We start from the raw sequence: 144179 nt of genomic DNA, 5'->3' as shown, positions 1-144179 counted from the left end.
TTTGTAATTCTTATTGCACCATATTTTAATGTATTATGAACTGATCAACTTCCAATGGGGTCACCAGCTTTTTTACTTTATGAGCCTGCAGTGGCTGGTCTTTCTTACTATGTAAGAGAATGGGTATATCAGAGTATCTTGCAGGGCAGTGCTCAAATCATATTAATATTCTTGCACTGTACATATGACAAAGTTAAAGCCAATGTTTTACCAAAGAAAAATATTTCAATGTGTTACAGCAGAGTTCCCCAGCTCCAGTCCACAAAAGCCACCAACAGGTCATGTTTTCAAGATTTCCTTAGTATTTCCCAGGTGGTAATTGCATCACCTGGATGGGCAAGAATCCCATCACCTGGGTAATATTTTAAGGAAATCCTTAATACATGACATGTTGGTGGCTCTTGATGACCAGAGTTGGGGAAAATATTGTTTCAGTATAATCCACATAGACATTGATCTATTTCCATATGAATCATGTATAATTTCCATGTCAATCACTTCAGCAATATATAAGTCTATGGCCATGATTCATCAAGACCAACGCTATTCATAACATCCTTGATGAGGAGTCAGAAGTGACAGATTTATTTTGTGTAGCTGGATTCAAGCACGTCTAAAAAGTGACGTTCGCCTTCCACAAATCTTACTAGTAAGATTTGTGGTGCAAGGCATGCCACAGCTCATTATTAGAGTTGAGCGTCTTTAGTCGGATCGGGTTTCATGAAACAAAATTTGTTTCAGATGAAACTGGTCCGACTAGGGCAAAAAAAGTCGGAGTTTCATCCGAAACCTGACCCCAATGCAAGTCAATGGGGAATAAAAGTCGGCATTGAGTGGATGAATGTCATCCGCTCAATGCCGACTTTTATTCCCCATTGACTTGCATTGGGGTTGGGTTTCGGACGAAACTCCGACTTTTTTTGCCCTTGTCGGACCAGTTTCATCTGAAGCAAATTTTGTTTCATGAAACCCGATCCGATTAAAGTCGCTCAACTCTACTCATTATTAATTAAACATTAATTGCCACACTCTATTCCGCCCCTGTCTTGCCTAGCTCTTCCTATATTGGCGAAGATTAAAGAAAATAAAAACGTTAAAACACTCAAAAAATATTTCTGCAAACTTGCATTGCACAATAATGTTGTGACTTTTCAAAGTGTTTTATGCCACATTTCTAGCTTAAAGACTCTGACAAATAGGGGCCTTTGTATTTTGCTACATTATAAACATTTTATCTTTAATTATTTGTTTTATTAGTTGATGGACTAATATGTTTATCACTAACCTAATTTACTAAATTAATATCACATATGACATGGGACTAAACCAAGGAAATGTACTTAGGTCCTCATGTGGTATACTATAGAGTCCTCAGGTTGCCTCCCCTGACTAGTTCTAAATAACTATAGGAAACACCTTGCAGGTGATATTCTAAAGCATCTAATGATGTAGATTACCATGGCCCTCAGAACAGATTTCATTCCAGAGATCTATATTTGTGAACAACTGATTCTCTCATATGCAGTGCCTTACTGTGCATAGTAGTGAATAAAAATTAAGAAGTGCTATGATTCTGTGGACAGATGTGTAGCAATGTGGATCCTCTACCTTTTAAGCCCTCGTTGCGGTTCTACCTCTGCAAATACGATTTGCATGATTCTACAAGGTTTAAAGGACTGGTTGTATAAATCTGAAATCAGACTTTACAGAGTTCAGAGCAGCAGTTATGAAAAGAGATGAGTGACTATTTTAATGTTCGGTCCGGATTATGATCAACAATTTTGCAATATTCGCCAACTTATTCATCGAATTCTCACCAAACATAGCCGTATGCCATTGGAGTGAATGTGTTAGGAGTCGGATTTCTGCGTTTACTCAGCAGGGATCTAGATCCTCACATTCTGCACTCTCCTCCTATTTATCCACTGCAGAGGAGATTGCAGAGGAGATTGCCTTGCAGCAAATCTCCCCTGAGGCAAAGTCCTTCTGTCCTCTTACTGGGCATGCTCATGGGACGTTCTCCCATTTGAGATCGGGAGTCATGTGCTCAGGTTCCGCTCCAGTTCTCATTGGTCCATCTCAGAGATCTGGAAGCGTGCAGAAGGTCCCGGCTGCTATAAAAGGCGCGCATGGCTGTTCCGCCATTCGCTAGTATAGACTTACTTGCTGCTGTGTGTGTGAAGACGGATGCATGATTCTGGTGACTGACTCATTTGAAACCCCTTCCCTCTGATATTACGCATGTGGATAGGGACTGAGTTATAAACAGTGCCAGCGCTCCTCTGCTTCCACCGCTGCTAGCGTCCGACATTGCGCTTGCGCCTTGCCTATGTCGTTTAGCGGCAGTGTCCACATCGCGCTGCAGTAGCAGCTCCTTTGCGTTCGCAGTTGCAACGCCGCGCACACGGTAGGTCTAGACGGACATAGTGCCGCCGTCTTGGGCTACTCCTGTGACCTTATACCATGTGTACGTTTTTAACTGAGTACTGTGACTACAACAGGCTCAGCCATTTGTGTTTGTACTTTTGGCATCTCTGTGAGTTTAACTGAGATTGCTCTGCACACCTGGGTGAAGTTTAACCCTGTGTGCATTTCCGCCATATTGCTCCTGTCATCACTTAGCAGCGGTTATATCACCTACTGCACGGTGGACCCTGAGTGGCGAACGCACTTTATTATTATTTTTATTTAGTGCGTTCCGCCGTTCCTAACATTATACTTGCGCCAGGGTCTGGCTAGTGATGGCAGAACAGCAGCAACTCTTACAGTGTATTCGGCAGCTTGAGGGCCGGCTGGCCACTCTTGAGGGGGCTCTCTCAGCTGCACAATCCACCGAAGCTGCTGTAAAGGCAATCACAGACGCGGTTTCCCGTATGTCCACGTCCTCCCCCGCGCCGACAGTTACCCGCCTCCCGTTGCCCGATAAATTTTCTGGTGATGGCGCCTCCTGTAGGGGTTTCATCAGCCAGTGCTCCATTCAGCTGGAGTTACTGGCTGCGCGATTCCCTATGGAACGGGCCAAGCTGGGGTTTATTGTTTCCCTGCTGTCGGGCAAAGCGTTGGAGTGGGCTACGCCACTATGGGAGTGTGGTGACCCAGAGATCCGGATCGCTGCTCACTTTCTAACAGCTATTAAGCAGGTCTTCCTCGGTCCACAGGTCATGCACGATATCTCTCTTCAGCTTCTTGCTTTGACTCAGGGTGCTCTCTCGGTTAGTCAGTATGCTGTCCGTTTTCGGACACTGGCTTCCGAGTTGGAGTGGTCCGATAAAGCCCTCATCCCTGTGTTTTGGAGAGGTTTGGCGGAGAACTTTAAAGATGCTCTCTCCACTAGAGAGGTTCCTGCCAGTTTGGAAGAGCTGATTGCCATTTCCACCCGCATTGACCTCCGTTTTTTGGAGCGCGGTATGGAGCGTGCTCAATCCAAACGGAAGGTTACTCTGGCTCCCAATTGTTTGGAGCCTCTGGAACTACCCGAGCCAGAGGTTCCACCCCCAGAGCCCATGGAGGTGTCTCGCGCCATTCTCCAGGCGTGTCCGGCACAAGACTCCAGTTGCTGTCATATTTGTCAACACGCAGTGTCTCAGAACAACAGTGCCCCGCAACGGCCAAATTCTGTATCGCCGGGTAAGACCCTTGTTCCTTCCCACCTTCGGCCAAAGGTTCTTGCCTGGGCACACATGTCCAGGATGGGTGGTCACTGTGGCTATATGCTGACCACAAAACTCCTGGCAGGGTATTACTGGTGGCTGCACAAGGCTCGGGATGTTAAAAAATATATTCGGGCCTGCGCCTTTTGTGCTCGGAATAGCCTCCTTAAGCGAAGAGCGAAGACGCCTGCCGACACACGGTGGCGTTCCACTTTAACTTCCGCTCCCGCTGTCTCCCACGGGAAACCCTTCTCAAACCTGGCGATCTTGCCACCCCTAAGGCCTTCCACATGTCCCGGGTCTCTCTGTCACCTACCCGGACATCAGACTTGCCCGTGGACGAGTCTGAGGCCTATACCTCTTACGGGCACAAGCTGGTGGATCGTAAGGCTCAGGGAGAGGGGGGCCCTAGGAGGGGGGGTAATGTTAGGAGTCGAATTTCTGCATTTACTCAGCAGGGATCTAGATCCTCACATTCTGCACTCTCCTCCTATTTATCCACTGCAGAGGAGATTGCAGAGGAGATTGCCTTGCAGCAAATCTCCCCTGAGGCTAAGTCCTTCTGTCCTCTTACTGGGCATGCTCATGGGACGTTCTCCCATTGGAGATCGGGAGTCATGTGCTCAGGTTCCGCTCCAGTTCTCATTGGTCCATCTCAGAGATCTGGAAGCGTGCAGAAGGTCCTGGCTGCTATAAAAGGCGCGCATGGCTGTTCCGCCATTCGCTAGTATAGACTTACTTGCTGCTGTGTGTGTGAAGACGGATGCATGATTCTGGTGACTGACTCATTTGAAACCCCTTCCCTCTGATATTACGCATGTGGATAGGGACTGAGTTATAAACAGTGCCAGCGCTCCTCTGCTTCCACAGCTGCTAGCGTCCGACATTGCGCTTGCGCCTTGCCTATGTCGTTTAGCGGCAGTGTCCACATCGCGCTGCAGTAGCAGCTCCTTTGCGTTCGCAGTTGCAACGCCGCGCACACGGTAGGTCTAGACGGACATAGTGCCGCCGTCTTGGGCTACTCCTGTGACCTTATACCATGTGTACGTTTTTAACTGAGTACTGTGACTACAACAGGCTCAGCCATTTGTGTTTGTACTTTTGGCATCTCTGTGAGTTTAACTGAGATTGCTCTGCACACCTGGGTGAAGTTTAACCCTGTGTGCATTTCCGCCATATTGCTCCTGTCATCACTTAGCAGCGGTTATATCACCTACTGCACGGTGGACCCTGAGTGGCGAACGCACTTTATTATTATTTTTATTTAGTGCGTTCCGCCGTTCCTAACATTATACTTGCGCCAGGGTCTGGCTAGTGATGGCAGAACAGCAGCAACTCTTACAGTGTATTCGGCAGCTTGAGGGCCGGCTGGCCACTCTTGAGGGGGCTCTCTCAGCTGCACAATCCACCGAAGCTGCTGTAAAGGCAATCACAGACGCGGTTTCCTGTATGTCCACGTCCTCCCCCGCGCCGACAGTTACCCGCCTCCCGTTGCCCGATAAATTTTCTGGCGATGGCGCCTCCTGTAGGGGTTTCATCAGCCAGTGCTCCATTCAGCTGGAGTTACTGGCTGCGCGATTCCCTATGGAACGGGCCAAGCTGGGGTTTATTGTTTCCCTGCTGTCGGGCAAAGCGTTGGAGTGGGCTACGCCACTATGGGAGTGTGGTGACCCAGAGATCCGGATCGCTGCTCACTTTCTAACAGCTATTAAGCAGGTCTTCCTCGGTCCACAGGTCATGCACGATATCTCTCTTCAGCTTCTTGCTTTGACTCAGGGTGCTCTCTCGGTTAGTCAGTATGCTGTCCGTTTTCGGACACTGGCTTCCAAGTTGGAGTGGTCCGATAAAGCCCTCATCCCTGTGTTTTGGAGAGGTTTGGCGGAGAACTTTAAAGATGCTCTCTCCACTAGAGAGGTTCCTGCCAGTTTGGAAGCGCTGATTGCCATTTCCACCCGCATTGACCTCCGTTTTTTGGAGCGCGGTATGGAGCGTGCTCAATCCAAACGGAAGGTTACTCTGGCTCCCAATTGTTTGGAGCCTCTGGAACTACCCGAGCCAGAGGTTCCACCCCCAGAGCCCATGGAGGTGTCTCGCGCCATTCTCCAGGCGTGTCCGGCACAAGACTCCAGTTGCTGTCATATTTGTCAACACGCAGTGTCTCAGAACAACAGTGCCCCGCAACGGCCAAATTCTGTATCGCCGGGTAAGACCCTTGTTCCTTCCCACCTTCGGCCAAAGGTTCTTGCCTGGGCACACATGTCCAGGATGGGTGGTCACTGTGGCTATATGCTGACCACAAAACTCCTGGCAGGGACTTACTGGTGGCTGCACAAGGCTCGGGATGTTAAAAAATATATTCGGGCCTGCGCCTTTTGTGCTCGGAATAGCCTCCTTAAGCGAAGAGCGAAGACGCCTGCCGACACACGGTGGCGTTCCACTTTAACTTCCGCTCCCGCTGTCTCCCACGGGAAACCCTTCTCAAACCTGGTGATCTTGCCACCCCTAAGGCCTTCCACATGTCCCGGGTCTCTCTGTCACCTACCCGGACATCAGACTTGCCCGTGGACGAGTCTGAGGCCTATACCTCTTACGGGCACAAGCTGGTGGATCGTAAGGCTCAGGGAGAGGGGGGCCCTAGGAGGGGGGGTAATGTTAGGAGTCGAATTTCTGCATTTACTCAGCAGGGATCTAGATCCTCACATTCTGCACTCTCCTCCTATTTATCCACTGCAGAGGAGATTGTAGAGGAGATTGCCTTGCAGCAAATCTCCCCTGAGGCTAAGTCCTTCTGTCCTCTTACTGGGCATGCTCATGGGATGATCTCCCATTGGAGATCGGGAATCATGTGCTCAGGTCCCGCTCCAGTTCTCATTGGTCCATCTCAGAGATCTGGAAGCGTGCAGAAGGATCTGGCTGCTATAAAAGGCGCGCATGGCTGTTCCGCCATTCGCTAGTATAGACTTGCTGCTGTGTGTGTGAAGACGGATGCATGATTCTGGTGACTGACTCATTTGAAACTCCTTCCCTCTGATATTACGCATGTGGATAGGGACTTAGTTAGAAACAGCGCCAGCGCTCCTCTGCTTCCACAGCTGCTAGCGTCCGACATTGCGCTTGCACCTTGCCTATGTTGTTTAGCGGCAGTGTCCATGCCGCGCTGCAGTAGCAGCTCCTTTGCCTTCGCAGTTGCAGCGCCGTGCACACGGTAGGTCTAGACGGACATAGTGCCGCCGTCTTGGGTTATTCCTGTGACCTTATACTGTGTGCGCGTTTTTTACTGAGTACTGTGACTACAACAGGCTCAGCCATTTGAGTTTGTACTTTTAGCATCTCTGTGAGTTTAACTGAGATTAGTCTGCGCACCTGGGTGAAGTTTAACCCTGTGTGCATTTCCGCCATATTGCTCCTGTCACCACTTAGCAGCGGTTATATCACCTACTGTACGGTGGACCCCGAGCGGCGAACGAACTTTATTATTATTTTTATTTAGTGCGTTCCGCCGTTCCTAACAGAATGGGAAGCAAAAACAAATGCAAACACAACACCTTTAAACATTCGCAAAAGCTGCCAAAACACATCAAATTAGGGGCAGACACCAGGAAAGAGGCCTCAATTCACCCACAGTACAAATTTTAGAATAGCACTGCAGCAATCAGCCATGAATGAGGTATCAGGGTATGGGCCAGCATTTACAGCTTTGAACTGAACTTTAAATTAAGATGAGGTGGGTGAGGTATTGGTGTAGGCCTGCTGTGATGGAAGCCCTGATGCCACATGCAACAGCTCAACCTGATTTTATGCTCAGCCACATTCAGATGACACAAATATCAGTTTTGTACACTACTATTGTGAGAAAAATATAAGGTTGGTAACATGGGTAGTGGACGCAAAGGGGTGGAGGCCTGCCAGTTTCGGAGGCCTACTGATACAGGCAACACATATGAAGGAGACCCAACCAGGAGTCTACACATTTACAAAAATTAGTGCCAGACACCACCAAAGTGGCAACAATTGCAATAGAGTAAAACTAGCATAATGGAGACTGACACATCTTCCACTACAGCCAACCCAGCAGATGTAGACCCAATCAAGAGGGTTCACATTTCAAGCAATTAGTGGCAGACACCACCAAAGTAGCATCAATTTCACCAGACTAGAAATAGTATAATAGGGACCGACACCTCTTCCACTAAAACCAATCCAGCAGATAGAGACTGTAATGGGCAAGCTGGTGAGACCACTCTGCCGTAGCCCTCAGAAAACCTGGAGGGGCGGTAACTAGGTGGCCTACCAAATCCAACCTTGGATAAGAGGCATCAGGCAAAAACTGCGACCTATGGAGGGACAAGAAGGTGGCACCAAGTGCTACTCCAGGTCTGGCTCACAGCGGGTGGCAGCTGACCCCCTAGAGTGGGTAGGCTGGTACAGCCTGAAGAAAGGACCAAGAATGCAGGCAGGCACTGTAGGGACACTGGTAGTGTGCAGATGGAACTGGCTGAGGAACAGAAAAGTACTGGCAGGTGTGGGCTGGACCAGGTGTTAGACAGATGGGCACTGGCAGCTGCAATCTGGACCGGCTGATGAACAGAAGAGCCCAGAGAGGTATGAGCAGACGGGTACAGGGTAGGGTAGACAAGCAGACGGGCAGACCTGGGGAACCTGACCACTAGCAAGCATGCAAGGCAAACTAACAACATTGCTCAGGCATCTCCATATTAGAAAATCCAGGAGGAGAAACGAGTGCATGTGGTAAATTGCATATAAAATTATCAAAACTTTATTTAGAAAAAAGTACTGCAGATAATATATACGTAACAAAGTGCCAATCAAACAATGCAGACGGTATCAACCCAAATACCCGACTCCTCCCACCAAGATGGAAAAAACATCCCAGTATGCATCCCCATTGTGAACATATACCCAGTAATCCATGTAACTATGCAGTGATAGCACCCAGAAGCTGAATATCAGAATCAGACACCAACAAGGGTGGTAAAAATAGAGCGCTGATGTGATTAATGGCAGGCCGCAATCTGTAGCCAAACAACATCAAAAATAGCCACAAGGTAGCTTACCGGGGTAGGGAGGAGAGGGAGAACCAGGCTGTGCCACCCCTGACGTGCGTTTCGCGGCGCCCCAGGCCGCTTGGCCGCAGGCCGCTTTATCAAGCTTGTGCACTTGGCGTTGGTGTTTGGGTTACTCTTCCCCATCTCCATTACGCCACATTATGTTGAAGGGGTTTTTGTTGCCAATCTCCATATTAGAGGAGGAGCCTTAAATAGAAGGTGTCGCTCAGTAATTGGCTGGGAACACCTTAGGGTGACGTGTGTGCTCCTTCTCTTTTAGAAGGACAGTTCGTATCACTTTAAGGTGTTCCCAGCCAATAGCTCGGCGACACCTTCTATTTAAGGCTGCTCTTTTAATATGGAGGTGCTTGAGCAATGTTGTTAGCTTGCCTTGCATGCCTAAGCATAGTGCCCGGGACTGCAACTGAACATTTGGGGACACCGACACATAGGGGGAAAGATGAGGAGGTGGTGTGTCAGTGGGAGGCACTGATTGTCATGTCTGTCAGGTACGAGGCTATCCAACAAAGTGCTAAGTCTGTAACGCCAAGACAGAAAGTCTGTAGAAAGAGGGAATGATCCACTGTGTCAAAGGAAGATGCCAAGTCCAGGAGAAGGAGAAAGACAAACTAGCGTCACATTGATTTGACAGTTAGTAGAACGTTGTTGACTTAAGCAAGAACAGTTTCAGTGGAATGGTAAGCCATATTGTAAGCGGTCAAAGAGGGAGCAAGAGGAGAAGTTGGAGGACAGTTCAAAATGTCCATGTTGTTCCAGTAGTTTGAAGGCATAGGGGAGAAGTTAGATGGGGCAATAGCTAGACACAGAGGATGTGTCAAGGAAGGGCTTTTTGAAGATGGGTGTGATCAAGGTACAGTAGGTATGGAAAGTATTCAGACCCCTTTAAATTTGATTTGTCACTCTTTGTTTCTTTGCAGCCATATGGTAAATTTAAAAAAAGTTCATTTTTTCTCATTAATGTATAATCTGCAGCCAATCTTGACTGAAAAAAACAGCAATGTAGAAATTTTTTCAACTTTATTAAAAAAGAAAAAACAAGATATCACATGGTCATAAGTAGAGGTTCACACCTAGATTTGGGGATCCTCTGCCATTCTTCCTTGCAGATCCTCTCCAGTTCTGTCAGGTTAGATGGTGAACGATGGTGGACAGCCATTTTCAGGTCTCTCCAGAGATGCTCAATGGGGTTTAGGTCAGGGCTCTTGCTGGGCCAAGCAAGAATAGTCACAGAGTTGTTCTGAAGCCATTACTTTGTTATTTTAGCTGTGTGCTTAGGGATATTGTCTTGTTGGAAGGTGAACCTTCAGCCACATCTGAGGTCCAGAGCCCTCTGGAAGAGGTTTTCATCCGGGATATCTCTGTATTTGGCTGCATTCATATTTCCTTCAATTGCAACCAGTTGTCCTGTCCCTACAGCTGAAAAACACCCCCATAGCATGATGTTGCCACAACCATGTCTCACTGTTGGGATTGTATTAGGCAGGTGATGAGCAGTGCCTGGATTTATCCACACATACTTCTTAGAATTATCACTAAAAAGTTCTATATTCGTCTAATCAGACCAGAGAATCTTATTTCTCATAGTCTGTGAATCCTTCATGTGTTTTTTAGCAAACTCTATATGGGCTTTCATATGTCTTGCACTGAGGAGAGGCTTCCGTTGGGCCACTCTGCCGTAAAGGCCCAACTGGTGGAGGGCTGCAGTGATAGTTGACTTTGTGGATCTTTCTCCCATCTCCCTACTGCATCTGTGGAGATCAACCACAGTGATCTTGGGGTTCTTCTTTACCTCTCTCAGCAAGTTTTTTCTCCCATGATTACTCAGTTTGGCTGGATGGCCAGGTCTAGGAAGACTTCTGGTGGTCACATACTTATTCCATTTAAGGATTATGGAGGCCACTGTGCTCATAGGAACCTTGAGCACTGCAGAAATTCTTTTGTAACCTTGGCCAGATCTATGCCTTGTCACAATTCTGTCTCTGAGCTCCTTGGCCAATTCCTTTGACCTCCTGATTCTCATATGTTCTGACATGCACTGTGAGCTGTGAGGTGTGTGCCTTTACAAATCAAGTCCTATCAGTTTAATTAAACACAGCTGGACTCCAATGAAGGAGTAGAATAATTTTAAGGAGGATTACAAGGAAATGGACAGCATATGACTTAAATATGAGTGTCTGAGCAAAGGGTCTGTATACTTATGAACACGTGATATTTCATTTTTTCTTTTTTAATAAATTTGCAATAATTTCTACATTTCTGTTTTTTTCAGTCAAGATGGGGTGCAGAGTGTACATTAATGAGAAAAAATGGCTGCAATGAAACAAAGAGTGAAAAATTTCAAGGGGTCTGAATCCGTTCCATACCCACTGTATGTTTGAATCAGGAAGGGAAGACACTAGTTGCTAGTGACAGGTTGAAGAGGTGGGTTAGGCTTGGGTGAAAACTGTGGTAAGGTTTGGAATGAGGTGGGATGTTATTGTGCCAAGTTCACAGATGTGGAGGGGGAGCTGGTGGACAGAGGAGAGAATTGAAAGTACTGAATAGCTGTTTAGGGTTGTGAGGCAGGTTTGATATGAAGGATGAGAAGTAGGTTTGTTTTGCTGCAATGAGCAATTAGGCAGCATTTTTACATCTTCTGTTACTGGATGGGTTTCTCTATGCTCTTTCTTTGGTAGCAGCACAGCGGTACTCTTTGTAGATGAGGGCCAGAAAGAACATTTGCTGCAGTAGATAGCAAGCGCTGCATCATGTGACCTCCGCTCCTCTTCCTCCACCTTAACATCACGCACAGTACAGTCCTCAGAGGTGGCATCCCAATTACCCTTGTTTTCTCCCACACCACAACTCTCCAAGTGCCCAACTGACTGTAGGGAACCACAGATGCCTGAGACTACAGATCTGTTCACACATTCTATGCCATGGGCATTGGAGGTGTACTCCAAAGGTTCACGGAGAAAAGAGGAGGAAATTGTCTGCACAGATGCCCAAAATTTTTTCAGCTTGATCCAGGGCCGGACAAAGTAGGAACTGAGCAGAATCCAAACCCTCATCAACAGATGTTAACCCTGGGGGTGGAGGTTATCCTGATGATGATGATGACGATGTCAGGGCAGGAAGAAAAGGCCGGTGGTTCTCAGGGCGAGGAGTGGGAGAACAGAGAGGATGATGATGAGGTTGTAGATCCCACTTGGTGCAAACCCAGACGCATGCAGCTGAGTAGCTCAGTAGAAGAGGAGAAGGAAAATGAGGAGGTAATGTTGCAGCTTCCCAAAGACACAGTTCTGAAACCACAACAAGCAATGCATCCTCAGCCCCAACTCTGTCAGTGGCCAGCAGATTTCGCAGGTCTGCAGTTGCCTAGCTTGGGTTCTTTTTTCAGACTGCCAAAAATGACACAAATTACATTATGTTCCAACTTTGCTAAAATAGTCAAAGCAGAGTTAAAAAAATGCAATAATTTGACTACTAAATGCATGAGCCGGCACATGGGTTAATCTCACATCTCCACCCATCGTCCACCCAAGTGATTGAGAGCTCGTCAGCTGATACGACAGTGGACATGCCTGCTGTTTTTGACTGATCTTAGTTACCAAGCATACCCTATCCTTCTCAATCCACTGTAACATCTCCGCCTTCGCCTCTATCACAGTCCAGCAGCTTGTCCTGTTTACTCTTCTCCAGCTTGTCTCCTAGTGAATGAACTGCAGAGAGCTGGGACCAATGTAACAAGGCCTACCATAAGTAACACACTACGCCACCAGGGACTTAGATCCTGCCGTTCCAGAAGTGCCCTTCTGCTTAAGCCAGTATATGTCCGGGCCCGTCTGAAGTTTGCTAGAGAGCATTTGGATTATCCAGAAGAGTATTGGGAGAATGTCTTATGGTCTGATGAAACCAAAGTAGAACTGTTTGGTAGAAACAAAACTCTTCGTGTTTGGAGGAGACGGTATGAAGAGTTGCATCCAAAGAACACCATACCTACTGAGAAGCGTGGGTGTGGCAACATCATGCTTTGGGGCTTTTTCTCTGCAAATGGACGACTGATCCGTGTACATAAAAGAATGAATGGGGCCATGTATCGTGAGATTTTGAGTGCAAACCTCCTTCCATCAGCAAACGCATTGAAGATGAAACGTGGATGGGTATTTCAGCATGATAATGATCCCAAGCACACCGCCAGGACAATAAAGGAGTAGCTAAGTAAGAAGCATATGAAAGTCCTGGAGTAGCCTAGCCAGTCCCGGATCTCAACCCCATAAAAAACCTTTGAAGGGATTTGAAAGTCCATGTTGCCCAGTGACAGGCCCAAAACATTACTGCTCTAAAGGAGATATGCATGAAGGAATGGGCCAACATACCACCAACAGTGTGTGCCAACTAGAGATGAGCGACTTTACCTTTTTTTGGGTTGAGTCGGGTTTCATGAAACCCGACTTTCGCAAAAGTCGAGTCGAACGAAATCGGCCAACTATAGGGAAAAGTCGGAGGCCGACTGAAACACGAAACCCAGTGCAAGTCAATGGGGAAGCAAAGGCGGCAGGGAGTGGAAGACAGTAAACACACCTACAGTGCCCATTTCAATGCCAAAAACATCAATTCTTATAACTAAAGCTTGTCAACCTTAATTTACTTCCTAATAATAGTTACGCATTGAAAACTGGGTGTTATTTGGCTAAAGTTGCGGGGTGGTTGGGCTTGCTCCAGGTTTTCATGTGCCCTGGGCCAAAGAGTGTCAGTGCGCCCCTTTAACACATACCACAACTCATGATGCTCCGATACGCCACAGAAATATAGGTATAATACAATGACACATACTTCACTGCTTACATGACATGACTGATCTATTTTAAACTGTACAATAGCTCAAAAACAGGACAGTATATTACTCCATACAGTGCTATGGCCACCACATTGCGCGCCATACAGAATAATGAGCCCCATATATTTCTCCATACCAAATAATTAGTCACATATAATGTTCCATATAGTACCTGATGAGCTCCACATAAGGCTCCATATGTAATGGGCCCCATTTGTAATGCACCAGTGTATAATGTGCCCCTTAGATGCTGCTCCAGTATCTGATCTGCTCCATTTACATTGGTCCAGTACATGATGGGCCTCATGTATTCATGGATGATGCTCCAGTGTATGATGGGCTCCAATAATGCTCCATATATAATGGGCCCCATTTGTAATGCTCCAGTGTATAATGTGCCCCTTAGATGCTGCTCCAGTGTCTGATCTGCCCCATTTACAATGCTCCAGTACATGATAGGCCTCATGGATGATCCTCCAGTGTATCATGGGCCCTAATAATGCGCCCCATTTGTAATGCTCCAGTGTATAATGGGCCCCTTAGATGCTCCAGTGTATCATGGGCCCTGATAATGCTCCATATATAATGGGCCCCATTTGTAATGCTCCAGTGTATAATGTGCCCCTTAGATGCTGCTCCAGTGTCTGATCTGCCCCATTTACAATGCTCCAGTACATGATGGGCCCTATTTTTAATTAACCCAGGCATGGTATGAGAAAAGAGCTCCATGGAGTAACCTGAGGTGTGTGCTTCCACGTCCTTCACTTTTGGTGTCGTGAAGGACACAAGGAAAGGGGTTGCTCCTGACCAGAAGCCTGCAGTTACGACTCAGTGCTTGCATTTTTTACAACTTCAGAAGAGGAGGTGATAGAGCTGGAGGCTGTTTCAGCAATGTAAGCCACAAACAGTTCCTGATACTCCGGCTTTAAAAGCAGTCTACCTACTCCCAGAAAAGGGAGCCTTCCAGGCCTTCCAGAGCTACACCATGACGCTGGCTCAACACCTCCTGCCTTAGCTGCTATTGTGTTTTTGGCACTACCAGCAGATGCACCACCACCACCATCAGTACCAGGTGGCCCTCCACGCCCACATCCGCATCCTCTTCCACCATACTTCCTCATGTTTTTGAAAATGGACCCAAAATACCAGCAGATATATGGTACTGTATCAGGTGCGTACAGCTCTATACAGTCTAGGGATAACAGTAAATCTCCATATATATTTCATGAGGCATACACAGACGCTCACAGGCTCAGTATGGATTACCCAATAAAATAACAAGTTGAAAAAAGGTACAGTATCACCAGATACAAGGTATATATAGTATAGTGTAAACATTCTGATTCTCCGTATACATTTCAGGAGGCAGACACAAATGCTCTCAGGCCCAGTATGGATTACACAAGAATATGAAAAGCTGTAAATGGGTTATGTAACACAAGCGTACAGCTGTATACAGTGTTGGGGTAATTTTAAAGTTCCAAATATATTGCCGGAGAAACAGACAGACATTTACAGGCTCATTATGGATTACACCAGAATCTAAATAGCTAAAAAAGGTTACTGTATCAGAAGTGTTCTGCTGTATACAGTGTTGGCCAAATTGAAAATATCGGTATATATTTCCGTAGTCACCCTCAGAGGCTCACTCAGTTTGGTTTTGACCATAATAAAAAATGTTGTAAAAAAGGTCCTGGATAACAAGACAGCAAGTATATATTTTTTAGGGTACAATTGAAATCTCCGTATTAATAGTCCCGTAGTCACTCTCAGGCTAGTTTCACACTTGCTTTTTTTTGCAGCGCATTTTTCCCGCAAAAAAACGCATTGAAAAAAGCATACAAAAGCATACAACTGCTGCGTTTTTTTCAAGCATTTTTATGAGCATGCATGAAAAAAACGCAGCGTTTTTATGCGTTTTTAGTGCGTTTTTACCGCGTTTGCGTTTTTTCCAAACATTAGGTGGCCCCTCACACTATCCCAAACCATGACTTTACTAACCCTAACCCTAACCCTGACCCTAACCCTAACCCTAACCCTGACCCTAACCCTAACCCTAACCCTGACCCTAACCCTAACCCTTAACCAAACCATACCCTAAACCTAACCCTAACCCTAACCCTAACCCTGACCCTAACCCTAACCCTAACCCTTAACCAAACCATACCCTGATCCTAACCCTAACCCTGACCCTGACCCTAACCCTAACCCTTAACCAAACCATACCCTGATCCTAACCCTAACCCTGACCCTAACCCTAACCCTAACCCTAACCCTTAACCAAACCATACCCTGATCCTAACCCTAACCTTGACCCTGACCCTAACCCTAACCCTAACCCTTAACCAAACCATACCCTAACCCTAACCCTAACCCTGACCCTAACCCTAACCCTAACCCTTAACCAAACCATACCCTGATCCTAACCCTAACCCTGACCCTGACCCTAACCCTAACCCTTAACCAAACCATACCCTGATCCTAACCCTAACCCTGACCCTGACCCTAACCCTAACCCTAACCCTAAACCCCCTTAACTAACCCTAACTCTAACCCAAACCCCTAAATTCCATTGTCTAAACTAATGGTAAAAAAAAACGCATGTGCAAAAAAACGCATACATAAGCATGCCAATGTGCACATATGCTCACCATAGACTTATAATGGGTGTCTTGCTGTAAAAAAACGCATTGCGCGCGCATGCGTTTTTTTGAGGCAAGTCGGACGCCCAAAAAATGCAACAGGTTGCATTTTGTGCGCCCGAGCGCATACCGCAAAAAAACGCATGCGTGGAAAAACGCGTACAAACGCATGTGTATGCGCACATAATCGCATCCCATGCAAAGTATAGGAAAAAAAAACGCATGCGCTATTTAGCGCTAAAATACCGCGAAAAAAAACGCAAATGTGAAACCAGCCTTAGACACTCAATCAGGATGGATTTGACCGTAATGCTAAATGTCGAACAAAGGTACTGTATAACAAGATACAAGCTGTATCGAGTATAGTGTAAAAAAATTTTTCTCCGATTCACCGTATATATAGAAGGCGTAACTCGCACACTTTCACTCACTATGGATGATGTAGGGAAGGTGGACTGACAGACAAACCAGCCTGTAGTGAGAAGCAGAGGTGTAGCGCAGTGTAGGTGTGAAACCGCTAAGATAAAGAGAAAGGGTGCAGTGTTTTAGCTTGCCCATTGGAAGGCAGTGGAGAGTGTAGGAGTGGGACTGAATAACTGCCATTGGTCAGAGAAACTGTTAGGTGATGGTGGGCGGAGTTACCAAAACTGGAAGTATAAAAGGCTGAGGGAAGGTTCTGGAAGAGTCAGTCAGCGAAGGGAGCACAGTAAAGAGGAAGTTCTGCTGAGGAAATAGAGACAGTGGAAAGGCTCCAGAGAGGTCTGACAGTTGAGGCGGTCAAAGGGGGGTTGGCCCAGAGGATGGTAGCCGCAGATGAAGATGGCCTGGGGCTATCATACGGACGGTGTGCTCAGACTGGTGCAGCGCTGTGGTGTTTGGGCCTAGGCCAGCCACAGTGGAAGAGCCACAGAGGACATCACGATTATAGTTACAAAGGAAGTGAAGGTACCGGGGCCTGTGTACAGAGAAATGTGAAACGGCTGTGGTGAATTGCTGTTGTCGACAGAAGGATGGGTACTAAAAACGGACCTGTTCAATACAAACTCTGTCTCAGTCTCGTGTTTGTCTGCGGCAAGAAGAGGGTGCCCACCACAGTTGGTTATCCTACAGATGATACCTTAATACAAATTTTTGAAACAAGGTACTGTATCAGCACATACCCGGTGTGTCCAGTCTAGGGTTAAATTTCCGTCTATACTTCCAGAGTCAGACACAGACAATCACAGGCTCATTATGTATTATACCAGAATTAAAAAAGCAGAAAAAGGGAAAGGTATTCATAGCGTACACCAGTATACAGTGTTGTGGTACTTTTAAATCTTCGTATATATTTCAATCTCAGCAAGCCAGTCACGAATCTCCGCTACTGGAAACTACATGGATACAAGTATAGACGCAAAGTTTAGTGTTAGCAGAAATTTTGGAATTACTCATTGCGGGAAAACCTCCCGGTAGATGTTGCAGAGGCGATGCAGACCCTCAATTACTGTGTCTGTGGAGAAAGTGAAAAAGATTCTTTGTGAAGAAAGGATTGCTTTATCGCAGTAGCATGGATCACATCACCGTAACTCGCCTCCATCAAATTGTGATCACAGGGAGAGATGTACTCATGGTCCTCACTGCCTATCATGATGTGTCTGGTCATTTTGGAGTGCAAAAGACAGAAGCCACAGGCCGTAGGCAATTCTATTGGATTGGCGGGAGAGGAGACATTGAAAAATGGTGGCAGGAATGTCACACATCTGTGACTATCACAACTGTGAAAGGTGATCATAAACCACCACTGCATCCGCTTGTAAGTTGAGATCCATTTCAAATGGTAGCCATTTCTCATCTGAAGGAAGGGGCCAGCAGGACAGGGCATAGCTACATCTTAACCATCATTGATCAATACACCAAATTTATAGTGGCTGTCCCTGTGAAGGATTTAACTGCACAGACTACACAGCAGTGGACCAGGGAGAGGTAAGTAATGCAACTTGCAAGTTCTGTGGCATAGACCAAGCAGGGGGGGCACAATCGTGGTAGACGGTACAGGCACAGGGACCCTCATAGTACGCTGGTGTGTCTGACGGCAAGTGGGCCCTCCCACCATCTGATATACTGTATTGTACTATGAGGGGCCCTGTGCCATTGCCGTCGGCCATCAGTGGGCCCATCCACCTGTTCAGAGCAATAGCATTTGCCTAGGTGTGCCAGGTCTTGACTCCAGCTGTTGGGGAGGGGTGGGCAACCCAGTTAGGGAGTGCTTTGGCCTTGCGACGACACCTCCACATTTAGTGCTGGTGGTGTGCTTAATGGTGGAGGTGGTCTTACAGTGGGGCTAGTGATGGAGCGTTGTTGGCTACCTTCAGTCGGAGCAGGTGCACATGTGCTACCTGAGGTTTTGTAGTCCATCCACGCTTGCAAGTGCATGTTGTTTAAATGTCTAAGCATGCAACTGGTATTCAAATTTCTGAGTTGTTTACCTCTTCTAAAGGTCCTTCCGCACTTCTTGCAGGTAACCTTTGCCTCATCAGTAGGATTTTGGACAAAGAAGTGCCACACTGCACTCTTCCTACTATGGTAAACATTTTCTGGCCTTGCACGCTGTGCTAAGTTGACATCTGGTCAAGCAGTCCTGCAACTCTTTTAGTTTTTGTTCCACATTTTAGGACAACTACGGGCCTGCTAGATAACCTCTGCTGCGATGTCAATGCCTGCGGCAGATCCTTCTCCTTATCTGAACTATTGCCAGCGCCACCCTCCTCCCCCAATGGATGCCAATCCGGGTCCAGAACTGGGTCATCCATCACCTCCTCTTCAAAGTCATCTGCACCTTCGTCTTTACCTTCCTCTTTGTCACCGAGTAAGGTGGTATAGCATGCGGGAAGGGGCACCTGGTTTTCATCAGGGTCAGATTCTGGCTCAATAGACTGCGAGGGCAATGTAGTGCTGTGGGTCAATGTACCAGCAGAATCATCTAGCAGTGGCTGTGCATCAGTGCACTCCATGTAAGATTCATCTAGGATTGGGGAATTCAGGATTTGACTGGGTAACCCAGGTATGGTATGTGAAAAGAGCTCCATAGAGCAATCTGAAGTGTGGGCTGCCCCATCTTTATCTTTTGGTTGGGGTGAAGGACACAAGGAAAGGGTTTTTTTATGACCAAAACCCTGCACTGACGACTCCGTGCTTGCAGGTTTCGACCGTTCAGAAGAGGAGGCAATAGAGCTGGTGGCTGTTTCGGCAATGTACGCCAAAACCTGTTCCTGATGCTCCGGCTTTAAAAGCGGTTTTCCTACTCCATGAAAAGGCAACCTTACAGGCCTTCTTGGGCCAGAGGATGACGCAGGCTCAACACCTCCTGCCTTAGCTGCTATTGTGCTTTTGCCAGAACCAGCCAATGCACCACCTCCATCAGTACCAGCTGCGCCCCCCTGCCCACGTCCGCGGCCTCTTCCACCATACTTCCTCATCTTTGGGAAAATGAACCAAAAATACCAGCAGATAGATGGTACTGTATGAGGAGCACCCAGCTGTGTAAGGTGTATTAAACAAATTAAATCAACGTATATATTATGTTAGTCACAGACGCTCTCACAGTATGTATTGGACCGTAACCCAACAAGCAGATATACGGAACTGCGTCAGAAGTGTACAGCTGTATACAATTTTTGTGCAACTAACAATTTCCGTATATGTATTTACGGAGTGTCACACACACACGCTAGGTATAAAACTGACTGTAATGCGAACGGCAGACATACAATACCGTTGGAGAATCGGACAGCTCTATACGATGTGTGTAAGAAAAATTGTCAAGCTCCGTGTATTTGTATACGGACTGACACATGCTGTCTCTGTCTAGTTTAGACCGTAATCAAAAAGCAGATATACGAAACTGTTTGAAAAACGGATACGACTCTAAGGTGTAAGTCTGGAAAAATGGAAAAACTCCTCGCTTTTTTTCCAGAGTCACACACAGGTAGCTTCTATTTGTCCGTGCTAGAAGGTGGTACACGGTAGTGTGTGAGGAGTGTACACCGCTGTACGGTGTGTGTATGTAAAATTGTCAAGGTCAGGGTATTTGTATACGGACTGACACACACTGTCTCTGTCTAGTTTTGACTGTAACCAAACAGCAGATATACGAAACTGTTTGAAAAACGGACACAACTCTAAGGTGTAGGTCTGGAAAAACGGACAAACTCCTCGGCTTTTTCTTCCAGAGTCACACCCAGATAGCTTCTATTTGTCCGTGATACCATCGGTACACGGTAGTGTGTGAGGAGCGTACACCGCTAGATGGTGTGTGAAAAAATGAACGCTCAGTGACTCACCAGGACAAAATAATAAAATTTGGAGTGCTTTGAAAAAAGCGGTTTGAACAGCAGTGTGCTCACAGCAATGCAGCTACCAGATAGCCTTTAAATTCAGCCTAATCACCACCAGCGCTACTGCAAGCAACAAAAATCCTTCCCTTTCACTGCACACTAACTGTACAGTGAAAAGCGCTATCAGCAGAAGCAGTTTTTTTTTCTTCTTGAAGAGAGAAGGAAGATCCGGCACTGGAGACTTAATAAAATCCACGATAAGTTTTATTCACATAATTTCATGATAAAACCATAAAGGGGAAAACAGACCCCCCACGCCTGACGCGTTTCGAACCTTACACCAGGTTCTTCCCTGCCTAACGCTCTCCCTGTTCAGAATCAGCAGCAGCACCTCTCCCTATTGTAAGAATGGCAGAAGTAAGATGGCGGTCGGCGTTCACAGCCTTTTATACCCACTGTGACGCCACACAAAGCCAGCCAATCACTTCAATGCCCTTCTCTAAGATGGTGCTGGCCGCTGCGCATGTCATCGTGTTGCCCACAGTGTGCGTCCTCCATCATTGGGTGCGAAAAAGCGCTGAAAGCATCATTTGAAACACGACTTTGGCGCGCTGATCGGCGACCTCATGGCCGACCTCACGCTAGGGTCAGGTTTCGATCGGCGAAACCCGACTTTGGCGAAAGTCGGCGATTTTTGAAACTGAACGACCTGTTTCGCTCAACTCTAGTGCCAACCTTTTGAAGACTTACAGAAAATATTTGACCTCTGTCATTGCCAACTAAGGATATACAGTTAGGTCCATATATATTTGGACAGAGACAACATTTTTCTAATTTTGGTTCTAGACATTACCACAATGAATTTTAAACAAAACAATTCAGATGCAGTTGAAGTTCAGACTTTCAGCTTTCATTTGAGGGTATCCACATTAAAATTGGATGAAGGGTTTAGGAGTTTCAGCTCCTTAACATGTGCCACCCTGTTCTTAAAGGGACCAAAAGTAATTGGACAGATTAAATAATTGTAAATAAAATGTTCATTTCTAGTACTTGGTTGAAAACCCTTTGTTGGCAATGACTGCCTGAAGTCTTGAACTCATGGACATCACCAGACGCTGCGTTTCCTCCTTTTTCATGCTCTGCCAGGCCTTCACTGTGGTGGTTTTCAGTTGCTGTTTGTTTGTGGGCCTTTCTGTATGAAGTTTAGTCTTTAACAAGTGAAATGCATGCTCAATTGGGTTGAGATCAGGTGACTGACTTGGCCATTCAAGAATATTCCACTTCTTTGCTTTAATAAACTCCTGGGTTGCTTTGGCTTTATGTTTTGGGTCATTGTCCATCTGTAGTATGAAACGACGACCAATCAATTTGGCTGCATGTGGCTGGATATGAGCACACAGTATGGCTCTGAATACCTCAGAATTCATTTGGCTGCTTCTGTCCTGTGTCACATCATCAATAAACACTAGTGATCCAGTGCCACTGGCAGCCATGCATGTCCAAGCCATCACACTGCCTCCGCTGTGTTTTACAGATGATGTGGTATGCTTTGGATCATGAGCTGTACCACGCCTTCGCCATTCTTTTCTCTTTCCATCATTCTGGTAGTGGTTGATCTGTTAGGGACGGCGGAACACGCTAAATATTAAATAATAGAAAGTGTGTTCGCCGCCCGGGGTCAACTGTGCAGTAGGTGTTAAAACCACTGCTAGACAATGGCAGACGTGCTATATGGCGGTATAGCACACGCGGGTTATAATGTCACCCGATGTGCGCTGGGCATACTCTGTTGATTCACAGAGTCGCTAAAGGCATGAACATAAATGCCGAGCCTGTTGACCTCACAGGACTCAGCGGAATGCACACAAGGTATGTGGTCACAAGACTAACCCAAGACTCAGGGCGATGTCTGTCTAGACCTACCGTGCATGTGGCATCACTACTGCGGACGCGAACTAGTGCTGCTACAGCAGCACGGCGACTGAGCCAGCCGCAATACGACAGTGCCCAAGAGAGGCGCACTGTTGTACGCTAGTACTGTGGAGGATGTGCCGTGTGGCCAGTAACTTGCCACTGACTGGCGCTGACTCTATAACTAGATCCCTATACGCAGTCGTAATATCAGAGGGAGAGGAATCGTAATGAGTCATTTGCAGTCCATACATCCATCACCATTCACACAGTAGCAATTACAGTCTATACTAGCGCATGGCCGAGCGGCCATGCAGACCTTTTATAGCTGTACGCTCCCGGGACCTTCCAGATCTCTGAGATGGACCAATCAGATCAGGAGAAGGACTTGAGCACGTGACCCCCGATCTCCAATGAGAGATCGTCTCGTGAGCATGCCCAGTAGCGCGACGAGAGGACTTCGCCTCTGGAGTGGCTTGCTGCAGGACAGCCTGCGCTGCTATTGCTGACCCAGAGGTCGCAGCAATAACCAGTCCAACAAAGCTTTTCTGAGCAGAGCGTCTGGGATACCGAGATTGCTGTGCAGGCTCCTGAGCGGTTGGTGGAGAATGGGAGACTGCTGGATGCTAGACTCTGGATTCCTGCTGTGCAGTTGCAGGAACCCGACGCCTAACATGATCTTGGTTTCATCTGTCCAAAGAATGTTCTTCCAGAAACTGTGCTGGCTTTTTTAGATTTTTTTTAGCAAAGTCCCGTCTAGCCATTTGATTCTTGATGCTTATGAGTGACTTGCACCATGCAGTGAACCCTCTGTATTTACTTTCATGCAGTCTTCTCTTTATGGTAGATTTGTATATTGATACGCCTACCTCCTGGAGAGTGTTGGTCACTTGGTTGGCTGTTGTGAAGGGGTTTCTCTATACCATGGAGACTATTCTGCGATCATCCACCACTGTTGTCTTCCATGGGCGCCCAGGTCTTTTTGCATTGATGAGTTCACCAGTGCTTTCTTTCTTTCTCAGAATGTACCAAACTGTAGATTTTGCCACTCCTAATGTAGCAATTTCTCGGATGAGATTTTTCTGTTTTTGCAGCTGAAGGATGGCTTGTTTCACCTGCATGGAGAGCTCATTTGACCACATGTTTCCTTCACAACAAAACCTTCCAAATGCAAGCACCACACCTCAAATGACATAATGAAGGGATTGCCCACACCTGTCCATGAAATAGCCTTGGAGTTAATTGTCCAATTACTTTTGGTCCCTTTAAAAACAGGGTGGCACATGTTAAGGAGCTGAAACTCCTAAACCCTTCATCCAATTTTAAAGGCAGTGTGATGGCTTGGGCATGCATGGCTGCCAGTGGCACTGGATCACTAGTGTTTATTGATGATGTGACACAGGACAGAAGCAGCCAAATTAATTCTGAGTAGTGTTGAGCATTCCGATACTGCAAATATCGGGTATCGGCCGATATTCGCTGTATCGGAGTTCCGATACCGAGTACCGATATTTTTTCAATATCGGATATCGGAATCGGAAGTTCCCATAATGCAATGAGCCACTGTTGTGGCTCTGATTGGCTGCCGAAATGACGTCATCATGATGCGTGGTCTGTGCGCATCATGATGCGCCGTCAGTTCGGGCCTTCCGGGGGGTCTGTGCCGGCCTGCCCGGGTGTCTGTACCAGCCTGCCAGGGGTCTGTTCCGGCCTGCCGGGGGTCTGTGCCGACTGCCCGGGGGTCTGTGCGGACTGCCGGGGGGCTGTACCAGCCTGCCGGGGGGCTGTGCCGGCCTGCCGGTGGTCTGTGCCAACTGTCCGGGGGTCTGTGCGGACTGCCGGGGGTCTGTACCGGCCTGCCGGGGGTCTGTGCCGACTGCCCTGGGGTCTGTGCGGACTGCCGGGGGGTCTGTACCTTCCTGCCGGGGGGATGTGCCGGCCTGCCGGCATGCATGCATGCAACATACATACATACTACATATATACCACATGCATGCAACATGCATACTACATATATACTACATGCATGCAACATACATACATACTACATATATACCACATGCATGCAACATGCATACTACATATATACCACATATATACTACATGCATGCAACATACAACATATATGCTACATGCATGCAACATGCATACTACTTATATACAACATATATACTACATGCATGCAACATACATATATACTACATATATACTACATGCATGCAACATACATACTACATATATACTACATGCATGCAACATACATACATACTACATATATACCACATGCATGCAACATACATACTACATATATACTACATGCAACATGCAAACTACATATATACCACATATATACTACATGCATGCAACATACTACATATATACCACATGCATGCAACATGCATACTACATATATACTACATGCATGCAACATACATATATACAACATACAATACATTCATACAATGCATACATATAGACATACAGTACATACTCACCATCACTTGTCACTTTGTTCCCCGAAGCCATTGTCATCTAAAAATAAATATTAAAATAACAGACCACCAATATACTTATCCCTGATCCGCAGAAGTCCACGAGTGTCCCACGACGATCTTGCGTGGAGAACAGCAGCATCAGCTGATGCTACCATTCTCTACGTGCTCCAGGAATCCAATGACGGGAGGTAGGTATCCTTCCGCACTGTATTCCTCTGCCACTGTTAAAAAAAAAGTCCCTAGTCTCACTTTATGGCAAAAGCTGCGTGGGAAATTTCTCACACAGCAATGCCATAAAGTGAGACTAGGGACTTTTTTTTACAGTGGCAGATGAATACAGTGCGGAAGGATACCTACCTCCCGTCATTGGATTCCTGGAGCCCGTAGAGAATGGTAGCATCAGCTGATGCTGCTGTTCTCCATGCAAGATCGTCGTGGGACTCTCGTGGACTTCTGTGGATCAGGGGTAAGTATATTGGTGGTTTGCTATTTTAATATTTATTCCACAGATGACAATGGCTTCGGGGAACAAAGTGACAAGTGATGGTGAGTATGTACTCTATGTTATATGTACTGTATGTCTATATGTATGCATTGTATGAATGTATTGTATGTAGTATATATGTATGTTGCATGCATGTAGCATATATGTAGTATATACAGTATGTAGTATGCATGTTGCATCCATGTGGTATATATGTAGTATGTATGTAGTATGTATGTTGCATGTAGTATATATGTAGTATATATGTATGTTGCATGCATGTAGTATATGTGTGGTGTATATGTAATATGCATGTTGCATGCATGTGGTATATACACTCACTGGCCACTTTATTAGGTACACCTGTCCAACTGTGTGTTAAGACTTAATTTCTAATCAGCCAATCACATGGCGGCAACTCAGTGCATTTAGGCATGTAGACATGGTCAAGACAATCTCCTGCAGTTCAAACCGAGCATCAGTATGGGGAAGAAAGGTGATTTGAGTGCCTTTGAACGTGGCATGATTGTTGGTGCCAGAAGGGCTGGTCTGAGTATTTCAGAAACTGCTGATCTACTGGGATTTTCACGCACAACCATCTCTAGGGTTTACAGAGAATGGTCCGAAAAAGAAAAAAAATCCAGTGAGCGGCAGTTCTGTGGCCGGAAATGCCTTGTTGATGCCAGAGGTCAGAGGAGAATGGGCAGACTGGTTCGAGCTGATAGAAAGGCAACAGTGACTCAAATTGCCACCCGTTACAACCAAGGTAGGCAGAAGAGCATCTCTGAACGCACAGTGCGTCGAACTTTGAGGCAGATGGGCTACAGCAACAGAAGACCACACTGGGTACCACTCCTCTCAGCTTAGGACAGGAAACTGAGGCTACAATTTGCACAAGCTCATCGAAATTGGACAGTAGAAGATTGGAAAAACGTTGCCTGGTCTGATGAGTCTCGATTTCTGCTGCGACATTCGGATGGTAGGGTCAGAATTTGGCGTAAACAACATGAAAGCATGGATCCATCCTGCCTTGTATCAACGGTTCAGGCTGGTGGTGGTGGTGTCATGGTGTGGGGAATTTTTTCTTGGCACTCTTTGGGCCCCTTGGTACCAATTGAGCATCGTTGCAACGCCACAGCCTACCTGAGTATTGTTGCTGACCATGTCCATCCCTTTATGACCACAATGTACCCAACATCTGATGGCTACTTTCAGCAGGATAATGCGCCATGTCATAAAGCTCGAATCATCTCAGATTGGTTTCTTGAACATGACAATGAGTTCACTGTACTCAAATGGCCTCCTCAGTCACCAGATCTCAATCCAATAGAGCATCTTTGGGATGTGGTGGAACGGGAGATTCGCATCAGGGATGTGCAGCCGACAAATCTGCGCCAACTGTGTGATGCCATCATGTCAATATGGTCCAAAATCTCTGAGGAATGCTTCCAGCACCTTGTTGAATCTCTGCCACGAAGAATTGAGGCAGTTCTGAAGGCAAAAGGGGGTCCAATCCGTTACTAGCATGGTGTACCTAATAAAGTGGCCAGTGAGTGTATGTTGTATGTTGCATGCATGTAGTATATATGTGGTATATATGTAGTATGCATGTTGCATGCATGTAGTATATATGTTGCATGCATGTAGTATATATGTGGTATATATGTAGTATGCATTTTGCATGCATGTGGTATATATGTTGTATGTATGTATGTTGCATGCATGTAGTATATATGTATTATGCATGTTGCATGTAGTATATACACTCACTGGCCACTTTATTAGGTACACCATGCTAGTAAGGGGTTGGACCCCCTTTTGCCTTCAGAACTGCCTCAATTCTTCGTGGCAGAGATTCAACAAGGTGCTGGAAGCATTCCTCAGAGATTTTGGACCATATTGACATGATGGCATCACACAGTTGGCGCAGATTTGTCGGCTGCACATCCCTGATGCGAATCTCCCGTTCCACCACATCCCAAAGATGCTCTATTGGATTGAGATCTGGTGACTGAGGAGGCCATTTGAGTACAGTAAACTCATTGTCATGTTCAAGAAACCAATCTGAGATGATTCGAGCTTTATGACATGGCGCATTATCCTGCTGAAAGTAGCCATCAGATGTTGGGTACATTGTGGTCATAAAGGGATGGACATGGTCAGCAACAATACTCAGGTAGGCTGTGGCGTTGCAACGATGCTCAATTGGTACCAAGGGGCCCAAAGAGTGCCCAGAAAAAATTCCCCACACCATGACACCACCACCACCAGCCTGAACCGTTGATACAAGGCAGGATGGATCCATGCTTTCATGTTGTTTACGCCAAATTCTGACCCTACCATCCGAATGTCGCAGCAGAAATCGAGACTCATCAGACCAGGCAACGTTTTTCCAATCTTCTACTGTCCAATTTCGATGAGCTTGTGCAAATTGTAGCCTCAGTTTCCTGTTCTTAGCTGAGAGGAGTGGTACCCAGTGTGGTCTTCTGCTGCTGTAGCCCATCTGCCTCAAAGTTCGACGCACTGTGCGTTCAGAGATGCTCTTCTGCCTACCTTGGTTGTAACGGGTGGCAATTTGAGTCACTGTTGCCTTTCTATCAGCTCGAACCAGTCTGCCCATTCTCCTCTGACCTCTGGCATCAACATGGCATTTCCGGCCACAGAACTGCCGCTCACTGGATTTTTTTTCTTTTTCGGACCATTCTCTGTAAACCCTAGAGATGGTTGTGCGTGAAAATCCCAGTAGATCAGCAGTTTCTGAAATTCTCAGACCAGCCCTTCTGGCACCAACAATCATGCCACGTTCAAAGGCACTCAAATCACCTTTCTTCCCCATACTGATGCTCGGTTTGAACTGCAGGAGATTGTCTTGACCATGTCTACATGCCTAAATGCACTGAGTTGCCGCCATGTGATTGGCTGATTAGAAATTAAGTCTTAACACACAGTTGGACAGGTGTACCTAATAAAGTGGCCAGTGAGTGTATGTAGTATATATGTATGTTGCATGCATGTAGTATATATGTGGTATATATATAGTATGCATGTTGCATGTATGAAGCATGTATGTAGTATGTATGTAGTATGTATTTTTTTCTTTTTTACATTCAACACATTAGCCGGATGATGGGACTACTATTGTCCCATCAGTGGCTAATGTGTCAATCACCGTCATGGTAGCAGGCATCGCCCGATGGGACTTGTAGTCCCATCGGACGATGCCTGCACAGACCCCCGCAGCCTGCACAGACCCCCAGTCGGTACAGACCACCGGCAGGCCGGCACAGCCCCCCCGGCAGGCCGGTACAGACCCCAGGCAGTCCGCACAGACCCCCGGGCAGTCGGCACAGACCCCCGGCAGGCCGGTACAGACCCCTGGCTGTTGGCACAGGCCCCCTTGGCTGTCGGCACAGACCCCCGTCAGGCCGGCACAGACCCATGGCAGTCCACACAGCCCCCCCGGCAGGCCGGTACAGACCCCCCGGGCAGTCGGCACAGACCCCCGGCAGGCTGGCACAGACCCCCGGAAGGTCCGTACACACCCCCGAGAGGCTGTACAAGGACAGAAAAGGGTTTTTCTTATTCCGATACCGGAAGTCCCATAGACTTGAATGGGACTTCCGGTATCGGAGTCGGTGATACCCGATACTTTTTTCGTATCGGGCCGATACCATCCGATCCGATATTTTAGGGTATCGGATGGTATCGCTCAACACTAATTCTGAGGTATTCAGAGCCATACTGTGTGCTCATATCCAGCCAAATGCAGCCAAACTGATTGGTCGTCATTTCATACTTTCAACTTGCACAATTGGTGGCTGACTAAAAACTTTATTTCCTCACTGTTTAAAAAGGACTTTGATTAGGGAATGTGAAGGGCCACCTTCAACAGACGTGTTTTTAGGGAGCACCTGAAACTGTGTAAATTGTGGTTATACTCAAAATTTCATGAGGAAGAAAGGGTAAAGGCCCCTTTACATTTAACGATGCACCAGCGATCCGACCAGTGATCCGACCCGGTCTAAATGATCGCTAGTGAGCTGTTACACAGGCAGATCTCACAGCGATGCAGCAGCGATACAGTGCACAATACTCACCTTTCACACACAGCGATCCTGACGTCCTCCCGCCTGCCTCCACGCGTCGCGCGTCAGCGCCAGCAGGAAGCCCAGCAGGAAGCGCCCGACGAGAAATGGAGCTGGACATTCTCGCGCGATCAGCGATGGACAGCGGGGGAGCTGGTCGGAGGTAAGTATCACACATAGCGATATCGCTAGCGATATCACTATAACGACACAAAATCGGTGACGTTATAGCGATATCGCTATGTGTAAAACCCCCTTAAGATGTGAGTTATCTAGGGAGGAGATTGAACTGAGCCAGACAAAGACCAGATCAGGGGTGTTACCATCTTTGTGTGTCTCAGAAGTTGAAAGCTGAGAGAGGCCATGAGAAGTGGCTCGAGATAGAAGCTGTGATGCAATTTGGGAGGTGGGGCTGTTGAAGTCTCCCAGTGTGTGGCCTCCACGTGTCTGTATGACCTCCCTACTGTACAACGCCTGGGCATGCTTCTGGTGAGGTGGCAGATGGTCTCCTCAGGGATCTCCTCCCAGACCTGGACTAAAGCATCTGCCAACTCCTGTACAGTCTGTGGTTAAATGTGACATTGGTGGATTGAGCGAGACATGATGTCCCAGATGTGCTCAATTGGATTAAGGTCTGGGTAACTGGTGGGTCAGTCCATAGCTTCAGTGCCTTCATCTTGCAGGAACTGCTGACACACTCCAGCCACATGAGGTCTTGCATTGTCCTGCATTAGGAGCAATCCAAGGCCAACCGCACCACCATATGGTCTCACAAGGGGTCTAAAGATCTCATCTCGGTACCTAATAGCAGTCAGGCTACCTCTGGCGAGCAGATGGAGGGCTATGCAGCCCTCCAAAGAAATGCCACTACACACCATTACTGACCCACTACTAAATATATGAATAAAAAAATATATATATGAATAAAAAAAGTATCTGACCGAATTAGAATTTAATTCGGTCAGATACGGTTTTTTATTCATATATATATTTTTTTATTCATATATTTTTTATTCATATATTTTATATATTCTTATCATACAAAATAAAGATTTTAACATATCCATTTTTAATGTTTATTATTCACATTTATTTTTATTTTTAAAAATATCATATATTTCCACACAAAGACGTTCATTCATTTTTCTTCCTTCATTTTTTCTCGGCAACATATCGTCTGTTCATTTGGAGTAGCGGACTATACAGTGGCTATCACTCTTTTTTGATTCTGTCTCTGCGGGTTCTTTTAGCGCTTTCTTTATCTCATTTTCTTCTTTTATTTTCTTTCTTTTTTCTTCTTCCTTTTCTCCCCCTTTTTCTTTTCAATTAATTACCTGGAAATACACCAAATGAATTAATTTTGTTGGATGTATTAAGTTCTTAACACTTTTTTGATACTGATGACCTCTGACTTTTATCCCCCTCCCAACATGTGACTCTTGGCGCCAATTTTTGAATTGTGTATGTATAAAACCGGCAATGTCTTTACCTGCCTGTACATGTCATCCCCTGAAGAAGAGGTTTTTAACTTCGAAACGCGTTGGGAAATAAATGTATTTAGCACACAACTTGTGAGGAGTGATGGTCTGGCAGCGCACGTTTAATCCATAAAAAATCCTACTAGTGAATCTGAAGATTTATGGCCACAGCGTGGTTATTTGGATGTGCAGCAAGCTGACCGTGTTCTTTTATGCCTGTTACTCTCCTACATAGGGTGAGTATAATTCATTGTTTTACTTCTCGGTTTTCTCAGATAAGACCCTATTGCGCTCTTTTCCTTTCAGTTTCCACTATTGTTTCCTAAGTGGACAGTTTGATTTCACAGAAGTTTGATTTACTTGGAGTTATAATCTGTTGTTTAAGTGTTCCCTTTATTTTTTTGAGCAGTGTAGTTTGTACAATATTGAAACTAAGGAATTTCTTCTAAAGGCAGTTGATTTTTTTGTTAAAGCACATTTATTTTTGCTTTGATGACAGGTTTTTTTTGCAAAAAAGCAGCATGAGTATGGGGGCCAAATTCTCCCCTTCTTTGGCCAACATAGTCATTTCATGATGGGAGGAGATTTTTTTATTTAATGAGGACAATTTAGTGGAAAAATTGTATAGTATGTCCGTTTTATTGATGACCTCCTCCTGGTGTGGGGGGCACACAGGGAAAGGCCATGGAATTTGTAGATTATATCAATCATAACCAGTTTAACCTAAAATTCACATTTTGTTATGATAAATTGTCAAATAATTTTTTGGATATAACTCTTTCTGGTGATTGCACTGATGGTTTAGTTGAAATTTCACCTTACAAAAAAACAAGTGCAAGTAATTCCATGCTGATGACAAGTTCTTGCCACCCTGCACATGTAGTGAATAATATACCGTATGGTGAATTAACGAAATTAAAGCGCAATTGTAGTAATCCTAAAAAATTCAAAGAGGAATGTGACAAAACTTGCTTTAGACTCGCATAGCGTGGTTATTCTAGTGAAATTTTAGATATAGCAGTTAATAGAATTTCTAAGGTGAAACCTAATAATTTATTAACAAATAAAATGAAAAAAGGTTCATATAAGAATCAATTTTCAGCTTGAGTAAGTTTTACCACGAATTATACTTTAGAATACAATCAGATAGTTTCTATCATAAAGAAATATTTACCAATATTGGATAAGGATAAAAAATTATAAGAAATCCTGAAGTGTCCTGTGTGTTTTTCAGCAAGGAGAGCCCCAACTTTGAGATCGTTATTGTCTCCTAGCCTTTTTAGAAATAATTCCAAACTGTTAGTAGCAACTAGCTTAATACTAGAGGCTTTTTTAAATGTGGGGCAAATAAATGCAAAGCTTGTATTTTTGCATGTATAACGGACTCTTTTTACTAAATTCATGATACTACAACCTTTCAGATACAAGATTTTATGAATTAAAATTCATCATATGTAACTTACCAGATAGAATGCACTATTTGTAAGCTTCAGCACATCGGCTGCACCACATATCCCCTTAAAATCCGCATCAGGAGACATCTATCAGATGTGGCTATTGCAAATGCGTTTTCTTCCTCTGCGGCTTCTAAACATTTTGCAAAAGTGCATAAAGGTAGCGTTATTTCTTTTAAATTTAATGCTATTGAAAAGGTTCACAAACCTTATAGGGATGGTGACCACAAGCATAAATTTTTTAGCAGGGAATCTTATTGAATCTTTATATTAAATATGAGGATTCCTCTGGGTCTAAATGCCAGACAGGACCTTATTAGACATTATCATTAAGAATAATGCTATATTTTCTATTTGATATGCATTGGAGAAATTATGTGTGTATTTTTGTACATTTTCCTTATGTTTTCAATTTGTTTCTAATTATTTTTAGCAGGTTCACTGGACTCTTCAGATTCATTTGCATATTCTAATTTTCTTAATTGATTGTCCAATGATTTCTTTGTATATTCTATTTAATTATGGTCGGTATGTTGTGGGATCAGATCTTGATAAAGACTATTTCAGTCTAAACATGTTGATCCGATTGGTATGCTATATACCCGACTTCATGTGCTCTTTCATGTTTTACTTGGATTGGAATAAAAATTGATTTTAACTGTCTTCAAACTCCGCTGGATCCTTTTTTCCTACTCTTACTAGACAACAGCGTTTGGAGAACTAAATTACCAAACAGCTAAGGTAGGAGAACAAAACAAATACCCACCAGAACATGGAGAATTAAACTAATAGACAACAGGGGTTGGAGAACTAAACTACTAAACAGCTTGGGTTGTAGAACTAAACTAGTGATCACCAGGGGATGGCAAACTAAAGCAATAGACACCAAGGTGTTACTAAACACCAAGTCTTGGAATCCCCAGGGCTTGCAGGACAAATCTTTATATCTAACACTTCCTACAGTGCTTCTGCCTCCTCCACCTCGTTTAGGGCCTCCACCTGCACCCTCAACCTCTGCCTTAATGAGACACACATTAAAACACTGCAGAGAGAATCCTCACACCTCCGTACTGTGCTACCAGGGTTCACAGGCAGTGTTTAAATTAATATGCCTTGGAAATCATCATAGTCATACAGATCAAGAATTGTGGACAGCTATCCATACTGAGTGTGAGCAATGGCTGTAACCACTCAATTTGGAGCAAGGGAAGACTCTTCCCCAAAAACCAGGGGAAGAGTCTTGAGGAGATCATTTGCATATTCCCAGTGCCTTCTGGGATAAGTGAAGAGTCTCCGCGAGCTCAACGATCACTGGGTTTTGGCCGTTGCAGCTGAAAAGAGGAAATCGGAAAACCAGGGGAAGAGTCTTGAGGAGATCATTTGCATATTCCCAGTGCCTTCTGGGATAAGTGAAGAGTCTCCGCGAGCTCAACGATCACTGGGTTTTGGCCGTTGCAGCTGAAAAGAGGAAATCGGAAAACCAGGGGAAGAGTCTTGAGGAGATCATTTGCATATTCCCAGTGCCTTCTGGGATAAGTGAAGAGTCTCCGCGAGCTCAACGATCACTGGGTTTTGTCCGTTGCAGCTGAAAAGAGGAAATCGGAAAACCAGGGGAAGAGTCTTGAGGAGATCATTTGCATATTCCCAGTGCCTTCTGGGATAAGTGAAGAGTCTCCGCGAGCTCAACGATCACTGGGTTTTGTCCGTTGCAGCTGAAAAGAGGAAATCGGAAAACCAGGGGAAGAGTCTTGAGGAGATCATTTGCATATTCCCAGTGCCTTCTGGGATAAGTGAAGAGTCTCCGCGAGCTCAACGATCACTGGGTTTTGGCCGTTGCAGCTGAAAAGAGGAAATCGGAAAACCAGGGGAAGAGTCTTGAGGAGATCATTTGCATATTCCCAGTGCCTTCTGGGATAAGTGAAGAGTCTCCGCGAGCTCAACGATCACTGGGTTTTGTCCGTTGCAGCTGAAAAGAGGAAATCGGAAAAACCGCGCGCCTATCGGCGCGCGAATTTGGGCTCATCCTTCATCGTTTTTAAGAAATCTCAAGATGGAAGAGGCCAGGAGCCATTTGGTGAGCTGCATTTCTTGCTACATGTTCACAGACTTACCAGTGGAAAAGCCAAACTTCACATGCCACAAATGCAAGCTTGTGTCCCTGTTGGAGGAAAAGTTGCAAAATCTCGAAGAGAGGTTAGCTACGTTGAAGATCATTAAGGAAGGTGAAGAGTTCTTGGACAGAGCAGAATTATCTCTTCATGTTACAGAAAGAGAAGAAATTCGAAGTGCACCTGAAGAAACAGAGGAATGGAGACATGTGACCCAGAGAAGCAGGAGGATCAGGAGGCAGTCAGCACCCATACTGCTCAGAAACCAGTACCAGGCTCTCACGCAGGAAAACAATGAAGAAATACATCAGGATAAGACTTTGCCAACAAGCAGCAACCTTGTACGCCTTCAGAGTCCTCCTGGATGGAGAAAGAAAAATGTTGTGAAGAAGAAACGGATAGTGGTGGTCATGGGGGATTCCCTGTTGAGAGGAACTGAGGCCGCTATCTGCAGACCGGATATAACTTCAAGAGAAATGTGTTGTCTTCCAGGTGCAAAAATTAAAGATGTGTCTGACAGGATATCAGGACTCTTCAGACCTACAGATGACTACCCATTCCTGCTACTACATGTGGGGACAAATGACACCGCAAGAAACGACCTGGAAACCATCTGCAGAGACTTTGAAGACTTAGGCAAGAAAGTGAAAGAACTGGGAGCGCAGGTGGTCTTCTCTTCCATCCTCCCAGTGGATGGCCATGGACCAAGGAGGTGGAATAAGATTCTGCAGGTGAATAACTGGCTACGTTGATGGTGCCGTCAGCAACGATTTGGATTTCTGGATCACGGAGTGAACTACTTATACGATGGACTACTTGCTAGAGATGGGGTGCACCTTACGAAGACTGGAAAACATGTATTTGGAAGTCGCCTTGCTACACTTGTAAGGAGAGCTTTAAACTAGAACAACATGGGAAGGGAAGCAAAAGACCAGAAAAAGCCATACACCTGACAAATGCTATTGAGAACTCTGCTATTAGAAGTGGAAAGGAAGAACAAAGACGAAAGAATCTAATTAATAAAAATATTGGAGAAAGAGAAACCAATCACAAACTAAAATGTTTCTATACTAATGCACAAAGCATGGGCAACAAACAAGGAGAATTGGAACTACTAACACAGGAAAAGAAATATGATGTCATTGGAATCACTGAAACTTGGTGGGACAATACACATGATTGGAATACAAGACTAGAAGGATACAACTTATTTGCAAGAAACAGACTTGATAAACGAGGAGGGGGTGTCGCATTGTATGTTAGAAACGCGTATATCTGCACAGAGATTGAAGCTTCAGAGACTGGGAGTTCTGTGGAAACTGTTTGGGTAAGAATACAAGGACAGAACAATGGAAAGGACACCATTGTAGGCATTTACTACAGGCCGCCTGTGCAAGCTGAAGCTATGGATGAACTCTTTATGCATCAAATGGCCAAGTTCTCCAAAAAATATGACATAGTTGTCATGGGAGATTTCAACTATCCAGACATTTGTTGGGAATCTCTCTCAGGCAAAACTAACAGGTCAAGGAAATTCTTATCCTCTCTTGCTGACAACTTTATCTTCCAAAAGGTAAGGGAGAAAACAAGGGGAACTGCTACCTTGGATCTAATCCTTATAAACAGGGAGGAAATGGTTGAGGAGGTAAAAGTGGCTGGGACCCTAGGAGGTAGCGACCATGCTATTTTAGAATTTTGGATAACTAGAGGCGGAAGACCTGTGAAGACTCAGACATCAAGGTTAGATTTCAGAAAGGCAGATTTTAAGGGATTCAGAAAGAGAATTGGAGGGATCCAATGGCTGGATATCCTTAAAGACAAAAATGTCCAGGAAGGATGGGAAATCTTGAAAAATGAAATTCTCAAAGCACAGTTGTTAACAATTCCGAAAAGAGGGAAGAATAGGAAGCAGTTAAGGAAACCAGGATGGATGAACACAGAACTTAAGCACATGCTAAAAAGGAAGAAAAAAATGTTTATAAAATGGAAAGAGGGAGGCATATCTAAAGAAGAATATAATGCTGTCTGCAGAACCTGCAGGGCACAAATCAGATTAACTAAAGCTGAAAATGAATTGAGGCTTGCAAGAGATGTCAAAAGCAATAATAAAGGATTTTGGGGATATGTCAAAAGTAAAAGAAAAGTCAAAGATGCTATAGGATTTTTACAGGATGAAAATGATGAAATGGTAAGACAGGATGTTGAGAAGGCTGAACTTTTAAATTCCTATTTTGCATCTGTTTTCTCTCAGAAAGGAAATGTAACATCAACTGTTATTCACTGTCCTATTAAGGGAATAGAAGAATCCAGGATATCTATAAACAGAAAGATAGTGAGGAAACACTTAGCTAGCCTAAATGAATTCAAGTCTCCAGGTCCAGATGAATTACACCCCAGAGTACTGAAGGAGATAGCAGAAGAAATTTTTGAACCCCTCTCTATAATCTTTGAAAATTCTTGGAGAACAGGAGAAGTGCCAGAAGACTGGAGAAGAGCAAATGTTGTTCCTATCTTCAAAAAGGGGAAGAAGGTGGACCCAGGTAACTATAGGCCGGTGAGTCTGACTTCTATACCAGGAAAGATCTTTGAACAAATTATTAAACAACATGTATGTCAATACCTGGATAAGAATGAAGTGATTAAACAGAGTCAGCATGGGTTTGTAACTAATAAGTCATGTCAGACTAACTTAATTTCCTTCTATGACGGTATCACTGATTGGGTGGATCAAGGAAATGCTGTAGATATAGTATATCTTGACTTCAGCAAAGCATTTGACAAAGTCTCTCATACAATCCTTATTGAAAAAATGATTAAGTATGGAATGGACAAGGCAACTGTTAGGTGGATTCATAACTGGCTTAGTGATCGGACCCAAAGAGTGGTCGTAAATGGCTGCACATCCAGTTGGAAGAATGTCTCAAGTGGGGTACCACAGGGCTCTGTCCTGGGCCCTGTATTGTTCAACATCTTTATCAACGATTTAGATGAAGGAATTGAGGGTAAACTGATTAAATTTGCTGATGACACAAAGCTAGGAGGGATAGCTAATACTAGAGAAGAGAGAGAGAGGATTCAAAAAGATTTAAATAAACTGGAGAAGTGGGCAGCAACTAACAGAATGGTTTTTAACAGGGAGAAATGCAAAGTACTACATCTGGGCAATAAAAATGTAAAAAACATATATAGAATGGGAGGAATAGGGCTAAGTGACAGCACATGTGAAAAAGACTTGGGTATACTAATAGATCACAGACTGAATATGAGTCAACAGTGTGATGCAGCAGCAAAAAAGGCAAATGCAATTCTAGGATGTATTAACAGAAGCATACAGTCTAGATCACGTGAAGTCATTATTTCCCTCTACTCCTCTTTGGTCAGACCTCATCTGGAATATTGTGTCCAGTTTTGGGCACCACATTTTAAAAAAGACATCAACAAACTGGAGCAAGTTCAGAAAACAGCGACCAGAATGGTGACCGGTCTGCAAACCCTGTCTTATGAGGAAAGGTTGCAGGATTTGGGAATGTTTAGTTTGCAAAAGAGAAGACTGAGAGGAGACTTAATAGCTGTCTACAAATATCTAAAGGGCTGTCACATTGTAGAAGGATCAACTTTATTCTCATTTGCACAAGGAAAGACTAGAAGCAATGGGATGAAACTGAATGGGAGGAGACACAGATTAGATATTAGAAAAAACTTTTTGACAGTTAGAGTGATCAATGAGTGGAACAGGCTGCCACGAGAAGTGGTGAGTTCTCCTTCAATGGAAGTCTTCAAACAGAGGCTGGACAGACATCTGACTGGGATGATTTAGCGAATCCTGCTTTGAGCAGGGGGTTGGACCAGATGGCCCAGGAGGTCCCTTCCAACTCTACGATTCTATGATTCTATGATTCTATGATTCTACGATAATGGTGCAAACCTGGTGGTGGCTATACACTGCAACAACCTCACACATGTGCCTTGCATGGCTTGCATCCTCAACCTGGTAGTACAGCAATTTTGCAGAAATCACTGTCGTTGTGTGCTCACATCCTCCATTCCACTTAAGTAGGTATAGCGATCTTTCAGCCTACCAGATAATCAGTTGATATGCGATGTGACTACACCTTGGAATTCAACTCTGCACATGTTGCAACGACTGTGGCAGCAGCGCCGAGCTCTGGTGCAGTATGTCATCTTGCATAGACTATTACAATGCAGTACGGACGTGGTGCAATTCACACTTGTAGAGTGGACACAGATAAAGGACCTGTGCACCCTTCTGCACATTTTTGAAATGGCTATTAAGATGGTTAGTGCTGACAATGCCATCATATGCATCTCTATTACTGTTATCTACATGCTGGAGCACACTTTGAATAGTCTGCAGGAGGAGGTGGTGGTGGTACCAGAGGAAGAGGAGGAAGAAAGAGGATGATGCAGAAGGGTTAACAATATGTCTAAGTTCCAGTCTGTCATCTCACAGGTGGTTGCCATGGGAGGAACAATTTATGAAGGATGAGAAGGATGAGAAGGGATGCACTATCAAAACATGCTTGAAAACAGTCTTGACAGTGGTTTTCCCCAAGACAGCAGTGAGGCACTCCGTGTGTATCGCAGTGAAAGGCCTCCAACCCCATGAATGTAGTTTAATTAATGCAAAAACATTAGCAGCCTTGCAGTACGGGAGTCCTGGGTTTCAACCTCACCAAGGACAGCATCTGCAAAGGCAGCTGCTTACCTGCCTAGGGCTCAAAACAAATGCACTATCAGGGTGCAGTGGGCCCAAGTTATTATGACAGCAACACAGGTGCAGTAATACCAATATAGCAATCACTCTCAACCTACCAACCCATGGAGGGGGTGATTGTTTGGTATACTAGTGCACACAAAAACTAAAAAAAAATCCTCCAAAAATATTAAAGAATCTATTGCTTTATTGGTATTACTGTACCTGTGTTGCTGCCATAATTACTTGGGTCCACTGCACCCTGATAGTGCATTTGTATTGAGCCCTAGGCAGGTAAGCATCTCTGCCTTTTTTCAGTGATTCTTTATATTTTTGAAGGATTTTTTTAGTCTTTTGAACACCAAGCCTAATTCCTCTTCCATCATGGCCTCACTTTTTTACAGGCAGGTTCCTCAGATAGTGTGGTAGGAGCACAGTATAGCAACAAAAAAATAGATTTTAAACTCTGCACCACCTCTGCAAAAAGTGGAATTTCAGCGGCAGTAAATTACAAGGTGAAATATGGTGTGCTGTATCGCGTCAGTCACAGAAGAAAGAATTGTTTGAGTGTGGATGAGGCCTGTATGACAAAGAAGATATGCTGCAAAAAATTTGAAAGCCAGATGTCCCCTACTGTATGACGTTAGGAACACTAGAATTTTTTTTGTGGCCTCTGATTTAGACCATGTGGACAAGCGCCAAGTCCTGCTGAAGAATGAAATTTCCATCTCCATAAAGCTTGTCGGCAGAGAGAAGCATGAAGTGTTCTAAAATTTCCTGGTAGATGGTTTTGCTGATTTTGGTCATGATAAAACACAGTGGACCTACACCAGCAGATGACTTAGCTTCTGACACCATCACTGATTGTGGATACTTCACACTAGACCTTGGAAATCAAGATTCCAGAGTCTGGAGGAAGATTGGAGAGACAGACAATCCAAGCTACTTAAGGTCTAGTGTGAAGTTTCCACAATCAGTGATATTGCGGGTGCTCAAGTGACCTCAATACAAACTCAAGGACTTGCGCTCAACACTAGTCATTATATTTTTTTTCACAAAACTCAAGATAAAAAGCGGACGGCACCGCTGTTACCGTGTAACTTCAAATGATGTGCGGCATGCAGAAGCCCAACAGCTGGGAATCTCGGGTGCCAAACCTGGAAACAGTCAATCCTGGGAATCCATGCAAAGAGAAAAGGTCGCACTCATCGAGATGGAAGTTTCACTGATTTATTGACATATCATGAACACATCAAGTCGGGGGAGTGACATAAGGAGTGCAAGGAAGGCTGACAACGGCCGTTTCGCGCTGCTCGAGCGCTTCAACGGGTAACTTGAAGCAGCGCGAAACGGCGGTTGTCAGCCTTCCTTGCACTCCTTATGTCACTCCCCCGACTTGACATGTTCATGATATGTCAATAAATCAGTGAAACTTCCATCTTGATCATATTTTTTTTACCTTTGAAATATCCCTAATACCAATGCTAACACTAGCCAAACTTTAATCCTAACCCAACACTAACTCTAGTCGAACCCTAGCCCTTGTCTAACCCTAACTCTAGCCTAACCTAACCCAACCCTAATCCTAGCCTACCCCAAGCCCTAGACCAACGCTAAGCCTATCCCAATCCTAAACCTAAGCTCAACCCTAACTCTAGCCTAACCCGAAACTCAACTCTAACCTCAACCCTAACCCTAATGGCAAAGAATGAAAATAAATAAAAAAAAGTAAAAAAAAAAATTACTCTGACTAAAGGAATGACACAGGGGGTGACATACTAATTATTGGCTTTTGATCACTGTGATAAGGTTTAGCGCTGGGGTGCTATAGGCTTATTCCTGATAGCTGTTTAAAACAGCAATGAGGGAATACGACCCTTTAACGACCTCGTTTCAGCGGTCATTAAGCGGTTAATATTTTCAGTATGCAACCACACATTTTCCTCAATACCAATGGTCTGTAAATTTATATTTATTTTATTAGAAGAAAAGGTCTGTCTGCTCTGTGCCCTTTTCAGACTTTACTGACCTCATACCAGATAAACTTTATATGGGTTTTGTTTATTATTAGTATTTATCTTTTTATATATAGGAGCCTAAAGCATCATATTATCTTTTTTGATTTTTTATTTTAACTAGTATTATCTGAGCCTTTGAATTCTATATATATTGTAGATTTATATATATTGCTACTCCCAGAATTTTTTTCTGGATCCTTATATTGTATAATTTCCTATTTCCTTTGTTTGAATTGCTATACATTGTAATTTATCACACTAAAATGTTTCTGTCATTTTTTACCTTATCAATATAGTACTCCTGTCTCAATGTAAGCTCAATAGTATATGGAATTTATTCTTTATCTTTCGGCATCAGGGTAGGTGGATGTATGTATCTCTTCTAATAGCATGCCCCCAACCAGATTACTATGTTTGTGCTCTGTGAGTTATGCTATACTGATTAATACTGTGTTTTTCACATAGAGTGATTCCACACAAATGTATTTTAGAGAATGTGACTAATCATGGCTCTGTCAAATTAATGAGGTATTCAAAGAGGAACCAAATTTGGTTTTATATTTGAACTACAGAGATAACCAAGAACATATTCACAAATTGAAACAATTACTTCACCGAAGGAGAATCTGGTGGAACAAAGGCATTCCGTAAAAATATATTATGAAGTGTTTGATTCCTAGGGGCTTATGGGTCCAAGTGTTCCTCTCCTTTGCCATTGATGATACTTGGCTTAAAACAGGATGGGAGGAATTAGCCAATAATTGCTCCAGGTGCTTCATGGGACTCCTTGTCAAACTTAATGACTAAAAGTTGGTCGAGATGGAAAAGGAGATATACTGTATGACTTACAAACTTCACTTAAAAAAGATCTATATTCTGAAGCACTTAGTTAACTAAAACACGGAATTGGACTCCGATTTTTCCAGATGTGAGATTGAGATATGCTTAGTTAAAACCCCAAAAATCCAAAGAGATGCACTGGACCTCCCTCCAGAACAATCATGTTTATAAATGGAAGCGAGTTAGACCTACGTCTCGCTCCATTCCCAGATCTTGATCTAAAGTCTCAGATGACAATTCTGAATATGGTAGTATAAAGTAGAAGCAAACATTTTAGAATTTCCAGAGTAATTCTACCTCTAGATATACCAGATAGAATATAGGAAGAAATACTAATAAATGAAATGTTACATCACCTTCACTTTCTTCTCATTAGGAATCTAAACGTAAACCGAATTCCCTTGAGGTAATCAATCTTTCTTCTCGTACTCTCTCTGATGCACAATGTCAAGTCCTGTGACTTTCTTTTGTACAAAAATAATACTTTTAATTATTTTACAGCCATGAATGACCTTCATCTATTTGTCCATAAAATTATACTGCAAAAGCTAAATAATAAAACAGGAATTGATTTGGACTGACCACTAAAGGTAGAAATGGAGGCACCGGCAATCTTAGAGAAATTGTTAAAGGAACAGAACTTTCATTCCCCAGGTATGATTTCCACTTCAATAATATGAAGATATGTGATATTTCATCCTTTGGCTCTCTGTACACAAATAAGCTTGTCTTGGAGGATTTTTTAAAAATCTCTATAAGTAACTCCAGTGATAACCTTACTCTCTCGCAACACGTGGCATTCACAGAGTGGGAGGCCATGGATGACGCTGTGATTAGGATGGCAGGCAAGGGTGAAAATATTGTTATTGGGCCTACTAAGAAATATGAGAAAGAGGCTTTTTGACAACTCGATAGAAATATCTATTCTCTTGATAGGCACATTTCTGATGTCCAGACTCTACAGAGTTGTCATAGACACAGCTTTAGTTGCTTGTGGTTGATGAGACTTTGTCACTACTATCTGTATGGGATCCTCAGTGTAGTAGACTCATGAAACTTAGGAGGAAGTGCAGTCAGCAGCGCCTCTCTGTCAGAGGTCACATAATCACATATCAAGGGAGTTATGAAAAAGCAACTGTGCTAATATGTTCTACATTTTGTCAGAAAGTCTACTATGGAAGTAATGGTGAAAGCCTCTGTCATTCGACAGAGTGAATATGGCCCAGCACTGAAACTCCATACAGTATTGTTTAGCAGTACCCTGCCCTTGGTGTATGGATGGTGAATTAATTTCTGCCAATTTCACTCTGTCAGGGTCATCATTAAGTAGACCATAAATAAAGAATCTCCCATGTAGAGTTGTGGAGCAGCAGGAGGTAAGGAAAAGGCCAAAGCCTGGGTATCACCCTGCAGCATAAATATGATTAGTCTCACATGTTTGCTGAATGTGGGTGGATCCTGAATTATAGGCAACAACTTTCCTAAAAGTTAAAAAAAAGGTTACCTGAAAAATGGTCTGCTAAATTCACCTTAGGTCCAGGAAAAAAATCAATGGAGGTGCTGCATCTGAGTGTTTTTGAGTGGCTTGATGATGTTAAATCTGTACAGATCCGCAGCAGAGTCTTGGCTGTAAATCCAACTGCCAGGACATGCTTATGACTGACAATCACAACAACTAAAAGTTGGCTACTCACAGAAGGAAATATATTCATTTTCTCCTGGTAACCACAATTTCATTAAGGTAGCTAGGTAGCATTGCAATGTTATTAACATGCAGATTAACCCTTTTTATGCAGGTAAATAACAGTTTCCAATGTGACAAGTTCCCTTTAACCTACAATATTTAAAGAGCTTTTAACAGGGGCATTGGGTTGGTCCATGAAATGAAGGCTGGTCTGTGGAGCTGACTTTGCAAAGGATGGTCAGAAAGCTGAGTCAATATCAGGAGAGCAGGTACAGAATCATCAGGCGGCAGACTGGTGAAAAGATGAATCAAGGACATAAACAGGAATCAAACTGGGACAGTGGCAGAGAATCGGAAGTGATTGAAAGAAAGTAAGACAACTTATAAATGGCAGTTATTAAAATGATGACAGCCCCAGCAAAGACTCACAGAAAAGCATAAATAAGATAACCATGTTCCGGAGTTAACCCCTAAGGTCTTTACATGGATGGCACTACTAGTTCCAGAATATCCAACTTCTGCACTGTCTCCCAGCAGAACCAGAGAGTGTGAACACAAACATTGATTTAACAATAAACTTTACATATTACTAGCAGTCAGTGGCTTACTATAGGTTTCCAGTAGCCAGGACAAGGAAGGCATTGTAACACATAACCCAATATTGATGCCTCTAAATGCCCCATTAAAACTCTGTCCATTATCCTAAATAATCAGAGCTAACTAAGTAATTTTTAAAGACACAAAATTTCAACAAATAAAGAAGAAAGCATGTCATACTGTGCCATTGTTGTCAAGTCCTTTTAAATCTTGTTGGGTAATTCATAGAATCATAGAATCATAGAATCGTAGAGTTGGAAGGGACCTCCTGGGCCATCTGGTCCAACCCCCTGCTCAAAGCAGGATTTGCTAAATCATCCCAGTCAGATGTCTGTCCAGCCTCTGTTTGAAGACTTCCATTGAAGGAGAACTCACCACTTCTCGTGGCAGCTTGTTCCACTCATTGATCACTCTGTCAAAAAGTTTTTTCTAATATCTAATCTGTGTCTCCTCCCATTCAGTTTCATCCCATTGCTTCTAGTCTTTCCTTGTGCAAATAAGAATAAAGTTGATCCTTCTACAATGTGACAGCCCTTTAGATATTTGTAGACAGCTATTAAGTCTCCTCTCAGTCTTCTCTTTTGCAAACTAAACATTCCCAAATTCATTATATTCATTTTTTTCTCCTACACAACTTGTCTGTATAGAATAAACACCAACAATACATGTGTGGCATAAAAAACATAATTTTGGTGACTTTAAGAAGGGAAAAAAGACTATTACAGAATACAGTAGTATTTATCACTATACATTTAATAAATAAAGGTCTAATGTTCCAAATTAATTCTTATTAGTAATATTTTTTAAACTAAATATATCAGACCAGTTCCTGGTGCTAAATTCATGAAAAACAAAATCAATATAATACTACTTAATGACTCTGCTTTTTTGTAAGTCAACAATTCTCCAATTAATTAACCAGTGATTAAAGTCAGCTTCCAAGAATTAATCACAGCCTACAGAAGTCATTGTCCTTGTGTGCTTCATTAGGACTGTGTTTGCCCTTCAGACAAGAAATCTGTAAGTAAATGCCAACACTGTGACCTGATTTCCACATATACTGTATGTAATATAAAACACAAAACTATGAAGAACTTTTGTTAGATTTACAAAGTCCACAGTGCGGCTAATACTCCATTCCGATTGAGCATTTTAGAGCCCTATTCTCAGGAATGGTGGGGTCTCATGACTGCAATCATTTGGTAATGCAGTCCTTAATGCAATCCTTTAGCCCTTTTGATAGCAAATCCCTTCAGAGTATGTGTACACAACATCTTTTCAGACAAGTCTCCTCTGAAACCTGCATGAAAAAGTAGTTAAAAATGCTAAAGAGAATGAACATATAACCTACAATGTAAAGATGACTTGTTGTGCATATGATAAGTCTTTTTAAGCTTTCAGACTTCAACAGCCACAAAGTGGCTAAAAATTACTTGACCATTCTTCTGCTTGGAAGCCACTCACTGTATAGAAGTTAAAATAAAAACAGTTCCATAGAAGACTACAGTACTGCCAAACATGTGGTTGCTGAAGGTGGGTTAGGCACACTGAGGTTCAGAAGGGGGGAGGGTATTTGGAATTGGGAGCACAGAATTTGCTGGATTTCTTTTGCAAAGAGCCATATCGTTTTTCCAAAGCCTTTGTGTTTGTAAAAAGTAGTGTGGAAGCTTCCTATATTTCTGTTAACAGATGACAGACCTGAGTGAGGGCTTGGTTTCCTTGTGAATTGAGTTGAAGCTTTTACTGGAAACATTTTACATAACATTTTACATCACATTTATCCTCCGTTATATATTGAGCATTTACATCATTGTTTCCATCTAAATTTCTGAATGACGTGATTCTGACGACACCCCTGATGGATTCAATCACTGTAATGAGGCAGCAGAATTACTCTGGACTCCGACTGTTCTCTGTTCAATGGTGTCCTTTTTTTCACAAATACACAAAACTATGGCCGACCATGCATTTATGGTACTCTTAAAAAAACAGACCTCACTGGATCATAGGCCAAATGGTGGCCTTAATGTCTCCATCTGCCTCATTATATTGAATCTTCCACTGGGGGTTCTGCCTGAATCACATAATTCAGACATTTACATGGAAACCCTGGTGTAAGCATAAAGTGTAGGCTAAATGTGAGCCGAGCCTTCCTGACATTTTTGGGATGCAGAAAGAACAAATCAACAGCAGGTGAAGTGTTGGTTTTATATATTTTTTACGCAGTTTCTCATGCATTATAAGTGATTAGATGTATTTATTCTTTGGGTCGGTTTGATTACAGCAATAACACATTTATGTCTTGCTGTTATGTTTTGACGTTTTTTACCCAATAAAAACAAGCTTATGAAAAAAAATAAAAGAAAATAATTGTTTTGCATCACTATAACTATTTTACTTCTCCTCTGATGAAGCTGTATGGTAGTTTGTTTTTTGCAGGACAAGATGATTTTTCAGCTATAATAGTTATTTTTACATTTGATTTTTTGATCATGTTTTATTCCACTTTTTGTTTGTTGGTAAGATGGAAAAGCATAATTCTTTACCATTTTTTTGCGATGTTCACTGATGGGGTTAACAAGTGTGACAGTTTTATAGAAAGGGTTGTTCTCGATGTGGCAATACCAAATATGCGTACTTTTTTTAAATGTTTTGCCACTTTTACACAATAAAAAATATTTTAGAAAAAATAACACAGGTCAACGAAAAAAATTTTTTTTTCTGGTGTCCAAAATATTTTAATGAATTTGGGGTATTTTTGGGGTGCTGATTCTGAATATGTCATCAGTTTTGCCAGATTGGCTCAAGTTTTTGAGATTTTTGGTATCTTATTTATAGCACTTGTTGGTAAATGCGACGCATCATCTCATTAATTTCTTTGGATTAGTACTTGAACTGAGCAGTTCTCAATATAGTTTTGTGTTAATTAGTGTTCTAAAAGTTTGTTCATAGCTTGATTTTTGCACTAACTTTATGTTGTTGTCTGTTTTCCAGTGAAAAGCATGAACTCATCATGAAGAAGTTGTCTTAACGATCCAGACTCATTCTGTTACATTTGTGGTGAATATACACTGCCAAAACATAGAAGAAACATAACACACTTCGTAAAAAAAGTGTATTTTGCCTATTTTGGGGTTATGCTTGGGGACCAAGACAAGTTTTGGGCACCACACATAGTGTGCAAAGCATGTATCGAATTATTACGAAAATGGAGCAAAGGACAAAGAAAAAGCTTCAAATTTGGTGTTCCAATGGTGTGGAGAGAGCCAAAAAATCATCATGATGACTGTTATTTCTGTGCAGTGCAAGTGCAAGGATTCAATAAGCATAAGAAACGAAAATGGGAGTAACATGGAATCTGCAAGAAGGCCTGTCCCTCATTGTGAAGATGTGCCTGTACCTGTGTTTACCATAAATAACAGTCATCATGATGATTTTTTGGCTCTCTCCACACCATTGGAACACCAAATTTGAAGCTTTTTCTTTGTCCTTTGCTCCATTTTCGTAATAATTCGATACATGCTTTGCACACTATGTGTGGTGCCCAAAACTTGTCTTGGTCCCCAAGCATAACCCCAAAATAGGCAAAATACACTTTTTTTACGAAGTCTGTTATGTTTCTTCTATGTTTTGGCAGTGTGTATTCACCACAAATGTAACAGAATGAGTCTGGATCGTTAAGACAACTTCTTCTTGATGAGTTCATGCTTTTCACTGGAAAACAGACAACAACATAAAGTTAGTGCAAAAATCAAGCTATGAACAAACTTTTAGAACACTAATTAACACAAAACTATATTGAGAACTGCTCAGTTCAAGTACTAATCCAAAGAAATTAATGAGATGATGCGTCGCATTTACCAACAAGTGCTATAAATAAGATACCAAAAATCTCAAAAACTTGAGCCAATCTGGCAAAACTGATGACATATTCAGAATCAGCACCCCAAAAATACCCTAAATTCGATGAAATATCTTTGGCACCAAAAATGCTGTTGACCAGTGTAATTGTTTTTGCATTGCTATATTCCAAGAGCTATAGCTTTTAATTTATCTGCTGATGTAAAATGCTTGGCGGCTTTTTTTTTTTTTTTTGTAGGACAAGATCATGTTTTCAGAGATACCATTTTTATTTACTTTCAATTTTTTTATCATGTATTTGTCCACTTTTCGGTATGATGAAAATCATCATTTTTTTACACACTTTTTATTTATTTTATTACTGTTTTCACTGAAGGAGTTAACTCGTGAAATCATTTTATAGATCGAGTCGTTCTGGATGCGGCAATGTCAAATATGTGTACTTTGTTTTTGTTTTGTTTTTTTACATTAAGGGTGTCTGCACACGTAAGCGTTTTTTTCGAGTTTTTTAAGCATTTTTACTGGCAAAAACACTTAAAAAATGCTTACAAGATCAACCCATTCATTTGAATGAATTCTGCACTTTTTGTGCATATTGATGCGTTTTTTCCCATTAATTTCGTGGAAAAATCCATATTTTTAACTATATTCTATGAGACTGGGGATGCTCCGGAAAAAAACGCATAAAAAACGTGCAAAAATTGTGCAAAAACGTGCGGAAAACTCGGGGAAAAAAACGCGTGTTTCCTGGGAAGGAGTCTGGTTTTTAGTCAGGAATTTTCTGCATACGTGGGTACATAGCCTAAATATATGTATTTATTGGTTTAATATTTGTTACATTTTTTCGTTCTTTACTTTGTGATTTAAAAAAAAATATTTTTTACAATTTTTAAAAATTGTATTTTTACTTTTATACCTTGTCCCTCCATGGGGCATCAAATTTCACTGCCCTCATTGCTGATCCAATACTCTGCAATACTTTCACATTGTGGGGCATTAGATCAGGCAATCAGACACAGGGAGGAGGCAAGTCAGCTCATGCTCTGAACAGGAACTTACAGGCCACCGTACATGGTTGACCATCAGCATAATAAAATCTCAATGACGTTGTGTCAATTGGTATTCAGTAATCAGTAATCAGTAGAGTTGAGCGATACCGTCCGATACTTCAAAGTATCGGATCGGAATGGATCGGCCGATCTTAAAAAAAAGTATCGGTATCGCCGATTCCGATACCGGAAGTCCCATTCAAGTCTATGGGACTTCCGGTATCGGAATAAGAAAAACCCTTGTACAGCCTCTCTGGGGTCTGTACGGGCCTTTCGGGGGGCTGTGCCGGCCTGCCAGGGGGTCTGTGCAGGCTCCGGTGGTCTGTGCCGGCCTGCCGGGGGGCTGTGCCGGCCTGCCGGTGGTCTGTGCAGGCTCCGGTGGGCTGTGCCGGCCTGCCGGGGGGCTGTGCCGGCCTGCCAGTGGTCTGTGCAGGCTCCGGTGGGCTGTGCCGGCCTGCCGGTGGTCTGTGCAGGCTCCGGTGGGCTGTGCCGGCCTGCCGGGGGGCTGTGCCGGCCTGCCGGTGGTCTGTGCAGGCTTCGGGGGTCTGTGCAGGCATCGTCCGATGGGACTACAAGTCCCATCGGGCGATGCCTGCTACCATGACAGTGATTGACACATTAGCCAATGATGGGACAGTAGTGGTCCCATCATCCGGCTAATGTGTTGAATGTAAAAAAAAAAAAAAATTACATGCTACATACATGCTACATACATACAACATGCATACTACATACATGCTACATTCAAACTACATACTACATACATGCTACATTCATACTACATATATACTACTTGCAACATACATACTACATATATACTACATGCATGCAACATGCATACTACATATATACTACATGCAACATACATACTACATATATACTACATGCATGCAACATGCATACTACATATATACTACATGCAACATACATACTACATATATACTACATGCATGCAACATGCATACTACATATATACTACATGCTACATACATACTACATATATGCTACATACATACTACATATATACTACATGCATGCTACATACATACTGCATGCTACATACATACTACATGCTACATACATACTACATATATGCTACATACATACTACATATATACTACATGCATGCTACATACATACTGCATGCTACATACATACTACATGCTACATACATACCACATATATACTACATACATACTACATGCATGCTACATACATACCACATACATACTACATACATACTACATACATACTACATGCATGCTACATGCATGCTACATGCTACATACATAACACATATATACTACATGCATGCTACATACATACTACATGCTACATACATACCACATACATACTACATACATACTACATACATACTACATGCATGCTACATACATACTACATGCTACATACATACTACATATATACTACATGCATGCTACATACATACTACATGCTACATACATACTACATATATACTACATGCATGCTACATACATACTACATATATACTACATGCATGCTACATACATACTACATGCTACATACATACCACATACATACTACATATATACTACATGCATGCTACATACATACTGCATGCTACATGCATGCTACATACATACTACATACATACTACATGCTACATACATACCACATATATACTACATACATACTACATACAATACATTCATACAATACATACATAGACATACAGTACATATAACATAGAGTAGCATACTTACCAATACTTGTCACATTGTTCCCCGAAGCCATTGTCTTTTACGGAATAAATATTAACATAACAAACCACAAAAATACTCACCCACGATCCGAAGCAGTCCACGAGTGTGTCCCACGACGATCTTGGGTAGAGAACTGCAGCATCAGCTGATGCTGCCGTTCTCTACGGGCTGCAGGAATCCAATGACGGAAGGTAGGTATCCTTCCGCACTGTATTCCTCCGCCACTTAAAAAAAAAAAAGTCCCGAGTCTCACTTTATGCCATTGCTGTGTGGGAATTTCCCACGCAGCAATGGCATAAAGTGAGACTAGGGATTTTTTTTTTTAAGTGGCGGAGGAATACAGTGCGGAAGGATACCTACCTTCCGTCATTGGATTCCTGCAGCCCGTAGAGAACGGCAGCATCAGCTGATGCTGCAGTTCTCTACCCAAGATCGTCGTGGGACACACTCGTGGACTGCTTCGGATCGTGGGTGAGTATTTTTGTGGTTTGTCATGTTAATATTTATTCCGTAAAAGACAATGGCTTCGGGGAACAATGTGAAAAGTATTGGTAAGTATGTTACTCTATGTTATATGTACTGTATGTCTATGTATGTATTGTATGAATGTATTGTATGTAGTATGTATGTAGTATATATGTGGTATGTATGTAGCATGTAGTATGTATGTAGTATGCATGTAGCATGCAGTATGTATGTAGCATGCATGTAGTATATATGTAGTATGTATGTAGCATGTAGCATGTAGTATGTATGTAGTATGTATGTGGTATGTATGTAGCATGTAGTATGTATGTAGCATGCATGTAGTATGTATGTAGTATGTATGTAGTATGTATGTAGTATGTATGTAGCATGTAGTATGTATGTAGCATGCATGTAGTATATATGTAGTATGTATGTAGCATGTAGTATGTACGTAGCATGCATGTAGTATGTATGTAGTATGTATGTGGTATGTATGTAGCATGTAGTATGTATGTAGCATGCATGTAGTATATATGTGTTATGTATGTAGCATGCATGTAGTATGTATGTAGTATGTATGTAGTATGTATGTAGCATGCATGTAGTATGTATGTAGTATATATGTGGTATGTATGTAGTATGTATGTAGTATGTATGTAGTATGTATGTAGCATGCAGTATGTATGTAGCATGTATGTAGTATGTATGTAGTATGTATGTAGTATATATGTAGTATGTATGTAGCATGTAGTATGTATGTAGCATGCATGTAGTATGTATGTAGTATGTATGTAGTATATATGTAGTATGTATGTAGCATGTAGTATGTATGTAGCATGCATGTAGTATGTATGTAGTATGTATGTAGTATATATGTAGTATGTATGTAGCATGTAGTATGTATGTAGCATGCATGTAGTATGTATGTAGTATGTATGTAGTATATATGTAGTATGTATGTAGCATGCATGTAGTATATATGTAGTATGTATGTAGCATGTAGTATGTATGTAGCATGCATGTAGTATGTATGTAGTATGTATGTAGTATATATGTAGTATGTATGTAGCATGTAGTATGTATGTAGCATGCATGTAGTATATATGTGTTATGTATGTAGCATGCATGTAGTATGTATGTAGTATGTATGTAGCATGCATGTAGTATGTATGTAGTATATATGTGGTATGTAAGTAGTATGTATGTAGTATGTATGTAGTATGTATGTAGCATGCATGTAGTATGTATGTAGTATATATGTGGTATGTATGTATTATGTATGTAGTATGTATGTAGCATGCAGTATGTATGTAGCATGCATGTAGTATATATGTAGTATGTATGTAGCATGTAGTATGTATGTAGCATGCATGTAGTATGTATGTAGTATGTATGTAGTATTTTTTTTTTTTTTTAACATTTAACACATTAGCCGGATGATGGGACTACTACTGTCCCATCATTGGCTAATGTGTCAATCACTGTCATGGTAGCAGGCATCGCCAGATGGGACTTATAGTCCCATCGGACGATGCTTGCACAGACCCCCAGACATCAGCACAGCCCCCCGGCAGGCCGGCACAGCCCCCCGGCAGGCCGGTACAGACCCCCACAGGGTGCACAGACCACCGGCAGGCCGGCACAGCCCCCTGGCAGGCCGGTACAGACCCCCACAGGGTGCACAGACCACCGGCAGGCCGGCACAGCCCCCCGGCAGGCCGGTACAGACCCCGGGCAGTCCACACAGCCCCCCGGCAGGCCGGCAGAGACCCCCGGAAGGCCCGAAATGACGGCGCATCATGATGCGCACACACCGCGCATCATGATGACGTCATTTCGGCTGTCAATCAACTTTGAACTTCCGATTCCGATGCCGACTTCCGATATTGAAAAAATATCGGAAGTCGGTATCGGAATTCCGATACAGCAAGTATCGGCCGATACCCGATACTTGCGGTATCGGAATGCTCAACACTAGTAATCAGTATTTTTAAGGTTTGTCAAGTAAAATTATAAGTTTATTTGAGCTCTTCAATGCCTTCTATAGTCATTGGCCCCCTAGTTTTAATTCTCTTCAAGTGTTAAACCATCCATAGCATCACTCATATTGTCTCCAGACCAATATTTGGCTATCATTGCATCCTAGACAGATTTTTTACTGAAAAGGATTGATCTCCATTCCAGCCCCCTATGCTGTCTTAATTTGAACCATGATAGCCTTTGTGTTAGGCATCAGGTTCCTGCAACTGCACAGCAGGAATCCAGAGCCTTGCATCCAGCGGTCTCCCATTCTCCACCGACCGCTCAGGAGCCTGCACAGCATTCTCGGCATCCCAGATTCTCTTCTCAGACCAGCTCTGTAGGACTGGTTGTTGCTGCCACCTCTGGGTCAGCAATAGCAGCGCAGGCTGTCCTGCAGCAAGGCACTCCAGAAGCTAAGTCCTCTCATCGCGCTACAGGGCATGCTCACGAGATGATCTCTCATTGGAGATCGGGAGTCACGTGCTCAGGTCCTTCTCTGGATCTGATTGGTCCATCTCAGAGACTGGAAGGTCCCAGAAGCGCACGGCTATAAAAGGCCCGCATGGCCGCTCGGCCATGCGCTAGTATAGACTCTAATTGCTATCTGTGTGAATGATGATGAATGCATGTGCCTGCAAATGACTCATTAACATCCTCTCCCTCTGATATTACGTGTGTGGATAGGGACTTAGTCATAGAGTCAGCACGAGTCAGTGGCACGCTGCAGGCCACAGTTCACATCTTACAGCACTAGCGTCCGACAGAGTGCCTCCTCTTGGGCATTGTCATGTGGTGGCTGAGTCGGTCGCCATGCTGGTGTCAGCAGCACTTGTTGGCGTCCGTGGTAGCGACGCCACACGCACGGTAGGTCTAGACGGACATTGACCCTGAGTCTTGGGCCTAGTCCTGTGACCGTATACCGTGTGTGCACACCGCTGAGACCTGTGAGGTCAACAGGCTCGGCATTTATGTTAATAACTTAGGCATCTCTGTGAGGTTAACAGAGCTCGCCAGCGCACATCGGGTGACGTATAACCCGCGTGTGCTATACCGCCTTATAACGCGTCTGTCATTATATAGCAGCAGTTTAACACCTCTGCACAGTGGACCCCGGGTGGCGAAAGCACTTTCTGTTATTTAATGTTTAGTGCGTTCCGCCGTCCCTAACAATTTGAGAGCGGTGACGTGCTCAATGGAACAATTGTAGCTGGACTAGTTTCTCATAGCCCAATGTCATGCAAATGCCAGCTGATGAATTTTATATAGACACTGTTTGATACCTTAGCATTATTATGTGACGTCTAATTGCATTTGCAGTACAAAATGGATCTCTATACTCCATTGCTGGCATCTGATGAGAACGTGTGAATGATGTCATGAAGAAGCCTCCTAGACGGAATGTCACACCAGTCATAGACCTGGGATTATTGTGTAGAATGACATAATTTACTGTAGCCAGACCCTTCAAATTTATATTTCAGCTTAGTGTTAAATTGATTTGGTTTTGAAATCAGTAGTACATCCATTAATTTAAAGTGATTTAGAAGCAATTTTTCAACACAAAAAATGCCAAGCCACACAATAGTGAGCAGCCTGAGTGCCCTAGACATGCTATCTTGGCCTGCATCATCTCTTGACTTGTCTCTCTTTGAGTAAATGAATGATGAAAAACTGAACATTTTATATATCCGAAAGACTGCAGATCCAATGTCCATGCATAGGGCTTTTATAAGTCCTTAAACCTAAAAAGAAAATGAGCGCCAAATAATATAGCTATGATTTATTTAACACTTTCATGTCTAAGAAAATTTTTAAATAGCTTTCAAGGTTGTGTACAGTTTCCAAAAGCTATTAACAGGAAAAAACAACCTTATTGAGTATTTCAAAAGTAAAATGCTAGCAAATAAATAGTAAAAGTTACAAATATACAAACAACATGAAGCATTTCACTTTACTATCCAAAAAAATGTTCCGCTATTACTGTGTATGGTTTATATAATCTGTTGTCTAGTATATTTTAGACCATAAAACTACAGAGAAACACTTTGCACCACTGGTTTTATGAAATATGTTCTTTATGGAAATGCTGGCTATATGCATTGACTTTTATTCACTATGCTGTTTGTTGTTTTACAATACAGACAACCTACTGCTATTTTATTTATATTGAGGACCATTTAACTTCATACCGAGACTGAGTATGTCACCATAACTTTCATAACAATAATATTGGCTACAGTCACTCATGATGGTTTGATGTATATACTCACTTTCTGTGAAAGTGAATCCCTGTATTCTGATGTCTAAAATGATGGAAACATTTCATCAAAAAACAATATAGTGGAAATAATAAAATGCGACTTCAAAGATGAGGCAGTTTTTTTTATTTTTTGAATGTTGGAAAATACACTGCAAACTACGGTAACAAAGGTGCAGCACATTAGTGGTTGAGATAGCGAGATAAAAGAGCAGAAGAAAAGTGAATGAAGAATAGTAGGAAGTATAATATACTGACTTACGGAAGGGCATTTGCACTACATGTAAAAATATGAAAATCTTTTGAAATTCTATCAGGTTTTACAATTAAAGTGAACCTTTAACTACCGCAACCAAACCAGATATATTCACATTTCCTGATATTTTCGGTACCGGAAAAGCCAGTACCTGAGATATCAGCGTCCGTGTGTGTAATATTTGCACGTGTGACAACTGTGTACCGCCTGTGTGCTGCATCAGTGTCACACGCACCGGCGCCAGGGAAACAGTGGTACAGTTAGCGCTGTTTCCCAGCTCCATATGCTAAAGACAACTATCATCATTCTCCCCTGCTCTACTGGTGGTCAGAGCGAGCAGGGGAAAATGATGAGATTTATATTCAACTGATATCAGTAAAAGCAGGCGGCGGTTGATGGGACCGATAACATTGAGAGCAGGGGGTGGCTGATGAAAGTATTCATCAGCTGCTGCCTGCACTATAAATAACTAAATAAATAAATGAAAAAAAATGGCATGGGTTCCTTATATTTTTGATAACGAGCCAGGCAAAACTCACATCTGGGGGCTACAACCCTCAGCTGTTAGCTTTAGCAAGGTTGGTTATCAAGAATAGAGGGGACCCCATGCTGTTTTTAAAATTATTTAAATAAATAATTAAAAGAAACTGTTGTAGGGTCCCCCCCATTTTTGGCAGTCAGCCTTGCTAAAGCAGACAGCTGGGGGCTGGTATTCACAGGTTGGTAAGGCACCATATATAATGACCTCCCCAGCCTAAAAACAGCAGCCAGCAGATGCCCAGGAAAGGCACATCTATTAGATGCATCAATTCTGGTGCTTTGCCCAGCTCTTCCCAATTGCACTGTAGCAGTGGCAACTGGGGTAATATTTGTAGGGCTGATGTCATCTTTGAATTATCGGGTGACATCAAGCCCATGGCTTAGTAATGGAGGGGCGTCTCTAAGACCCCATCCATAACTAATCCTATAGTTGTATGGTAAATAAATGCACAGTCAGTACACAGTGTTTTATTTTAAATAAAACAAAGCAAAACACAGTTTTACAAATACAGGTATACTCACCTAACTCCCATGCCATTGAATCTCTTGTCTCCGGTAATAAAACTAAAAAAACAACAATATCCCCCATCATTCCATCCCACACCGTAATCCATGTCTGGGGATTAATAGTTTTCAACCTGGATGGTGCTGAGATGTGACTGTCCAGGATGAGGACCATTTGTGAATGAGCTGCTCCAAGAGCAGCATCAGTGAGCAGCGGTGATCTTATTGAGGTTACCGACGGTCACTGAGGCCGCGTTCCCAGCCAAGCTGAACTGTGGTGACCTTTGCTCCATGAGAAAAAGCCACCAAGTTTACCGCAGTTCAGCTCAGTGAGGTCACCGCAGATCAAAGATCGCTGTGTGTCATCCGTGTGCACTTGTGTGGGGGTTGCCCTTGCTGCTGTTAAAAAACGGACATGTCAGCGTACTTTGCCCACAGACACACAGTCCACACAGTCCTTCGATGCACATTTTCCAGTTTGCACATACCCATTCACTTCAATGTGTAAGAGTCTACTGTATGTGTGAAAACATGCACCAGAGATGTGTGAAAGAGGCCTTACTATAGGTTTGGAGTAACACACCCAGCTCTTCACTCTTTTACTTTCTTGTTGCTGGGGAAGTAGACATTCCTCTGAGAGACAGTGCTGCTGAATAGCAGAAGTGTACTATTATATATTTATTTTACTCATTTATCTAGCGACATTATTTCCACAGCACTTTACAGTAATTATCTGCACTGTCCCCATTCATGGTGGCTCACAATCTAAATTCCCTATCAGTATGCGTTTAGACTGTGGGAGTAAACTGGAGGAAACCTATGCTAACATGGGGAGAACATACAAACTCCTTGCAGATGTTCATGGTTGGATTTGAACCCCCGATTTGAGCCACCGTGCTATTAGTAAAACTAAGAAGCCCAGCACAAGTTCTGCTATCACACAGTCCGCTATCAGTGGTTTGTTCTGTAGTATACACTGCTATTAATATATTTACAAGTAGAGATGACAGGGCATATGAACAAGTATACTGGACAAAGACAGCTGAGAGACCTGCTGTGAAAGGTGGTGATTTTGCAATATTATACTGTACATGCATTACATATGCATTTCTTCAGAAGATGAGAGGAAGGGGTTGGAGGTGAGCAGTTAACAGCAGTATAAAATCAATGGAAACAAGCTGTGCACTATAAAAGATTAAAAAAAAAAGCTGTCATTGCAAGAGAGTAACAGCATATAGAAAAAAAGTAAGTTAATGGCAAACTTGCTTATTTTCATGGTGCCATGCTAATTAAAGTAATTTTAGAACTTGAGAATACCCCTTTAATGGACTGTCAGTGCTACTTCTGAAGTCTACTCTCTTATTACTCTACTTGCATATAGAGATAACAGGGCTTTTGAAAAAATACTTTGCTCAGATGAGCAGCAATTAGGAGAACTGATCTGGAAACTGCCAATTTTGTGGGCTGATGGTTGATGATTTTGCAGCACTGATAACAGCATCTCAATGTTAAGCAGAGATGGGGGAGGTGAGCGGCTAACTACTTTAAAGAAATCAATGGGCTGCAGAAACGTTGATGGTACCTCAGTAGTTATCTTCTCAACCTGTAGCTATTATGCCTTCTTGGAAAGACTATGCTAGTCAATATTCTCAGCTAAATACTTTAAAGAAATCAGTGGGCTGCAGAAACGTTGATGGTACCTCAGTAGTTATCTCCTCAGCCTGTAGCTATTATGCCTTCTTGGAAAGGCTATGTTAGTCAATATTCTCGGCAAGAAGCTGCACACTAAGTTAAATTAATGCTCTTCTGGCAGTAGAAGGACAGCAGATAGAAAAGGCAAATTAATTGAAAAATTGCTTATCTTCATGATGGTTAATCAACTAGGCCATTTTCATAACATGAGAATACCTCTCTAATATGAGTTAAGAAAAACAAACATGAATAAGTGGGTGGCCCTGTAGAGGGGACTTCACAGTCTCCTCCTTACCAGCATAACTACGATGCTTTGATTGATATACCGTTCAGCTCAGCTTTATGTCTTTGATTATTCATGTAAAAAAATTGTACACAGTAGAAATGTATTTATTATATTTACTAAACTCACTTTGACCCATTATAGATAGCCATAACGTGGCCATATCTTACGGTCCATAATACAGCCACAACTATCTCCATGCAGTTCTACAAAACCAGTCACGGATTTAAGTTTAATTATGCACACTTGTGTAGAATCTGAGTTATAAAGCTGCAATTTATATCCTAAATTGCAAGTTTGTTGTTGCAGTAATAAATTCTGAAATTACTTTATCAAGAACTCATTAAGGTGTCCACTTTTTTCGCAAGAAAATAGAAAACGTTAATTTTTTTATTAGTGTGCTGGGTTAAGTTTTCATCAACTTTTGAGCCATATGTTAATTTTTAACTTCAGTTTGGCATTCATTTTCACAATCAAAAAAATCCAAGCTTCTCCTCTCCATTAAAGAAATACAGCTGTAGGATGAAATACAGATACCATCTGTGTGAAATCCAAGATTTTCACTCACCATAGACATGAATGTGTGATTTTGATGTGTTTATTGGTCCACAAAAAATTAGTAAGGTGAACAACTCCATAGAAAGTAATGGGTACATGTCATGGAAGTGAAAAGCAAGGATAAAACATGTACAGTGAAGAGAATAAGTATTTGATACACTACCGATGCTGCAAGTTTTCCCACATACAAAGAATACAAAGAATGGAAAGGTCTGTAATTTTTAAAGAAGGTACACCTCACCTAAGAGAGACATAATCTAAAAAAATCCAAAGAAATCACATTGTATGATTTTTACATAATTAATTTACATTTTATTGCATAAAATAAGTATTTGATACAATAGAAAAATACAGTAGAACTTAATATTTGGTACAGAAACCTTTGTTTGCAATTACAAAGGTTAGATGTTTCCTGTAGTCATTGACCAAGTTTACACACACTGCAGCAGGAATTTTGGCCCACTCCTTCATACAGATCCTCTCAAGTTCTTTCAGGTCTCGGGACTGTCACTGGGCAACATGGAGCTTCAGCTCCTTCCAAAGATTTTCTATTGGGTTCAGGTCTGGCGACTGGCTAGGCCACTCCAGGACCTTGAAATTCTTCTTAAGGAGCCACTCCTTAGTTGCCATGGTTGTGTGTTTTGGTTCATTGTCATGCTGAAAGACCCAATAAAGACCCATCGTCAATGCTCTTACTGAGGGAAATAGGTTGTTGGACAAAATCTGCGATACATGACCCCATCTATCCTCAATTCAATACAGTGCAGTCGCTCTGTCACCTTTGCAGAAAAGCATCCCTACAATATGATGTTTCCCCACCATACATCACGGTTGAGATGGTGTTCTTGGGGCTTTATTCATCTTTCTTCTTCCCCCAAACATGGTGAGTGGATTTTACACCAAAAAAGTTTTATTTTGGTCTCATCTGACTACATGACTTTCTCGATTATATCTAAGGTATTGTCCTACTCAGTAGAAGTTGATTTTTTCCTATTAGCCCTTGCAAAAATAAAAATTTGGGGCTAAAATAACATTTTAGCAGTAATAATGTAATTATTCTTTCTTCACCACCCAACGGTATAAATTTCTGTGAGACACATGTGGTGTCAACATGCTCTCTGCAACCCTAGATCAATTCATTGAGATGCCCCCTTATGGGGGATTTCTTCTGCTTTGGCATCTCAGAGGCTCTGCCAATGTGACATGGTATCCTCTAACCATTCAAGAAAAATCTGAACTCCAATATGTCACTTCATCCTTTCTGAGCTCTGCACTGTGCCTCAAAAGTAGTTTTCGACCACACGTGGGATATCGGAGCATTCAGGAGAAATTGCACAACAAGTTGTATGGTGCAATTTATCCTGCTACCCTCATGAAAATAAAAAAATTGGCCAGAATTGTAAAATTTTTTCTCGTCATGAAGCTGAAAGCAGGCTTGGAGGGTGATGGGGTTTATTAGTATCGTTCAGGAGAGACATAGAAAATCCATAAACTTCTCTGCTGTTGAATGGTGGCAAGGGCAAGCCAAGGACAGTACAAGAGATACAGCACTATAGGACAGGCAAAGCCAATTTGTTTAGTACCTTATTTTTCAATTCACAATGCATAAGTTTTAACAAAAAATAACTTTTTACTTGTTTTTTTTGACATATTTGAAGTTTGTCATAACATTGGAATGCTTTAGTTCAAACTAAATACTCTTGTACACTCCTGTACTCTGGCTTATTTTTGTAGGAAGCATTAATTGGGCTTATACAGATGAGCATCAGCCTTCTATCTTACCTTTTACATGAGGTTATTATGTCTGACTTATGACAGAACAAAAGTGTGCCATGTTACTTCGGACTTTGTATGAACAAAGGTGTTCTCCACTATAAGCATTTCTGACTGTATCTGTAGCACCTTTAAGTCACTGTACTGAAAGTAGCCACACAAGCTCCATGTCATGTTGTAAAGGTGCCAGCATGTTTTTATATTAATAAACAGGGACTTATAATTAGAGTTGAGCGAATTTGTTCAGGATCCCTCTTATTTGTCAAGCTATAGTGCTTACCGAAAAAGGTGCAGAGGGAACCTGGATTCCTGGATCGCGCCAGCTGATCTGCTGATCACCACCGCAGCTGCATGTGTGCTGGGCTCTCTATGCATGTGCTGTGACTGTGACACAGCGGTGTCACATGCAGCTGCAGCGATGTTCAACTGGTCAGCCGGCGAGATCCAGGAAGCCGGCTTCCCTCTGCAGCTTATTCGGTAAGCGCTATAGCTTGTCGAATAAGAGGGAAACTGAACAAATTCGCTTAACTCTACCGATAACAATTTTGCAATATTTGATATTGTTTTATCACCAAATTGCCTTCATCCATACTGGAAGCATGCATGTCCTCATACATTTTTTTTTATAAAATCAAATGTATTACAAGGGAATGCAAAATATGAAATGTGTATATATTGGGGAGCAAAAACACATTTTGAGAGTTAATTTTATTGTATCATTTGCTGATATTTTTCAATTCATTCTGGTCACTGAAAGTAACAGAATTGATTTTGACAGCATTGAAATGAACTGACGAATAGTTTAAAAAGTAAAATGCTTCATCTCTGCACCTGCTTATAAAGTCATGTGCATTATTTGAGGTTATATATTATATCTGTATGTTTATAATGCCTCTTGCTATATAGAGTACAGAGGATTCTAAAATTATATAATAAGCTTCATCATTATCATTTCAAGTTTTTTATCATCAGCAATTTTCAGGTTCCTCTGTTTTTAAAGTTTGTTTTTTAGTACATTGCGATAATTGAAGTGCTAATAATAGATACAGTGGCATGTAAAAGTTTGGGCACCCCTGGTCAAAATTACTGTTATTTTTATTTAGTAAAGCAAGTTGAAGATATAATGATCTCTAAAAGTCCTAAAATTAAAGATGACACATTTTCTTTGTATTTTAGGCAAACAAATATATAATGTAATTTTTTACATTATAAAAATTACAAAAAGGAAAATGGGACCATGCAAAAGTTTGGACATCCTGCATGGTTAGCATCTAGTACCACTCCCTTCTGAAAATATCACAGCTTGTAAATGCTTTTTGTAGCCAGCTAAGATTCTTTGAATTCTTGTTAGAGGGATTTTCTTTCATTCTTTCTTGGAAAATTCTTCCAGTTGTGTGAGATTTCTGGGTCGTCTTGCATGCACTTTTATTTTGAGGTTCAGCCACAGATTTCCAATGATGTTCAGATCAGTGGACTGTGAGGGCCATTGTGAAACCTTCAGCTTGCACCTATTGAGGTAGTCTATTGTGGATTTTGACATGTGTTTAGGAAAATTATCCATTTGTAGAAGCCATCCTCTTTTCAAATTCAACTTTTTTTTCAGATTGTGTTATGTCTGCATCAAGAATTTTTTGAAATTATTGGCTGCAACACAGCCCCAAAGCACGATTGATCCTCTCCCATGCTTAACCCCTGGAATTAATTCCCATGGACAGGATAATATGTCAGCCGCGCTCATGTGGGAATGCTGCTGATCACAGCCAGGTGTCAGCTGATTCTCACAGCTGACACTTGGCACTAAATGCCAGGAGCAGTCACGGATCGCTCCTGGCACTTTAACCCCTGGAACACTGGGATCAAACATGATTGCAGGGTTGGGGTTAGGGCTGGAGTTAGAATTTCCTGTTTCCACTGTTTAGGCAAATCAGGGGCTCTCCAAACGCAACATGCGTCTGATTTCAATTCTAGCCAATTCTGCATTGAAAAAGTCAAACGGTGCTCCTTCCATTCCGAGCTCTGCCATGCACCCAAACATTGGTTTACCCCCACATACCGGGTATCAGCATATTCAGGAAAAATTGCAAAACAACTTTTGTGGTTCAATTTCTCCTGTTATCCTTGGGAAAATAAAAAATTGGGGCAAAAAGATTATTTTTGTGAAAAATTAAGATTTTTTATTTTTACAGCTCTACATTATAAACTTCTGTGAAGCACTTGGGAGTTCAAAATGCTCACCACTCATTAAGATAAGTTCCTTAAAGGGTCTACTTTCCAAAATGGTGTCACTTGTGGGGAGTTTTCCACTGTTTAGGCAAATCAGGGGCTCTCCAAGTGCGACATGGCGTCCGATCTCAATTCCAGCCAATTTTGCATTGAAAAGTCAAACAGTGCTCCCTCCCTTCTGAGCTCTGCCATGCACCCAAACAGTGATTTACCTGTATATATGGGGTATCAGCGTACTCAGGACAAATTGTACAACATCTTTTGGGGTCATCTCCTGTTACCCTTGGTAAAATAAAAAAATTGGATCTGAATTAAAAATTTTTGTGAAAAAAAGTTAAATGTTCATTTTTTTAATCATTCCAAAAATTCCTGCAAAACACCTGAAGGGTTAATAAACTTCTTGAATGTGGTTTTCAGCACCTTCAGGGTGCAGTTTTTTGAATGGTGTCATTTTTGGGTATCTTCTATCATATAGACCCCCTCAAAGTGACTTCAAATATAATGTGGTCCCTAAAAAAATGGTGTTGTAAAAATGAGAATTTGCTGGTCAACTTTTAATCCTTATAACTTCCTAACAAAAAAATGGTTCCAAAATTTTGCTGATGTTAAGTAGGCATGTGGGAAATATTATTTATTAACTATTTTGTGTGACATATTTCTCTGTTTTAAGGGCATGAAAATTCAAAGTTGGAAAATTTCAAAATTTTTGCTATATTTCTGTTTTTTTTCACAAATAAACGCAAGTCGTATAGAATAAATTTTACTACCATCATGAAGCACAATATGTCATGAGAAAACAATGTCATGATCACCGGGATCCATGAAAGCATTCCAGAGTTATTACCTCATAAAGGGACAGGGGTCAGAATTGCAAAAATTGGCCTGGTCATTAACATGCAAACAACCCTTGGTGTAAAAGGGTTAATGGTGGGTGAGATGCTCTCTTCCTGAAATTCTGTGCCCTGTTTTCTCCACACATACCTTTGATTATTGTGGCAAAAGAGTTCTATTTTAATCACATCAGTCCACACAACTTGTTTACAAAATGCATGGGGCTTGTTTACATGTTCTTTTGCATACTTAGGATGCTGAATTTCATGGTGAGGATGCAGGAGAGGTTTTCTTCTGATGGCTTTTCCATGAAGGTCGTATTTGTGCAGGTGTCTCTGAACAGTATAATAATGTACCACAACTACAGAGTCTGGCAAATCTTAATGAAGGTCTTTTGCAGTCAAGCTGGGATTCTGATTTGCCTCTTTAGCAATCCTACAAGCAGCTCTCATTGAAAATGTGCTTGGTCTTCTAGACCTTATCTTGACCTTCACCGTTCATGTTAATTGTTATTTCTTAATTACATTTCGCGGAAAGGGCTGTCATGCTGGGTGACTGAGAAACTAGGTGCACAAGAATGGGAAGGAGGTAGGCTAGCCCAAACATTAGGAAAGTGGGGAGTGGAGACCCCTAGGTAGATCTGATAATACCCTGTCTCCCCTAATGTCCCTAAATAGGTTCCGCATCTATTGCCAAGTAGAAGCCTAATCCCTGAGTGCCCCTAGCGATAGGCCCTGGATAGGGGGATGAGATGGGCACTAATCAGCCCTCACAACAGCCAAAGACAAATAAGTTAAAGAAAAAAACAAGAGAATACACTTATCTTGAGAAGACACCAAAGAGATCACATCAGCTATCCTCTAGGAACTAGCCTCTAGGAACTAGTCGACTACTAGTACTTCCAACCAGGCAGAGGAAAATAAAACTATCACTGGAGCCTTGCTGAGAGGACTAAAGGTATTTAAATATCCAGCAAGGGTGTATTAATCAGCAGCAGATGATGAGGATCACTGATAGGTAATAGAGGGAGAAGGATATCACTCCACAGCAGAGATACCAGATCCAGAATTTGCCATCAGAGCCAGGCGCAATGACTTTCTATAGCCGGATACAGAATGACTGTCTGTCACACCTGACACACCAGTGACAAGTTCAACTTGAAAACGCTTTGCTATTTTCTTATAGCCTTCTCCTGCTTTGTGGACCTCTACCATTTTAATTTTCAGAATTCTAGGAAGCTGCTTCAAAGAACCCATGGCTGCTATTTTTTGGCACAAGGTTATAAGAGGTTGTGTTTTTATAAAGATGGGAAAATTGCATCACCTGGTCTTTCTTAATGATGATTAGTGTTGAGCATTCCGATACCGCAAGTATCGGGTATCGGCCGATACTTGCTGTATCGGAATTCCGATACCGACTTCCGATATTTTTTCAATATCGGAATTCGGCATCGGAATCGGAAGTTCAAAGTTGATTGACAGACTGACGTCATCATGATGCGCGGTGTGTGCGCATCATGATGCGCCGTCATTTCGGGCCTTCCGGGGGTCTCTGCCGGCCTGCCGGGGGGCTGTGCCGGCCTGCCGGGGGGGCTGTGTGGACTGCCCGGGGTCTGTACCGGCCTGCCGGGGGGCTGTGCCGGCCTGCCGGTGGTCTGTGCACCCTGTGGGGGTCTGTGCCGGCCTGCCGGGGGGCTGTGCCGGCCTGCCGGGGGGCTGTGCAGGCTCCGGGGGGCTGTGCCGGCCTGCCGGGGGGCTGTGCCGGCCTGCCGGTGGTCTGTGCAGGCTCCGGGGGGCTGTGCCGGCCTGCCGGGGGGCTGCGGTGGTCTGTGCAGGCTTCGGGGGTCTGTGCAGGCATCGTCCGATGGGACTACAAGTCCCATCGGGCGATGCCTGCTACCATGACAGTGATTGACACATTAGCCAATGATGGGACAGTAGTAGTCCCATCATCCGGCTAATGTGTTAAATGTTAAAAAAAAAAAAAAAAATACTACATACATACTACATGCATGCTACATACATACTACATGCTACATACATACTACATATATACTACATGCATGCTACATACATACTGCATGCTACATACATACTACATATATACTACATGCATGCTACATACATACTGCATGCTACATACATACTACATATATACTACATGCATGCTACATACATACTACATATATACTACATGCATGCTACATACATACTGCATGCTACATGCATGCTACATACATACTACATACATACTACATACATACCACATATATACTACATACATACAATACATTCATACAATACATACATAGACATACAGTACATATAACATAGAGTAACATACTTACCAATACTTGTCACATTGTTCCCCGAAGCCATTGTCGTCTATGGAATAAATATTAACATAACAAACCACAAAAATACTCACCCACGATCCGAAGCAGTCCACGAGTGTGTCCCACGACGATCTTGGGTAGAGAACGGCAGCATCAGATGATGCTGCCGTTCTCTACGGGCTGCAGGAATCCAATGACGGAAGGTAGGTATCCTTCCGCACTGTATTCCTCCGCCACTTAAAAAAAAAAAAGTCCCTAGTCTCACTTTATGCCATTGCTGCGTGGGAAATTCCCACACAGCAATGGCATAAAGTGAGACTAGGGACTTTTTTTTTTTTAAGTGGCGGAGGAATACAGTGCGGAAGGATACCTACCTTCCGTCATTGGATTCCTGCAGCCCGTAGAGAACGGCAGCATCATCTGATGCTGCAGTTCTCTACCCAAGATCGTCGTGGGACACACTCGTGGACTGCTTCGGATCGTGGGTGAGTATTTTTGTGGTTTGTTATGTTAATATTTATTCCGTAGACGACAATGGCTTCGGGGAACAATGTGACAAGTATTGGTAAGTATGTTACTCTATGTTATATGTACTGTATGTCTATGTATGTATTGTATGAATGTATTGTATGTATGTAGTATATATGTGGTATGTATGTAGTATGTATGTAGTATGTATGTAGCATGCATGTAGCATGCAGTATGTATGTAGCATGCATGTAGTATATATGTAGTATGTATGTAGCATGCATGTAGTATATATGTAGTATGTATGTAGCATGTAGCATGCATGTAGTATGTATGTGGTATGTATGTAGCATGTAGTATGTATGTAGCATGCATGTAGTATATATGTGGTATGTATGTAGTATGTATGTAGTATGTATGTAGCATGCATGTAGCATGCAGTATGTATGTAGCATGCATGTAGTATATATGTAGTATGTATGTAGCATGCATGTAGTATATATGTAGTATGTATGTAGCATGTAGCATGCATGTAGTATGTATGTGGTATGTATGTAGCATGTAGTATGTATGTAGCATGCATGTAGTATATATGTGGTATGTATGTAGCATGTAGTATGTATGTAGCATGCATGTAGTATATATGTAGTATGTATGTAGCATGTAGTATGTATGTAGCATGCATGTAGTATGTATGTAGTATGTAGCATGTAGTATGTATGTAGCATGCATGTAGTATATATGTAGTATGTATGTAGCATGTAGTATGTATGTAGCATGCATGTAGTATGTATGTAGTATGTAGCATGTAGTATGTATGTAGCATGCATGTAGTATATATGTAGTATGTATGTAGTATGTATGTTGCATGTAGTATTTATGTAGTATGAATGTAGCATGTATGTAGTATGTAGTATGAATGTAGCATGTATGTAGTATGCATGTTGTATGTATGTAGCATGTAATTTTTTTTTTTTTTTTTTTTTACATTTAACACATTAGCCGGATGATGGGACTACTACTGTCCCATCATTGGCTAATGTGTCAATCACTGTCATGGTAGCAGGCATCGCCCGATGGGACTTGTAGTCCCATCGGACGATGCCTGCACAGACCCCCGAAGCCTGCACAGACCACCGGCAGGCCGGCACAGCCCCCCGGCAGGCCGGCACAGCCCCCCGGAGCCTGCACAGCCCCCCGGCAGGCCGGCACAGCCCCCCGGCAGGCCGGCACAGCCCCCCGGAGCCTGCACAGCCCCCCGGCAGGCCGGCACAGCCCCCCGGCAGGCCGGCACAGCCCCCCGGCAGGCCGGCACAGCCCACCGGAGCCTGCACAGCCCCCCGGCAGGCCGGCACAGACCACCGGAGCCTGCACAGACCCCCTGGCAGGCCGGCACAGCCCCCCGAAAGGCCCGTACAGACCCCAGAGAGGCTGTACAAGGGCAGGAAAGGGTTTTTCTTATTCCGATACCGGAAGTCCCATAGACTTGAATGGGACTTCCGGTATCGGAATCGGCGATACCGATACTTTTTTTAAAGATCGGCCGATACCATCCGATACGATACTTTGAAGTATCGGACGGTATCGCTCAACTCTAATGATGATAGGTAATAATCCATTACTCAGGCTAATTAAGGTCTGAAATCTTGGTCAAAGTTACAGTATCTGAACACGCCAATCTCCAAGGGTGCCCAAAAGTTTAGATCGGCCCATTTTCCTTTTCATAATTATTAAAATCTAAAAAATTACTATATATATATATATATATATATATATATATATATATATATACTGTATATGTATGTCTAAAATACAAAGGAAATGTGTCATTTTTAATTTTAGCCCTATTAGAGATAATTTCATCTTCAACTTGCTTAACTGTTCATAATAACAGTAATTTTTTAAAAATGGCACACAAACTTTTACGTGCTACTGTACATTCACTGTGCAGAAAAATGAAAATTTTAAAGGGTTTCTCTCATCATTTTCCACAGGATCACACAGATCCTGTGCTTTCCAGCCTTCTGCTTGCTGGAGGTTTGTGCGTTTTGACTTGATTGACAGTTTGGATCAGTGGCATCATAACACAACTGGCAGTCTGATCCTCTGCTTACAGCTTACAGATCCCCAATACTGCAATCAGAGGCTGTGTTGCCTCTGTAGCATTAGAGGAACACAGTAGTTCTGAAGGTGGTCAGAATCATAAATTAACAGAATACTCCAGCGATCTGGCCAGCTTCAGCGCAGTGCTGTCAAGTTCTATTGAAAAAAGTTTGTTAGCATTGCACGTGTGTGGCCACTGCTGATATACTGCATTAGAGCATGACATACTAGGCATAGAGCACTATACAATAAAATTAAAAGCACTTTGCTTCTGAGAATGGAGAGGATTTTTAATAACAAGTAAATGTCAAAGTTGTTTGTTATTCCAACGGTTTGACTTTTCATGTCCTTCAAAACAGAAACTTATATTTAAAATATGACTAATGTATATAAATTATATGTATATTTTATTACGGTTATTATGGTTTTGCAAACTCTATATTTCCTGACTTTTAAGTACCATATATACTCGTGTATAAGCCGAGATTTACAGCACTTTCTTGTGCTGAAAATGACCCCCTCGGCTTATACACGAGTCATTGTCCAGAAAGCCGGTGGGGGAGTGGGAGTGGCAGAGGAGCATCAGAAGCCAGTGGCTGTGGCACAGTGACAACTGCAGCTGCAGGCACCGGCTTCAAGAAAACATCAAACTCTCCCTCCTCGCGCTGTCGATGCATCTCCATCCCTGCATCTCTGTCCGGGCGCCAGCAACTCTTCCCCTGTGCTGAGCGGTCATGAGGTATCGCTCATTAAGGTAATGAATATGCACGTGTCTCCACTCCTACCAGCGTGAAGTGCATATTCATTACCTTAATGAGCGGTGCCATATGACCGCTGAGTACAGGAAGAGCTGCCGGTGCTGGGACAACAGAGATGCAGGGTTTAAGGGTTCTAGGGAAAAACCCAAAAGTAGACCCTCTGGGTTGCGGTTCCAGAGCCCCCAATGGCGAGCGGACCAAGTGAAGACCACCCCCTATACAGGGAGTGTTAGGGGCAGGCTGAAGGGGGATGGAACCACAATGGCCAGAGCCAAAGGGCCGACTTAGGGCAAAACAGGAAGATATAGGTGGAAGGCTGAGGTGCGGATGGAGAAGAAAGGTACAGGAACAGAGGAGTAACAGAGGCTGGACGGATCAGGAGGATCACGGGCTGGCACAGTTAGTGGCTGCAAGAGAACATAGAGGCTAAAATGAAATGCAGGAATGGATGCCGAACAAACGGGTATGGTTAGAGACACAAGGAAGGAAGGCAGAGGTACAGGACGGGCAGGTATGGCAGAGAGACGGAGCTGGCGGACTAGGCAGAGGCACAGAGCTGGGAAGCTTAGACAGAGATGCGGGGCTAGGCGGCAGGGCAGAGATACACAGAAGGGCTGGACAGGAACGTGGAACTGAACAGCAGGACAGAGACGGCAGATAGGTAAGGCAGAGAGGGGCCTGAGATTATGAGAGGCGCTAAGCAAGAGCCACCGCAAATGAGGATCAGGCATCTTACCAGCACCGACGTTGACCAGAAATACCCAGTGGGCGCTTCCATGATGGGGCGGGGCCACCGGGTCATGACCTCCCAGGAGGCCCAGCGGCGAGAAAAGTGTGACCGTGCATGCGCGGACCATGGATGCGCCGCGAGCCTGAGCTGACAGGCGGGGAGCGTCGGGGAATCGAGTCGGGGAGGGCCGGAGGGTGGAGACGGCCAGGTAAGGAGGCACGGCTGTGACAGTACCCCCCTTTACTCCCCTCCTTTTTAAGGCTGGAGAGGAATCTCTTCATTATACGAGGAGCAGTGATATTCTCCCGGGGTTCCCATGATCTCTCCTCAGGACCGAATCCCTTTCAATCAATCAGGAAAAAGGTCCTCCCCCGACTGTCTTCCTAGCCAGAATATCCTTTACATCAAAGACATTGTCAGAAGTGCTTGGTTGGGAGGCGTGAGAAGGAGACGAGTGAAAGGGATTAAACACCGCAGGTTTTAGGAGTGAAACATGGAAAGCATTCGGGATCCGCAGCGAGGCAGGCAATTTCAATTTGTAAGCCACGTCATTGATATGGCTTAGGATCTCAAAGGGACCAATGTAGAGTGGACCTAGTTTATGAGAGGGAATCTTAAGTCTGATATAACGTGAGAATAGCCAGACCTTATCGCCCAGAAGATATGGAGGGGCGTCCAGGCATTTCTTGTCGGCGTACCTCTTCATTCTGCTATGAGCTTTTTCTAGAGCCTCTTTAGTCTCCTCCCAAATTTTGGAGAAGTCCAAGGACAGGGAGTCCACCGCCGGTACACCCGGGGCATGGGAAACAGGAAGAGGGATGCCGGGATGCTGCCCAAAAACCACACAAAAAGGGAGACTTGGAAGAGGATTCACTGGGGTGATTGTTGTAGGCGAACTCAGCCCATGGAAGAAGAGAAATCCAATAATTCTGGTGAACACTGGATAAATGCCGAAGGTTGGATGTCAGAGCTTGATTGACTCGTTCCACCTGACCATTGGACTGCGGATGATAGGCTGAGAAGTCCAAGGTTACCTTCATTAGTCCACAGAGGGCTCTCCAGAAGCGGGAGGAGAACTGGACTCCTCGATCAGCCCTAATATGCTGAGGGAAGCCGTGAAGTCGGAAAACATGGTGTATGAAGATCTTCGCTAGTTCGGGGGCAGAAGGCAGTCCAGGCAATGGAATGAAGTGGGCCATCTTGGAGAACCGGTCAACGACAACCAAGATAATAGTACAGCCTGAGGAAAGAGGTAAATCTGTGACGAAGTCCATAGCAATATGGCTCCAAGGAACTGAAGGCCCAGGCAGCGGATGCAGGAGTCCTGAAGGGAGCTGCCTGGGTATCTTGTTTCTGGCACAAGATGAGCAGGAAGCGGTGAATTCCGAGACGTCTTGGCAAAGCGATGGCCACCAATAATGGCGGGAGATCCGGGAGAGAGTTTTCTTAACTCCAACGTGTCCGGCAATCTTGTACGAATGTCCCCAACTCAAGACTCTTACCCTGTCACAAGCCGGCACAAAGGTTTTGCCAGGTGGTGGGGTTGTTAAGCTCAGAGGGGCCACGGTGCTCATCTTAGCCGGGTCGATGATATGCGCTGGTCTCTCCTCTATGTCTATTGGTTGGAACAACCTTGACAGGGCATCAGCTTTGATGTTCTTATTGCCAGGTCGGAAGTGGAGTTCGAAGTCAAAACGACCAAAGAACAAAGACCACCTGGCCTGCCGCAGGTTGAGTCTTTAGGCTGACTGAATGTAGGCCACCAAATTCTTGTGGTCCATAAATATGTTAAACGGATGAACAGCTCCCTCAAGAAGGTACCGCCATTCCTCTAAAGCTAGCTTTATTGCCAGGAGTTCTCTGTCCCCAATGGAATAATTACGTTCAAGGGAGGAGAAGGCTTTAGAGAAAAACCCGCAGGTGACCAACTGACCAGAGACAGATTTTTGCAAGGGGACTGCTCCTGCTCCAACTGATGATGCATCGACCTCGAGTATAAATTGCCTATCCGGTCGGTGAAGCAATGGAGCGGTAGCAAATTCTTGCTTCAGAGTTTGGAAGGTGTCCTCAGCCTCTGAGGACCAGTGATTGGCGTTGAAAGGAATGCAGAACTGAATGGCAGGACAGGGACACGGCAGATAGGTAAGGCAGAGAGGGGCCAGAGATTATGAGAGGCGATAAGCTAGCACCACTGCAAATGAGGATCAGGCATCTTACTAGTGCCGATATTGACCAGATATACCCGGTGGGTGCCGCCATGATGGGGAGGGGCCACCAGGTCATGACCTCCCAGGAGGCCCAGTGGCGAGAAAAGTGTGACTGCTCATGCACGAACCGCTGACACGCCAAGAGCCTGAGCAAACAGGCGGGGAGTGGTGGGGAAATGAGTTGTGGAAGCGCCGAAGGGCAGAGACGGCCGGGTAAGGAGGCACGGCCGTGACACAGGGATGGCGCAAGGAGGGTGAGTAGGATGGGGGGTGTAAGCCATGTGGGACTGGGGAAGCCAAGCCATGTGGGACTGGGGGAGCTGAGCCATGCGGAACCAAGGGAGCCATGTGGTCATAGGGGAGCCATGCAGGACTGGGGAGCCATGTGGGACCGGGGAGCCATGCATACAATACGGGGAGCCACACATATCAGGACAGGATGGGGGAGTCACACATTCCAGGACAGGACATGGGAGCCTCACATAACAGGACAGGACAGGGAGAGCCACACATAGCAGGACAGGACGGTGGGAGCCAAACATGGCAGGACAGGACGGGGGGCCACATATAGCAGGACAAGATGGAGGTGCCACACATAGCAAGACAAAATGGGGGAGCCACATACCAGGACAGGATGGGGGGAGCCATGCATAGCAGGACAGGTATAAGGGGACAATGCATACCTGGTAGTGATGAGAGAGTATACTCGTTGCTCAGGTTTTCCCGAGCATGCTTGGGTGTCCACCGAGTATTTTGGCGTGCTCAGAGATTTAGTTTTTGTTAAAGTAGCTGCATCATTTATGGCTGCTAAACAACCTGAATACATGTGGGAATTCCCTAACAAACAGACATTCCTCACATGTATTCAGCCTGTCTAGCAGCCACAAATCATGCAGCTGAGACGATGAAAACGAAATCTCCGAGCACACCAAAATACTCAGAGGACACCATAGCATGCTCGGGAAAACCCAAACAACGAGTATACTCACTCATCACTAATACCCAGCTTATACCCGAGTCAATAAGCTTACCCAGTTTTACTTTGCTAAATTAGGTGCCTCGGCTTATACTCGGGTCGGCTTATACTTGATATACGGTATCTGTTCTATTGCAAGAATGATTTTTTTTTCTCTGTATAAATTGTACAGTCTAAAGATGAAAGAAATCTTGAAATATTTAGTTTAGCAAATTATTTTACCTACAAGCCAGAACAGAGATGAGAGAAACAAATGAATAAAGAAAAATCACACATAATTGTATTAGCATTTAATATAAATAACTAATAACATATATCTAAACTAATACTGACAATAATCCATTCTGAATGAGTTGTTTATGTTCATGATCCTGCTGTTTTTACTGTGTCATATATTCCAGCACAGCTCCATTGCTTGACTGAATTCTCCTTTACAGCCCATGAGAAATCTCTTCTCCCTTTTGCTGTCTTTGATACTGAGGATGTTCTGCCTTCTTCTACGTATGACGCCGTGTGGACTCCAGCATATGGCTAAACCTTTAATCCACTCCCAGTTACAAGACTTTATGTGTGCTTAAGGCTGGGTTCACACTTGCGATTTTTTGCGCTTGTTTTTTTGCGCAAAAAAACGCATGCATTTTTTTTTCCTATACTTTACATGGGTGCGCATACACATGCGTTTGTACGCGTTTGTATGCGCATGCGTTTTTTTGTAGTGTGTGCTCGGACGCACAAAATGCATCCTGTTGCATTTTTTGTGTGTCCGACTTGTCCCAAAAAAACGCATGCGCACGCAATGCGTTTTTTTCACCCAAGCACCCATTATAGTCTATGGGTGCGCTGACGTGCGCATGGTAATGCAGGAGCTGAACATGCATTGCAAATATCATGGGGGCTGCATTATGGCTGCTAACACAGATGAATAGCACACAATTGCATTAAACCTTATCGGAATCCACTTGATATAAGCAGTGGTATTGTAGGGAGCTGAGCACATGTGAGCAACTCAGAAGTCTGGCAGAAATGGTTACATGTTATTGACCAGGGAAAGAAGAAGTGGTGGTTCTGAACAGTTTAACCATTAAAGGGACAGAAGATTCCAAACACATGAATAGGAAAGAGAAGGGCAACTATGACATCTAATGGACATAGCTGGAACAGCACTTAAGAAATGTCTTGCTGCACAGAATGGGCAGAACAGAGGAGTTTAATAATTTATAGATGAGAGAAAACATGAGTCTATGAAGTTCAAACAATAGCCTAACATGTTAAACCATAAAAACGCAAAAAACCCCATGAGTCAGATACTACCATTTTTCCTCTAAAATAAGACAGGGTGTTAGATTATTTTCTGGTCCTAAGGTTAGGGCTTATTTTCAGGTGATGTCTTAATTTTTTTCAAGAACAACAATCCACATTTATTCTTAAACAAAATAAAACAACAACATTTAGTCAAATTTAATTGTGTCATCACACACACTGCACATACACTAGTGTATACACACAGACTGCACATGCACATGTTTTTTACACACACATCTATATACACACACTGAAAATATGGTACATACCATCCCATTGCCTCTTTAGTTCTTCTTGACTCCTACTATTAAAGGACCTTTGCCGACATCATGGTCACATGACCGTGATGTCACCAAAGGTCTTTAAGCAGTCTTAACATTGAAATAGAAACACTGGAGGCCCCTAAGAGAATGGTGGGGGCTCTTATAAATTGCCCAATTTGCCTCCAATTCCCTCTAACGCTGACCTTGCATACCCGCCTGTCTCCTATTCAGTTCCTCTAGACGAGTGTTTCTGAAACCTCAGTCCTCACAGATCATGTTTTCAGAATTTTCATATTATTGGATAGGTGAGAGAATTCCATAAGGAATTAATGATGCGCCACCTGTGCAATACTAAGGAAATTCTGAAAACATTACCTGTTGGCAGTCATGAGACTCGCGAGACTCCAGCAGTTATAGGGCCTTTGGTGACATCATGACTGTGATGTCACCAAATCTCCTTATGTAGTCTTAACCTTGAAACAGAAATGCTGGGGGCCTTAAAAAATGGGGGCCACAATCAATTGCAAGTGTACCCTCCCCTTCCAAACCAGCCATGACTGTAATTAGGGATTATTTTTGGAGTTGGGCTCACATTTTAAGCATACTCTAAGAATCCTTTAAAATCATGCTATGCTTACTTGCAAGATAGGTCATGTTTTTGAAGAAACACTGTATTTGCCCCATAGTAGTGGAAAAATTCAAGTCTGATTGCAATTATTACAATCAGATTAGTTACCTAGATCAATGGTTTATTTAAAATCTTAGTATTTGTAATTAGAGATGAGAGAATTTGTTTGGATTCGGTTCCAAAGACGATCAGACTTGAAAATTGTTTTTGCAGCATTCGTCGAACCCAGCCGAACATCATTAGAGTCAATGGTAGTGGAAATTAATGAAAATATTTGGAACCGATAATAAGACATACATTCACCACAAATTGTTTCTGAATATCGCCCAAATATGGCAAAATCAGATTCGAGGCCAAAGTCCGAAATAAATTCGCTCATCTCTATTTGTAATATTAGATTTATCATGAAAGGCATCCAAGTTGAGGCTTGAGAAACCGGAAGGCCCCTTGAAACACCGCCGTAGGTGTGTTTCCCTTATCGTTGGTCAGTGTCTCTGCTCTCCTGCTCAATCTATGAAAGTGCATGTCTGCACAGGGATCACGCATGCACACACTGCACACACTGCAGGTCGGAAGCTTGCTAAAGCCTTTACTGCAGTCTGGATGATTTGTTCACAGTGGTGAAAAATTGCAAAGTTATTTATTTTACATATATATATGGATGAAATAGTTTTGGATAAATTATGAGGAAAATCAATTTGTTGTGTTGTGCAGTTTTCTGTTTTGTATAGGCATCTAAGTCCTCCTTGAACGTGTTTAGTGAGTATGTGATTTCTTACACTCAAAACCTGCAGAGTTTGACATAAGTGCACTTTTTTCTTTCAACACTCATACTCAGCATGTGGGATCTTCTTTTCCCTGTTTTTGCTTGCTTAATGTGTGCTTTCCTCCTTATCCTAACTAGAGTACATGTGATCTGCCCTTTGTGAAGACTTTCTCACCTTCACACACTATGATCACTCTTGTACAGAATTCAACCTCTACCCACTGCAATTTCTAAAGCTGGTCCTTACTTTTTGGTAGCTGTTGGTTAAACATTTTGCAGCTATCAGCTATTCCTCTCCCTCCTCTTGCTCTGCCAAGCGTGCATGTGTTCTCAATACCTGGAGGGGAAGAAGCTATTGATAGACCTCGGCAGAGGTTAATCTCTGCAAAGAAGAAAAGGAATGTTGAAATTCAACATGACAAACTCTTTTTTCCTTGTTATCTGTTATTGGAAGAGAGTCGCGATACCAGTGAATATATTTACAGTAAGATAGTAGGAGATTTGTATTGAATAGCTTTTATGAAGTTGCTTAATTTCATATTCACATTAGAAAAATATTAAAATTTGAGCGTCCTAGTGGTTGATGCCGTTTAATGGCTAACAGAAAAAATGGTAACAAGAAGCAAGCTTTTGAGACCACTCAGGTGTCTTCATCAAGCATAATACACTTGGGACTCTCAAATTTTAATATTTTTCTATTTACTAGCATGGTAGAAAGATATACTTTTCTTGTATTCACATTAATAATACAATAATTTATGATGTAAAATTATTTTGCAGATATCTAAAAGTGGGTGATGGTGATATATTAGTCAGGCACAACATTTCACTGAAAAAATAATTATGTTTATTTCTATGAAGTGATTCAGTGTTATATTTCTGCTTTGAAAAAAAGAAAGCTGATTCAGAAGAAGCAAAACCATCAATTTGCTAACTTTCAGCTGTCACCTGGTGATCAATGGCTAAGCAGTTCGGTATAATCAATTAAGATGGTATTGTGAGCCATTGATCCCTGAGTTATATATTCATTTATGGAGTGCAGTCTAAAGGTCAGCAATGCTTGATCTCCTATATGTTTAAGCCACATAGATCAGGTATATAGAACTCTGAAATAAAACATATGTTTATAGGAAATACATTAAAAATAACATTCAGCAGCATGTTTATACAGGAAAATGCAATTATTGGGGGACCAATAAATTGAGTAATGCAATAAATAATTGCATCACAAGCGTACCATCTAAAGGCATTTCTCAATAAATGGTACTGCTAACCCAAGAACTGTAGTACCATGAAATCTTATGATTAGCTTCATATAAACATATATAAAAAAGATAATTAATACATCTAGTTATAATGATCTTACTATTTGCATAAATGTACATTTTTTTAAGTATTGGATTTAACAGGCAAGGTATGGAACTGTATGACAGTTGACAGGTTTATGCTTTATATGCAGCATGTTCTTTAGAACACAGGTGCTTCTCATAAAATTAGAATATCAAAAAGTTAACTTATTTCAGTTCTTCAATACAAAAAGTGAAACTTATATATTAGTTAGAGTCATTACAAACAGTGTTTCATTTCAAGTGTTTATTTCTGTTAATGATGATTATGGCTTACAGCCAATGAAAACCCAAAATCTCAGTAAATTAGAATACTTTATAACACCAGCTTGAAAAATGATTTTAAAATCCGAAATGTTGGCCTACCGAAATGTATGTTCCGTAAATGCGCTCAATACTTGGTTGAGGCTCCTTTTGCATCAATTACTGCATCAAAGTGGTGTGGTGTGGGTTTTTCCCCAGGTTTTTACTCAAGTTTCCTCCCACATTTCAGAGACATACTGATAGTGAGTTTAGATAGTGAGCCCCATTGGGGACAGCGATGATAATGTGTGCAAACTATGTTGGCACTATATAAAAATAAATATTATCATTATTTATTAAAAATCGGAAGTTATAGGGATGATTCATATTTGATCAATTTTTTGTTTTTAAATTTTTGCACACCCATAGACTTCAACAAGCAAGTCTCTCTCCAAATACAGAAGAGACTGGTGGGTGCTGTGATCTTTCTCACATAGACATTTTCTGACTGTAATCTGGATAGCCCAATTGCATAACATTGCTCCTAGTGCTCTGTGTGAGGTTGGGTTTATTTTTTTTCACTGACAGCACTTAGACAAATATTACAGTTGTGTGAACATAGCCTGACAATTCTTATTGCAATAAAGCTTATCGTAACAAGTAATAGTAGTTGCTCAAGCAATAAATTGGGAACATTGAAAAAATGTTGTTCCCCACTAGGGATGAGCGAGTAGTGAAATATTCGGATTCACTATACTCGTTACAAGTACCTCCTAATACTCGAGTAGCGGGTCCAATATAAGTGTATGGCAAATGCGAGTAATGGGCTGTTTGTGTGTGCTGGGCTGGGTGGGGACTGTGCGAAGACTTTGCCGAGCACTGTGGGACTGTGCTGGGCTGTGCGGGACTGTGCTGGGCTGTGCAGGTACTTTGCGGGGACTGTGCTGGGCTGTGTGAGGACTGTGCTGGGATGTGTGGGACTGTGCAGGTACTGTGCGGGGACTGTGCTGGGCTGTGTGGGACTGTGTGGGACTGTGCTGGGCTATACGGGGACTGTGCTGGTCTGTTCCGGGCTGTGCTGGGCTGGGCGGGGACTGTGCGGGGACATGCGGGGACTGTGCGGGGACTGTGCTGGGCTGTGCGGAGACTGTGCAGAGCTGTGCTGGGACTGTGCCAGGCTTTGCAGAATATTGCAAGGTGAGTAGTGAAATTTACTTGCCAGGATTCGAGTACCGCGAGTACCGCATTACTCGCCGAGTACCAAATCCTAACGAGTATACTCACTTATCCCTATTCCCCACCTCTGTTCCACGTGCATAGATCCACATCACATATGAGGCAGAAGGTGACCCACGCAAACACAAAGAACATACAAACTCCTTGCAGATTTGAAACCAGGACTCCAGCGCTGCAAGACTGCAGTGCTAACCACTGAGCCACTATGCTGCACTTCCATTACTAACAATGGACACTGTATTTTGTACATTTTATTCACTTCTGATGTATAAAAATGGATGCTATACGGCTGACAATACAGATGGAAAATCGTCTTTTTCTGGATGAAAATAACGATTTTTTTATACGCTCATGTAAACTTCATCACATAAGCAGCTGCTTTTTATAAAGTGATGAAATTAATATTATGCAGAATTAAACGGTGATCCAAAACCGAAGGTGAATTTCATACTAAATTTAATTCAATAATCTAATCACTTTTCTAATATATTTCAAATAAAAAATTTCTACCTTTCCCTCTCTACTTTTTTTTTTTTTTACTTCCAATGACTTTTTTTTAGAATCACAGTGCATTTTGGGGTACTCACACGGGATGTCATTGAGGGCAGAGGCTGCTTTCCCCACCATGAAATAAAGCGCCATCTGTTTCAGAGACTAGAATGGTCCCTGCTGGGTCATCATTTCTCTTTAGAGCCAGCAAGGGAGCACACTGTCACTGTGCATTCAAAGGAATATAGCACAGGGAGCTCATACTGAATATGCATCAGAATTTACAACCGACACATTATCAGGTGATCAGGACTGGCCGAGCCTCCAAAACAGACATCACTGATGGCGCCTCATTTCAGAGAGGGCGCAGAGGCTGCGGCAGTGACTGCAGCTTCTGCCCCTGATGACGGCTCAATTGAGTACCCCAGCATGCACTGGTGAATCTCAAGCAAAATGTCATGGGACTTTAAAAAAAAAGACAAGAAGGCAGAATATGGAGGGTACATTAGGGAATTTTTCATTGAAGTATATTAGAAAACGAGATTAGATTATTACACTGAATAGATATACATTTATTATGAAATTCACCTTTGGTTTTGGACTACCCCTTTAAGTTCAGGTGATTGGTTCGGCCTTCCACAGCAGTGCCAGTTTCTCATGCAGCCCCTTGGGAAAGTTAATTGCCCACCCCTGCCTTAGTGCATAAACAGGTTTGAAATGTGTTCATAAAGTGAATACGCAATGGAGAAGCACCAGAGCACAGACAATAATGGCCAATGAAGACACAGTGGGAGGAATCAATTCATGGCCCAGACAGCAAGGAATTCCTTTTAGCTAGAAAGAGACAATTTAAACATTTTTATAGTCTACTTTTTTTTTTACAATGGCAAGGTTCACAAAAACTTTTAGTTGCTGAAGAAACCATGGCTTATAGCATTTCAACCATAACAGCAAATTTAAAAAATAGTTTGACAGCAATAACATTTTTATGGCAGAGAATTGAAAATTTTATGCCCACTGTATAAAGACAGTAAGGATTGGTTTTTAACAAACTGTACAATTTGTTCAGCATTTTGTACTTTTCTCTGTCTGATGTCGGGTGAGATGGTACAGCACAGCCAATCAGGAGGGACAATTATAGTTTATCATATCATACAAGCAGGGAATACAGCAGATAATTTTTGGTGATTGTGAGAGGACTATTTCCACTCACCTATAAGTACAAAGTACAAGGTACTAAAGAAAGACAGGAGAAATGGACTAAGTTGGTATACGTGCAATGTGTAGGTGCACACTCACACTGTGGTCATTAACAGACAAAACCTTGATTAAAAGCAATGAGCAAATACCCTGCCGAAAGTGAATAGTAAAAGTACATGTAAATAACATAGGGCACTTGATTGATAATATTTCGATCAAAAAAGTGTGAAAGCCATCCCACCACAATAAAGGTTCCCCAGTCAGGTTGGTTCCATCTCCAGTGTTTGCCCTCTCTTTGTGCCAGCAGGCTCCAATAGATGATGGCAGAGCAGGACCCAAATCTGACTGTATTGCACCTGCTCATGGAAAGCTATATAGACTAGATCCACAGCCCAAAAAGGGGAGTCATGCCCCTATAATGACACAGTACAAGGAACTAAAGCAAAACCGATGAAATGGGCAGATACAGCTGTTGGTATACTGTAAGAGCAATGTGTAGGTGCACATAAACATTGTGGCCATTAACAGACAAAACATAGGAAACAAAATAGCAAATACTCTACAGTAAGTGAATAGGAATAGCATATGTAAATGAAGATTAAACGTTCAGTAATAAAACCACACATTTAAAAAAATCTATTATGATAAACTTAACATGAGATTGTGCAGACACATGGCAAAATACTTCACAGTCTTTGGAGAATGTTCTGTGCATTTAGTTAAAGAAAAGCGCTATTGATGCTGTCTGGTTTGATTTTTTTGCTTTTTTTTGCTTTCAATCGCAGTCATTGACATGTTATTTCTCTTATTATGAAAATAAAGCACAATGCAGTTAGAAACATTTTTCTGCAGTCATTACAGTTGGAACTTTCTTTTATAACTAAAACTTTTATATTGTGTTTTTTTATTATTATTTTCACTAGTAGCAGTGTACTGTTGAAGTGCTATGTGTCAGTCTCAGGCTGTCATGAAAACTGACTAAGATGTAGTGAACATTTTACATTGCTATTGAGCCTTATTCTTTTCAACTCTGCTGTATATAACACAAGTCAGTATGTTGAAAACAAAATGAAAAGGTGTTGAAATGTTATTGACTAGTATTTAAGACTGCCTGAGACACAGTACGTGCTTTTACTCTTTTTTTCAGAATATGGTTTGTTTTGGTCATTTATTTTTCTATTAGTGAATTCCTAAATTGGGATATATAAATTGTTTGTAGTGAAAAAGCAGATTTTCATTAAATCATATTTTTTGACAAAAAATAAACAAGAAATTGGTTAAAGTGGAGATTCACTTTAAATTCATTTTCAACAAATTTATATAAATGTAAGAATTAATTTATGAGTAAATACCAAATGCAGTTGACTTAAATGTTGTCATCAAATCTATAACCCCACTCCAGAAATATGTGTCTCTGATTTTACTTACATGCATACTGTACTTGTCAACACTCTTGAGTCTATAAATTCTAAAGATCTGTGCCAAACAATAACCACACTATCGATGCCTAGAAAGCCAATCACCATTGCATAGAGTTATGTAAAATTTTATTTAAAACCATAGCATAACATTTTATTTCTAATTAGAAGCATTACTTCCAAGGTGAAATGCTGAAGTTCTCTATTCCTTTAATATTAATATTAGATGAGTGGGGCTTTGACATCCAACACCTCCACCGATCAACTCCAATGGCGACTGCATGTTAGCAGTATACAGTAGAAACAGCACAGCTAGCTACAGTATCTCACAAAAGGGAATACACTCCTCACATTTTTAGAAATATTTTATTATCTCTTTTCCTAACACTGAAGATGTGAAACAATGATACATGTATGATACAATGTAAAGTAGTCAGTGTACAGTTTGCACAACAGTGTAAATTTGATGTGCTCTCTAAATAACTCAACACATAGCCATTAATGTCTAAACTGCTGGCAACACAAGTGAGTACACTCCTAAGTTTAAATTGGCAAATTGTGCCCAAAGTGTCAACCTTTTATGTGGCCATCATTATTTTCAAGCACTGCCTTAACTTTCACGAGCATAGACTTCACTAGAGCTTCACAGGTTGTCACTGGAATCCTTTTCCACTCCTCCATCACAACATCACTGAGCTGGTGGATGTTAGAGACCTTGTGCTCCTGAACCTTCCATTTGAAAATGCTCCACAGATGCTCAATTGGGTTTATGTCTGGAGACATTTTTTTAGCAAGGCAGTGGTCATCTTGGAGATGTGTTTGGGGTCGTTAACATGTTGGAATACTGCCCTACGACCTAGTTTTCAAAGGGAGTGGATCATGGTCTGCTTCAATGTGTCACAGTACATGTTGGTATTCAAAGTTCCCTCAATGAGCTGTAGCTCCTGCCCTTTTTTCAAGTCTGAAGCATCATGGAAAATGTATTTTATTACCAGATGCCTTTTATAACTTTTCACTTTTGATAAAACCTAGCAGCATTTGTATATGGGTTTAAATGTTTGTCATAAGAAACTGGATTATTGGTTCTTAAATATATTATTTGGTACCAGTTAAATAAATACATGTAGAATCAAAATAATTCAATTTCACTAAAGTGTAGTTTTTTTTTTCTGTAAGCATAATCGGCATTAGAATAGCAATGCTTCCCTGCTAAATTGCACAAACTGCAAGCTATATCCAGTGCTTAATTATTTTCATGAAGAAGAGGTCAGAAACAAATTATTTCTGCTCAACAAATGATTTGTTGAAGATATTTTGCTATTAAGATTTCCTGAATTTCTCACCCAGTGTCACCTTAATGCTTATAACGCTAGGTTCCTGACAGGTTTTGTCATGGTTATGATAAATGATCCATTTTGCAGATGCTGATTGTGTGACCTATTTAACTAGCAGTGGTCCTGGAATGACATTATGAAAGATGTTTAGCAACAGAAAGAAAACAAAAAATTCCTATGAAGTGTAAAAATTGAATAATCTAATGGTGAATTCCTCATCCTGGTACAGAGTAGCTTACATTTGAAATGTACAGTGCAATTAAGCTAAATGTATGGTGCTAGATAGGTATGTTTTGTTGTTTCCTTATGTTATAGCATTTTTTTCTATAATTATTTGAATAATTTTAAAACACTACTTAAATGATGTCCCTAAATTTGCTGAACATTAATCACACTAACAGTAGTAAGTGGTATTATTGTCTAGATACTAATAATATACATTATTTTTAATAAAAATGAACCTGTCAGCTGATACACGCTGCCCGATCCATAGGCAGCATGTATCAGATGCTAGTTGCATGATTTTAGCCAGGTATATTTGCCTCTGAAACACTGCATTGTTTCACTGAAAAACATACTTTTGCCCCCCGCTTGCTGCCCTGGAGTGACAGGCCTGGAAGCCGTGGACCATGGTGGGCTCTCCAGGATACAGCGAAGCCATTGGACAAGGAAAGCAGTAAATACTAACCTTATCAAATTAACTTTTACTTTTAAACTCAGACTGAGTGTTCTTGCAACAACCAACAAAATGCAACAGGTTTATTCGCACACATCAGAACTGACCAGGACCACTGTGCTGCGTCACTCAGTAGGCTAGAAATGTTGACCATGTTATTATAATTTACCTAATTGTGCAGCTGCTTAGTGCGGCTACCAAGCATTTTCCTGGAAAACTGGATCCTTCAAATGAATGCCAGGAATCAACTATTGGTGATGCAGCACAGCAGCTTACAAACTTAACAAAATGACTCTAAACCCACTAGGTAGAACCAAGTTATTGAATTATACACCGTCGTTTTCACTTTAAGGATCATGCTAGTGCAATGGGACGCTCCTCGGATCACCTCTTTATACTTTGGTAGATCCTCTTTAATACTGTAGTCTCTGTAAGTCTCTAGTAGTTCAGCAAGCTGATTCTGATGGGCACTGATGCATTCATGTGCCTGTAACTGCCTGTCTGAGTTTGGCACCAAACTAACTGTGCGTGCGTGCACGCGCCCACCATAATCCTTGAGATGGGCCTGAGCTCAGGATTTACCGACCTGGGTCTGGTCACTGTGTTCTATCAAAGATAAGCCCGCCTGGATGATGTCTAATTGAAGAAACAGTGACAAGTTTCTAACTGGTTCGTGGTACCATAGCTGATTTGCTGAAAGGTCCTCCAGGTGGGTCACTTATGTAAAATCCTGAGGATTTTGGCTCCTCAGATGACACTCAATGGAGACATCACACATCCTCCTCCTTCCAGCTCTCGCCTAGCTCTGCTAAGATGGCCACTGAGAAAGTCCCTTCTTGTCAGACACTTCCTCCCTATTTCTTGCACTGCCCCCTGGCCTGGGGCTTTGTCTATTTCCTGATCAAATTGCAGTTCACAGCAGCAGAACAGAGTCCATTTAACATAACACAAGAGTCTGCCATCAGAATAGCTGTTTCTATTTCTCCTCACAGAGCTCGGTAACTGTCTCTAAATAAAAATCATACACAAACCAGTTTAAAGGCAACCTGTCAGCAGTTTTGGCCTATATAAGGTATGGCCATCGCCTTTCAGGGCTTATCTACAGCATTCTATAATGCTGTAGATAAGCCCCTGGTCCGAACTGAAAGAAAAGAAAAATAAGTTTTACTTTACTCACCCGGGGGGTGGTCTGGTCCGATGGGTGTCACAGGTCTGGGTCCGGCACCTCTCATCTTCTTGCAATGCTGTCCTCCTGTTGCTTCATCGCTCCCCGGCATCGCGCTCCTGCACAGGCATACTTATCTGCCCTGATGAGGGCAGAGTAAAATACTGCAGTGCGCAGGTGCTGGGAAAAGTCAAAGAGGCCCAGCGCCTGTGCACTGCAGTACTTTGGTCTGCCCTCAACAGGACAGGTAAATATGCCTGTGCAGGAGCGCGATGCTGGGGAGCCATGAAGCAACAGGAGGGCAGCAGCGCCGGCCTCGGACCTGCGACACTCATCGGACCAGACCGCACCAGACCACCTCCCGGGTGAGTATAATAAAAGTTATTTTTCTTATTTTTCAGGTCGAACTGGGGGCATATCTACAGCATTAAGGAATGCTGTAGATAAGCCCTGAAAGGCAGTGGCCATATCTTATATCGACCAAAACTGCAAACAGGTTCGCTTTAAGCCACAGTCATTGAGCAATTACAAGGGAAATATTGGCTTCCTGTGACTGGTGATTAATACTGCAGGTAAAAATATTCTCAATGTCCATGTACATAAAATAGAACAGCAGCTGGAAATTACATGCAAATGGTTATTGGTACGTGATGGTCAGTGGCATATTCCCCATCACTTCACAGGCCTTTCATTGAGTTCATGTACATGGAGAGACCTGACACTCCAGGGGAACAGGTGGGGAGGAGCTGCTGAGGAACCGCCTGTCCAACCAGTCTCCCAATGCGTCTCAGTTCCCGTTTGCTTTTAAATATTATTTTTTTTCTGAAACTCTTCAGTGTTTCAAAGTCAAACATACCAGGCTGGAATTATACTTGTATAGCCAGTATCTGAACATGCAGCCTGTGGATCGGGCAATATGTATCAACTGTCGAGTTCCTATTAAATTGTTTGCCTCCATTTTTGTTATACCTGTCTATAGATGAAATCTAAAATTACAGTATTTCTTAGTGTTTGAGATGCCTATGAGGTTTGACGTGTTTTGTGACTTTTAATATTTTAGAAATAATAAACCCCTCTATTTTTGTTTTACAATAATCTTATTGCACAAGGGATACAGATGATCTTCTCAAGACAGGCTGAGTTGGTGATGAATTTCATGCAGGGTGTTCTAGCTTCTCTAGGGTGTTTCTGTCTTTGTTCAACAATATTTACCCTTTGAAGTTATTAAATCTAAGTTTGATGAAAGTGTTAGATTTTTTTGCATTGTAAGATTTAAATAGCAGAATGTGTCCTAGTGTCAATATATATTCCTAAGTATGTGGTGTTTTTAAATAATTTGTGAAATATATACAAAGTAACAGCATGTTACCATTTTTCTTGCTAGGTGATTTTAATAATGTACTGGATGTGGAATTAGATAATCTTTGGCAAGACTCATCATATGGGTCTAGGATGATTCACTTTGTTAGATATTTAATAGATAGATGACATTTATAGAGTGTGAAATCCAGGGAAGAAAAAATATACCGGTACTTGTTTTTCAAAAATATATAATTCACTTGTACATATAAATTTATTATTATGTAATGTATGTTTTGTTTTTCATAGAGGGTACAAATATAAATGTATGAGGGTCATTAGATTATGCAATGCTAGGGGTAGAACTTGATATGCAAAGTGACTCATGTTAAAAAGTATTTAGCTTGAATTCAATATGGTTGACTTTATATAATTATATACAACACTTGAATAAGAGTTGAAAATGTTTTTGGAAGCAGACAATAGAGAAATTTAACATTCCAAGTCATTGGTTGAAATATTTGCTATTGAAGCCTTCTCTAGAGAAATTAGGATTGAGATTAAAACCAATGCTAAGTACTTTTGATAACAAATGCCCTTTATTTGAAACATATTCGGGTAGCAGAATGGGCACCACTTTAATCCCTTTACCGCCTTGGGTTTTTGGATTATTGCGTTTTTTGCTCCATTTCCTTGAAGAGCTATAACTTTTTTATTTTTCTGTCAATACTGTATGGCCGTGTGAGGGCTTGTTTTTTGAGGGACGAGTTGTACTTTTGAGCAGCACCATTGATTTTACCATATAGAGTACTGGAAAATGGTAAAAAAAATCCAAGTGTTTTTTTTTTCACCATATTCACTAAATGCTAAAACTGACCTGCAGCCATTATCATTTTCCAGGTCATTAAGAGTTTGTAGATTCCAAACATGTATACGTCCTTTTTAATTTAACTGGTAAAAAAAAAATTCAAATTTGTAAAAAAAAAAATGACACCATTTTCCAAGACTCGTAGTGTCTTCACTTTTTTTGATGAGGGCTGACATTTTTATTGATATCATTTTAGGATAGATACAATGTTTTGATCTCTCACTATTACATTTTATTGCAATGTTATGTCCATAAAAAAATGTAATTCTAGCGTTTTGATTTTTTTCTCGTTAAGCCATTTACAGATTGGATAAATTCTTTTATGTAATTTTGAATGCAACAATACTAAATGTATATTTTTTTTAAATTGTGTTATGTTGAATGGGGCAAAAAGGGGGTGATTTGATCTTTTACATTTTTTATGTTTTTAAAAACTTTTTTGGTGGCAAAAAAAGAATAACTAGTGATATTTTACAGGTATTAGAACAAAAGGTCTGGAGTAAATATCAGTTCAGATGCAGAAGTTTTAGAGAGCAATGGCAGATATTGGATCAGCACTACATGAGATTACTTATAAAAATATACAGTGCTTTGTGAAAGTATTCGGCCCCCTGGAACTTTTCAACCTTTTCCCACATAAAGAAACCAAATGTAAATTTTGGGTGAAGAATCAACAACAAGTGGGACACAATTGTGAAGTTGAACAAAATTTATTGGTTATTTTAATTTTTTGTGGAAATTCAAAAACTGAAAAGTGGGGCGTGCAATATTATTTGGCCCCTTTAACTTAATACTTTGTTGCGCCACCTTTTGCTGCGATTACACCTGCAAGTCGCTTGAAGTATGTTTCTATCAGTATTGTACATCGAGAGACTGAAATTCTTGCCCATTCTTCCTTGGCAAACAGCTCAAGCTTAGTGAGGTTTGATGGAGATCGTTTGTGAACAGCAGTTTTCAGCTCTTTCCATATATTCTCGATTGGATTCAGGTCTGGACTTTGACTTGACCATTCTAACACCTGGATATGTTTATTTGTGAACCATTCCATTGTGAACCATTCCATTGTAGATTTTGCTTTATATTTGGGATCATTGTCTTGTTGGAAGACAAATCTCCATCCCAGTCTCAGGACGTTTGTAGACTCCAACAGGTTTTCTTCAAGAATGGTCCTGTGTTTGGCTCCATCCATCTTCCCATCAATTTTAACCATCTTCCCTGTCCCTGCTGAAGAAAAGTAGGCCCAAACCATGTTGCTGCCACAACCATATTTGACAGTGGGGATGGTGCATTCAAGGTGATGAGCTGTGTTTCCTTTACGCCAAACATATTATTTGGCATTGTTGCCAAAAAGTTCGATTTTGGTTTCATCTGACCAGAGCACCTTATTTCACATGTTTGGTGTGTCTCCCAGGTGGCTTGTTGCAAACTTTAAATGACACTTTTTTATGGATAGCTTTGAGAAATGGCTTTTTTCTTGCCACTCTTCCATAAAGGCCAAATTTGTGCAAAGTGTGACTGATTGTTGTCCTATGGACAGACTGTCCCACCTCAGCTGTAGATCTCTGCAGTTCATCCAGAGTAATCATGGGCCTCTTGGCTGCATCTCTGATAAGTCTTCTCCTTGTTTTATATGAAAGTTTAGATGGACGGCTGGGTCTTGGTAGACTTCCAGTGGTATGATACTCCTTCCATTTTAATATTATCGCTTGCACAGTGCTCCTTGGGATGTTTAAAGTTTTGGAAATCATTTTGCATCCAAATCCAGCTTTAAACTTCTCCACAACAGTATCACGGACCTGCCTGTTGTGTTCTTTGGTCTTCATGATGCTCTCTGTGCATCAAACAGAACCCTGAAACTATCACACAGCAGGAGCATTTATATGGAGACTTGATTACATACAGGTGGATTATATTTATCATTATTAGTCATTTAAGACAATATTAGATCATTCAGAGATCCACAATGAACTTCTGGAGTGAGTTTGCTGCACTGAAAGTAAAGGGGCCGAATAATATTGCACGCCCCACTTTTCAGTTTTTGAATTTCCACAAAAATTTAAAATTACCAATAAATTTTGTTCAGCTTCACAATTGTGTCTCATTTGTTGTTGATTCTTCACCAAAAATTTACATTTGGTATCTTTATGTTTGAAGCATGATATGTGAGAAAAGGTTGAAAAGTTCCAGGGGGCGAATACTTTAGCAAAGCACTGTATATTTATTGCATCTCCCAAGGTAGCATTCTTCTATGCATAGGGCTGAATTGGCTTGTATACTAAGTGAATGGAAATGTGACCTCTCACATTCCATTGTCAGTTAGTACAATTGATGAAATTCTAGGCAGGGGAGCAGATAAAACTTATTAACATTTGTCAAACAATATTTTAATATGTTATATATAACTGTAAGTCAGATCTACATAGAGGAGATAAAGGGAGTTTTAGGCAACTTGCAACTTCCAAAACTCTGCGATCAAGCTAAAAATATATTACAGTATATGCACCAATAACATTTGAAGAAATTACCACAGTAGTTTCCAGATTTGGCAAAAACAAAGCTTCAAGTTTAGCTAGATTACATATTTGAAAGCTTTTGACAAGTATAAAATCTTGCTTATTAATTATGCTGAATGAAGCAACTTCCATCCTCAATGACAATATCAAGAGTTCTTGAGGAAGAGATGAAGCCTGATCAATCTAGCTTTGTTCTAGATAAAAACATCAATAAATAAACTGCGATTGTATCTCAGTCTTAAATCTGAGACAAACAGCATGGACGGCAGAGAAATTGCAGCATTGGACACAGCACCCTCATTAATTCTGTTGACTGACCTTTTTGATAGGATCATTAACCCTTTCTCACCAGAGCCTGTTTTTGCCTTCGTGATCGGGCCAATTTTTTCAATTCTTATCAGTGTCACTTTATGAGGTGATAACTCTAGAATGCTTCAACAGATCCTGGTGATTCTGACATTGTTTTCTCGTGACATATTGTACTTCATGATAGTGGTAAAATTTCTTTGATATGACTTGCGTTTATTTGTTAAAAAAATGGAAATTTGGCGAAAATTTTGAAAATTTCTCAATTTTCAAACTTTTAATTTTTATGCCCTTAAATCAGAGTCATATTGCACAAAATAGTTAATAAATATCATTTCCAACATGTCTACTTTACATCTGAACAACTTTTGGAAGCAAAATTTTTTTTGTTAGGAAGTAATAAGGGTTAAAAGTTGACCAGTGATTTTTCACTTTTACAACAAAATTTACGATACCATGTTTTTTCAGGGACCACATCACATTTGAAGTGAGTTTGGGTTGTAAATATGATGCGCCTAAACAGTGGAAACCCCCCACAAGTGACACCATTTTGGAAGCTAGACTACTCAAGGAACTTATCTAGATGTGTGGTGAACACTTTGAACCCACAAGTCCTTCACAGAAGTTTATAACGTAGAGCTGTGAAAATAAAAAATCATATTTTTTCCACAAAAATGATCTTTTCGCCCCAACATTTTTATTTTCCCAAGGGTAGGAGGAGAAATTAGACCACCAAAGTTGTTGTGCAATTTGTCCTCAGTATGCTGATAGCCCATATGTGGGGGTAAACCACTGTTTGGGTGCATGGTAGAACTTGAAAAGGAAGGAGCGCCGTTAGACTTTTCAATGCAGAATTGTCTGGAATTGAGATTGGACGCCATGTCACGTTTGGAGAGCCCCTGATGTGCCTAAACAGTGGAAACCCCCAGACAAGTGACACCATTTTGAAAAATAGACCAGCCAAGGAACTTATCTAGATGTCTGGTGAGCACTTTGAACACCCAAGTGTTTCTCTAAAGTTTATAATTACATGTAAATGCGTTAAATGTATAATGAAAATAAAAAATCTTTTTTTTCCACAAAAATGATCTTTTTGCCCCCAATTTTTCATTTTCACAAGGGTAACAGGAGAAATTGGACCCCAAAACTTGTTGTCCAATTTGTCCTGAGTATGCTGGTACCCCATATGTGGGGGGAACCGCTGTTTGGGGGCATGGCAGAGCTCGTAAGGGAAGGAGCTCCGTTTTGGAATGCAGACTTTGATGGAATGGTCTGCAGGCGTCATGTTACGTTTGCAGAGCCCCTGATGTGCCTAAACAGTGGAAACCCGCAATTCTAATTCCAACCCTAACCCCAACACATTACTATCCCTAATCCCAACCCTAACCATAACCCTAACCACTACACCAGCACACCCTGTAATGATTGGGTCACCGAGGAGGAGAGCAAGCCCACGCTAAGCCACAGAAAACCAGAGAGGTTGGTAACTAAGTGGATTGCAGACCCCTGATCCTATCCACACAACTAGCTAGCAGTAGCTGTGGAGCATGCTTACGATGATCCTAGATGCCTCAGCACATCCGGAGAGCTAACTAAGTCTAAAGCAAGAAAGGGGAAATCTAAACTACCCCAGAGCATACCCCAAAGGAAAAGATAGCCCCAAAACATATATTGTCGGTGAGACAAGATGAAAACACAAACACAGGTAGGAAAAATAGACTGAGCAAACGATGGGGCCCACACTGACTAGACAGGACAGGAAAGGAAAGACACTGTCTGCAATCATGCAAAAAACCCTGCAAAAAAGTCCAACATGTCTGATGCAAAAAATACTGAAGTCGCACGACTTTGCCCACTATATCAGCACTCTGGTATATTCTGAAAGCAGAGCAAAAAGAGGCCAATCTAATAAGGGACAAAAACAAACTGGCATAAGCAGTAACATATGGATGGTGATTCAGCACAGCCCCAGCCGGAGCTGGCTGACCCACACAAAACTGAAATAGACAAAACCAGATCAAATGTAAACAGAATAGCAAATGAACACTTAGCTAAACATGTAGGGACTGAGCAGGAAACTAAGACCTCAGGAGGCAGGAAGAAAATCAGCAGCAGGGATAGAGGGAGTCAGCTGTCTTAAATCCCTGTCTGAAACCCCAGATCTCCAATCGTCTTCCTCATTATCAGGTTTCAAGCCTCTGTTAATCAGATCAGCTCCATTACCTCCAGAAAGAGAACTCGCAACCCCTCTGTCAATTTGACCAGCTCCACTACCTTCAGTAGTAACCAGAGGTAGGCCAGAAAGCGAATTCACAACAGTACCCCCCCTTGAGGAGGGGTCACCGAACCCTCATCCACGCCACCAGGCCGATCAGGATGGGCCCGGTGAAAAGCACAAACCAATCTATTGGCATGAATGTCAGAAGCAGAGACCCAAGAATTATCCTCCTGGCCATAACCCTTTCATTTGACCAAGTACTGGAGTCTCCGTCTGGCCAAACGAGAATCCAATGTTTTCTCTACCTCATATTCCACATTGCCTTTAACCAATACAGGGTCAGGAGGTGCCGCCATAGGAACTACTGGCTCCACAAATCTCTTCAACAGAGATTTATGAAACACGTTATGGATCTTAAACGTAACTGGAAGAGACAATCGAAAAGAAACAGGATTAAGGATCTCCAAATTCTTATAAGGTCCAATGAATCTTGGCTTGAGCTTTGGAGACGCAACCTTCATAGGAATATTCTTTGACGACAACCAAACCATATCACCCACTTTAAACCGGGGACCAATGGTCCTATGCTGGTTGGAAAGCCGTTGGGCTTTTTCCTGAGAGAGGGACAGCTTATCCACCACTTGGTCCCAAATCTGCTGCATTCTCTCTACCACAGTGTCCACACTTGGGCAGGTCAAAGACTCCACCGGCCCTAAAGAAAATCGAGGATGAAACCCAAAGTTATAGAAAAAGGGCGACATCAAATTGGCAGAACTAGCTCTATTGTTTAGCGCAAATTCGGCTAAGGGCAAAAATGAGACCCAGTCATCCTGATCAGCAGATATAAAACATCTCAATTAGGACTCCAAAGTCTGGTTTGGTCTCTCAGTCTTCCCATTGGTCTGAGGATGAAATGCAGAGGAAAAAGATAACTGAATTCCCAGTTTGTAACAAAAAGCTCTCCAAAATCTGGAAACAAACCGGACTCCTCTGTCCAACACAATGTTCTCAGGAATCCCGTGCAACCGAACCACCTGTCGTAAAAACAAGGGCACCAACTCTGAAGAAGATGGCAAGTGGTACAAGATGGATCATCTTAGAAAATCTATCACAAATCACCCAGATAACAGTCATCCTCTGAGAGACAGGAAGATCAGAAATAAAATCCATTGAGATATGGGTCCATGGCCTCCTGGGCACCGGCAGGGGCATCAACAACCCACTAGAATGAGAACAGGGTTTGGACCAAGAACAAGTCCCACAGGACTGCACAAAATTCCTGACATCACGAGATAAGGCAGGCCACCAAAAAGACCGACTCGCCAAATCTCTTGTGCCAAAAATACCTGGATGACCAGCTAAGGGGGAGCAATGAATTTCAGACATTACTCTTCTCCTCCACTGGTCGGAGACATACAATTTCCCCATAGAGCATCTTTCAGGTTTATCCTCCTGAAATTCTTCCAGGACAAGTCTCAAATCGGGTGAAATAGAGGAAAGAACCACACCCTCATTTAGAATGGTAGTAGGCTCAGTCACATCAAGAGAATCCGCAAAGAAACTCCTAGAAAGGGCATCCGCCTTAATATTCTTAGTGCCCGGAAGAAAAGAGACGACAAAATTAAAACGCGTTAAAAACAAGGCCCACCTAGCCTGTCTAGGATTCAAACGTTTGGCTGATTCAAGATACATCAAATTCTTGTGGTTGGTGAGGACCACAACTTGATGTCTAGCTCCCTCCAACCAATGTCTCCACTCTTCAAATGCCCATTTCATGGCCAGCAATTCCCGATTCCCCACGTCATAGTTACGTTCAGATAGGGAGAATTTTCGAGAAAAGAAGGCACAGGGATTCATTTTAAAAGTCACTGGATCTTTTTGGGACAAACGGCTCCTGCACCAATCTCAGAAGCATCTACCTCCACCTGCAATGGGAGTGAGACATCAGGTTGCCGCAGAACCGGAGCAGAAGTGAATCTCCGCTTAAGCTCCTGAAATGCCGAGACTGCCTCTGGAGACCAATTCACCACATCAGCGCCCTTTTTGGTCAGATCAGTCAGTGGTTTGACAATACCAGAAAAATCTCATATATAAAGCTCAAGTGTGTGTATGTATGTATGCATGTATGTATGTTTGTCCGGGATTGGCATCCGCACCATCACAGCTACAGCCACAAAATTTGGCACAGTCACATGTCTGGACCCCAAGAGTAAGAACAAAACCATTGGCACAACCCTGAGAATTGTAGGTGGTGCCCAAGTAGGATCCCAATCCGTGAACTAAAAATATATATAAACTTGGCACACACCAAAGGATTCTGATGCAGAAAGGTGATTTTTAATTATACAACAGTACATACATACACAGACGTTTCGGTCTAGGACCTTCATCAATGTACTGTGAAATATAAATAAAGATGAAAATAATACAATTAAAAAAGAAAGTATATACAACAATATATGGGTTTTCTAGGTAAATACTTTTGAAAAAATGCTGAGACATCGGTCACATTATCGCACATAATAGATATTGGCAGAGAGTAATAAATAATCATGAAGAACAAGATCAACGTAGAAAAGAACACACATACCGATATATTGTACTGTGAGATTCTTAGTGACTGGGCTTTGTGAGATAGACCTGGGAGAGGATAAAGGTGCTATAATAGCCAATATAACTTAGTAAGTGATGAGATGGTTTGTGTTACCTAAGTTACATACCAATCCTGTGAGGAGGCACATGAAGCCGTCCCACTGCTGAAGGCAAAGAATAGCACTAGAGTAATACTACAGTGACGTGACATGAAGTCACAAAATCTGTCTAAGAGGCATAAAACTCTTACCGTGGTGGTTTGTGGAGTGTGGACGCAGTATCCGCCGGGAATCCCAAGTGCTGCAAAGTGTGAGAGTGGCAGGGTTATATAACCCTGTGAATTATGAGCCCTGGTTGGGGGCGTGCCACCGGAAGTCAGTGGGCGTGTATTAGACACGTCACCATAAGCTCCGGACGCCGAGAGAGACATGGAGGGGGCGTGTCAGCAGGGAGCACTGGGAGTGTACTACTGCCTGTCAGGCTGGCTTGCAGGGCAGAGCGGTGGACATTAGTGAACTATCCTGAGTTAACTACTGCAGTGCCGACATCATAGGTGCCAGTGGTGAAGATAGTGGCTATTCAGTGCTTTGAGGGTGACGATTCAAACAATCACAGTTGTTGGTTCTGTAAATGAGACACAATTAGATTAGTATCCATGACATTCAATGTACAGTGGCATTCAAGAGTACATTATTTATAGCATTAACCCAGTAGTGACATTGTAGAGGAAAAAAGGGGGGAGGGGGTAAACGTATCAGATGGTGTCAGACACTATACTTGTAAGAAGGCCTGTGAATCATAGTCTTTATTTAACCCCTTGAGTTCGTGAATCCAATAAGCCTCTCTCCTTTTTAATATGTTAATGCGGTTGCCTCCTCTGCGTGAGGAGTGAACCTGCTCAATGACTTTAAATTTTAATTGAGCAATGGTGTGGCCCGCAGTGATGAAATGATATGGGATGGGGAGAAGCATATTCTTGCACCTAATCGTAGACTTATGCTTGGATATGCGGTCTCTGATGTGTTGTGTGGTTTCCCCTACATAGAGTAAACCACACGGACATTTGATAATGTATACTACAAATGAGCTGTCGCAGGTGTAATATTCACGGATATTAAATTTTTTACCGGTATGGGGATGGTAGAAGAAATTACCTTTCTGTACGTTATTACATTGCGTGCATTGCAGGCAGGGGAAAGTGCCGAATTTAGGATTTGATAGAAAACGTTGTTGCTTTTTTAGAGGGCCAGGGGAGCCAATATCTGCTTTAATCAGAGTGTCACGGACATTCCGTGGTCTCCTAAAACACGGTAAAAAGGGTACTCTAAATGCCTCTACGTTCGGGTGAGCCGTAGATAGGAGATGCCAATGACGTCTAATGCTGGAATGAATACGATAAGCAAAGGGATGGTAGTCATGAATGAAAGAAATGCGATTGGCGGTCTTAGATTCCCTTGGGGGGGAAAGGTCCACATCATTTAACACACTCGTTGGATATCCCCTCTCAAGGAATTTTGTGCGCATTTCATCCATGCGTATTTTTTGAACCCCTGTGTTAGACACAATCCTCTGAACCCTTTTGAATTGTGACTTGGGGATCGCGTTTTTCATTTTAGTGGGATGGAAGCTTTCGTAATGAAGCAAACTATTGCGATCAGTGGGTTTCCTATAGAGGTCAGTGGATAGGTGTCCCGAATCATCCTTCATGACTACCGTATCAAGGAAATTGATTTGTTCAAGGTGATAGGTCATGGTGAAGCTCAGTCCAGGCCAGGCTGTTTGTAACATGGAGAAGAAGGATTGTAGTGTATCTAGTGATCCCCCCCAGATACAGAAGATATCGTCGATATATCTCTTCCACACTAACGCATGAGTGCGGAAGAGACAGTCACGATATATGATGTGATCCTCCAAATGGGCCACGTAGCAATTTGCATACGGAGGTGCGGTGTTCGAGCCCATCGCAGTCCCCCTCGTCTGCAAATAATATGTGTCTTCAAAAAGAAAAAAATTCCTGGTTAAAATGATGGACAATAATTCACAGCATAGGTTGGTTTGTTCAGGATGGAATTTGGATAGTTCCAGAAGTCTCCGCACTGACTGAATACCCTGTATGTGGGGAATGGATGTATATAGATCTTTTACATCAAAAGTGACAAGAATGGCATCTTTAGGGACATGGTCCAGAGTACGGATAACATCCAAAAAGGCCCCTGTATCAAGTAGAAAGGAGGGTGTCTGTTTGATGAGAGGTGTAAGAATTTTCTCTAGATATTTGGAGATATTATGTCTGACACCATCTGATACGTTTACCCCCTCCCCCCTTTTTTCCTCTACAATGTCACTACTGGGTTAATGCTATAAATAATGTACTCTTGAATGCCACTGTACATTGAATGTCATGGATACTAATCTAATTGTGTCTCATTTACAGAACCAACAACTGTGATTGTTTGAATCGTCACCCTCAAACCACTGAATAGCCACTATCTTCACCACTGGCACCTATGATGTCGGCGCTGCAGTAGTTAACTCAAGATAGTTCACTAATGTCCACCGCTCTGCCCTGCAAGCCAGCCTGACAGGCAGTAGTACACTCCCAGTGCTCCCTGCTGACACGCCCCCTCCATGTCTCTCTCGGCGTCCGGAGCTTATGGTGACGTGTCTAATACACGCCCACTGACTTCCGGTGGCCCGCCCCCAACCAGGGCTCATAATTCACAGGGTTATATAACCCTGCCACTCTCACACTTTGCAGCACTTGGGATTCCCGGCGGATACTGCGTCCACACTCCACAAACCACCACGGTAAGAGTTTTATGCCTCTTATAGACAGATTTTGTGACTTCATGTCACGTCACTGTAGTATTACTCTAGTGCTATTCTTTGCCTTCAGCAGTGGGACGGCTTCATGTGCCTCCTCACAGGATTGGTATGTAACTTAGGTAACACAAACCATCTCATCACTTACTAAGTTATATTGGCTATTATAGCACCTTTATCCTCTCCCAGGTCTATCTCACAAAGCCCAGTCACTAAGAATCTCACAGTACAATATATCGGTATGTGTGTTCTTTTCTACGTTGATCTTGTTCTTCATGATTATTTATTACTCTCTGCCAATATCTATTATGTGCGATAATGTGACCGATGTCTCAGCATTTTTTCAAAAGTATTTACCTAGAAAACCCATATATTGTTGTATATACTTTCTTTTTTAATTGTATTATTTTCATCTTTATTTATATTTCACAGTACATTGATGAAGGTTCTAGACCGAAACGTCTGTGTATGTATGTACTGTTGTATAATTAAAAATCACCTTTCTGCATCAGAAACCTTTGGTGTGTGCCAAGTTTATATATATTTTTAGTTCACGGATTGGGATCCTACTTGGGCACCACCTACAATTCTCAGGGTTGTGCCAACGGTTTTGTTCTTAAATAGCTACCCTTTACGCTGTGCACACCCTTCTGGGCAATGACATCCCTTACGTTTTCATATAATGCAGAGGAGACATCTCACATTATAGCACAATCCACCCTTCCCAGCGATTTCCTTAGACTGCCTCCCAGGGAGACCAGAGGTCGTGACTTGGAGAGGACACTCAGGCGGTGCACCAATTTGGAGCTACACTGTGTTACCCTCACTGAATACATTAAAGTTCAGAGGATACCTAGAGGTTTACGGGTTCCCCTACGTCCCACCCTCTTCAGCGATTCAAGTGATTTCTGTTCTAAATTTGAACAAATAATTAACAAATGTTCCTTTGACCTTATGACCCTCACGTTAGAGCATCTACATCTAGGAATTGCAAAGTGCAAAGAGGAAATCTCTAACATAGAAACCCAGCTCTCATCTTCCATCAGCACTGAAGACTTCAATAATTTGAAGACCAAGATCAACGGTGTCATCGATCAACACCGACGAGACACCGAGACCAGAAAGAGGAATAAGTTTGCCCGTGACACAGAAGATTACGAACAGAATAGAGTCTACAAATGGCGAGAATCTTACAACTCCGGGAACTTCAATGCCTACTCCAATTTCAGATCCACCACGGACATCTCGTCTTCGGGATCGGATCACGACAAACAGGTCTCATACAGTCGTTTTTTAGGCCAGAGACGCAGATCCACGAAAAGAAGAGGACCCGCAGGGGGAAGAGACCCAGACAGAAACATGGACTCCGGTCGTATCACTCGCTCGCAGGTAATGACCCGTTGGTAATCAATATCTCTTCCAAAAGTTTAGGTATAGCAGAATACCGGGTTTTACAAAAAGGCCTTTCCTTCTGCCCAAGTTATAGGTACAATACCTTTAATCTTGACGTGGACCTTCAGAGGTTCTATAGATCACTAAGGCTGAAATTACACTTCTCCAATGCTATTGGAACCAACAATAGTACTATACCACCACACCCTCTCTTGCTATCCTCAGATAGCCTAGGACTGAGGAATAAAAGCAACTTCAGACCTCCCACAGGCTCACATGCCCTAGAGACATTCATCTCTTTTATTGATAACACTTTCCAAAATCTGCGGGATGACATCCATAAAGGGCGTATGCATTTCCCATCCAACCTTACTGCACTTGATCAACAAGCTCTTAAAACCTTACAGGATGACAAAGACATTATTATCAAACCAGCAGATAAGGGGGGAGCCATTGTTGTCCTTGACAAAACAATGTATTTGGGTGAGGTTCATCGCCAATTGAGTGACACCTCGGTTTATCTACCACTTGAGAGGGATCCCACCAACGAAATAAAACACATTATTCAAACTACCTTATCTAAATATAATTTGAGCGGAGTCCTAGATAACAAAACTTGTGATTTTCTAACCAAAAGATTCCCCATTACACCGGTTTTTTATATACTGCCTAAAGTATATAAAAACTTAGATAACCCACCAGGAAGACCTATCGTGGCCTCTACGGAGTCAATTTTCTCTCCCATCTCCAAATATCTAGAGAAAATTCTTACACCTCTCATCAAACAGACACCCTCCTTTCTACTTGATACAGGGGCCTTTTTGGATGTTATCCGTACTCTGGACCATGTCCCTAAAGATGCCATTCTTGTAACTTTTGATGTAAAAGAACTATATACATCCATTCCCCACATACAGGGTATTCAGTCAGTGCGGAGACTTCTGGAACTATCCAAATTCCATCCTGAACAAACCAACCTATGCTGTGAATTATTGTCCATCATTTTAACCAGGAATTTTTTTCTTTTTGAAGACACATATTATTTGCAGACGAGGGGGACTGCGATGGGCTCGAACACCGCACCTCCGTATGCAAATTGCTACGTGGCCCATTTGGAGGATCACATCATATATCGTGACTGTCTCTTCCGCACTCATGCGTTAGTGTGGAAGAGATATATCGACGATATCTTCTGTATCTGGGGGGGATCACTAGATAGACTACAATCCTTCTTCTCCATGTTACAAACAGCCTGGCCTGGACTGAGCTTCACCATGACCTATCACCTTGAACAAATCAATTTCCTTGATACGGTAGTCATGAAGGATGATTCGGGACACCTATCCACTGACCTCTATAGGAAACCCACTGATCGCAATAGTTTGCTTCATTACGAAAGCTTCCATCCCACTAAAATGAAAAACGCGATCCCCAAGTCACAATTCAAAAGGGTTCAGAGGATTGTGTCTAACACAGGGGTTCAAAAAATACGCATGGATGAAATGCGCACAAAATTCCTTGAGAGGGGATATCCAACGAGTGTGTTAAATGATGTGGACCTTTCCCCCCCAAGGGAATCTAAGACCGCCAATCGCATTTCTTTCATTCATGACTACCATCCCTTTGCTTATCGTATTCATTCCAGCATTAGACGTCATTGGCATCTCCTATCTACGGCTCACCCGAACGTAGAGGCATTTAGAGTACCCTTTTTACCGTGTTTTAGGAGACCACGGAATGTCCGTGACACTCTGATTAAAGCAGATATTGGCTCCCCTGGCCCTCTAAAAAAGCAACAACGTTTTCTATCAAATCCTAAATTCGGCACTTTCCCCTGCCTGCAATGCACGCAATGTAATAACGTACAGAAAGGTAATTTCTTCTACCATCCCCATACCGGTAAAAAATTTAATATCCGTGAATATTACACCTGCGACAGCTCGTTTGTAGTATACATTATCAAATGTCCGTGTGGTTTACTCTATGTAGGGGAAACCACACAACACATCAGAGACCGCATATCCAAGCATAAGTCTACGATTAGGTGCAAGAATATGCTTCTCCCCATCCCATATCATTTCATCACTGCGGGCCACACCATTGCTCAATTAAAATTTCAAGTCATTGAGCAGGTTCACACCTCACGCAGAGGAGGCAACCGCATTAACATATTAAAAAGGAGAGAGGCTTATTGGATTCACGAACTCAAGGGGTTAAATAAAGACTATGATTCACAGGCCTTCTTACAAGTATAATGTCTGACACCATCTGATACGTTTACCCCCTCCCCCCTTTTTTCCTCTACAATGTCACTACTGGGTTAATGCTATAAATAATGTACTCTTGAATGCCACTGTACATTGAATGTCATGGATACTAATCTAATTGTGTCTCATTTACAGAACCAACAACTGTGATTGTTTGAATCCTCACCCTCAAAGCACTGAATAGCCACTATCTTCACCACTAGCACCTATGATGTCGGCGCTGCAGTAGTTAACTCAGGATAGTTCACTAATGTCCATCGCTCTGCCCTGCAAGCCAGCCTGACAGGCAGTAGTACACTCCCAGTGCTCCCTGCTGACACGCCCCCTCCATGTCTCTCTCGGCGTCCGGAGCTTATGGTGACGTGTCTAATACACGCCCACTGACTTCCGGTGGCGCGCCCCCAACCAGGGCTCATAATTCACAGGGTTTTATAACCCTGCCACTCTCACACTTTGCAGCACTTGGGATTCGCGGCGGATACTGCGTCCACACTCCACAAACCACCACGGTAAGAGTTTTATGCCTCTCAGACAGATTTTGTGACTTCATGTCACGTCACTGTAGTATTACTCTAGTGCTATTCTTTGCCTTCAGCAGTGGGACGGCTTCATGTGCCTCCTCACAGGATTGGTATGTAACTTAGGTAACACAAACCATCTCATCACTTACTAAGTTATATTGGCTATTATAGCACCTTTATCCTCTCCCAGGTCTATCTCACAAAGCCCAGTCACTAAGAATCTCACAGTACAATATATCGGTATGTGTGTTCTTTTCTACGTTGATCTTGTTCTTCATGATTATTTATTACTCTCTGCCAATATCTATTATGTGCGATAATGTGACCGATGTCTCAGCATTTTTTCAAAAGTATTTACCTAGAAAACCCATATATTGTTGTATATACTTTCTTTTTTAATTGTATTATTTTCATCTTTATTTATATTTCACAGTACATTGATGAAGGTCCTAGACCGAAACGTCTGTGTATGTATGTACTGTTGTATAATTAAAAATCACCTTTCTGCATCAGAAACCTTTGGTGTGTGCCAAGTTTATATATATTTTTAGTTCACGGATTGGGATCCTACTTGGGCACCACCTACAATTCTCAGGGTTGTGCCAACGGTTTTGTTCTTAAATAGCTACCCTTTACGCTGTGCACACCCTTCTGGGCAATGACATCCCTTACGTTTTCATATAATGCAGAGGAGACATCTCACATTATAGCACAATCCACCCTTCCCAGCGATTTCCTTAGACTGCCTCCCAGGGAGACCAGAGGTCGTGACTTGGAGAGGACACTCAGGCGGTGCACCAATTTGGAGCTACACTGTGTTACCCTCACTGAATACATTAAAGTTCAGAGGATACCTAGAGGTTTACGGGTTCCCCTACGTCCCACCCTCTTCAGCGATTCAAGTGATTTCTGTTCTAAATTTGAACAAATAATTAACAAATGTTCCTTTGACCTTATGACCCTCACGTTAGAGCATCTACATCTAGGAATTGCAAAGTGCAAAGAGGAAATCTCTAACATAGAAACCCAGCTCTCATCTTCCATCAGCACTGAAGACTTCAATAATTTGAAGACCAAGATCAACGGTGTCATCGATCAACACCGACGAGACACCGAGACCAGAAAGAGGAATAAGTTTGCCCGTGACACAGAAGATTACGAACAGAATATAGTCTACAAATGGCGAGAATCTTACAACTCCGGGAACTTCAATGCCTACTCCAATTACAGATCCACCACGGACATCTCGTCTTCGGGATCGGATCACGACAAACAGGTCTCATACAGTCGTTTTTTAGGCCAGAGACGCAGATCCACGAAAAGAAGAGGACCCGCAGGGGGAAGAGACCCAGACAGAAACATGGACTCCGGTCGTATCACTCGCTCGCAGGTAATGACCCGTTGGTAATCAATATCTCTTCCAAAAGTTTAGGTATAGCAGAATACCGGGTTTTACAAAAAGGCCTTTCCTTCTGCCCAAGTTATAGGTACAATACCTTTAATCTTGACGTGGACCTTCAGAGGTTCTATAGATCACTAAGGCTGAAATTACACTTCTCCAATGCTATTGGCACCAACAATAGTACTATACCACCACACCCTCTCTTGCTATCCTCAGATAGCCTAGGACTGAGGAATAAAAGCAACTTCAGACCTCCCACAGGCTCACATGCCCTAGAGACATTCATCTCTTTTATTGATAACACTTTCCAAAATCTGCGGGATGACATCCATAAAGGGCGTATGCATTTCCCATCCAACCTTACTGCACTTGATCAACAAGCTCTTAAAACCTTACAGGATGACAAAGACATTATTATCAAACCAGCAGATAAGGGGGGAGCCATTGTTGTCCTTGACAAAACAATGTATTTGGGTGAGGTTCATCGCCAATTGAGTGACACCTCGGTTTATCTACCACTTGAGAGGGATCCCACCAACGAAATAAAACACATTATTCAAACTACCTTATCTAAATATAATTTGAGCGGAGTCCTAGATAACAAAACTTGTGATTTTCTAACCAAAAGATTCCCCATTACACCGTTTTTTTATATACTGCCTAAAGTATATAAAAACTTAGATAACCCACCAGGAAGACCTATCGTGGCCTCTACGGAGTCAATTTTCTCTCCCATCTCCAAATATCTAGAGAAAATTCTTACACCTCTCATCAAACAGACACCCTCCTTTCTACTTGATACAGGGGCCTTTTTGGATGTTATCCGTACTCTGGACCATGTCCCTAAAGATGCCATTCTTGTAACTTTTGATGTAAAAGAACTATATACATCCATTCCCCACATACAGGGTATTCAGTCAGTGCGGAGACTTCTGGAACTATCCAAATTCCATCCTGAACAAACCAACCTATGCTGTGAATTATTGTCCATCATTTTAACCAGGAATTTTTTTCTTTTTGAAGACACATATTATTTGCAGACGAGGGGGACTGCGATGGGCTCGAACACCGCACCTCCGTATGCAAATTGCTACGTGGCCCATTTGAAGGATCACATCATATATCGTGACTGTCTCTTCCGCACTCATGCGTTAGTGTGGAAGAGATATATCGACGATATCTTCTGTATCTGGGGGGGATCACTAGATACACTACAATCCTTCTTCTCCATGTTACAAACAGCCTGGCCTGGACTGAGCTTCACCATGACCTATCACCTTGAACAAATCAATTTCCTTGATACGGTAGTCATGAAGGATGATTCGGGACACCTATCCACTGACCTCTATAGGAAACCCACTGATCGCAATAGTTTGCTTCATTACGAAAGCTTCCATCCCACTAAAATGAAAAACGCGATCCCCAAGTCACAATTCAAAAGGGTTCAGAGGATTGTGTCTAACACAGGGGTTCAAAAAATACGCATGGATGAAATGCGCACAAAATTCCTTGAGAGGGGATATCCAACGAGTGTGTTAAATGATGTGGACCTTTCCCCCCCAAGGGAATCTAAGACCGCCAATCGCATTTCTTTCATTCATGACTACCATCCCTTTGCTTATCGTATTCATTCCAGCATTAGACGTCATTGGCATCTCCTATCTACGGCTCACCCGAACGTAGAGGCATTTAGAGTACCCTTTTTACCGTGTTTTAGGAGACCACGGAATGTCCGTGACACTCTGATTAAAGCAGATATTGGCTCCCCTGGCCCTCTAAAAAAGCAACAACGTTTTCTATCAAATCCTAAATTCGGCACTTTCCCCTGCCTGCAATGCACGCAATGTAATAACGTACAGAAAGGTAATTTCTTCTACCATCCCCATACCGGTAAAAAATTTAATATCCGTGAATATTACACCTGCGACAGCTCGTTTGTAGTATACATTATCAAATGTCCGTGTGGTTTACTCTATGTAGGGGAAACCACACAACACATCAGAGACCGCATATCCAAGCATAAGTCTACGATTAGGTGCAAGAATATGCTTCTCCCCATCCCATATCATTTCATCACTGCGGGCCACACCATTGCTCAATTAAAATTTCAAGTCATTGAGCAGGTTCACACCTCACGCAGAGGAGGCAACCGCATTAACATATTAAAAAGGAGAGAGGCTTATTGGATTCACGAACTCAAGGGGTTAAATAAAGACTATGATTCACAGGCCTTCTTACAAGTATAATGTCTGACACCATCTGATACGTTTACCCCCTCCCCCCTTTTTTCCTCTACAATGTCACTACTGGGTTAATGCTATAAATAATGTACTCTTGAATGCCACTGTACATTGAATGTCATGGATACTAATCTAATTGTGTCTCATTTACAGAACCAACAACTGTGATTGTTTGAATCGTCACCCTCAAAGCACTGAATAGCCACTATCTTCACCACTGGCACCTATGATGTCGGCGCTGCAGTAGTTAACTCAGGATAGTTCACTAATGTCCACCGCTCTGCCCTGCAAGCCAGCCTGACAGGCAGTAGTACACTCCCAGTGCTCCCTGCTGACACGCCCCCTCCATGTCTCTCTCGGCGTCCGGAGCTTATGGTGACGTGTCTAATACACGCCCACTGACTTCCGGTGGCGCGCCCCCAACCAGGGCTCATAATTCACAGGGTTTTATAACCCTGCCACTCTCACACTTTGCAGCACTTGGGATTCGCGGCGGATACTGCGTCCACACTCCACAAACCACCACGGTAAGAGTTTTATGCCTCTCAGACAGATTTTGTGACTTCATGTCACGTCACTGTAGTATTACTCTAGTGCTATTCTTTGCCTTCAGCAGTGGGACGGCTTCATGTGCCTCCTCACAGGATTGGTATGTAACTTAGGTAACACAAACCATCTCATCACTTACTAAGTTATATTGGCTATTATAGCACCTTTATCCTCTCCCAGGTCTATCTCACAAAGCCCAGTCACTAAGAATCTCACAGTACAATATATCGGTATGTGTGTTCTTTTCTACGTTGATCTTGTTCTTCATGATTATTTATTACTCTCTGCCAATATCTATTATGTGCGATAATGTGACCGATGTCTCAGCATTTTTTCAAAAGTATTTACCTAGAAAACCCATATATTGTTGTATATACTTTCTTTTTTAATTGTATTATTTTCATCTTTATTTATATTTCACAGTACATTGATGAAGGTCCTAGACCGAAACGTCTGTGTATGTATGTACTGTTGTATAATTAAAAATCACCTTTCTGCATCAGAAACCTTTGGTGTGTGCCAAGTTTATATATATTTTTGGACCCCAAGAGTGTCTTACGCTATGTTGTGAGGTGAAATTTTAACCCTGCGCGTTCCAGTTCACAAATCAATTTTGCCCTTATCTACATAATGGGGAAAAAGTGTGTGTGTATCAAGCCCTGCCCTCATTATGATGTAATAATGGTTGCCATGGCGATGCTGATGTCATCATTGGTTGCAAGCCCCGCCGCTCATTATGATGTCATAATGGTTGACTATGGGATAGAGGATGTGTGATGGGTATATGGGCACTGGATTATGGGATGGAGGATATGTATGACGGGTATATGGGCACGGGACTATGGGATGAAGGATGTGTGATGGGTATATGGGCACTGGACTATGGGATGGAGGATATGTATGACGGGTATATGGGCACGGGACTATGGGATGGCGGATATGTATGATGGATATATGGGCACGGGACTATGGGATGGAGGATATGTATGATGGGTATATGGGCGTGGGACTATGAGATGAAGGATGTATAATGGATATATGGGCTCTCAACTATGGGATGGTGAATATCTATGATGGGTATATGGGCATGGGACTATGGGATGGAGGATGTGTGATGGGTATATGGGCATGGGACTATGGGATGGAGGATGTGTGATGGGTATATGGGCACTCGACTATGGGATGGAGGTATGATGGGTATATGGGCACAGGCCTATGGGATCGTGGATATGTATGATGGGTATATGGGCATGGGACTATGGGATGGAGGATAATTATAATTTGCTATAACTATCCAAAGTTAGTTACTATGCCAGGGCAGCGCCAGGCTCTTCAGCTAGTTATTTATAAATTTATGGTAAAAATTAGCAAAACCCAAAAACTTCTGGAGAGCCTTCAAAGAAGTGGGCTGAACCCAATCATAAATGGCCTGTACCATGGCCGGGTCCATTTCAATAGCCGACGAGGACAAAATGAATCCCAAAAATTAAATCCTCTGTACACCAAAGAGGCACTTCGATCCCTTAACATACAGGGAATTTTCCCTCAAATTACGGAACACAGTCCGGACATGTTCCACTTGAGAATCCCAATCACTGGAAAAGATCAAAATATCATCCAGATAAATGATCAAAAACTTATCCACACAGCCCCGGGAAATATCGTTCATAAAAGATTGGAACACAGAAGGGGCATTAGTGAACCCAAAAGGCATCACCAGGTACTCAATGTCCCTCCGGAGTATTAAACGCCATCTTCCATTTATGCCCGTGCTTGATGAGAATAAGATTATACGCCCCCCTGAGGTCAAGCTTGGTAAACTAACAGGCACTTTTAACTCTGGAAAATAAATCAGAAATCAGGGGTAATGGGCACTGATATTTAACAGTGATTTTGTTAAGGGAACGATAGTCAATACATGGCCTTAATGAACCATCTTTCTTGGCCACAAAAAACCCAGCACCTAACGATGAAGAGGATGGTCTAATATGACCCTTCTCCAACGACTCCTTGATATAAGATATCATCATAACATCATGTTTGGGTACCGATAAGTTGAAAAGCCGAACCTTGGGAAATTTACACCCGGGCATTAACTCAATTGCACAGTCATAACTCCTATGAGGAGGCAAAGATGCAGACTCACTCTCACTAAATACATCAGAAAAATCAGCCAAATAATCAGGAATATCATGAGACTGGGGAGAGGTGGAGAAAACAGGAGTGTCACTAAGAACACATTGACAACCACAACTCACTACACACACAGATTTCCAATCCAAAACAGGATTATGAGTTTGCAACCAGGGAAAACCCAGAACAATAGTATCATGCAAATTGTGCAGCACCAAAAATTTACAATTTTCTTGGTGGTTCGGGGCGACCCGCATTATCATCTGGGTCGAAAACTGGGGTTTATTCCCCACCAAAGGAGTCGCATCAATACCCCTCAAAGGGATAGGAGTCCACAGGGGTATCATGGGAAAACCACAACGTTTAGCAAAGTCTAAATCCATCAGAATCAAAGCTGCTCCTGAATCTACAAAAGCCTTAGCGGAAAATGTAGACAAGGAGCAGATCAGAGCAATTGCCAAAAGGAGCTTAGGCTGTACACTGCCCATGACAAATGTGTGAGCAAAATGTTTTTCTCGTTTAGGGCAGACAGAAATAGTATGAGAGGCATCTCCATAGAAAAACACAGCTTATTACGCCTTCTAAACTCCTGACGTTGCGCCTTAGACAAAACCCCATCACATTGCGTGAGTTCAGACGTTCGTTCAAAAGGCGGCAATGCCTCTCTTGTAGTTTTACGTTCACGTAGACGCCGATCAACTTGAATGGCCAATGGCATAGAATTGTCAAGACCAGAGGGAACAGGAAATCCCAACATAGCATCTTTTACGGTTTCTGTCAAACCCTTCTGAAAGAGAGCTGCTAGGGCATCGTCATTCCATTTAGTAAGGACCGCCCACTTTTGGAATTTTGGACAATATAACTCTGCAGAATCCTGACCCTGGTTCAATGCCAATAAGGTTTTCTCAGCTTGATCAATAGCATTAGGTTCATCACACAACAACCCCAAGGCTTGAAAAAAATGCGTCCACATTAGTCAGAATAGGATCTCCAGGTGTCAGAGAAAAGGCCCAATCCTGGGGATCACCGTGTAGCAGGGAGATGACAATTTTAACCTGCTGAGTTAGGCTTTCAGGCAAGAAATAGTTTACAATTATTCTTAAAATTCAAAAATTTAGACTGATCCCCAGAAAACACATCAGGAGTAGGAATTTTTGATTCAACAGCAGATGATTGAGCGAGAAAGGCAGAAATTCCCTACACTTCAGCAGCAAGCTGCTCAACCCGATTGGACAATTGCTTAATCTCCATTAAAGAAAAAATCCTCCTATGGCCCCAAAGAAAAAGAGGGAAAAAAAATTCTGATACTTTTTTTTTTTTTTTTTACAATTCTTTCCTCCTTTTGAGTACCCTAGAGTCTGCGGTTAGGGTACCGTTACATATAACGATGTCCCAGCGATCCCACTAATGATCCGACGTGGATGGGATGGCTGGGACATTGTTAGCTGATCGCTGGTGAGCTGTCAAATAGACAGCCCCTCCAGCGATCAGGACCAGCAAGCATGCTGGTTACCAACATAAACATTGGGTTTCTAAGGCCTGCAGGGTCCTTAGAAACCCGATGTTTACCCTAGATACCAGCATGCACTGCAGGCAGGGCAAGAGGTGGAGGCAGAGCGGCGCAGACAGACCTGCGTAGCTCTGCTATCTGCTACTCCAGTCTGACAGACTGGAGTAGCAGATAGCAGAGCTACTCCGGTCTGAGCACCGCTCTGCCTCCACCTCCCACCCTGCCTGCAGTGCACGCTGGTATCTAGGGTAAACATCGGGTTTCTAAGGGACCTATTTTTACTGTGTGACAAGATCGCTGCCAGCAGCTCTTGTCACACTGTTTCTCTTCTGATCTCACACTGACAGGAGATCAAAGGAGAAGCAGCATTACTATGATGCAGATCACAGGGAAAGCTCGTTGCTACAATAAGCTTTCCCAGTGATCTCTCTCATTGGCTGCTGTGATGCTGACGTCATCAGGACCTGAACCAATCACAGCAAGCATTGTGTGCCAGGATCCCTGTGATATTAGGTACGTGGGGGTCCCAGGGGCCACAAAACTGTCTACAGTAGATAAAATTCAGCGGTGCACAAAGCCCAGCAAGCGCCGAAGTTTATCTACATCGACGGTCTGGAAGCGGTTAAAGGAGTTGCACCATGAACAAAGTACATTTTAATTAAAAGATCTTGGAATAATTATAAGTTCCACATCTGAATGTGTTAAAAAAAAAAGTTCCTGTGCTGTGTTAATCTTATAAATGTGCCTCTGTGTAATGGCTGTGTCTGATCGTGCAGGAACATGTTCTAAGCATACCACATCTCCTGGGCAGGGGAGTACGCAAATAGTATACTGACATTACAACCGGGAATCACAGCTAAATCTTTTGTGAGGCAAAAAATTTCACTGCCTGTTTTTAAGCAATGTTTTACCTCAAAGAAAGAATCAGCTGTGATCCTTTATTGTAATTGGAGTTGAGCGACTTTGGTCGGATCGGGTTTCATGAAACAAAATTTGTTTCAGATGAAACTGGTCCGACTAGGGCAAAAAAAGTCGGAGTTTCGTCCGAAACCTGACCCCAATGCAAGTCAATGAGAAATAAAAGTCGGCATTGAGCGGATGACATTCATCCACTCAATGCCGACTTTTATTCCCCATTGACTTGCATTGGGGTCAGGTTTCGGACGAAACTCCGACTTTTCTTGCCCTAGTCGGACCAGTTTCATCTGAAACAAATTTTGTTTCATGAAACCCGATCCGACCGAAGTCACTCAACTCTAATTGTGATGTTTGTACACTTTTTTGGATCCTACCCTGGCCAGGAGATGTGGCATGATCAGACCATGTTCCCACATGGCATTACACAGTACACAGCAGGGACACATTTATAAGATTATCTCAGCACAGGAACATTTTTATAAACACATCCAATTGTGGAACGTATTATTATTCAAAGTTTGACTGATTAAAATGTTGATTAAAACTAAATTTGTGGGAAAACACCTTTAAGAGAATTTGGTTTTGGAGATAATTTTATGCAATGGTACTCAATTCCATATAAAGAATAGAACGGAAGTATTTCGCTGTGTTCTGAGACACAGTGTACAGGCACATGCGGAGTAATGATTATTGGTTTAGCCCGCAGTTGGGCAAAGCATACTGCTCATGCGCGAAACAAGGTTGCTTTGCGCACGCGCGAACTACGGAAAAGAAATAATCTAGAACCGGAGAAGATCACAGATGGGCGCCAAGGATGGTGTGGAGAAAGAAGAACAAACACCGCCCATCGGACCGGACCCAGGCCATTTACATAGGCCTGCAACTTCCGGTGACAGATTCCCTTTAAGTCTTGTTTGCCAGAGGGATCAAATACTTATTTCTCACTGCAAAATGCTAATAAATTTATATAATTTATACAATGTGATTTTCTGGATTTTATTTTATCTTTCAATTTTAAAATTATCCTACCCTTAAAATTATAGACTGTTCATGTCTTTGTCAGTGGGCAAGCTTACAAAATCAGCAAAGGATCAAAGAATTATTTCCTTCACTGTATCTGTTTTACTTATATTTACCTGGAAATCAAAATTCTGTAGTATATTTTCAGAGAGCTCTCCACTGTTTGGTTCCTTTGATACACCTCCTATAAAAAATTATGAATACATTTACACCTGCATGATAGCAGCTGCGAGTGTACCACATGGGCACTAGAATTTTAATGTACATAAAATAAACTTGACATTTAATAAGGATTTCTACTTACAGCTTTAATTTTTCTTTTACTTTGCAAATTTGGTACACCTAGGTCTCTGACGTATGTGCACAGGAGTTACTGGTTCACAAGGACTAATTGGTGAGCTGACTGCTTGTTTTGTTTCTTGAGTTCCCACTTACTTTCACACTGTCCAATCAATGTTGACATTGTAAGAACATGTAGAGTCACCCCTAGTTGACCAAGGGAATGTCAACTTTCACATGACAATTTATTAATGAAGGAGAAAAGCAAAGTAGATTTGCGAGAAAAGATGCTCCACAATTGTTCTTTCATAGGTTATTCATGTATTTACAAGAAACAAACATATCATCAGAGCAAGAAAGCAAAGAAAGCTGTTATGTGAAAAGAGATTTACTTCCCTTCTAAATCAGCTGCTGTGTATAAGGGTATGTGCACATGGTGCGGATTCTGCTGCGGTTCCGCAGCGTTTCTGCAGCTGCGGGTCCTCAGCAGATTCTGCTGCATTGTACAGTACCTTTATTTCCTATGGAAATTAAAAAACGCAGTGCACATGCCTCGGATTTTTCTGCGCGGTTTTGCTGCGGTTTACAATCCGCAGGATGTCAATTGTTTGATGCAGAAACGCTGCAGTTTTACACCTCATCCATTATGAGGTGTAAAACCGCAGGGCAAAACCGCAGGCAAAACAGCAGATAAACCGCAGGACTTTTGCCCTGCAGATTTACCTGCGGCTTTCTCTACAAAATCCGCACACCAAAAAAGCTACGTGTGCACATAGCCTAAGGGCTTGTGGGCTTAGGGTGATCACAAACATGTTGTATGCATCCCAAAATCCCCAAAATGTGATGCCCAATGGCAATACAATTTGGTTTTAACCACTTCACAATCTCCACCATACAAGTATGGCGCTGCGGGAGGTGTGTTCCAGCTAACTGATGTACATGTACGGCATGATGATCATGCAAGCTCACTCCAAGTGCCTATGCAATCAAACGGGTCAGTGCTATATGAGAGCTGACACCCTGCTAGTGCCAAGCATAAGTGTTTAACTCCTCTGATGCCACTGTCAATAGCGATAATGACATATATCAGATTGTGGAAGGAACTCACTCTCTGACCAGCACAATGTGATTGCAATCATGCTGTGCCGATGGTCTCCATTGTGACCTAGACCAAAAGCTAGCTGTGGTGTCATGCAGGTTTGGAGCCATGTAGGTTCCTGTTCAGAGGAGGCAGGAGCTGACTTGCCTCCTTCCTGCATATGATTCACTGATTCAATAATCAGTGCAAAAGCATTGCAGAGCATTAGATCAATGATAAGACAATGGAAAGTTGATTTCCCATCCTGGATCAAGTTGAAAATGTTTTTGAAATTTGTAATATATACAGTCATATGTAAAAGTTTGGGCACCCCTATTAATGTTAACCTTTTTTCTTTATAACAATTTTGGTTTTTGCAACAGCTATTTCAGTTTCATATATCTAATAACTGATGGACTCAGTTATATTTCTGGATTCAAATGAGGTTTATTGTACTAACAGAAAATGTGCAATCTGCATTTAAACAAAATTTGACCGGTGCAAAAGTATGGGCACCCTTATCATTTTCTTGATTTGAACACTCCTAACTACTTTTTACTGACTTCCTGAAGCACTAAATTGGTTTTGTAACCTCATTGAGCTTTGAACTTCATAGCCAGGTGTATCAAATCATGAGAAAAGGTATTTAAAGTGGCCACTTGCAAGTAGTTCTCCTATTAGATTCTCCTATGAAGAGTGGCATCATGGGCTCCTCAAAACAAGTGTAAAAAAAGTTATTTTTTCGTGATAATGTCAAACAAAAAGTGGACTACAACGCGATCAAAAAGTCAAATGTAAACAAAAATGATATGGTAATCTTGTCCTACAAAGAACAAGCCATGATGCAGCTCCATTAGCAGAAAAATAAAAAATGCTGTAGCTCTTTTTGGGTAAAAGGACCAAAACATAAATAAATTATATAAATGGAGTATGGCTGGAATAATACTGACCCGAATGTTGTCTAATTATTTTTACCACATGGTGAATATTATGTGACCGAAAGTGGTACCAATAAAAGTGAAAGTGTTAACTCGTCCTGCTAAAAACAGCTCTCACATGACAGGAATATTGAAAAAGTATAGTTTTCAAAATATGGCAATGCAAAAACTTTGATCTGTTCATTGTGCCTCTCAAATATCCCACTAAGGCTCAGCTTACATTTATCCTGCATTGTACGTTGAGCGCTCACACCTGGATTTTCATGCAAGTCTCTGCAACACATGATTCAGACAGAAACCCAGGCATTCCCTACAATGAGGCAAATGGAGACACTGATTAGCGTCCACATGTTTGACATTTCTGTAGCGATGAGAGCCAAGAGGCATGTCGTTTTCAAAATGGGGTAGCTTGATTCTGCTTTTCTGGCACTTACGGGCACAGTTAAATAGAGCCCCTTCCTTTCTGAGTCTAGTTGTGTAGCCAAGCAATACTGCATAGATCCTTTTCCAAAATGGGGCCAATTGTGGGGGGTTTACACTGTTTGGGAGCATCAGGGGGTCTGCAAACATTTTGTCTGCTATATATTCCAGCCAGATTTGTACTCTAAAAGTCAAATTGTGCTCTTTCCCTTCCAAGCCCTGCTATGCTCCCAAACAGTAGTCTTCCACCACATATAGAGTATAAACGTACTGAGGAAAAATTGAACAACAAATTTTAATGTTCATTTTTTCCTGTACTCTTGTAAAAATGCAAAATTTGGGACTAAACAAACATTTTTGTGGGAAAAATTAAAATGTTAATTTTTTCCTTCCACATTGTTTTAATTCCTATGAAGCACCTGAAGGGTTAATAAACTTCTTGAATGTGCTTTTGAGCACTTTGAGGGGTGCAGTTTCTATATTAGTAGCTTAGAATCGCTTGTGGTTATAATGCATTCCATAAAGTACACTTTTAGTTTTGCCATCTCCAACCTCTGGAGTTTTCAGCTGTTAGCATACCTTTTATCATAAAAAGGCATTTGAAGTTATACTAGCCTGCAACAATGGATGTGCAATATAAAACCATAATCTACAATAACAGTAAACAAATTATGAGCAAATGATGGCTTCTTTCATGTCAAAGTGGTTAGATATGCAACACATAGTTGTGAGATGATGACTCTTACTAACTTTTAACATAAAGTGGTATAAAAGATGCATAATTAGTTTATCATTGTATTCACGTGATTTTCTACAATATTTTAGTTTGACTAAGAGTGTTTGTTTTTTTCAATGGGGAAAGACAACCCCTTTGACAGAAGCTTTTCTAAAACTCACCCAGAGAGAGGCATCACCAACATGATATTTGGTTATCAACTAAAATAATTCACAGTCTTAAAATAACACCGTTCGGTAATCGGGAACAAACACTCCTCTGTACACAGACTACTGATGAACAAACAAATGGTTGTCCTGTGTGCACAGAAGTGCAGTCGGACTAGTCTAAGCAGGTTATTAAATGACCACCAATCAGCTGTCATTTAAGGCTGTCATCAGCCAACATAATTGTGCCCTTAAAGGGGTTTTCCTGCTAATAAAGTTAATTTTAATCAACATTTTAATCAATAAATCTTCAAATAATAATACCACATTTTTCCGATTATAAGATTCACTTTTTCCCAAAAAATTTTTTGGGGAAAATTGGAGTCCATCTAATAATGCATATACACCTTACCGGTATTGTTGCTGCAGGCCGTAGGCTGGGATGAGGGGGTGTACGGCGGTGCTGCAGGTGCCCAGCAGTGCTACGGGGGTGTCCGGCGCTGCGGGAGATTTCCGTTGGTGCTGCCCGGTGCTGCTGCGAGTGTCTCTGGTGCTGCGGGGGATCTGCCGACAGCACCCCACAGTTCCATGGTTTCCTGTGTGGCGGACTCCGTGAAAATGGCCACCGGGGGGCGGCACATGCGCAGATGGAGATCTCGGCACCAATTTCCCAGAGTCCACTGCACCGGAAACCATGGAACTGCGAGGGACTCTGGCCTTTCACAGAATGTCAGCAGAGCCCCCCACAGCATTGGAGACACTCGCAGCAGCACCGGGCAGCACTGCTGGACAGCACGCAGTGCAGGACACCCCGTGGCACTGCCGGGCACCCACAATACCGAGGACACCCGCATCAGCACCGGGCAACACCGCCAGACACCCCCACAGCACCGGACACCTGCGGCAGTGCAGGACACCCGCAGCAGCATCGAACACTGCAGCAGCATGCCGCACACCAGAACACCCCCTCATCCTAGCCTGTGGCCTGCAGCATCACCCCATTTCTGCCTGCTCTAGTAGCGACCCTGGGACCCCACTTCACTGCAGCCACCACTCCCGGTAAGCAATAAGATGCAAGTATTATAAGACGCACCACCATTTTATTTTAAACAATTCCTATTTTTCATCTTATAATCTGAAAAATACAGTAAGGCTAGTTTCACACTTGCTTTTTTTTGCAGCGCGTTTTTCCCGCAAAAAAACGCATTGAAAAAACGCATACAAAAGCATACAACTGCTGCGTTTTTTTCAAGCATTTTTATGAGCATGCATGAAAAAAACGCAGCGTTTTTATGCGTTTGTATGCGTTTTTAGTGCGTTTTTACCGCGTTTGCGTTTTTTTCCAACATTAGGTGGCCCCTCACATTAACCCAAACCATGACTTTACTAACCCTAACCCTGACCCTAACCCTTAACCCTAACCCTGACCCTAACCCTAACCCTAACCCTAACCCTTAACCAAACCATACTTAACCCTAACCCAAACCCTAAACCCTAACTAACCCTAACCCTGACCTTAACCCTGACCCTAACCCTAACCCTGACCCTAACCCTAACCCTAACCCTAACCCTAACCCTGACCCTAACCCTAACCCTGACCCTAACCCTAACCCTGACCCTAACCCTTAACCAAACCATACTTAACCCTAACCCAAACCCTAACTAACCCTAACCCTGACCTTAACCCTGACCCTAACCCTAACCCTGACCCTAACCCTAACCCTAACCCTAACCCTAACCTTGACCCTAACCCTTAACCAAACCATACTTAACCCTAACCCAAACCCTAAACCCTAACTAACCCTAACCCTGACCTTAACCCTGACCCTAACCCTAACCCTAACCCTGACCCTAACCCTAACCCTAACCCTAACCCTAACCCTGACCCTAACCCTTAACCAAACCATACTTAACCCTAACCCAAACCCTAAACCCTAACTAACCCTAACCCTGACCTTAACCCTGACCCTAACCCTAACCCTAACCCTGACCCTAACCCTGACCCTAACCCTAACCCTGACCCTAACCCTTAACCAAACCATACTTAACCCTAACCCTGACCCTAACCCTTAACCAAACCATACTTAACCCTAACCCTGACCCTAACCCTAACCCTAACCCTGACCCTAACCCCAACCCTAACCCTGACCCTGACCCTAACCCTAACCCTAAACCCCCTTAACTAACCCTAACTCTAACCCAAACCCCTAAATTCCATGGTTAACAAAAAAAAACGCATGTGCAAAAAAACGCATACATGAGCATGCCAGTGCGCACGTATGCGCATCCATAGGCTATAATGGCCATTTTTAGCGCAAAACGTGCGCATACGTGCGCATGCGCTTTTTTGCAGGGCCAAAAAATGCAACATGCTGCGTCTGGAAAATACAAACGCACACCCCAAAAAAACGCAGCGCATGAAAATCGCATACGTGCGCTTACCAGCGCGCAGGTATGCGCACCCATGTTAAATATAGGGGGAAAAACGCATGCGCACGTATGCGTTTTTTTCCAGCGCAAAAAAACGCAAATGTGAAACCAGCCTAAGTTTCACATTTTATTGTGTTTAAAAAAATGTTTCTGTGATGCGATAATCTTATAAATGTGCCCCTGCTGTGCACTGTGTAATGGCCGTGTCTGACCTTACAGTGACCAGGTCTGATCATATCACATCTTCAGAGCAGGGGAGGAAGGAAGAGTATACAGTCATTACAACAGAGAGTCACAGCTGATTTTTTCTTTGAGGTAAAACATTGCTTACAAACAGGCAGTAAAATGTTTTGCATCATCAAATGAATTAGCTTTGATCCCACACTGTCCTATCTGTATAATGTCTTTTTGCTTCCCCTGCCCAGGAGCTGTGGTACGTTCAGATCATGTTCCTGCATGGCTAGACACAGTCATTAAGCTAGATTCACATTAGCGTCTAAGTGCGCAGCGTTTTGTGCGCACCTAATAACACATGCAAAAACGCATGTAAATGCACACTTTTTTAGATGCATGTGCTTAACGCATGCGCTGTGTTTACATGCGTTTGCGTTTTTATGCGCATGTGTTCGATTGGAAAAAAAAATTCAGAAGAAATTCCATGATAATTTCTATATATATACCCTTGTAGTGATGAAATCCTCCCATTTTGCTCCTGTATCCTGCGTCAAGATGGATCTTCGGATGTACCTCAATCTGGATTTGGATGTCAGCTTGTTTCTTGCTTTTGCTGTTGCTTGTCATGAAAAACAGAAGTATCCTGGTCTCCTCTTGCAGCTTGCTTGTCTGTAGAGAAGTGAACTAGCAATGCCCACCCTCTATTTTTATATATCTTTTTTAGGTGAGTGGCTTTAAACAAGTTCCTGGATTGGTTTACTCAGACAACGCATGGGCACGCGAACGCAGTCGAATGCATGTGCTTGTGCACATATGCATTCTCCTAGACTGTAATGCGTCCTTTTGACGCATTCCATGCGCAAGTGTGCGCATGCATTTTTTGACGGAACTTCGGAGCCAGAAAAATGCAACATGTTGCATTAGCCGTGCCACGGCGCACACGCCCAGATGACGCATGCATTAAAAACCGCATGCGAACGCATACATACACATGTCCATGCACTCCCCATGCTAAAGATAGGGTGGATGATGCATGCGCATGGATGCGCCGCAAACACAGCGCACAAAGATGCTAATGTGAAACCGGTCTTACACAGTATATTGCAAGGGCACATTTCTAAGATTATCTCAGCTCAACAACACTTTTTCTTATCACATCCAGATGTGAATCTTACTTTTATTCCAAGATCTATTAATTAAAATGTAGGTTGTTCATGGAAAACCCCTTTAACGCAATGCTAGAAAGTATATAAATAATATTAAGGGATTGCAAAGGTGACCATATAACCTTTAAAAAAATATGGTTATTTGAAGAAGTATAAAAAACAACATCACAAAAGAAAACCTTAAGTGCACAAAAATGTGATGAACTCACTGATAATATAAACAATATGTTTCATATGTGACTGTTTTGATACACCATGTTATTTAAACAGTCAAACATGATTTCCGATAGAGAGCCACTACGTTGTCTCCTCTTCCTTAAGCCAAACCATAATTATGGGATTTTATATAGATGCAAGAGGGAGAAACAGACTGAATAAGCTCTATCGGAAATCATGTTTGACTATTTGAATAACATGGTGTATCATAAAAGACACACATGAAACATATTGCTTGTATTTTCAGTGAGCTTATCACATTTTTGTAAAATCCCTTTCACCTGTTAACGACCTGTGACATGTATAACTATCATAAGTCCCTTCCCCCTCTTTGATGCCGGCTCCGGAGTTGAGCCCTCACCTTTTCCAGCACATGACAGCTGATCTGATCAGCTGTTATGTGCCCATAACAGCAGCGGGTGGAATTGCAATCTACCCGCGGCTGTTAGTTAACTAGTTAATTGCCGCGGTAAGTTTTTATGGCCACCTCAACATTGAGGCGGTCAAAACATCATATCAACCCAAAATAATATCATTAAAATCTCAGCTCAGGACACGACGCAACAAAAAAGCCCTCACACATCCTAATATCCAAAAAAATAAAAACGTTACGGTCTCAGAAAATGACAACACAAGCAATTTTTTTGTTTACAAATTTTTGACATTTTTTTCCCCACATAAAAATACTTTACATGTTTAGCATTTGCATACTCATACTGACCTGGAGAATCATATTGTCAGGTCAGTTTTGCCATAAAATAAACATGGTAAATAAAAAAAAAAACAATTGGTGAACTGCACTTTTTAGCAATTTGAATGCACTTGGAATTGTTTTCTGGCATAATATATGGTAGAGTAAATGGTGTCATTAAAAAGTACAACTCGTCCCGCGAAAAAAAGAAGCCTTCATACGACTATATTGACAGACAAATAAAAAAGTTATGGCTCTTGGAAAAAGGGGAGAAGAAAACAAAAGTGAAAAAAAATGAAAATCATGATGTCATGAAGCGGTTAACTAAATAAATATGATTGAAGAAGAAATTATTGGGGAAGTTTATTTAAAAATTACCTATTATTACACAATTTCATGAGGGCTATAAACGATTCAATAACATTATTCGGAAATATTGGCCGATATTACAGGGGGATAAACACATAGGGGAATTGCTACCGCAACGTCCTAGATTTGTTTACACTAGAGCCCAGAATTTAGGGCTTCTAGTGGCACCCACCACAAAAATGATCAAACCCATAACAAGGCCATCCTTACGCCAAACACTCCTTACTAATTCAAATACACAACCATCTGGGTTTTTGGCATGTGGGAGATGCTTATGTTGCAATAGAACGTTGACACAAAGGAAGTTACAAACGACATTCACAGATATGGCAAAAAATAAATTTAGTATTAGAGATGAAATAACATGCCAAACTAAGGGGGTGATATATATACTCAGGTGCCCTTGCAATAAAATCTATGTAGGCAGAACCAAGAGACGTTTAATGGATAGGATTAAGGAGCACCTGGATAACATTAAAAAAGGATTCAAAGGTCACCCCTTATCGCGTCATTTTTTGGACAAACATAATCAGTCTTACAAGGGGGTATCCTATTGTGGAATCCAGGTGGTCCCCCAAAATCTAAGGAAGGGCAACTATTTGAATGCTATGTCAAGAGTGGAGTCAAAGTGGATTTACACTCTTGACAGCCTGGCCCCAAAAGGCCTCAACCATGAGATTGAGCTATATGCTTTTTAGATAAAATTATTAAAACATTAATCTAATTTTTTTAATTTTTTTTATTTTTTATTTATTTATTTTTTATTTATATTTAATACACTTATTGTTATTTCTATCTACATTTTATGAAACATACAATTAAGGATGTACATACTACATCCGTGTGTCAGTTTTCGTCTTTATCCATATTTTCTTTATATAGAGATTCATGACGAGTACCATATGGTCAAATTAGTCCTTTCCCCCCCTTCCATTTCTATCCTTTTTTCCGTTTGTTTTTTTTTGCTAAAGTGCTGGTAGCACACATATACTTTTTAGAAAATATAGGTATCTATTTTATTAACGTGCGAAGGGTCAATCTGCTCGTGTAACCCTCCATACTCATGTTTTATTTATTTAGTTCCAGTAAAATTATTTGAAATTATCTTAAAATTGGTGTAAATAAAAGTTATGTTTTAGTTTAGTATATTATGCACACAAGTTAGGTATACTTTTATTATTTAGGAGACAAAGCGGACTATCCATTTTAATAAATCAACAATATAATATTGCAATTATAGCAGCAAGGCATATCTTGAGGCAACAATACACACAGAGAAAGAAAGAGAAAAAAAAACAAAAAAACATACATTTCTGCCCAAGACTAATGATTGGTATGGGTTGCAGCTGGGTGAGCTAGTATATAAGGACGGGCTGACAGGCATTCAGCATAGCCCTGACGAAGAGGGAAGTCCCCCTCGAAACATGTTGGTTGGTTTGTGCCTCTCGTGCACCTGTCCTCCTCCCTGCCTGTGACATCACAGTAGCTCCGCCCCCCCACTCTCGCCGCGTCCTCGTCAATACTTCCGGCCGGAGTACACGAGGTGCTGGCGTCTACCTGCTTCCCTACTACACGCTGCATAGCTTATCGCTCCATCAGCAGCCGCTGCCTCAGCAAGAGCCGCTGCCTCAGCCGCTGCCTCAGCCAGATTGCGCCAGAGCAATCACCAGAACAGCTGCTGCCTCAGCCAGACTGCGACAGAGCAATTACCAGAAGTAAGTGCAAAGAACTTTATTCTCATTTGCACAAGGAAAGACTAGAAGCAATGGGATGAAGCTGAATGGGAGGAGACACAGATTAGATATTAGAAAAAACTTTTTGACAGTTAGAGTGATCAATGAGTGGAACAGGCTGCCACGAGAAGTGGTGAGTTCTCCTTCAATGGAAGTCTTCAAACAGAGGCTGGACAGACATCTAACTGGGATGATTTAGCGAATCCTGCTTTGAGCAGGGGGTTGGACCAGATGGCCCAGGAGGTCCCTTCCAACTCTACGATTCTATGATTCTAAGTCCTACCAGGACTAACTGGCTACTGGAACGCTAGCACTATTTGTGGGTTTAGTGGATCCCTCCTTACCCAGCACTTTGTCATTTTTTTCAACAGTGGATATCGTCCCTGCACTGGCTCTAAATAAAGCCAACAAAGACCATTATAGAGAGTCTATCAGGATTTACACCTGGGTAGCATAACAAATCTAGCACAAGTAAGTGCATATGTACCCCAGGAACTGGGACTGAATATCAAGGTTGTGGTCACTGTTAGTAATTGAAATTCTCTTCATATTTAGTATTGTATCAATTGATCCACCATAAAGGGAACACCCCGAAGAGAACATAAACGTTAAAATACAACCAGTGAGTGTGGTGGACATGCAAGGAGTGGTGTGACCTTTTGTATGTTTTATTGGTACCTTAATATATCATTGTTCCAATAGCATCAGCAGCTATCAAAAACGAGATCTCTACCATCAGATAACCTGCAAACTACTTACCACGTAGACACCTCAACTTACACAGAATATTCTACAACAACTTCATTTTTAAGTAAGTATGTATAACTGCTGTTAAGTATTTATTTCCCCTTTTTTTTGTATACATCTGCTCAGCATAGCGCGGTGAATCACACAAATATACGGTTCGCTCAGACTTTATAACAGGAGCCGACACAGTCCTGTCTCTTCACCAGCTGCATCCGAGTTTTTTGGATAGGTAGCGCCCGTGTTACTTTACCGTAATTATTGAAGTTTATTTGACATTTAATGAACAGTTTTTATGTTTAGCATTCCTTTAAAGAGTAACTTGATTGCAAGTCATCATTTTCTAGCTTCACGTTTTTTTAATTGACAGATTTGATGCGTAACACTTTATAAAACACTGCACAGGCTGTTTATTTTTTATGATATAAACAAGCTGAGCATGCCATTAAATAGGGCCAATAAATGTCCAAACACAATTTTACATTTGTGTTTCAGTTACACAATTAGTTTAGATGAGTTGCACCAAATAAAAAAAACAAAAAATAATAGCATACAGAATAGATTTTAGACGTTAGGAACGGTAGATTTTCTCTGTCAACTCTGGGTGACTTTTCGTGACACAGGCAAGGTTACTGATCAAACCAGAGCTCAATAGGTGATTTGTCATTTTAACTTATGGAATTGTTGACCAGAACAACAAACTTTAAAGACTAACCATAAATGACAAGTCATTTAGAAAACAGCCATCTGAATTCTCAAGTGTATGGCCAGCTTATGTCTTTACAAAAATAAAACAATTTTTTGTTTTCAAAGACAGTTGTTTTTTATATTGACCTGTCCTTTATTTGATAAAATGAATTGTATGGGGTTAGAAAAAAACATTGTTTTTGCTAGAAACAGAACCATTCTCTCTCTTACTGCTCTATAGACTCTTTGGGCTTCAGCCATCAAGACAGACGTTGTTCATGCTATTCTTGATGAAGATGTATGCGGGACCATATGCCTCCTCATGAATCAGAAGCACTGGACGAGTAGTGTACACTTCTGTGTATTCATTACTACAAATACTACTCCAGTCTCTGCTGGAGTATGATTTGTGGCATTGCCAACACTGATGCTCATCATGAATCTGACAACATGCTGCCCCAACTCTGCACACTCAGTTAGGGAACTGTGTGAACATGGCATGAAAATGCCAAAGGACGAAGAATTTTAGAGCAATCCTTTAGCTACACCAAAATTATGTGATCTTTCATAGTTTTGTATGACAGAATATTGGCATAACAAACATTGATGAATAGGGTCTTTTAGCTTCAGAATATTGTCTTTCTCATTATCCTTTGCTTATTTCTCTGCTTTAGGACAGTTTCATACATCTGCAAAACATGGACTGTGTTTGAATCATATTACAGTGCCTGTCCGTTTTGTTTCTGACATGAGCTAGTGTAAAATTTAGCCTGGGCTGTAGTTGTGATGGAGGTAAATGGCCCAGGAGCGCCCTGGCCTCCCTTCACGTACACATCACAGTTCTCTGTCAGCATACCTATTTCTCCATTTTTCTCACCTTCAGGGCTTTCCCTAGGTGGCTGTATATTTTTTCCATAAATTTTGGCACAAACTGAGTCACAGTCCAATTCCAACTTCAAACAAGAAACTTTACTCTTATATGTTCTCAGTCCGTCACTTCAGTTACAGCATATACATCAGGTAACACACAATTTGCCTTCTTTTCTTTCCCTATATTCTCATTGTCACCTTCCAGAACGTTCCCGGGATGACCCGTGTTGTGAGTTCATTCTCTGGTTCACCAGTTGTGAGTTCTCCTTCCAGACTCCCTCTGGTGGTAACAGGAGGTAGAGAGGCTGATTTGATCGGTGGAGATCTGCCACCTGAGAATGAGGATGACGATTGGATCTCAGGAGGCTCAGATTGGATTTAAGACAGCCGACACCCTATTCAGTTGCTGGTGATTCCTTCTGGCTTGTCAGCTCTTGGTTTTCAGCTCTGTTCCAGTCATCTAAAGCTAAGTTTTTCTGCTAATGTTCACACTTGATTTTGTTGGTCTATTCAGTTTTTTGGTGTGGTCAGCCAGCCCCTGCTGGGGGCTCTGCTGAATTTCCACTCTTATTTATCAGTATTTTGCCAATTGGCTTTTTGTCCCTTACTAGTTCGGTCTCTTTTTGCTCTGTCTCAGAATATTTCAGAGTGCTGATATAGTGGGAGAAGTCTAGTGACTTGAGGGTCAATTTTGCTATCAGAAGTGTTGGACATTATTTTTGTAGGGTTTTTTGCAGGTTGCAGACAGTGTCTTTCCTTTCCTTTCCTCTCTAGTTAGTTTGGGCCCCATCGTTTGCTCAGCCTGTTTTCCTGCCAGTGTTTGTGCCTACATCTTGTTTCACCGTCAATACATGTGTGGGGGCTATTTATTCCTTTGGGGTAGGCTCTGGGGCAGTTAGTTTTCCCTTTTCTTGCTTTAGGCTTATTTAGTCCTCCGGCCATGACGAGGCGTCTAGGAACATCGTAGGCACGCTCCACGGCTACTGCTAGCTGTGTGGTAAGATCAGGGATCTGCAATCTGCATAGTTACCAACCTCTCTGGTTTTCTGGGACTTAGCTTGTTTTGCTTTTTTCTCCATGGTGACTCATTCATAACAGACCCGTCCCGGTCAGCATCACAGCATCCTCCCTGTCCAGCTTTGCTATCCTTGGGAGTTCCCCTGTCCACTTTGCCCCAGACAAAATGGCATCTGCCCACATAGCAAGCTGCCACATGATGCCTTTTATAAAGCCTGCCCTGCTGCAAACTCTGTTATTCTGCTCTCTGCTGCTGTCCGCTGGCTGGGCTACTCTCTTCACAATGTTACGGGGCTAACTGCCCTGTCAGGGCTCCCCTAGCCCAACTGACTAAAATGCCGGATGCTCCCCGACTTAACAACAGGTAACCCCTCCTACACTTAATTATATTCATGCTGAGCATAACTCTACCCCCATCTAGAGGACTAAATAGGGTACTACACTTTCTCTCTCATAAGCAATATAAAAATATACATTAGTAATACCATACATTAATATGCACATCTCGTAATATATATACAGGACAGTCTTGTTAACCCCTTACACTAACTTCCTCATCGTCATTAGATACTTTACTAAAAAAATCCTCCTTTATGAAAACTTTCTAACAGCTTTTAATTTTCAACAAACAAAAGCTAAAATATGATTGGTTGTTTTGGACAATAAAGGCAGTTTTACAAATAGCTTGCATACACAAGGGGCTTTTATGAGTATATGATAATTTTAATCATGTCCACCATAATTTTTCCCCATATGTCTCTAGACAAAATATGATGCTCTAAATTTCCTACTTCCCTTACACTAATAGTTAGATGACAAAATCCCTGTTAGTTGTTGCCACTAGTAGGAAAAAATCTCTGGACTTAGCTTTATAAAGCTACTATTGAAGTCTTTGAGAGCTGCATAATTTCCAGTGAGCACCACTACTGGTGGCCATAAGCTGCATTTTACTAATGTGTAACAGAACACATGTGAAGTTGGTCAATTATAGGATGTCCTTCACTGATAGTAGTTTCATGATATGGATACCACTGTTAAAAGGGTTTCACTTAAATGAAACATATTAAGACACACATACTTAATGTCCTAGTCATGTAATTGGCCATGGCTATTTATAATGATGGCTTACAGGTTTTGTATTGATTCCGTACTTATTTTTAAAAGTTCCTCCAATGTTGATTATAAAATAACTAGATGGTGGCCCGATTCTAATGCATCGGGTATTCTAGAATACACTCACTGGCCACTTTATTAGGTACACCTGTCCAACTGTGTGTTAAGACTTAATTTCTAATCAGCCAATCACATGGCGGCAACTCAGTGCATTTAGGCATGTAGACATGGTCAAGACAATCTCCTGCAGTTCAAACCGAGCATCAGTATGGGGAAGAAAGGTGATTTGAGTGCCTTTGAACGTGGCATGATTGTTGGTGCCAGAAGGGCTGGTCTGAGTATTTCAGAAACTGCTGATCTACTGGGATTTTCACGCACAACCATCTCTAGGGTTTACAGAGAATGGTCCGAAAAAGAAAAAAAATCCAGTGAGCGGCAGTTCTGTGGCCGGAAATGCCTTGTTGATGCCAGAGGTCAGAGGAGAATGGGCAGACTGGTTCGAGCTGATAGAAAGGCAACAGTGACTCAAATTGCCACCCGTTACAACCAAGGTAGGCAGAAGAGCATCTCTGAACGCACAGTGCGTCGAACTTTGAGGCAGATGGGCTACAGCAGCAGAAGACCACACTGGGTACCACTCCTCTCAGCTAAGAACAGGAAACTGAGGCTACAATTTGCACAAGCTCATCGAAATTGGACAGTAGAAGATTGGAAAAACGTTGCCTGGTCTGATGAGTCTCGATTTCTGCTGCGACATTCGGATGGTAGGGTCAGAATTTGGCGTAAACAACATGAAAGCATGGATCCATCCTGCCTTGTATCAACGGTTCAGGCTGGTGGTGGTGGTGTCATGGTGTGGGGAATTTTTTCTTGGCACTCTTTGGGCCCCTTGGTACCAATTGAGCATCGTTGCAACGCCACAGCCTACCTGAGTATTGTTGCTGACCATGTCCATCCCTTTATGACCACAATGTACCCAACATCTGATGGCTATTTTCAGCAGGATAATGCGCCATGTCATAAAGCTCGAATCATCTCAGATTGGTTTCTTGAACATGACAATGAGTTCACTGTACTCAAATGGCCTCCTCAGTCACCAGATCTCAATCCAATAGAGCATCTTTGGGATGTGGTGGAACGGGAGATTCGCATCAGGGATGTGCAGCCGACAAATCTGCGCCAACTGTGTGATGCCATCATGTCAATATGGTCCAAAATCTCTGAGGAATGCTTCCAGCACCTTGTTGAATCTCTGCCACGAAGAATTGAGGCAGTTCTGAAGGCAAAAGGGGGTCCAACCCGTTACTAGCATGGTGTACCTAATAAAGTGGCCAGTGAGTGTATATATGCAGTTTATTTTTGAAGATTTTATAATAATGCAATAATGCACCCCCCAATCCTGATATGTATGGTTCTCTCACCCCCAATCCTGATATGTATGGTTCTCTCACCCCCAATCCTGATATGCATGCTACCCCTCAACCCCCTATCCTGGTATGCATGGTCCCCTGACCCCCAATCTTGGAATGCATGGTCCTCTCACCCCCCAATCCTGGTATGCATGGTCCTCTCACTTCTCTTTCCTGGTATGCATGGTCCTCTTACCCCCCTTTCGGGGCATGCATGGTCCCCTCACCCCCCAATCCTGGTATGCATGGTCCTCTCACCCCCCAATCCTGGTATGCATGGTCTCCTCACCCCCCCTTTCTTAGTATGCATGGTCCCCTCACCCCCCTTTGCTGCTATGCATGGTCCTCTCACACCCCAATCCTGGTATGTATTCTCACCGTCACCCCCCTTTCCTGGTATGTATGGTCCCCTCACCCCCCAATCCTGGTATGCATGTATCCTCACCCCCTATCCTGGTATGCATGGTCCCCTCACCCCCCTTTCCTGATATGCATGGTCCCCTCACCCCCCAATCCTGGTATGCATGGTCCTCTTGCCCTCCTTTTGGGGTATGCATGTTCCCCTCACCCCCCAGTCCTGGTATGCATGGTCCTCTCACCACCCAATCCTGGTATGCATGGTCCCTTCACCCCCAATCCTGATATGCATGGTCCCCTCACCCCTCTTTCCTGGTATGTATGGTCCCCTCACTCCCCAATCCTGGTATGCATGTATCCTCACCCCCTTTCCTGGTATGCATGGTCCCCTCACCCCCCTATCCTGGTATGCATGTCCCCTCACCCCCCTTTCCTGATATGCATGGTCCCCTCACCCCCCAATCCTGGTATGCATGGTCCTCTTACCCTCCTTTCGGGGTATGCACGGTCCCCTCACCCCCGAGTCCTGGTATGCATGGTCCCCTCACTCCCCAATCCTGGTATGCATGGTATCCTTACCCCCCTTTTCTGGTATGCATGGTCCCCTCACCCCCCTTTCCTAATATGCATGGTCCCCTCACCCCCCAATCCTGTTATGCATGGTCCTCTTGCCTCCCTTTTGGGGTATGCATGGTCCCCTCACCCCCCAGTCCTGGTATGCATGGTCCTCTCACCCCTCTCACCCCCCAATCCTGGTATGCATGGTCCCCTCACCCCAAATCCTGATATGCATGGTCCCCTCACCCCCCTTTCCTGGTATGCATGGTCCCCCCCCCAATCCTGATATCCATGGTCCCCTCACCCCCCTTTCCTGGTATGCATGGTCCCCTCACCCCCCTTTGTTGGTATGCATGGTCCCCTCACTCCCCAATCCTGGTATGCATGGTTCCCTCAACCCCTTATCCTGGTATGCATGGTCCCCTCACCCCTCATTCCTGGTATGCATGGTCCCCTCACCCCCCAATCCTGGTATGCATGGTCCTCTCACCCCCTATCCTGGTATGCATGGTCCCCTCACCCCCCAATCCTGGTATGCATGGTCCCCTCACCCCAATCCTGGTATGCATGGTTCCCTCACCTCCCTTTCCTGGTATGCATGGTCCCCTCACCCCCCTTTCCGTGTAGCCGCGACCAATCAGCGTCGCGGCCCTCTGTCCGCGACCAATCAGCAACGCGGCCCTGTAGCCACAACCAATCACTGCCGCGGCCCTGTACAATAATAATATTAAAAAAAAAAAGTTATTCTCACCTTCTGACGGCCTCCTGTCTTCTTTCCACACGTCCGGCCTCGCGTTCCCAGTAATGCTTTGCAGCTTAGACCGCTGATGACATCGGTCTTCTTTCTCGCTCTCGCGAGAGTGACGCAGTCTTCTTTCTCGCTCTCGCGAGAGTGACGTCATCAGCGGCCTAAGCCGTAAAGCATTACTGGGAACGCGAGGCCGGGTGCGTGGAAAGAAGACAGGAGGCCGTCGGAAGGTGAGAATAACTTTTTTTTATTTTAATTCTCTTTTTTATAGATTAAGGCCTGCGCCTGCCGCTGATTGACCAATCAGCGGCAGGCGCAGCTTACCATTACAAACAGCTGCGCCTGTCGCTGATTGGTTGCGGCCTGGCGGGGGCCTGGCGGCCGCGACCAATCAACGGGCTGCAATTTCGGTTACAGACAGACACGATAAGGCATTTATATAAATAGATTATTTTTCTAAATAGGAAGTGAGCAAACATTATGCGTTACTTGCATCAGTAAGTAAATAATTGTGCAAATGCTGGTCTGTGTTGTAAGCATAGGTTGCTTAAAAGAAATTTCAGATGAGATTGGCTTGCATTTTCTGCCTGGTTAGAGGAGACTGTAGGTAAGAGAGTCTCATTAGAGTGATGTCAATTTTAATTAATTTTTAAGTATTGCACTAAACAAATGAGAGAATAGCTTTGATCAGCACCTTCACCTGCAACATTTATCAGCCAAGTGATCTTTATCACCTTTGCTGATGACAGTAAATCAAATGCATTCTCCTTCTCAATCCATGAAACAAATGATTAAAGTGTCTATAAAATTTTCGATTTAGCCGTAATCTAATTGTATGTGAATAAGAAGTTCACTTGTTTGATGGATGCGGTTTCACAATGTGGGGATATTCAAAAGAATACTTAAACAGTGAAGTTAACTGAAAAGTTTACAAGCTTCTGTGTTTCATTAGTAGACAAATAGCCAGGGCACCATAGCATAACATAAAGCTGTGCACTTGACCTTCCTTGGGAGTGGGTTTGACATAGCTTTATGCGCAGAATTGACAAAACTGTAAAAGGCACTTTGCTGAAGTTTGTAGTTGAATTATAATCGCAATCATTTACATTAATGCCAATAAATGTTTTATTTGACAAATAAAGATAAATTTACTAAGACAATTATTCTGGCAGAGCAGGTAAAAAAAACACATGGCTTGCTGTACTTTTTTCCAGTTATTAGCTTGAATTACACAATACATATGATGGGAAACCTTTCACAAATCTTAAAGATATGGCAATATACTTAGGTATTAAAACATTACATATATAAATATGTTAGATAAAATTGTCATGTATAGAAGGCGGTTACCATCAAATGCAAAAAGTTGGAATATCGCTGCAGAAGGGATCGTGATCTGACATACACAGCTTCCATTCATCTCAAGTTTCCCCCAGACTTTAGTCAGTTCAATTTCTGAGTGCCAAGTTTATTGCTACTGGTATACAGAAAGGCACTGGCAAGTGTGGTCTGGTATACAGATGAGCGCTAACAAGTGCAGAGTGGACTAGCTGGTATACAGATGAGCACTGGCAGGTGTAGAGGGGACTGACTGGTAGACAGAAGAGCACTGGCTGGTGCAGAGTGGGCCGGCTGGTATACAGATGACCACTGGCAGGTACAGAGTGAACTGGCTATTATACAGATGAGCACTGGCACGTGTGGAGTGGACTGGCTGGTATGCAGATAAGCAGTAGCAGGTGCGGACTGGTAAGGCTGAACTACAGATAGGCAAGCAAGTACGTGCAGACAGGTATTGGACAGGTAGACTGACTAGTGAGTACCTGGGATCTTCACAACTAGCAAGCGTGCTAAGGACAATCTAACCACGTTGCTGGAGGAGGTGCCTTAAATGGTAAGCGTACCCAAGCTATTGGCTGGGGTCACTTTACAAAGGCACACACTGCCCCTTTAAGAGGGAGGGAGCGTGCGCACACCCTAAGCACAGTGCCCAGGGATCTGCATGCAGTGCGTGTTCCCTGGGCAGCTGTTTCCAAGAGAGCAAGGGGAAGTGCAGGATGAGGGCCGCGGCTATGAGTGAGCCAGGGTCCCTGCAGGGAAGAGGAGCAGCATTCATACAAAATCTTATTACACTATTATCATACCCAATCATACCCAGAAAAACACTTTATTTTTGGTTTTAATCACAGGAAGTTCCTTTTGAATACATTTTTGAATCACAGATGCTGAGAAAGGATGATAACTCTCTCAACATCTTGGATTTTAACCCCTTTCTGCTAACTGACGTACTATACCATCCATGTGACCCGGCACAATTTGACCATGGACGGTATAGTACATCATAGCGATCGGCCGCACATATGGGTGATGTGCAGCCAATCACAGCCGGGTGTCAGCTGATTCTCACAGCTGACAGCAGGCACCGATTGCAACATTCCGGAAGCAGGCAGAGGGCTGACAGCCTCTCTGCCTTTAAATTGGAGACCCTGCGGCGTAACGAGGGGTCCCGATCGCTGCTATGTTAGCCCAATGTCATCATGATGACATCCGGGTTACCAGAGCTAAGAAACTTCCTGTCATGCGCAGTGCATGTCACGAAGTCTCTCAGCTCAGTGTGCGGTAAGTACAGCGCTGACAGCTTCTATAGCATGCAGATGCTGCTTCATCTGCATGATATAGAAGCGATCAGCTTGCAAAAAATAATTGTGCTATAGTGGGACATAATGTAAAAATTAGAATAAAGTAAAAAAAAAATTTAATAATTTATAAAAAATTTAAAAAAAAACAATCCATATTTATTCTATCACTAAATAAATATTTGAATGAAAAAAATCTAAATGATAAAAGTACACATATTTGGTATTGCAGCATCCGTAATGACCCAACCTATAAAACTGTCCCACTAGTTAACCCCTTTAGTATATAAAAAAAGGCAAAAACAATGCTTGATCATCATACCACCGAACAAAAAGTGTAATAACATGAGATCAAAAAGACGGATATAAATAAACATGGTACCCCTGAAAATGTCATCTTGACATGCAGAAACAAGCCCCCATACAGCTTTATAACCAGAAAAATAAAAAAGTTATAGCTCTCAGAATAAAGTGATGCAAAAACAATTATTTTTTATATAAAATAGTCTTTATTGTATAAAAGAGCCAAATCATTAAAAAATTATATAAATGAGGTATTGCTGTAATCGTACTAACCCGAAGAATAAAGCTGCTTTATCAATTTTACCACACACGGAATAGTATAAACGTCCCCCCAAAAGAAATTCATGATTTGCTGTTTTTTGTTCATTCTGCCTTTAAAAATTTGGAATAAAAAGCAATAAAAAAGGAATGTGCCCGAACATAGTACCAATAAAAATGTCAACTCGTCCCGCAAAAAACAAGACCTCACGTGACTCTGTGGACCAAATTATGGAAAAATTATAGCTCTCAAAATATGGTGATGCAAAAACTATTTTTTGCAAAAAAAGCGTCTTTTAGAGTGTGACAGCAGTCAAACAGAAAAACCAGCTATAACGCATTTTTCACATATCCTAATATTTCCAGTACCGGAGATGTCAGTGTCCGTGTGTGTAATATTTGTGGAACACGTGTGGCATGCATGTGCCGCATCAGTACCACAAGGACGGGCACCAGGGAAGAAGTGTTACAGTAAGCGCTGTTCCCCGGTTCCAGGTGCATAACACGGCTCTCATCATTCTCCCATGCTATGCCGGCAATCAGCACAAGCAGGGGAGAATGATGAGAGCCGTTTTCAGCACCTGACACTGGGGGAACAGCGCTTACTGTAAAGCTTCTTCCCCGGCGCCGATGTGTGTCACATGGATGACATCCATGTGTGTTATGCATGTGTATGTGTGCTGGATGCTTTTAGGCCCTTGCTGACATTAAAAAACGGACAAGTCAGCATATTTTGCCCACAGAAACATGGTCTGTGGAAACACACTGACATGTGCACAGACTCATTCACTTGAATAGGCAAATAGCGCTTCATTCCTCTCAAGTCTCTCTGCATGGCTGCCCAATGTTATAAAATTTTGTGACACACCCATGGTGTCAATATGATCACTGCACCCCTAGATGAATTCATTAAGAGGTGTAGTTCATAAAATGGGGTCACTTAAGGGGGGTTATTCTGTTTTGGCACCTCATGGCTCACCAAGTGGGTCAAGGCACCTGCAAACCATGACAGTAAAATCTGGCATTCCTTTCCTTCTGAGCCCTGCCATGTGCCCAAACAGTGGTTTACCCCACATATGGGGTATCAGAGTACTCAGGACAAATTGCACAATAAGTCTTGGGGTCCAATTTCTTCTGTTGCCCTTGGGAAAATAAAAAATTAGGAGGCCCAAAGAACATTTTTGTGGAAAAAATATGATTTTTTATTTTTACGGCTCTACATTATAAATTTCTGTGAAGAACTTGGGGATTCAAAGTGCTCACAACAAATTTAGATAAGTTCCTTAGGGGGTCTACTTTCCAAAATGTTGTCACTTGTGGAAGGTTTCCACTGTTTAGGCACATCACGGGCTGTTAGGCGTCGGGTTACGGTCACTGCACAGCAGGAATCCCGAGACTTGCTTTGAGCGGTCTCCCATTCCTCTCCGGCCGCACAGGAGGCTGCTCAGCAGACTTGTCGATCCAGGCGCTCTGGTCAGACCAACTCTGTAGGCTCGGTTGCTGCTGCCACCTCTGGTCCAGCTATAGCAACGCATGCTGGTCAGCAGCGAGCTACTCCAGGGACTAAGTCCTCCTTTCGGTCCACTGAGCATGCTCGTGGGACGATCTCTCATTGGAGATCGGAGGTCACATGCTCAGGTCCTTCTCCAGCTTGGATTGGACCATCAGGAGGGTCAGGAAAGTCCCGAAAGGACCCTGCTATAAAAGAGCCACATGGCCATGCACTAGTTTAGACTCTTATTATGTTTTGTGTGAGTGATGATGGATGCATGCATCTGGTGACTGACTCATTATGACTCCCCTCCCTTGGATACACATGTTATAGGGCTATTAGAGTCAGAGTCAGCGCCTTGTAGTGGCTAAGTCTAGTGCCACAGTGTTTCCAAGTCACAGCACCTTTCTAAGCACCATATTGACGCCGTTCACAGTCTAGCGCTTTCTTCACCCTAGTCAAGATGGTTAGTGGCGTCTACCTGAGTGGTGCAGTGCACACCAGGTGCGTTACTATTTCAGTTGCTTCCTTGCTGGCACCGCAGCTGTGGCGCTGAGTGCTAGTGGACTAGAGGGACTCTAACCCCGTGTCCTTGGGGCAGAGTCCTGTGTCTGCTTACTAGCGCTCATACAGCTGAGACCTGTGAGCTTAACAGGCTCTGCTGTTTACACTGTGTGGCTACGTGGTTCTGTGGAGCAACAGGACTCACTCCAGTGAACACCGGGTGACATTAACCCGCATGTGTTCATTTATTTGTTGCTGCATATCCTCCGCCATTACTCAGCAGCAGGTTCCATCTCTGCACGGTGGACCCCGGGTTGCGAACGCACCTCATATCTCCTTTCTTATTATTTGGTGCATTCCGCAGGCCCTAACATGGGCTCTCCAAAGGCGACATGGCGTCCGATATCAATTCCAGGCAATTTTGCATTGAAAAGTCAAACTGTGCTCCTTCCCTTCCCAGCTCTGCCATGTGGTTTACCTGCATATATGGCGTATCAGCGTACTCAGGAGAAATTGCACAAAAAATTTGGGGTCCAATTTCTCCTGTTGCCATTGGTAAAATATAAAAATGGATCTGAATACATTTTTTGTGAAAAAAAGGTAAATGTTCATGTTTTTAAACATTCGAAAAATTCCTGTTAAGCACCTGAAGGGTTAACAAACTTCTTGAATGTGGTTGTGAGCACCTTCAGGGGTGCAGTTTTTAGAATGGTGTCACTTTTGGGTATTTTGTATCATATAGACCCTTCAAAGTGACTTCAAATGTGATGTGGTCCCTATAAAAATGGTGTTGTAAAAATGAGACATTGCTGTTTTAATGCTTATAACTTCCTATTTGTAACTAAAAAATGTTGGTTCCAAAATTATGCTGATGTATATAAACATGTGGTAAATGCTACTTATTAAGTGTTTTATGTGACATATCTCTGTGATGTAAGGGCATGAAAATTCAAAGTTGGAAAATTGCAAAATTTTCACCAAATTTTTTTTCACAAATAAATGCAAGTAATATCAAAGAAATTAAATACTATCATGAAGTACAATATGTCACAAAATACAATGTCAGAATCACCAGGATCCATGGAAGCGTTCCAGAGTTATTACCTCATAAACGGACAGTGGTCAGAATTGTAAAACTTGGCCTGGTCATTAACAGGCAAACCACCCTTGGGGGTAAAGAGGTTAATTGCTGGAACTCCCCATATATACAGCTGTGCTCAAAATTTTACATACCCTGGCAGAATTTTTGCTTTCTCTGCCTTTTTTCAGAGGTTAGTGGTTGGGTGAAGCCATTTACTGCCAAACTACTGTGTTTTCTCTTTTTAAATCATAATGACAACCCAAAACATCCAAATGACCGTGATCAAAAGTTCACATCCCCCATTTCTTAATACCGTGTATTGTCCCCTCTAACATCAATGATAGCTTGAAGTCTTTTTGTGGTAGTTGTAGATGAAGTTCTTTATTTTCTCTGATGGTAAAGCTGCCCACTTTTCTTGGCAAAAAGCCTCCAGTTCCTGTAAATTCCAGGGCTGTCTAGAATGAACTGTGCGCTTGAGATCTCCCCACAGTGGCTCAATGATATTATTGAGGTCAGAAGACTGAGATGGCCACTCCAGAACCTTCACTTTGTTCTGCTGTAGCCAATGACAGGTCGACTTGGCCTTGTGTTTTGGATCGTTGTCATGCTAGAGCGTCCAAGTACATCCCATGCGCAGCTTCCAGTCTGATGATTGCAAAATTGCCTCCAGTATTTGCTGATAATGTGCTGCATTCAACTTTCGTTCATCTTTGACCAAGTTTCCTGTGCCTTTGTAGCTCACACATCCCCAAAACGTCAGCGATCCACCTCCGTGTTTCTTTCATCATAGGCCTTGTAAAGTTTATGGTTGTAGCCAAAAAGTTCAATTTTGCTCTCATCACTCCAAATTACCTTGTTCCAGAAGTTTTGAGGCTTGTCTCTGTGCTGTTTTGCATAGTGAAAGCGAGATACTCTGTGGCATTTGGGCACTAATGGCTTTCTTCTTGCGACTCGACCACGCAGCCCATTTTTCCTCAAGTGCCTCTTTATTATGCATCTCGAAACAGCCACACTGCTAGTTTTCAGAGAGCCCAGTATTTCAGCAGATATTGTTTGTGGGTTTTTCTTTGCATCCTGAACAATTTTCCTGACAATTGTGGACAAAATCTTTGTTGGTTTACCTGACTGTGGTTTCGTTTTTACAGAGCCCCTGCTTTTCCATTTGTTAATCACAGTTTGAATGCTGCTGACTGGCATTATCAATTTCTTGGATATCTTTTTGTATCTCTTTCCTCTTTTATACAGTTCAACTGCTTTTTCCCATAGATCCTTTGAGAATTCTTTTGCTTTCCCCATGACTCACAATCCAGAAATGTCAGTGGCTGGATGAAAAATGCAAGTCTGTCTGGATCTCAGAAACGCACTCAGCTTTTATGCACACAATGATTACAAGCAAACAGCTCACAAGTTAGGATGTTACCTTTAGTAGTCATTCAAACCCATTTGTGTCAACTTCTGTACATGTTATCAGGCCAAAATCAGCAGGGTACGTGAACTTTTGATCAGCGTCATTTGGATTTTTTGCATTGTCATTATGATGATAGACTCCCAATGTTCATCAGTGACCCTTGGGAGTCTATGATCCAGTGACCAGTTTAATAGCTGTCCACATGGTAGGTAACAGTAACTACATACTGTAAATACCTCACAAGGACATAGATCTGGGGACCTGACAGAATATAGGCTGAACTGGATGGACAAATGTCTTTTTTCGGCCTTGCTAACTATGACTATGATTGCTAAGGCATGTCTCCTGTGGCTCAGCAGAAAGAGAAGCCGGCTACAGAACACAAACTCAAGGGATCAAATCCAGTAGCATGACATGTGGGAAGCTATCTATATATATCATCCCCAGTTGGGACTTCCGGACGCTGTCCCCAAATCCCATAAGGCACCGCTGCAGTGCCACTTGCAAAGGCGCAGTACGAGGCCACGAACTGCGCCTGCGCAAGTGACATACACGTCTCTGCTATTCCCACGCACATAAGCCTTATCACGTGACTACAGTGCAGCAGCACAGCCAGAAGTCAGACTCCACCCACACATGTCACATGGTCCTGACATCATCACAGGTCCTTCAGCCCAGCTGCCATCAGTGGTAGTGGGGCATGGAACACAGACAGGAAGTTTGAGATCCCATCAGACACCTTCCTCCTAGGTATGCACTGTGGGTAGGAGCTGAGCAGAATGGCAGCTGTGTCTGCTGCAGTGTGGGCAGCAATGACCTTCCTGTCTTATTCTGGTAGTCTGCAGTGTATGGGAGGCTGCTGCTGGGATGAGCTCACCCACGGCACCCACAGCCCTGGAGTCTTACACTGGCATGGATGCCAGTGTGCAGATATCAATATAGAAACCTGCTACACCACTATGAGGAGAGCAGTCAATGTTCTCTGCAGAGATTCCTTTTTTCCATCCCAATAGATGGGGCTGCAGCATCAGACATTAAAGGGGTACTCCAATTTGACTATCTTATAATATACTCACCAGTTTGGACTTCCAGCCCCTGTCCCCGAATCCCATAAGGCACCGTGGCAGTGTCACTTGCGCAGGTGCAGTTTGTGGCCGTAAGGCCACGAACTGCGCCTGCGCAAGTAACATACACGTCTCCGCTATTCCCGTGCATGTGCAGTAACAGCCAAAACTGAGCGCTCTACCCGCACATACGCGGTAACGATGTGGCTGTTACTGCACCTGCGTGGGGAATAGCGGTGACGTGTATGTCTCACCGCACTCCCGATGCGATAGCATTGGGTCTATTTCTAGTATAAACATAATGACCAGCTTAAATAAAGAGGAGCCATACCCTTATTTGCAATGAGTGCAAGAGATTAAAGCACAGCAAAAAAAGGAACTATAGTATAAGTTGGTATACATGCAACGAAATCTAATGAAATCCTCAAAAGAATTCATTCTAGTTCTACAGTCATACTGTATTTTGCAGTATTTGCTTGCTCTATATTGTACATCAAGAAAGTTTACAGGAAGTTTGCAATAGTGGCCAAAAGAGTGCACTGTTTTCCCGTGGTCATGTTATGTGAAGCTACGTTTTCATGATATATGCAACAAGAGAGCAGACTGTGCTATTCCATATAGAGATATCCCAGTAAAAAAAACCATACTGTACAGTTTAATTATTTTTCCTTTATATTTGAAGTCTATAGCTGTCACATGCCACTCTATGCTTACACAGTGGCATCAATTATGTCTTCCTCAATTATACCTCCAATGTACATTATAAAATGCAATGTGACAAGACAAAGCTGCAATAGTATGAATTGTGTGAATTGGATTTAGTGTGTTGTCCGCAGTTGAAGAGGTATTTGAACAGTCATCTGGCTTAGTACAAGCTTGTCAGCCTAATATGAAGGGTAGTTATGCAAAGTGCAGAGGAAGCATTTTATGCAAATTTATTAAGTGGGTCTAAGGAACACGAAAGAGAAAGAAAAATAGTGTTCCAATAATTTAGTGTTTTTTCAGTGTGGGCATTTTTCTTTAGTTAAAGCCATGGGCGGTTGCAGGTGCAAAATGGTATTTTATGAAGTACTGCTTTCATTTATTACTAAATGTCTTTTGTAGACACTAGATATTTATTATGAAAAAAGCTTGTATAGAATTCTATTTCAATACATAAAATTACAAGAAGAATGTATATGTAAATGTAAGTATTCATAACTTCTTCCAGAAAAAAAAGCAGAATAGTTATCTTCTTGTCTCAAGGCATTTATAAAAGATTGCCATCATGCATAATATGTGGAGGACCTCAAAAATCTGTCACAGAAATATTTGGATTAGGTGTAAGTTTACTCAAAAAAGTGGTCTTTTAGAGAGGATACTTTGTATACAGACATCATAACCCCTTAACGACCGACGATAAGCCTTTTAACGGCGGTAATTAAGAGTACTTAAACCACAGTGCCGTGAATTCACGGCGCTGTGGAGTAAGTAAATAGCACCCCCCAGTGTCGGATTTTCTCCAGGGTCTCAGCTGCAGGTGGTAGCCGAGACCCCAGAGAACTTGAATTGGGTTGGTTTTTGCAGACCTCGCTTTTGCGATCACCGCTATTAACACTATAACGGCGACACAAAAAAAGCCGCGATTTTTGCATTTCATTTCTCTTTCCTCTGATGTGATTGCACATCAGAGGAGAGAGAAAGAGGGTCTCTGATCCCCCCCGGTACCTCTACGCGGTCCAGGGTCCCCTCCCGGTGGTCCTGCATCCCGCCGGCGTCTTCCGGTGGGCGCCGCCATCTTGGATCCGGAGAAAATGGCGGGCGCATGCGCAGTGCGCCCGCTGGGAATCTGCAGGCTCCGGCTGGCAGATTCCATTAATTCATTTTGATCACTATGATAAACTATCATAGTGATCAAAATAAAAAAAGTACATAACCCCCCCATTTATCACCCCCTTAGTTAGGCCAACATAACAAAATAAAGAAAATATTTTTTTTTCAGCTTTCCATTAGGGTTAGGGTTAAAGCTAGGGTTAGGGCTAGGGTTGGGTTGGGGTTAGGGTTAGGGTTGGGCTAGGGCTAGGATAAGGGTTAGGGTTAGGGCTAGGGCTAGGGTTAGAATTAGGGTTAGGGCGAACTAGGATTAGGGTTAGAATTAGGATTAGGCATTAGGATTGGGATTAGGGTTAGGGTTGGGATTAGGGTTAGGGGTGTGTTGGGGTTAGGGTTGGAGCAAGAATTGAGGGGTTTCCACTATTTACCAACTTTGGCAGTCTAAAAATTGGGGTCTAAAAAATCACTTTTGTGGAAATAAAAAAGACTTTTTATTTTCACGGCTCTGTGTTAATAAACTTCTGTGAAGCGCTTGGGGGTTCAAAGTGCTCACGACACATCTAGATAAGCTCCTTGGGGGGTGTAATTTCCAAAATGGGGTCATTTGTGGGGGTTTTCCACTGTTTAGGTACATCCGGGGCTCTACAAACTCAACATGAGGCTCGCAGACCATTCCATCAAAGTCTGTATTCCAAAATGGCGCTCCTTCCCTTCGAAGCTCTCCAATGCACCCAAACAATGGTCCCCCCCACATATAGGGTATCAGTGTACTCAGGACAAATCGCACAACAACTTTGGGGGTATGATTTCTCCTGTTACCCTTGTAAAAATGAAAATTTGGGGGCGAAAAGATCATTTTTGTGGAAAAAAATTGATTTTTTATTTTCACGGCTCTACGTTATAAACTTCTGTGAAGCACATGAAGGTTCAAAGTGCTCACCACACATCTAGATAAGTTCCTTAACACTAGAACTACCGCATGTTTCATAATACCTATAACTACCATTAGGGGTCATTTTGACCCCCATTCAAAAGTACTGACTCTAGAGTAAAAATAACTTTTTTGTTGCCAACAAATTAAAGAACATTTATTTTAACTTAGTAGGAACAGTGTTAAGATCAAGTAGAGCACGCATTTTCCTTTTACATGGTCATAGCATGTGGTGTCCAACAGGTAACACAAACAGTACTTTCTTCCCAGTGCATTTTCCACAATCTAGTTTGTTACAGCTTACGCAAGTTTTAGTTGTTTTGTTTTCATTGCATCTTCCAACTCCACATTTTCGACACTTGCAGATTTCTTGTCCTTTTGTTTGTGGTTCAGACATTGCGGATGATGGGCCACTTCTCCTGACTAATTTTCAGATAAATTCTGAAGACATTTCAAAATTTCATCACTTGTCAGACCCCTCTGCTTACTCATGCTTCAAATATACATTGCAAACAGGGACTTGTAAGATCGCAGAAGTAATAAAGCGACACTGTACAAACATGCAGAGTTGTAGCTTCAACTGTAATGTTTGCTACTGAAGTACAGACAGAAATTGCTACAAGACACATGGATCAAACATGTTTAGACAAAACAAAATGCTGAATCATCCCTGATATGCAAAGATACAATTACACTCTACAACTAGGGAGAAGCACTGTGATTTTCTGTACTCTGTAATATTAGGTGACTTGCCTACTACTACTTTTATGTATGGGGTCAAATTGAACCCTTCAGTACTTATAGGTATGAATTGTAAAATCCGGGCCCCTGAAAAAGTTACAATTCATTTTTGTGTCCTAAAATATACACTACCACGAATGAATAAAGGTCACAAAAAGTAAGAACTCATTTGTTAAAATATTAGAAATTATAGGAAAAAGAAATACCAAAAGGGTCAAAATGACCCCTCCGGTAGTTCTAGTGTTAAGGGGTCTAGTTTCCAAAATGGGGTCACTTGTTGGAGGTTTCCACTGTTTAGGCACATTAAGGGCTCTCCGAATGCAACATGGCATCCGATCTCAATTCCAGCCAATTCTGCGTTGAAAAAGTCAAACAGCGCTCCATCCCTTGCGAGCTCTGCCGTGTACTGAAAAAGTGGTTCACCCCCACATATGGGGTATAGGCATATTCAGGAGAAATTTTACAACAAATTTTGTGGTTGATTTTCTCTCTTAACACCTGAGAAAATAAAAAAAATTGGTTCTGAAGTAAATTTTTTGCAAAAAAAGTTAAATGTTAATTTTTTCTTTCCACATTGCTTTAGTTCCTGTGAAGCACGTAAAGGGTTAATAAAGTTCTTGAATGTGGTTTTGAGCACCTTGAGGGGTCTAGTTTTTAGAATGGTGCCACTTTTGGGTATTTTCTGTCATGTACACCCCTCAAAATGACTTTAAATATGATGTGGTCCCTAAAAAAATGATTTTGTAAATTTTGTTGTAAAAATGAGAAATCGCTGGTCAACTTTTAACACTTATAACTTCCTAGCAAAAAAAATTTTGCTTCCAAAATTGTGCTGATGTAAAGTAGACATGTAGGAAATGTTATTTATTAAGAAATTTGTGTGACACATCTCTCTGATTTAAGGGCATAAAAATTTAAAGTTTTAAAATTGCAAAATTTTCAAAATTTTTGCCATATTTCCGTTTTTTTCATAAAAAAACACAAGACTTATCGAAGAAATTTTACCACTGTCATGAAGTACAATATGTCACAAAAAAACAGTTTCAGAATCAGCAGGATCCATTAAAGCGTTCCAGAGCTATAACCTCATAAAGTGACAGTGGTCAGAATTGTAAAAATTGGCCGGGTCATTAACCTGCAAACTGGCTCCATCACTAAGGGGATAAAGCTAATAAGTCCTGTTGCTATAAGCAAGTAGGAGTTTGAAGCCACACTGGAATTCTGCATGCATATCTGCATGTAGTTTTGGAACACATTCATAATGGAATTAGCCTGAAAGTAGAAAAAAAGTTTGCATTCAGAGTTAGCATTGTATTGGGTTAAACAATTATAAAAAAAACCTGCAACAGATAAGATATGAGATACATTGTCAAATTAGCAAGTAGAATGCCTACAACCCACTGACGTCTTTT

This window comes from Dendrobates tinctorius, unplaced genomic scaffold, assembly GCF_039654945.1.
Source record: "Dendrobates tinctorius isolate UK_male_01 unplaced genomic scaffold, ASM3965494v1 ptg000035l, whole genome shotgun sequence".
Taxonomy (NCBI): Eukaryota; Metazoa; Chordata; class Amphibia; order Anura; family Dendrobatidae; genus Dendrobates; species Dendrobates tinctorius.
This window is presented reverse-complemented; position numbering follows the sequence as displayed.